The 144,179-nt window shown below is 43.5% G+C and overlaps 1 protein-coding gene across 4 annotated transcripts; it reads left to right on the top strand.

Moving 5' to 3' along the window:
• The first annotated feature begins 76,082 nt into the window (after positions 1–76,082).
• On the top strand, positions 76,083–134,407 carry LOC134344730 (arylacetamide deacetylase-like). Of its 4 annotated transcripts, none has more exons than XM_063044811.1 (6): positions 76,083–76,281; positions 113,454–113,676; positions 117,047–117,116; positions 120,253–120,424; positions 122,158–122,295; positions 131,683–134,407. In XM_063044811.1, exons 2-6 carry the CDS (start codon positions 113,490–113,492, stop codon positions 132,292–132,294), a joined length of 1,179 nt encoding a protein of 392 aa, XP_062900881.1. In that variant the 5' UTR covers positions 76,083–76,281; positions 113,454–113,489; the 3' UTR covers positions 132,295–134,407. The 4 variants fall into 4 exon arrangements, with proteins under 4 accessions (XP_062900881.1, XP_062900879.1, XP_062900882.1 ...); XM_063044809.1 differs by lacking the exon at positions 76,083–76,281 and adding an exon at positions 81,602–82,711; XM_063044812.1 differs by lacking the exons at positions 76,083–76,281; positions 113,454–113,676 and adding an exon at positions 81,602–82,711.
• The last annotated feature ends 9,772 nt before the right edge of the window (positions 134,408–144,179 follow it).

Raw genomic sequence — 144,179 nt, 5'->3', positions numbered from 1 at the left:
GTTCCATTGAATCTACTCCGACATTCCACCATGGCTGATTATTTATCCTTGTCAGCCCCATTCTCCTGCTTTCTTCCCATAACTTTTGACACCATTACTAATCAAGAAGCTATCAAGCTCTGCTCTTATTATACCCAATTATTTGCCTTCCACAGTCATCCATGGCAATGTAAATGTCAATATTTTGGAATATATTTCATTACTTCTTAGTTTTTTTGTGGTAATATTATGTCATATGTTGTATGTGAGTTATATGTATTGAGTTGTGCACCTTGGTCTGGAGGAACATTGTTTGGTGATATACATGTATATGGGTGAATGATTATAAACTTGAACTTTGAGTTCCACAGTTTCACCAATCTCCGGCTAAAGAATTTCCTCTCATTTCAGTTCCAAAGGAATGCCCTTCTATTCTGAAAATGGGCCCTCAGTTCCTAGACTCCCCCCGTTACAGGAAACATCCTCTCCATGTCCACTCTATCTAGGCCTTTCAACAATCAATAAATTTCAATGAGATCCCACCTCATTCCTCTAAACTCTGGAGAATAAACTACTCAGGAAGTCAGGCACCATCAAAATTGCTGCACTAGGAGACATGTATTAATGCGTCATTGCAATGACTTGTTTGCCTCAGAATATACAAGTTGGAATGCATAGCTTTAAAGTGTATTGGAAGCAGGTTCAACAGCAAAGGAAGCATTTATCCATTTGAGTAATTAGATTTACATATATTGTTGTAAGGCAGAGGAATGAACCTATTCTGCACTGGATGTTTCTAGAACTCTGTAAAATACTGAAGTAATTCGCAGCATGACATTCCTAAACTACCACACTGCAGATATCACAGCCAAAGCTAAAAAATGTGAACCACACAGTTTCTATTGGCATGCTCCACTCCACTTCACAGAGGGTTTGGACCTAACTGGTAGGCAGAGTTACTTAAAATAAAGTTTGATGTTTTAAAACAATAATCTTGGTATTGAAATATACAGTAAATTGAGTAAAGCACATTCCAAAATATTAACATAACATTTTCAAACTTCTTACTTTTTAATGATTTGCAAATTGTGCTGTGTGTTACTTTCTAACATAATGCTGGCTGTAGTGAGCAGGAATTTGGCAACAAATCCACTTATTTAAGCAAATATTTTCTGAATCTGCCTTCGTCTATGGGTTTGCCATCTGTGCAGAATTATTACTGATGTTTTTTTTTCTTATTTTCGCTTCAGAACACCAGTTTTAATTTCCACAGCGAAAGCACGCAGGCAGCTCTACTTTGTTTGGAGTTTGAGGAGATTTGGTATGTCACCCAAGATACTTATATATTTCTGCAGACGTGCAGTGGAGAGCATTCTGACTGGTCACATCACAGTCTGGTATGGAGCCTCTAGTGCACAGGATCACAAGAAGTTCAAAGTCCAAAGTAAATTTATTATCAAAAACACATAGTATATGTCACCATATACAACACTGAGATTCAATTTCTTGTGGGCATACTTAATAAATCCATACTAGAATAATAATCATAACATAATCAATGAAAGACCGCACCAGCTTGGGCATTCAACCAGTGTACAAAAGACAACGAACTGTGCAAATACAAAAATAAATAATAATGATAATAAATAAATAAATAAGCAATAGATATCAAGAATATGAGATAAAGAGTCCTTGAAAGTGAGTCCATGGGTTGTGGGAACATTTCACGGATGGGACAAGTGAAGTTATGTCCTCTGGTTCAAGAGCTTGATGGTTGAGGAGTGATAACCGTTCCTAAACTTGGTGGTGTGAGTCCTGAGGCTCCTGTACCTTTTTCCTGAATGTAGCAGTGAGAAGAGAGCATGTCCTAAGTGGTCGTGGTCACTGATGATGGATGCAGCTTTAGTGTGACAATGTTTCGTGCAGATGTGTTCAATGGTGGGGAGAGTGTTACCTGTGATGGACTGGGCTGTACCTGCTGCTTTTTGCAGGATTTTCCATTGACGGGCATTGGTGTTTCCATAGTAGGCTATGATGCTCTATATACATTCCATCACACGTCCATAGAAGTTTGTCGAAGTTTTAGATGTCATGCTGAATTTTCGCAAACTTCTCAGGAAATAGAGGTGCTGCTGTGCTTTCTGCATAATTGCACTTATGTGTCATTATGGTTATGGTGTCGAGGTCCTCATCGACGTCAACGATGGACGAACAACTTATGTGCTGGGCCCAGGACAGATCCTCTGAAATAATAATAACAAGGATTTTAAAGTTGCTGACCCTCTCCACCTGTGATCCCCTAATAAGCACTGGCTCAAGGACCAGTCAGACCATGCAGAGGACTATAGATTCAGCCTGCCCTTTCATGGGAACAACGCTCTTCCTCGTTCAGAACTTTGCCAAGAGGCAGTGCCTCAGGACCCTCACCATTAGAACACATCTTCTTCTTGTGACTGTGATTGAGGGTCCACATTCAAAGAATCAGAAACACCTCCTTTCCCTCCGCCATCTGATTCCTGAGTGGCTTATGAGCGCAAGAATTGTTCGTGTTGTTCATTTCCATGGGAGAGTGGGGATGAAGTGCGAAGCTGGGAGGTGATAGATGAAAAGGTAAAGAGGGCTGAAGAAGAAGGAATATGATTGGATAGGAGAGTGGAACATGGGAGAAAGGGAAGAAGGAGGGGCACCAGAGGGAGCTGATGGGTAGGAGAGGACAAAAGAAGGGATACGAGTGGAGCCACAATGGGGAATGGGAAAAAAAAGAAGAGAGTGCTGTGGAGAAATTACCGGAAGTTTGTGAAATTGAGGCTCATGCCCTCAGATTGGAGGCTACCCAGATGGAATATGAGATGTTGGTCCTCCAATCTGAGTGGCCTCATTGTGGCAGTAGAGGAGATGATAGACTGAATTGTCATGATGGGAATAGGAATTGGAATTCAATGGTTGGCTACTGGGAAACGGGAAATCCTTCTTGTTGTGGGCAGAGCAAACATGTTTTACAAAGCGGTACCGCAAACTAGTTCTATGCTGTAACTTTCTTTGACTCTACGAGCATATTTCATGATCTGGGGCTCTAGTTTTCATTAACGATAATGATTTGTAACTCAAAGTGATTGTGGGTTCTTGGTCTTGTCTAACACAAAGGGAAACATCACTGGGGTTAGTTAGTAATGTTATTGACAACACAAAATGGAGCTTATGATATCAAGCCAGCCTGAAATATGGTCTACTTCTTGTAGCCAAAACATTTTTATGAGAAACAAATGCCACTTTGAATTATAGATATTATTAATTGTGACCAAATGTCTCTAAAATTAATTTCCTGAGAAGATTCATTTATCTTTATTAATTGGTTGGAACTGAATTGTGATATGAACTGTAAGTGGGTGTAATTGCTATCACTAAGGAGAAGGTGCTTGGGAAGCTGAAAGTTTTGAAGGTAAGATGAGTCATCTGGACCAGATGGACTACGCCCCAGGGTGGCTGAAGAGATTGCGGAGGCACTAGTCGTGATCTTCCAAGTATCACTAGATTTTATAATGGTTCTGGTGGGGGGGGGGGGTTCTGGAAACTTACAAATGGCACTCCTCTCTTTCAGAAGAGAGGGAAGTAAAATGAAAGAAATTACAGGCCAGTTAGCCTTCCTGTAGTGGTTGGGAAGGTGTTGGTATCCCTATTAAGGATGAGGTTTCGGGCTTCTTGGCGGCACATGATAAAATGGGCCGAAGTCAGAATGGTTTCCTTAAGTGGAAATCTTACCTAATAAATTTGTTCAAATTCCTTGAGGAAATAGCAGGCAGAATAGATAAAGAAGAGTCAGTGGATATTGTTTAATTGGATTTTCAGAAGGTCTTTTACAAAGTGCTGCATATGAGAATGCTAAACAACATAAGACCCCATGGTATTACAGGAAAGATACTAGCATGGACAGAAGATTGGCTGACTGGCAGAAGGCAGAAAGTGGGGCCTTTTCTGTTTGGCTTCTGCTGACTAGTGGTGTTCTGCAGAGGTCATTGTGGGTAACATTTCTTTTCACATTTTATGTTAATGCTTTGGATGACAGAATTGATGGCTTGTGGCCAGTTTTGCATGATGTATGAAGATAGGTGGAGTGGCAGGTAGTGCTGAGGAAGCAAGTAGTCTGTAGAATGATTTAAACAGTTTCGGAGAATGGACAAAGAAGTGGCAAATGAACTATAGTGTAGAGAAGTGTATGGTCATGCACTTTGGTAGCAGGAATAAGTACTTTATAAATAGGGAGAAAATTCTGAAATCAGAGGGGCAAAGAGACTTGTGAGTCCTCGTGTAGAGTTCCTTAAATGTTACCTTCCCAGTTGAGTCAGTGGTAAGGAAGGCAAATGCAATTTTGGCATTCGTTTCTGAAGACTACAATATAAAAGCAAGAAAGTAATGCTGAGGCTTTGCAAGGTATTGGTCAGAGCACACGGTGTATTGTGAACAGTTTTGGGACCCTTATCTAAGAAAGCATGAGCAGGCATTGAAGAGGATCCAGAGGAGTTCACGAGAATGATTCCTGGAATGAAAGGGTTAAAGTATGAGTAGCGTTTGATGGCTCTGGGCTTGTGCTCACAGGGGTAATGAGGAGGGATGTCATTGAAACATACTGAATATTGAAAGGCCTGGATAGAGTGGATGTGGAGAGGACATTTCCTATGGTTGTGGAGTCCAGTACCAGCGGGAACATCCTGAGAAGGAACGACTCTTTAGTAAAGAGATGGTGATGAATTTCTTCAGCCAGAGTGTGGTGATTCCTTAGAACTCATTGCTACAGATAGCGTTGGAGGCCAAATCATTGGGTATACTTAAAGAGGAACTTGATAATTCCTTGATTAATCAAGGTATCAAAGGTTATCGGTGGAAGACAGGAGAATGGGTTTGAGAGGGATAATAAATCAACCACGATGGAATTTCAGAGCAGAATCAATGGGCTAAATGGCGTAATCCTGTGCTTATATTTTATGGTGTTATTACCTGGTGAAACTCTCAGCAGGTCAGGCAGCATCTGTGAAGAGAGAAAGGTAGTTATTGTTTCCACAGATGTGGAAAGACAAATAGAATTAGCATTTCAGGTTAAAGACTATTTCTCTTTCTACAGTTACTGCCTGATCAGCTGAGTACCTTGATAACTTTTTGCTTTTTAAGAGAAGAAACCTTCTGCCAAATAATGTTAGAAGAGGTAGGATGATTTAAGTTATTTCTACCACTGTAATTCCTGTCAGCCCTGTAGCTTCCTGATAAGACAGGCCCCATAAATCTCACGGAGAATTATCAAGAAGCTGTCTTCACAACAGAGGAAAGGATATGAGGCAAGGTCGATTGAGCAAAGTCTTTTCTCTTTGGAGTGACAGAGGATGAAAGGTGACTTGATAAATGTGTATAAGGTGATGAGAGCATTGACAGGGTGGAAGGCTTCCTTTTCAGGGTGATTGGGACATAATTTTAGGGTGATTGGAAAAGAGTATGGGGGATGTCAGAGGTAGTTTTTTTATACAAACACTGATAGGTGTGTGGAATGTGCTTCTGGGGGTGGTGATAGAGGTAGATACATGAGGCATTTAGGACACTCTTAGCTAGACACATGGATGGAAGTAAAATGGAGGGCTATGTGGCAGGGAAGGGTTAGGATGATCCAGGACTAGTTTAAAAGGTCAGAACAACATCATGGGCTGAAGGGCCTTTACTGTGCCATTATATTGCTCTACACTCAGTGGGCATTTTAATAGGTACCTCCTATACCTAATAGAGTGGCTGCTGAGTGTACGTTCTATATTCTAACACTTCGGTGGAAGACTTCAGGATGCTTTGTTATGTACATTATCTACTGTGAGGCCAAGTGAACCAATGTCAGTGTGCTTCCACAGAACCAGATCCTTGGTACTGAGGCTGATGTTACACCAATTCAAGCCCTGACCACTTGGAAATTGCTTTTATTTTTGATCACGTGGCTATAAGAGCTTATTCTTATTCTCATTCACCTTCTTATTCTGGTTTCTTCCATCATCTTTTCCAGTCCTGAAACATAGAAACATAGAAAATAGGTGCAGGAGTAGGCCATTCGGCCCTTCGAGCCTGTACCGCCATTTATTATGATCATGGCTGATCATCCAACTCAGAACCCCGCCCCAGCCTTCCCTCCATACCCCCGACCCCCATAGCCACAAGGGCCATATCTAACTCCCTCTTAAATATAGCCAATGAACTGGCCTCAACTGTTTCCTGTGGCAGAGAATTCCACAGATTCACCACTCTCTGTGTGAAGAAGTTTTTCCTCATCTCGGTCCTAAAAGGCATCCCCTCTATCCTCAAACTGTGGCCCCTCGTTCTGGACTTCCCCAACATCGGGAACAATCTTCCTGCATCTAGCCTGTCCAATCCCTTTAGGATCTTATACGTTTCAATCAGATCCCCCCTCAATCTTCTAAATTCCAACGAGTACAAGCCCAGTTCATCCAGTCTTTCTTCATATGAAAGACCTGCCATCCCAGGAATCAATCTGGTGAACCTTCTTTGTACTCCCTCTATGGCAAGGATGTCTCTCCTCAGATTAGGGGACCAAAACTGCACACAATACTCCAGGTGTGGTCTCACCAAGGCCTTGTACAACTGCAGTAGTACCTCCCTGCTCCTGTACCCGAATCCTCTCGCTATAAATGCCAGCATACCATTCACCTTTTTCACCGCCTGCTGTACCTGCATGCCCACTTTCAATGACTGGTGTATAATGACACCCAGGTCACGTTGCACCTCCCCTTTTCCTAATCGGCCACCATTCAGATAATAATCTGTTTTCCTATTTTTGCCACCAAAGTGGATAACTTCACATTTATCCACATTAAATTGCATCTGCCATGAATTTGCCCACTCACCCAACCTATCCAAGTCACCCTGCATCCTCTTAGCATCCTCCTCACAGCTAACACTGCCACCCAGCTTCGCGTCGTCCGCAAACTTGAAGATGCTGCATTTAATTCCCTCATCCAAGTCATTAATATATATTGTAAACAACTGGGGTCCCAGCACTGAGCCTTGCGGTACCCCACTAGTCACCGCCTGCCATTCTGAAAAGGTCCCGTTTATTCCCACTCTTTGCTTCCTGTCTGCTAACCAATTCTCCACCCACACCAATACCTTACCCCCAATACCGTGTGCTTTAAGTTTGCACACTAATCTCCTGTGTGGGACCTTGTCAAAAGCCTTTTGAAAATCCAAATATACCACATCCACTGGTTCTCCCCTATCCACTCTACTAGTTACATCCTCAAAAAATTCTATGAGATTTGTCAGACATGATTTTCCTTTCACAAATCCATGCTGACTTTGTCCGATCATTTCACCGCTTTCCAAATGTGCTGTTATCACATCTTTGATAACTGACTCCAACAGTTTCCCCACCACCGACGTTAGGCTAACCGGTCTATAATTCCCCGGTTTCTCTCTCCCTCCTTTTTTAAAAAGTGGAGTTACATTAGCCACCCTCCAATCCTCATTAACTAGTCCAGAATCTAACGAGTTTTGAAAAATTATCACTAATGCATCCACTATTTCTTGGGCTACTTCCTTAAGCACGCTAGGATGCAGACCATCTGGCCCTGGGGATTTATCTGCCTTCAATCCCTTCAATTTACCTAACACCACTTCCCTACTAACATGTATTTCGCTCAGTTCCTCCATCTCACTGGACCCTCTGTCCCCTACTATTTCTGGAAGATTATTTATGTCCTCCTTAGTGAAGACAGAACCAAAGTAATTATTCAATTGGTCTGCCATGTCCTTGCTCCCCATAATCAATTCACCTGTTTCTGTTTGCAGGGGACCTACATTTGTCTTTACCAGTCTTTTCCTTTTTACATATCTATAAAAGCTTTTACAGTCCGTTTTTATGTTCCCTGCCAGTTTTCTCTCATAATCTTTTTTCCCCTTCCTAATTAAGCCCTTTGTCCTCCTCTGCTGAACTCTGAATTTCTCCCAGTCCTCAGGTGAGCCACTTTCTCTGGCTAATTTGTATGCTTCTTCTTTGGAATTGATACTATCCCTAATTTCTCTTGTCAGCCATGGGTGCACTACCTTCCTTGATTTATTCTTTTGCCAAACTGGGATGAACAATTGTTGTAGTTCATCCATGCAACCTTTAAATGCTTGCCGTTGCATATCCACTGTCAATCCTTTAAGTGTCATTTGCCAGTCTATCTTAGCTAATTCACGTCTCATACCTTCAAAGTTACCCCTCTTAAGTTCAGAACCGTTGTTTCTGAATTAACTATGTCACTCTCCATCTTAATGAAGAATTCCACCATATTATGGTCACTCTTACCCAAGGGGCCTCTCACAACAAGATTGCTAATTAACCCTTCCTCATTGCTCAATACCCAGTCTAGAATAGCCTGCTCTTTAGTTGGTTCCTCGACATGTTGGTTCAAAAAACCATCCCACATGCATTCCAAGAAATCCTCTTCCTCAGCATCCTCACCAATTTGGTTCACCAAACTGAAGAAGGGTCTCAGCCCAAAACATTGACAGTTTATTCATTTCCATAGATGCTTCCTGACCTGCTGAATTGTTGTGCATTTTGTGTGTGCTGCCATAGGAAAGCTGTTCGGAAATTAGAAATGCTGCAATAATTTAAGAAGAAGTTAAACACAAAAGATTCTGCAGGTACTGGAAGCAACACATACAAAATGCTGGAGCAACTCAACAGATCAGGCAGCATCTTGACTAATCAAGGTATCAAAGGTTATAGGTGGAAGACAGGAGAACGGGTTTGATAGGGATAATAAATCATCCATGCTGGAATTCCAGAGCAGAATCGATGGGCCAAATGGTGTAATTCTGCTCTTATATTTTATGGTGTTATGCTGGAAACTCTCAGCATAGCACCATAATAGAGGTGTAGAGTCAATGTTTTGGTCCAAGACCCTTCGTCAGGACTGGAAAGTGTGTGTATTTCAGTACTGTTTGAGTAATATTGCAAATAGTGTTTGATTAAGCTCTATTTGTTGTTTACATAATGAATTACAGGTTATCTATAAAAGTACGTAAATTAACATCATCACACAACCACATCATAAGTGCATACGTCACTAAAAGTAAAACAGAAGTAAGACATACATCTCCTAGCTCCATGTATTTCATTAGTTTCATGTTTTGGAGTTACAAAATATAACAGTGGAAATGAGGATGGAATTGAAAATGAACTCGAGATGACTACTTACTTGTTAAAGCAGAGCACGTTTTTTTCGCAAAGGAAAAAGAGATGTTCGAGTTTTTAAAAAGTGCAAGGAGATGTTCAAGTTCAAGAAGAAAGGCAGAAAACAGACAAAGTTATGAGTTCATAAACAGAGTGTTCCATGTGATAATAATTACAAATTAATTTTTAAAATAGCAGAAACAGCTGGCTACATTGAAAGAATAGACATGTTTGATTGTACAATAGATAACTGGATAATATATACAGAACTAATTAAGCTCTATTTTAAAGCAAAATAAATAGCCAATTAAGAGCGGGTGCCAGTATTACTAAGTGTAATTAGTGGAAGTGCACACAATTTGCTGAGAAGTTTAACTGCTCCAACCAAACGAACCAAATTGTGCTTTGCTGATTTCACGAAAGTAAAGCAGGCACACTCAGAACTGAAACTATTGTTGATTGCAGAATCCTTCTTCTCATAAGTGGAATCAAAAGGAAGAGGAGTCCATTTTACTTACATGGCTGAATTGAAGAGATTATTTGAGCGTTGTTCGTCTAGTGATGGACTTAATGATGGGCACTGAGAGTTTGTTTAGTTTGTGGAATCTTACCAGAAAGCATTCAAAATCAGCACCTAACAGAAACAAAATTCTCATTTAAAAGAACAGTTGAAATCACTGTTTCAATGGAAACTGCAGCCAGAGATACAATTGAGTTGCAGTCAGAGATGAAAGTGAGCATGAACAAAATTGCAGTGTCTAAACAGAAACCAGTCTGGCAAAACAAATTGTGTTATTGTTCTGGTAACTTAATGTCCAAGGATACACATTGTATCCAAAACGCAGGTAGGAAGGCAGAAGGGGAGATGTTGCTAAAATATGAATTCAAATCATTAGAGAGGCAACACTGGGCCGGAGAGTGTGTTGATTCATTGTGGAGCTAAAGTATTGCAAGGATAGAGAGACCCACAAAGAGTAGTAAGGATGTGGTTTACAAATGTGACGAGAATACACATAAATTAAGATGTTTGCTGGCCTGGGCTAGCATCAGTGGCATCAGCAGTGGTCTGCCACCTGTCCTCAGGGGAAGGAGAGATAAGGAACAATGAAGCAGCATCTGGAGATGTGTGATGAAGGGACGGGAGAGAGAGCTGTCTAGAGCGGCTCCCTCTTTGAACCCTGAACTGTTTGAAGTGATGGACAGGTGATACCCCAGCAGGGGGATAAAAAGGGACAGGTTCGCTAAGGCAGGACACACACGACACCCGAGGTAACGAGACCCTGGAAGCGGTGCGCCTCTCACGAGTCGGTGGGAAGTACTGGACCATAAACGCACAGGGTGGAAAGGTACGATCAGCGGGAACCCGGTGTGTGTCCACCTTCGCTTGGGTGCCAGGTTCACTGCAGAGTATCGACCGCATCTGGAGGAGGGGTCACAATTGGTGACCTCAGGTGACATCACAAAGGACCCGCCCGAAAGCTGCTTGTGAGCAATATCGCCGGTCTGTGAGTGGAAGCCGTTTCTGAATGATCAGTCGTTCTCGTTCTCTCTCCCTCCCCCCCCCACATTGTCCATCGCTATGGCAACGATTACTACGAACTGAACTAAATCGAACTGGACTTTTGTGTCACTTTGAAATTGGTCATTTACCCCTAGACAACGATAGAGCTTGATTGATGCTGTTATCTTAATTCTGTGCACATGTGTGTTTAGCATTGCTGAACTGTTGCATTTATTATCCTTTCGATTACTGCGTTGCTTGTTTCTTTAATAAAACTTTCTTAGTTCTAGTAATCCAGACTCCAACTGAGTGATCCATTTCTGCTGGTTTGGCAACCCAGTTACGGGGTACGTAACACAAATTAGAATTGGGGATATAAAATGCATGCCGAAATAGCAATGTTACAATAATCATGGTGGATTAAAAAATTCAGGTAGATTGGGAAAAGTGGTTTGGTGCCAGATTCTAAGAGGGGGAATTTCTAGAGTGTCTACAAGCTGGCTTTTCAGAGCCACTGGTTGAGCCCACTAGCGGATCAACAATTCTGGATTGGGTATTGTGCAATGAATCAGAAATGATTAGACAGCTTAAGGTAAACGGTCCCTTAGTAGACAAGTGATTACAATACGATCAAATTCACCAGGACATTTGAGAAGGAGAAACTGAAGTCAAATGTATCAATATTACAGTGGAGTAAAGGGAATTACAGAGGCATGAGAGAGGAGTTGGCCGGAATTGATTGTAAAAGAACACTGGCTGGGATGACGGCCAAACAGCAATGGCTGGAATTTCTGGAAGCAATTCAGAAGGCACTGAATGTACATATCCCGAAGAGGAAGAAGTATTCTGAAGGCAAGACGACTCAACCGTGGCTAACAAGAGAAGTCAAAACCAACATAAAGGCCAAAGAAATGGCATATAATAGAACAGAAATTAGTGGGAAGTTAAAGCATTGTGAAGCTTTTAAAAATCAACAGAAGGCAACTAAAAAAGTCAATAAGAATGTAAAGACAGGATATAAAAGTAAGCTAGCCAATAATGTTGAAAACAATGCCTAAAGTTTTTTCAGATACATAAAGTGTAAAAGTGAGGCAAGAGTGGATATCGGACCACTAGAAAATGATGCTGGAGAGGTAGTAATGGGGAAGAGGAAATGACGGATGAACTGAATAAGTATTTTACATCAGTCTTCACTGTGGAAGACACTAGCAGTATGGTGGTATTTCTGGGTGTCAGGGGCCATGAAGTGTATGAAGCTACCATTACTGGGAGAAGGTTCACGGGAAACCGAAAGTTCTGTAGGTAGATAAGTCACCTGAACTACATGGCACACACCCCAGAGTTCTGAAAGAGATGGCAGAAGAGATTGTGAAGGCATTAGTAATAATTTTTCAAGAATCACCAGATTCTGGAATGGTTCCGGAAGACTGGAAAATTGCAAATGTTACTCCACTCTTCAAGAAGGGAGAGAGGCAGAAGAAAGGAAACTATAGGCCAATTAATCTGAAGTCTGTGGTTGGGAAGATGTTGGAATCAATTATTAAGGATCAGGTCTCAGGATACTTGGAGGCACATGATAAAAATGCCCCGTGGTCAGCATTGTTTCCTCAAGGGCAAATCTCGCCTGGCAAATCTTTTGGAATTCTTTGAAGAATTAAAAAGGATGGACAAAGATGAAGTTCTGTACTTAGATTTACAGAAGGTCTTTCACAAGGTGCCACACATGAGGCTGCTTAACAAACTACGAGCCCATGGTATTGCAGGAAAGAACCCAGCATGGATAAATCAGTGGCTGATTGGCAGGAAGCAAAGAGTGAGAATAAAGGGAGCCTTTCCTGTTTGGCTGCCAGCGACTAGTGGTGTTCCACAGGGGTCTGTGTTGGGACCACTTCTTTTTACGTTTGTATGTTATATGTCAATTATTTGGATTATGGCTTTGTTGCAAAGTTTGCAGACAATATCAAGATAGGTATATCTTGATAGAAGAGGCATGTAGTTTTGCAGAAGTAGAGAGGCTACAGAAGGACTTAAACAGATTAGGATAATGGACAAAGTAACGGCGGATGGAATGCAGTGTCGGGAAGTATTTGGTCATGTACTTTAGTAGAAGAAATGAAAAGGTTGACTATTTTCTAAATGGAGAGAAAGTACAAAAACAAAACTGAGGTGCAAAGAGACTTCAGAGTTCATGTGCAGGATTCCCTAAAGGATATTTTGCTCATTGAATCTTTAGTGAGGAAGGCAAATGCAATGTTAGTATTCATTTCAAGTGGACAAGAATATAAAAGCAAGGATGTAATGTTGAAACTTTATAAAGCACTGGTGAGGCCTCACTTTGAGTACCATGAGCCGGTTTAGGCCCCATATCTTAGAAAGGTTGTGCTGAAACTGGAGAGGGTTCAAAGGAGGTTCACGAAAATGATTCCAGAATTGAATGGCTTGTCAAATGAAAAGCATTTGATGGCTCTAGACCTGTATTCACTAGGATTCGGAAGAATGAAGAGTGACCTCATTGAAACCTGTGGATTGATGAAAGGCCTTGGTGGAGAGGATGTTTCCTATGGTGAATCAGAATCAGGTTATTACCACTGACATGTGTCTTGAAATTTGCTACCTTAGCAGCAGTTCAATACAATACATAATATAGAAGAAAAAAAATCAAAATAAATAATAATAGGTAAATTAGTCACAGTATATGTATATTGAAAAGATTAAAAATCGTCCAAAGAACAGAAATAATATATACTAAAAAGTGTGGTAGTGTCCATGGGTTCAATGTCCATTTAGGAATCGGATGGCAGAGGGGAAGAAGCTGTTCCTAAATCACTGAGTGTGTGCCTTCAGGCTTCTGTACCTCCTACCTGATGGTAACAATGAGAAAAGGGCATGCCCTGGCTGGTGGAGATCCTTAATAATGGACACTGCCTTTCTGAGACACCATTCATTGAAGATGTCCTGGGTACTTTGTTGGATAGTACCCAAGATGGAGCCAGCTAAAATTACAACCCTCTGCAGCTTCTTTTGGTCCTGTGTAGTAGCTCCCTGACCCCACCCAATACCAGACAGTGATGCAGCCTGTCAGAATGCTCTCCACAGTACACCTATAGAAGGTTTTGAGTGTATTTGTTGACATATCAAATCTCTTCAAACTCCTAATGAAGTATAGTCACTGTCTGGCTTTCTTTATAACTGCATTGATATGTTGGGACCAGGTTAGATCCTTAGAGATCTTGACACCCAGGAACTTGAAGCAGCTCACTTTCTCCATTTCTAATCCCTCTATGAGGATTGTTATGTGTTCCTTCGTCTTACCCTTCCTGAAGTCCACTTACTGACGTTGAGTGCCAGGTTATTGTTGTGACACCACTCTACTAGTTGGCATATCTTGCTCCTGTACACCCTCTTGTCACCACCTGAGATTCTGCCAACAATGGTTGTATCATCAGCAAATTTATAGATGGTATTTGAGCTATGCCTAGCCACACAGTCATGTGTATAGAGAGAGTAGAGCAGTGGGCTAAGCACACACTCCTAAGGTGCACCAGTGTTGATTGCCAGCGAGGAGATGTTACTACCAATCTACACAGATTGTGATCTTCTGGTTAGAAAGTCGAGGATCCAATTGTAGAGAGAGATACAGAGGTCCATGTTCTGCAACTTCTCAATCAGGATAGTGGGAATGATGGTATTAAATGCTGAGCTATAGTCATTGAACAGCATCATGACATAGGTGTTTATGTTGTTTAGGTGGTATAAAGCCGTGTGAAGAGCCATTGATGACATCTGCCGTTGACCTCTTGTGGCGATAGGCAAATTGCAGTGGGTCCAGGTCCTTGCTGAGGCAGGAGTTCAGTCTGGTCATGATCAACCTCAAAGTATTTCATCACTGTAGATTTGAGTGCTACCAGGCAATAGTCATTAAGGCAGCTCACATTATTCTTCTTAGGCACTGGTATAGTTGTTGACTTGAAGATGATGGGACGAGTTCCCGGTGGCCAAATATTTTAATTCCGACTCCCACTCCCTTTGCAACATTTCAATTCATGGCCTCCTCTTGTGCGAAGATGAAGCCACCTTCTGGGTGGAGGAGCAACACCTTACATTCTGGCTGTGTACCCTCCAACCTGGCATGAGTATCGATTTCTCCTTCTGGTGAACAAAAATTCCTCTCATCCCCACCTCTAATCCCCTCTTTGACATTTCACTTCTCACCTGCCTAATACTTCCCGATGGATCCCTTGTTCCTTCCACTCTCCCAGACACTAGACACTAGAATACTACAGCACAGTACAGGCCCTTCAGCCCTCGATGTTGTGCCGACCCATATATTCCTTAGAAAAACGTACTAAACCCACTCTACCCCGTAACCCTCTATTTTTCTTTCATCCATGTGCCTGTTCAAGAGGCTCTTAAATACCCCTAATGTTTTAGCCTCCACCACCATCCCTGGCAAGTCATTCCAGGCACCCACAGCCCTCTGTGTAAATCCTCCTCTCCTATCAGATTCTTTCTTCTCCAGCCCTTGACCTTTTCCACCCACCCTGCTTCACCTATCACCTTCCAGTCAGCCTTATTCTCTCCCTCCAACATTTTACTCAGTCATCTTCCCCACTCTTTTCCAGTGCTGAAGAAGGGTTTTGGCCTGAAAATTCCACAGTTTACACTTGTCCCATAGATGCTGCCTGACCTGCTGAGCTCCTCCAGTATTTTTGTTTGTGTTAATCAGTCATGGGAACACTTTTGCCTCTGGATCAGTTGTTGCAAATTTATCTCCTTTATTTCAGGTTACCTTCATCCTAAGATTTAACATCCTCTCTGCTCTCTGCGCTCAGTTGTGCCTAACTAATTAAATTCTAACTTGAGTAAGCACACTGTGCATTATATTCTGAAATCTGTTTTTTTTACAACCTCAGTGTACTTATGTCTGAACTGATCTCAATATATGTGATATTGTATAAAATTGTGATTGTTCAAAATTATGAGGGCTATAGATAGGGTAAATGCAAGCAGGCTTTTTCCACTGAGGTTGGGTGAGAGTAGAACTAGAGGTCATGGGCCAAGGGTGAAAGGTGAAATGTTTAAGGGGAACATGAAAAGGAACTTCTTCACTCAGTGGTAGGTCATCACCATCATTATGTGCATTTCAGATAACGTGAGCGATCATGATCTTGACTAGAATTAACCTTGGCAAATTTTTCTACAGAAGTAGTTTGCCATTGCCTTCTTCTGGGCAGTGCCTTTTCAAGACAGGTGAGCCCAGCCCTTATCAATACTCTGCAAAGGTTGTCTGCCTGGCATCAGTGTTCACATAACCAGGTCTTGTGATGTGCACCAGCTTCCCATACAACTATCCTCCACCTGCTCCCACAGGCTTCACGTAAACCTGATCGTGTGTGTGTGTGTGTGTGTGTGTGTGTGTGTGTGGGGGGGGGGGGTGGGGGGGGTGGTGTTGCTAAGCAGGTCCTACAGCTTGCCTAAGTGTGGCCTCCCACTTCCTTTGGTAGAGATACAGCTCCACCATGCCACCTAAAAGTGATGCATATCGCTTCCATTTCAATATCTAAGAGAAATTTGGATAGGTACATGGATGGGAGGAGTACAGTCTGGGTGCTGGTTGATGGGACTAGGCATATTCTTCAGACTAGACAGGCCAAAGGTGTGTTTCTGTGTTGTAGTGGTGTGCTGCCAATCTTTGTTTCAATAGTTCTTCATTGATTCCATTGTGTTTCTTCGTATTTATGGTGAATGCCTACAAGAAAATGAATCTCAAGGTCTTACATAGTGACATATATTTACTTTGATAATACGAGGGATGATTGATAAGTTCGTGGCCTGAGGTAGAAGGAGTCAATTTTAGAAAACCTAGCACATTTATTTTTCAACATAGTCCCCTCCTACATTTACACACTTAGTCCAGCTGTCGTGGAGCATACGGATCCCTTCTTTGTAGGGGTCAGTGTCTTGGACCTCCAGAAAGTGGTCCACACCAAGGTGATTGATAAGTTCGTGGCCTAAGGTAGAAGGAGATGGGTTATACAGCTCTCCTTACAAGCATGAGCAGTTCAACTCTTTGCGTGATTATGCAGTAAGTTTGAAGTTTGTGTTGGGCATGTGACCAAGTGGTTAAAGCGTTTGTCTAGCGATCTTAAGGTCGCTAGTTTGAGTCTCAGCTGTGGCAGCATGTTTGTGTCCTTGAGCAAGGCTCAAGAACCAGGAGTTGAGGATGCCATCGTCTACCTGCTGAACCGTGTCTACGTCCACCTGGACAAGCCAGCGAGCACTGTGAGGGTCATGTTTTTTGACTTCTCCAGTGCGTTCAACACCACCCGCCCTGCACTGCTGGGGGAGAAGCTGACAGCGATGCAGGTGGATGCTTCCCTGGTGTCATGGATTCTTGATTACCTGACTGGCAGACCACAGTACGTGTGCTTGCAACACTGTGTGTCCGACAGAGTGATCAGCAGCACTGGGGCTCCACAGGGGACTGTCTTGTCTCCCTTTCTCTTCACCATTTACACCTCGGACTTCAACTACTGCACAGAGTCTTGTCATCTTCAGAAGTTTTCGGATGACTCTGCCATAGTTGGATGCATCAGCAAGGGAGATGAAGCTGAGTACAGGACTACGGTAGGAAACTTTGTCACATGGTGTGAGCAGAATTATTTGCAGCTTAATGTGAAAAAGACTAAGGAGCTGGTGGTAGGCCTGAGGAGAGCTAAGGTACCGGTGACCCCTGTTTCCATCCAAGGGGTCAGTGTGGACATGGTGGAGGATTACAAATACCTGGGGATACGAATTGACAATAAACTGGACTGGTAAAAGAACACTGAGGCTGTCTACGAGAAGGGTCAGAGCCGTCTCTGTTTCCTGAGGAGACTAAGGTCCTTTAACATCTGCCGGACGATGCTGAGGATGTTCTACGAGTCTGTGGTGGCCAATGCTATCATGTTTGCTGTTATGTGCTGGGGCAGCAGGCTGAGGGTAGCAGACACCAACAGAATCAACAAACTCATCCGTAAGGCCAGTGATGTTGTAGGGATGGAACTGGACTCTCTCACGGTGGTGTCTGAAAAGAGGATGCTGTCTAAGTTGCATGCCATCTTGGACAATGTCTCCCATCCACTACATAATGTACTGGGTGGGCACAGGAGTACATTCAGCCAGAGACTCATTCCACCGAGATGCAGCACAGAGCGTCATAGGAAGTCATTCCTGCCTGTGGCCATCAAACTTTACAACTTCTCCCTTGGAGGGTCAGACACCCTGAGCCAATAGGCTGGTCCTGGACTTATTTCATAATTTACTGGCATAATTTACATACTATTATTTAACTATTTATGGTTCTATTACTATTTATTATTTATGGTGCAACTGTAACGAAAACCAATTTCCCCCTGGGATCAATAAAGTAGGACTATGACAATGACTATGACACATAACCACACATTGCTCTAGTGTCTGTGCGAGGAGTGGAGCCCCACACAGACTTCCAATCTGGGCCTTGTAAGGCATGAAAATGCCCGATGCAGGCACCTCATGGTCTGAGCTGACGTACCCCCAAAACTTCAAAAATAACCAATGGCTATTCGATGGTCTGTAATAATTTTTATTTTTTAGTGCTTGAATCATAGGTGACCTTGGTTGATTGATGTTTCAATATATTAGAGGAATAATATAAACTGTGGACAGAAATTGGTCCAGCAGAGTTTTGCTCGTGACAGAAACCATAAAAGCTAATTTTAAACAGCTGCTTATTCCTTGGAGCCATACAGAGCTCTGAGAACCGGTAAGGGAATGAGCGTCCTCATGCAAACAACTGTAGCACAGTGCAAACAAGGTCATTCAGAATGTTGTATCCAGGAATGTTTTGCAAACTGACTGCTACAAGTGACAAGGCAGGATAATCCAGGATGTTTCATCAAAGACGCTTGTTTATTAGAGCTCCCAGACTGGGCTATGGAGGAGGAGTCTTTTCAATTGCAGTCAATGTTGGGAGATCCCTTGGATATAGTATGATTATTTTCTGCAGAGTTTGATTCCCATTCATCACGTACAAGATGACAGATATGGCTGATTGAAACCAATTGGGCTCATCTAAGTGGAAAGAATCTACAGGATTGCTTGATTATTTCATCAGCTGTACATTAAATTACTCCATAAGGATGGCTTTAAGAAACCCTTCCAGGAAATTATTGCATATATTTATTACTCTTCTTCTGAGGAATTTTTACCTTTTGAGACATCAGCAATTCTCTACATTCTTGCAGTTTTCTTTATTTATTAATTGTGGTCATTATATTTAGTGGCCATTCCACATGGCCACTGGCTTATTAACCCATTTCAGAGGGTAATTGGTTCCAAGTAAATTTACTTTCAGAGTGTGTGTATGTCAAGAACTATCCTGAGATTCATTTTTCTTACTGGCATTCGCAGTAAAACGAAGACATACAATAGAATCAATGAAGAGCGACACATAAATAAAGACTAGCAAGCAGCCAATGTGCAAAAAGAAGACAAAGTATGTAACTACAAATAATAAATACATAAATAAGGTGGGAGAGGGAAAAGGAGATGAGGATTAGTGAAGGGGAGGAAGTTCGAGAAATCAATGTTCATGCCATCAGGTTGGAGGCTACTTAGAAAGAAGATAAGGTGTTGTTCTTCCAACCTAGTGTGGCCTCATCGCGACAGTAGAGTAAGCCACGGATAGACATATTGGAATGGGAATGAGAAATGGAATTAAAATGGGTGGCCACTGGGAGATATCGCTTTTCTCTGGCGGACGGAACCATTCACCATCCTCTTTTCCTTCTGTCACCTTGCCTGCCCATCTCTGGTGCTCCTCCCCTCTTTTCTTTCTTCCAGGGCCTTCCGTCCTCTCCTATTAGATTCCCCCTTCATCAGCCCTGCATCTCTCTCACCAATCAACATCCCAGCTCTGTACTTCACCCCTCTCCCTCCCGGTTTCACCTATTACTTTGTGTTTCTCCCACCCCTCCTCCACTTTTTTAATATCTACTCCTTTTCATTTTTTCTTCAGTCCTGCTGAAGGGTCTCAGTCCATAACAATGACTGCATGCTTTTCCATAGATGCTGCCTGGCCTGCTGGGTTCCTCCAGCATTTTGTGCATATTGCTTGGATTTCCAGCATCTGCAGATTTTCTCCTGTTTGCTTTTGATGGACTCTGGTTGTATTTCAATGTGGTCAGAAAATACCAGCAAGTAGCTGACTGCAACTTTAGAACTTCAGTATTTGTGCACATGTCAGGAAATCACAAATCACAAGCAGCCACAAGGTGGGAAATGTCAGCAAATTTGCCCACACTTCCTGGAAAATACTATCATGTTTGCTGTTGTGTGCTGGGGCAGCAGGCTGAGGGTAACAGTCACCAACAGAATCAACAAACTCATTCGTAAGGCCAGTGATGTTGTGGGGATGGAACTGGACTCTCTGACGGTGGTGTCTGAAAAGAGGATGCTGTCCAAGTTGCATGCCATCTTGGACAATGTCTCCCATCCACTACATAATGTACTGGTTGGGCACAGGAGTACATTCAGCCAGAGACTCATTCCACCGAGATGCAACACAGAGCATCATAGGAAGTCATTCCTGCCTGTGGCCATCAAACTTTACAACTCCTCCCTTGGAGGGACAGACACCCTGAGCCAATAGGCTGGTCCTGGACTTATTTCATAACCTACTGGCATAATTTACATATTACTATTTAACTATTTATGGTTTTATTACTATTTATTATTTATGGTGCAACTGTAACGAAAACTAATTCCCCCCCGGGATCAATAAAATATGTCTATGACTATAAATACGACAGATTTCTACCTCAGAAACTTTTTAAAATTTCTCATTCTATTTATTGCTTTGTATGAAGGCTCCAATTCCCAGCATCACAAGAGGCTGCAGAGGGCTAGAGACTCAGCAATCTCCAGCAAAGCACTTGCCATCACCAAGAATATCTTCAAGAGGTGATGCCCCAAGGCGGTAGCATCCATCATTAAGGACACTCACCATTTGTGACGTGTCCTTTGCATTACTGCCATTGAGGGGGCTTTACAGGAGCCTCAAGACCCACACTCAACAATTCAGAAACAACTTTTCCCCTTGACTATCAGATTGCTGGATGGTTCATGAACCCAGGAACACCACCTCACTATTCCTTTTTTTCATAATGTTTGTTTATTTATTGTAATTTAAGGTAATTTTATATTTTTGCATTGTATTGCTGACACAAAACAACAATTTTACATCACAGAAATTAGTGATAATAAAGCTGATTCTGATTCTATTAGTGTTCTTTATATATTCATAGTTATAGAACACTCCAGCACGGTCATAGAGCCCTGTGGCACAGAAACCTGTCCTTAAGCTCATGTAGTCCATGCCAAACTGATATTCTACCTAGTCCCATCCTGGGCCATAGCCTTCTCTTCCCCTCCCACCCATGTACCTGTCCAAATTTCTCTTAGATGCTGCATTCAGAATCAGGTTTATTATAACTGGCATGTGTTATGAAATTTGTTAACTTACCACCAGCAGTTCAATGCAATACATCATAATGTAGAAAGAAAAAAAACCTTTAAAAATGAATAAATAAGTGTGTGTGTGTGTGTGTTTTTAAAAAGATTAAAAATATGCAAAGATAGAAATTATATATATATTTAAATTGTGGTACTGTTATGGGTTCAATGTCCATTTAAGAATAGGATGGCAGAGAGGAAGAGCTGTTCCTGAATAAGTGTGTGCCTTCGGACTTTGTTACCTCCTTCCTGATGGTAACAATGGGAAGAGGGCATGTTCTGGGTGGTGGGGTTCCTGATGGGGCCTTTCTGAGTCAATGCTCCTTGAAGATGTCTTGGGTACTATGGAGGCAAGTATCCAAGATGGAGCTGGCTAATTTTATGATCTTCTGCAGCTTCTTTCGGTCCTGCGCAGTAGCCCCTCTTCCCATACCAGACAGTGATGCAGCCTGTCAGAATGCCTTCCACAGCACATCTATAGAAGTTTTTGAGTGTTTTATTTGACAAACCAAATCTCTTCAAACTCCTAATGAAATATAGCTGCTGTCTTGCCTTCTTTATAGCTGCATTGATATATTGAGACCAGGTTAGATCCTCAGAAATCTTGACAGCTAGGAACTTAAAATTGCTCACTCTATGAGGATTGGTTCATGTTCCCTTGTCTTACCCTTCCTGAAGTCCATAATCAGCTCTTTTTTTCTTACATGTTGAGTGCAAGGTTGTTGATAAGACACCGCTCAACTGGTTGGTTATAGATGGTTTTGAGCTGTACCTAGCCACATACGCATAGGTAGCAAGTGGGAACTTCCGACCGCAGCAGTGAAAGGATGAAAGTGTTGTTGAATACTCTCACCAGTTGGTTGGCACAAGTTTTCAGAACCTTACCAGGTTCTCCATCCAAACCCACATCCACCACTTTCTCTGGCAGTTCACTCCACGTCACCAGAAATGTACATTGGTCTTAAAATTTGGAAATGTATAACACGTTATCTCCATTTGTCCACATATACAGTAAAAAACGAATCATTCCATTCACTTATAAGATTCAGATCATATCTGCAGTTTTTCCTTTTACTGATATTCCATGAGTAAACTGTCCATAAGACATAGATTCAAGATTCAATTATATTTATCAAAGAATGTATAAATTATATAACCTTGAGATTTGCTTGCTCACAGGTAGCCACAGAGCTAGAAACCCAAAATAAACTAATTTAAAGAGAAAAAAAAAGAATAAAAATAAAAATAAAAGATCAACACATGGACAAGAGAAGGAAAAATAAAAGAACAAATCATGCAAACAATTGAAGTGAACAACAGCATTTTGAACCAAAAATGAGTCCTCAGATCTGAACCCATGGAGGATTCTGAAGCCTCACCTATCAGTTCATCATATTAGTGGGCAAGGAGTGCAGCAGCCGGGGCAGTCTTCATAACCTCAGTGCCATAGGAGCAGAATTAGACTATTCGACCCATTGAGTCTGCTCTGCAATTCCACTATGGCTGATTTTTTTTATCACTCTCAATCTCGTTCTCCTGCCTTCTTGTTGATGCAGAGTCTGAGTTAGACAGGAACATGGTACGGTGCTGTTTGGAAGGATAGGGATCAAATCTGGGAAAATGGGATTTTCTGATGGGTATTTTGTTTGGCATGGACCAGTTGGGCTGAAGTGCCTGTTTTTGTATTATGGACCCTATGTGCTGTCTCTTCTGGCCCTACTGAATTTGATTGACCAGCAGTTCTCATGTGGAATGCGGCACTTTTAAAGCTGAATGGCCTATTCTTACTTCTAATCCTATTTTCTTGGTTTCAGTCATTAAAACCAAGAACATACATTCTTTTACCTTATTAAAATGCGAGTTTTATTGTTGTCCGTAGCTTTCAATCTATTTCACAACTTAACAGCAGAAATTCTGTTATAGTATTAGTGAAATCTCACTGAGTAATGCCACAAAGGAGATTTTCTCCTTGTTTAACTTGGCGTTAGCGCCAAAAACTCAACCTTCCTCAGAATTCATTTCATGGTCTAGTACTCTGAATGCTGTGATCTCAGCTGTATAAGCCAGCTACTTACCAGTTACACAGGGGAGATGATAGGGGTTGATTCAAATTTCTATCAGTTTATCTAATGCCTCCCCAGAAACCGGCAGACACTGACCTGAGGGCCCTGATCTCCTGCTGACAGCCCTACCCAAAGTATTTTGCTTGTTAATAACTCCCAGGAGGTGTGCATTTGGAGATCAAGTTAATAATGCAGAGGTCACCGTAAAACTGAGTGCTGGCTGTAAGCCAAATAATGTAGAACACAGGACACAACAGCACTGTACAGGACTTTGGGCCCATGATTTTGGGCCAGCCTTACAACCTACTCCAAAATCAATCTAACCCTTCCCTCGTACATAGTCCTCCATTGTTCTACCATCCTCTGCATCTCTAAGAGTTTCTTAAATGGCCCTAATGTATCTGCCTCTATCATCAGCCCTGGCACTGCATTCCACACACCCTTTACTCTCTGTGTAAGGAATTTAGCTCTGATTACCCTCTTATACTTCCCACCAATCGCCCTAAAATTATGCCCTCTTATATTATGCCCATTTCCACCCTGGGGAAAAAGTCTCTGGCTGTGCACTCTATGTATGCCTTTTATTATCTTGTACACCATTAACAAGCCTCCTCTCGTCCTCCTACATACCAACGAGAAAAGCCCCCACTTGCTTACCCTGTCTTCATGAGACATGTCAGATGTAAATAGTTGTAACAACACTACACAAGTATGATAGTATTTCAGAGCATATAGCAATAGTCTATTTTAAGGCATCCGTTAGTCTTGCAAGACCATGGATCTGCGTCTGGAAAGTCTTCACTCTGCAGGTTGCAGGCCTGGGCAAGGTTGTATGGAGGACCAGCAGTTGCCTATGCTGCAAGTCTCACCTCTCCATGACACCAATGTTGTCCAAGGGAAGGGCATTAGGACCCATACAGCTCAGCACCAGTGTCGTCACAGAGCAATGTGTGATTAAGTGCCTTGCTCAAGGACACAACACGTTCCCTCGGCTGGGGCTTGAACTCACGACCTTCAGGTAGCTAGTCCAATGCCTTAACCACTTGGCCACGTGCTCATAAATAGTCTATAGGCGTTATTATAATCCAACAAATCATGCATGTACATTTAGATTAAGTAACATACAAATGAACACAACCCCACTGTGAATTTTGTTTTAAAGTTGAATTTGCTTTTGGAGCACAAAAATGCTTAACACTCTAATTAGAAGCATGATTGCTCGCTGTGTTATTTTACTTAGACAGTCTCGCGTCTTAAACGTCCCTAATGCATCTGCCTCTACTGGCAACCTGGGCTGTAAATTCCATGCACTCACCACACTGTATTAAAAACTTACCTCTGACAACCACCCCCCAACAGATGCTCGAGTAATTTGTCATTCTCCAGGACTTCAGGGCTTCCAATGTTTACGCAGTGCTGAGCTGTGATCTCTCGAGACCCACTGCTGTGATCACCTCACACCCAAAAGGCAGAGTACAGAGATGCACTGATACAATGCCTGAGAAAGGGAGAACTGAGCTACAAGCAGAGGTTGTGTAGACTCAGACTTTGTTCCTTGGGAGATAGGATACTGAGGGATAACGGGATAGAAGAAGCATGAGGAGCAGAGACAAGGAGGAAGCAGATCGTCTTTTTCTGAGGGAGAGGGTGCTAAAATGTACCCCTAGAGGCATTAGGGGTTGATGCTTTTGCAAAGAGTGGGGGGGGGGAGGGAGGGGTTTCAATGTTCTATCATTTATTCTATACATTGTATACATTCTCCAAAATTAAATGATCCAATATTAAAGGAAAATATTTGTAAAGGAGACGTGAGTTGGCAGCAGCACATGATGAACGTCGAGCTCTATAATGACCTACCGATGCTCACCACTAAAATCGAGGCGAGAAGACTGCAACTAGCGGGGCACTGTCTACACCACCCCGAGCTACCTGCCAGCCTAGTCATCATATGGGAGCCCAAGCATGGGAGGATGAACCCGGGGCGCCCTCCCAAGACTATGGTCAACACACTCCTAGAAGACAGCGGCGTGGCTAATGTAGATGAACTGAACACACTGATGAGGGAGAGGGAGAAGTGGAGGGTCCATCATCGTGCCCAACGCCGGCCCCCTAGGCCTGAGCTGACGTAGACGTAGTAGTAATATTAATGGAACTCAAATCCAAAAACAAGAGGGAATAGGTTTATGATTAGAGGTGAGATATTTAGTTGGGCCAACTATTGGCAGATGGGATTAGCGTGCTGGACGGCACAGGTGGCATGAGTGCGCTGGACTGAAAGGCCTGTTTCCAGACTGTATAATTCTGTGATTCTTTGACCCTATGGCCCCCCATTTTCCTTCAGGCCCTGGTGGTACAGTGTGGCATGGTATAGGGGCAGCGCGATGGGGGAGTGGCCTGTGGGTGGCATGATTGTGTAGTGCAGTCACTGCACAGTCCAGCACTCCAGCAATCACCCAGCAGTGTTTGATTCCCGCCATTCCCTGTAGGGAGTTTGTGTGTTCTCCCAGAGACCGGGTGGGTTTTCTCTGGGTGCCCCGGTTTCCCCCCTACATTCCAGATGTATGGGTTAGGGTTCATGAGTTGTGGGCTTGCTGTGTTGGCGCAGGAAGCATGGTGACACTTGTGGACTGCGTCCAACACATCCTTGCTGATTTGATTTGATGCAAAACGACACATTGTACTGTATGTTTTGATGTTTCAATTGTACATGTGACTCCACAGGAACCCACGGCAAATTTAAAGAAAAGAGATTTCAGATGCTGGAATATGGGGTAAAAAATAAATGACTTAAGGAACTGAATGGGTCAATAAGCATGAGTGGATAGAAATGGACAGTGACATTTTGGGTTGAGGCCCTTCATCTGGAATGAAAGGTAGAGGGGAGATTGTGAGTGCAAAGAGGTGAGGGAAATGTGTGGAGCAAGAGCTGAGGAAAGGTGATAGGGCAGATTTATTTAGTTATTGTAGGATGGGAGAGAGGCAATAGTGACAGAGACTGTGAGGTAGAGAGATGACAGACAAGACAGCCAGGTAACCGGCAGACCAATCGTGAGCTGGAGAGCTACAAGAGAGGAAGTGGCACACAGGTCCGGGAGCGAAGTTTAAAAGGGGAAAGATTCGTGGGGACTCAGCTATAACTGGTACACCAAACGTATGTTGGAAAGAAGGGCGGGTTCAGGCATAAAAAGGAAGACACTGCCTAGCAGAGCGGTCATCAAAGGAGCGGTCTGAGACAGAGTGGCAGGGCTTTGGCTCGGTTGGTGCATCAAGATGCAGCTCCTGAGACACCGTGTTACAGATCTGGAGATACGGCGTGATGACCCACAGCTTATCAGGGAAAGTGAGCAGGAAATAGAGAGGAGCAACAAGGAGTTAGTCACCGCGAGGCTGCAGGAGTTAGATAAGTGGGTGACTGTCAGGGAAGGGATGGGAAGAGCTCAGATAGTAGAGAGCACTCCTGTGGCCATCCTCTTCAGTAATTGTTATCTCGTTTTGGATGCGATTGAGGGGGATGACCTGACTGAGAACTATCACGGTGACCGGGTCTCTGGCACTGAGACTGGTTCTGTGGTGCAGAAGGGAGAGAAGGTGGTGAGGAATGGGCTTTTTAGAACAGCTTGTTGTTGAGCCCACTAGGGGGTCGGCTGTGCTGGATTGGGTGTTGTGCAATGATCCGGAGGTCACCATCATCATCAGGTGCCATGCCCTGTTTGAGCTTTGACTGCCATGGCCCACACACTCCTGTTTCGGGTCAAGTGGATCAATTCATTTGTATTCATTTCCGGTTCTCTGGCTACTGTCTCCATCATCATTTGTCTTTGCCTTCCTTTTGCTTTCTTCCCTTCAAACTTTCTCATAATTACTGTGCATTCTAACATATCTTTCCTAATCACATGTCCAATGAAGTTACATTGCCTTTTCATTATCACCAGAGCTGATAAGAGAGTTTAAAGTTAAGAAACCCTTAGGGAACGGTGATCACAATACGATTGAGTTCACTTTGAAATTTGAGAAAGAGAAGCTAAATTCCAAAGTGTCGGTATTCAGTGGAATAAAGGAAATTAAAATAGCACAAGAGGGGAACTGGCCAAATTGACTGGAAAGGGACACTAGCAGGAAGGACAGCAGAGCAGCAATGGCTGGAGTATCCGCAAAGTATGAGGGAAGTGCAAGACAGATATATTCCAAATAAGAAGAAATTTTTGAATGGAAAAAGGACACTACTGTGGCTGACAAGTGAAGTCAGAGCAATAGTAAAAGCGGAAGAGAGCGCATACAAGGAAGCCAAAGCCAGTGGGAAGATAATGGATTGGAAAGCTTTTAAAAACTTTCTGAAGAAAACGAAGAAGGTCATTAGGAAGGAAGAGATGAATTATGAAAGGAAGCTGGCAACTAATATCAAAGAAGATACTAAAAGCTTTTTTAAGTATATAAAGGATAAAAGAGAGTTGAGGGTAGATATAGGACCAATAGAGAATGACGCTGGAGATATTGTAATGAGAGACGTAGAGATGACAGAGGAACTGAATGAGTATTTTGCATCAGTCTTCACAGTGGAAGACGATTCAAGAGTGTCAGGGAAGTGAAGTATGTGCAGTGAAAATTAAGACTGAGAAAGTACTCAGGAAGCTTAATGGTCTGAGGGTGGATAAATCTCCTGGACCTGATGGAATGCACCCTTGGGTTCTGATGGAAGTAGCTGGAGAGATTGTGGAGGCATTAACAATAATCTTTCAAGAATCGATAGATTCTGGAAATGTACCGGACGACTGGAAAACTGCAAATGTTACTCCGCTATTTAAGAAGGGTGGGAGGCAGCAGAAAGGAAACTATAGACCTGTCAGCCTGACATCAGTGGTTGGGAAGTTGTTGGAATCAATTGTTAGGGATGAGATTACAGAGTACCTGGAGGCACATGACAAGATAGGCCAAAGACAATATGATTTCCTGAAAGGAAAATCCTGCCTGACTGACCTAATGCAATTTTTTGTAGACATTACAAGCCGGGGATGCAGTAGATGTGGTGTACTTAGATTTTCAGATGGCCTTTGACAAGGTACCGCACATGAGGCCACTTAGCAAGATAAGAGCCCATGGAATTACAAGGAAGTTCCTAGCATGAGTAGAGCATTGGCTGGTCAGCAGAAAACAGAGTGGGAATAAAGGGATCCTATTCTGGCTCTCTGCTGGTTACCAGTGGAGTTCCACAGGGATCGGTGTTGGGACCGCTGCTTTTTACGATGTCGATGACTTGGACTGTGGGATTAATGGTAGGTGGCTAAATTTGCCAATGATACAAAGATAGGTGGAGGAGCAGGTAGTGTTGAGGAAAAAGAGAGCCTGCAGAGAGACTTAGATAGTTTAGGGGAATGGGCAAAGAAGTGACAAATGAAATACAATGTTGGAAAGTGTATGGTCATGCACTTTGGTGGAAGAAATAAATGGGCAGACTATTACTTAGATGGGGAAAGAATTCAAAATGCAGAGATGCAAAGGGACTTGGGAGTCCTTGTGCCAGATGCCCTAAAGGTTAATATCTAGGTTGAGTTGGTGGTGAAGAAGGTGAATGCGATGTTGCCATTCATTTTTAGAGGTACAGAACATAAGAGCAGGAATATGATGTTGAGGCTTTATAAGGCACTTGTGAGACCACATTTGGATTATTGTGTGCAGTTTTGGGCTCCTTATTTTAGAAAGGATATACTGACAGGACAGGAGAGGGTTCAGAGAAGATTTACGAGAATGATTCCAGGAATGAAAGGGTTACCGTATGAGGAACGTCTGGCAGCTCTTGGGCTGTATTCCCTGGAGTTCAGGAGAATGAGGGGGATCTCATAGAAACATTCTGAATGTTAAAAGACTTGAACAGATTAGATATGGCAAAGTTATTTCCCATGGTGGGGGAGTCTCGGGCAAGAGGGCATGACTTCAGGATTGAAGAACGTCCTTTAGAACAGAGATGCAGAGAAATTACTTTAGTCAGAGGGTGGTAAATGTGTGGAATTTGTTGCCACGAGCAGCTCTGGAGGCCAAATCACTGGGTGCATTTAAGACAGAGATAGATAGGTTCTTGATTAGCCAGGGCATTAAAGGGTATGGGGAGAATGCAGAGGAGTGGGGATGACTGGAAGAATTGGATCAGCCCATGATCGAATGGTGGAGCAGATTCAATGGGCAGAATGGCCTTTTTCTGCTCCTATATCTTAAGGTCTTATGGCAACAATCAAGAGATTACAAGCTCTTTCTTCACACCTCTCCATTATCCCTTCACACTGGTTATCTCCACTCTGAGTTCCTCTTGCAGCTTCAGGGATGTCCCAGAATGGAGATTGAGAGGAATTTCTTAAACCACAGTGGTGGTGCTACAGAATTTATTGCCACAGGTGGCTGTGGAGGCCAAAACATTTGGGGATATTTAGGGTAGAGGTTGTTAGATTCTTGATTGGTCAGGGCATGAAGGGATACGGGGAGAAGGCAGAAGATTTGGGGCTCAGAGGGAAAATGGATCAGCCATGATAAGATGGCGGAGCAGACTCAGTGGACCAAATAGCCTAATTCTGCTCCTCTATCTTATGGTCTTACTTTACTGAAAGTTAATCAGAGTGCCAAAATCTTAAACAAAGCATTCTGTGTGTTCTGTGTTAGAAGGGACTCCCAGCAGCTGTAAGGCACACTTTCCTCATGTGGGGCTGTTTCTCACCTCTTAAAGGAATATATGATCTCAAAAATATGCATTTTACCACTTGCTTCAACTTTGTGTCAATAATTAATAACACTGCCTACTTTGTACACTTTTTTTGTGTGCAGAATGATCAAAGTGCCACAGGCGAACGGGAAATATTTCCAGTGTGCTCATTGGAACAGAATAAGACCGGTGTGTTGCTGGACGATTATTGTCCTCTGTCTCCACAAAGGCTGCCGCTATTTATATTTATTTATTTATGTATTTATCAATACAATGCAGAATGGGCCCTTCCGGCCCTTTGAGCCACGCTGTCTGGGCAACCCCAGAACCTCGATTAACCCTAACCTAATCATGACGCAACTTACAATGACTAATTGAGCTATTCAGTACATCTTTGGACTGTGGGAGGAAACTGGAGCTCTGAGGGAAAACCCACCCATGCAAACTCTTCGCATTTAAACATAGAGTGCTCGGGAGGATTTTCCTTGTCCTCTGCTGCCCCAGTGTGGCCAACACAACAACCCTTTTCAAAAACTAACACATACAAAATACCGGAGGAACTCAGCAGGGCAGGCAGCATCCATGGAAAGGAATTAACAGTCGATGTTTCAGTCCGAGAACTATCATTAGAGCACTTACTGTTTCTCATCTTCTCACCTGCCAATCAGCTCCCCCTAGGTCCCCTCTTCCTTCCCCTTCTGCCATGGTCCACTCTCCTCTTCTATCAGATTCCTTCTTCTTCAGCCCTGTTCATCTCCTAGCTTCTCATTTCATCCCCTTCCCCAATCCAGCTGGTTTCATCTATCATCTTCTAGTGTGTACTCCTCCCCCATCTTTTTATTGTGGCTTCCTCCCCCTTCCTTTCCAATCCTGATGAAGGGTTGCAGTCCAACACATTGACTGTTTCTTCCTTTCCATAGAGGTTATCTGACCTGCTAAGTTCTTCCAGCAACTTGAATGTTTTACTGTGCATTTCCAACATATGTAGAAACGCTTTTGTTTTCAAAGACATACCACAGATTCTGGGGATCCTGAGCAACGCAAGACACACACACACACACCTGGAAGTACTTAACACATCAGGCAGCATCTATGGAGGGGAACAAACAGTCAACATTTTTATTATGGGCCAATTTATGATGAAGGGTCTCAGCCCGAAACTTTGAATGTTTTTTCCTCTCCATAGGGGCTGCCTTACTTGTTGAGTTCCACCAGCATTTTGGGTGTGTTGCCAGGCTAAATAAATCATATAGTTTTGACATTGGAAATCTTGCTGTCCAATTTCCAAGTGTTTCTCTGAGGTTATAGGTTATAAGAAATAGAGAGGATTCGGGAGACCCGCAAAAAATAAGAACATTGATTTTCAAAATTGCATTGGATAAGGTGCAGTTTAAAAGGCACAGCAATGGCTGTGGCACGGTGCTGTACAATAACACCCACAAAATGCTGGAGGAACTCTGCAGGTCCGGCAGCATCGATGGAAAGGAATAAACAGTCAATATTTCAAGCTGAAACTCATCAGGACTGGAAAGAAAGGGGTCATAGAGTCATAGAAAAGTACAGCATTAAAACTGGCCCTTGGCCCATCTAGTGTGTCAAATGGCAGGATACTTGGTAGTGTGGAGGAGCAGAGGGATCTGGAGGTACATGTCCACAGATCCCTGAAAGTTGCCTCACAGGTAGATAGGGTAATTAAGAAAGCTTATGGGGTGTTAGCTTTCATAAGTCGAAGGATAGAGTTTAAGAGTCGCAACGTAATAATGCAGCTCTATAAAATTCTGGTTACGCCACACTTGGAGTACTGTGTCCAGTTCTGGTCGCCTCACTATAGGAAGGATGTGGAAGCAATGGAAAGGGTACAGAGGAGATTCACCAGGATGCTGCCTGGTTTAGAGAGTGTGCATTATGATCAGAGATTAAGGTAGCTAGGGCTTTACTCTTTGGAGAGAAGGAGGATGAGAGGAGACACGATAGAGGTGTACAAGATATTAAGAGGAATAGATAGAGTGGATAGCCAGCGCCTCTTCCCCAGGGCACCAGTGCTCAATACAAGAGGACATGGCTTTAAGGTAAGGGGTGGGAAGTTCAAGGGGAATATTAGAGGAAAGTTTTTTACTCAGAGAGTGGTTGGTGCGTGGAATATACTGCTTGAGTCAGTGGTGGAGGCAGATACACTAGTGAAGTTTAAGAAACTACTAGACAGGTATATGGAGGAATTTAAGGTGGGTGGGTTATATGGGAGGCAGGGTTTGAGGGTCGGCACAACATTGTGTGCCAAAGGGCCTGTATGTGCTGTACTATTCTATGTTGTTCTATGTAAATGATTAAAACTGCCTTGTTTCATTGACCTGCACCTATACCGTAGTCCTCCATACCCCTCCCTTCCATATACCTATCTAAATTTCACTCAACCGTTGAAATTGAGCTCACATACACCACGTGCTGGCAGATCGTTCCACACTCTCACAACCCTGAGTGAAGAAGTTTCCCCTTATGTTCCCCTTAAAACTTCATCTTTCATTCTTAACCCATGACCTCTAGTTGTAACCTCACCCGAATTCAGCCTGCTTTCATTTGCCCTATTTGTGCCCTTCAAAATTTTCGAAACCTCTATCAAATCTCTCCTCAATCTTCTCCGACCCAAGATATAAAGTTCTGACCTATTCAATCTTTCCTTATAACTCAGATCCTCCAGTCCCAGCAACATCCTTGTAAAATTTCTCTGTACACTTTCAATGTTATTTACATCTTCCTTATAGGTATGTGACCAAAGCTTCACACAATACTCCAAACTAGGCTTCATACTGTATGTCTTATACAACTTCAACATAACATCCCATCTCCTGAACTCAATTCTTTGGTTTATGAAGGCCAATGTGTCAAAGCTTTATTTGCATCCCTATTAACCTACACTGCCACTTTTAATAAATGTACCTGTATTCCCAGATTCCTTTGTTCTCTGGCACTCCTCAGTGCCCTACCGTTCACTGTGTAGGGCCACCTAGTTGGTCCTACCAAAGTGCAAATCCACTTGTCTGGATTAAGTTCCATTTGCCATTTTTCCAGCTGGTCCAGATCTCACTGCAAGCTCTGATAGTCTACTTTACTGTCCACTACACCCCCAATCTCAGTATCATCTGCAAATTTACTGATCCAGTTAACCACGTTACCATCCAGATCATTGATGTAGATGACGAACAACGATGGACCTTGTACCGATGCCTGCGGCACACAGCTGGTCACAAGGCTCTAATCAGAGAGGCAACCCTCTACTACCACCCTCTGGCTTCTCCCACAAAGCCAATCTCGAATCCAATTTACTACCTCATCTTGAATGCCCACCAACTCCCACATGGGACCTTGTCAAATGCTTTGCTAAAGTCCATACAGGCTGCCCTGTCTTCAGCAACATTCCTGGTCATTTCCTTGAGAAGCTCTGTAAGATTGGTCTGACACCACATACCACACACAAAGCCATACTGATCATCCATAATCAGTCCCTGTCAAATACTCATTTATCCACTCCATTAGAACACCTTTCAATAACTTTCCTACTACTGATGTCGGATTCACCTGCCTATAATTTCCTGGTTTATACTTAGAGCCTTTCTTAAAAAGTGGAACAACATTAGCTATCTTCCAATCCTCTGGTACCTCACCTGTTGCAAAAAATGATTTAAATATCTCTAAGGCCACGTAATTTCTGCACTTTCCTCCCACTGGGTCCGAGGAAACAACGTATTATGCCCTGGGGATTATTCCACCAAATTTGCCTCTAGACAATAAACACCTCCTTCTGTGTAATCTGTTGCTGCTTTGACTCACCTCTGCAGACTCTGAAGACTATACACTACAGATTCTGGGACATAAGCCAGAATAAGAACATGGAGGAGGTGGAGGAGCAGAAGCTGGCAGGTGATAGGTGGGACCAGGTGAGGGTAAAGATGGGTGGGTGTGGAGAGAGGGAATGAAGGGAGAAGCTGGCAGGTGATAGGTGGGATCAGGTGAGGGTAAAGATGGGTGGGTGTGGAGAGAGGGAATGAAGGGAGAAGCTGGCAGGTGATAGGTGGGATCAGGTGAGGGTAAAGATGGATGGGTGTGGAGAGAGGGAATGAAGGGAGAAGCTGGCAGGTGATAGGTGGAAAAGGTAAAGGACTGAAGAAGCAGCAGCCTGTTAGGAAAGGACAGTCGACAATGGGAGGAAGGGAAGGAGGAGGGGCACCAAAATGGGGAATGGAAAAAGAGAGTTACTGGGTTCGTGAAATTGACGCTCATGTATCAGCTCAAAGGCTCAGAAGATGGAATATGAGGTATTTCTCTTCCAACAAAATGGATTAAAAAATTAGAGCATTCTCATACCAGGTCACAGAGCACAGAAACAGACATCAACTCTACACCCACTAGGAAGACCCTATTTATACTAATTCAATTTTATACTTCCAGTATTTATTTAAACTTCACCCAGAACCTCCTACGCATTGAAGATAATTTACAATTAAGATCTGATCTTTGAGTTCTATACAAACTCCACTCAGGCTGAATCCAAGGTCAGGATTGAAGCCAGGTCACTGAAATCATGAGGAAGAAGTTCTACCAGCTGTGTCACCTCGCTGTCTCCTCTATCATTTTGCTACACTGCCCTTTGTCAGTAGCTTTTACACTATTTTGCATTGTTATTAGACCATAAGAATATATATATGTTCTTATGGTGTGTGTATATATATATATATATATGACCATGGATTTGCATCTTAGAAGGTTTCCAGGGCGCAGGCCTGGGCAAGGTTGTATGGAAACCAGCAGTTGCCCATGCTGCAAGTCTCCCCTCTCCATGACACCAATGTTGTCCAAGGGAAGGGCACTAGGGCCGATACAGCTTGGCACCGGTGTCGTCACAGTGCAATCTGTGGTTAAATGCCTTGTTCAAGGACACAACACGTTGCCTCTGCCAAGGCTCGAACTAGCGACCTTCAGATAACTAGACGAACACCTTAACCACTTGGCCACGTGCCAGCACAACCATAAAAACATAAAACACCATTCAGTCCATTGAGTCTGCTCTGCCATTCCATCATGACTGATTTATTATTCCTTTCAATCCCATTCTCCCTTTAACCTTTGATACTCTCATGAATTAAAAATCTATCAACCTCCAAGTTTAATATGTATACATATCTAGTTGGCCTCCACTGCTGTCTGTGGCAATTAATTCTGCAGATTCAGCATCCTCTGGATAAAGAAATTCACTGTATTCTAATTGGACATCCTATTCTGAGACTGTGCCCTCTGACTCTCCCACTACAGGAAAAAATCTTCTTCACATCCACTCTGTCTAAGCTTTACAATATTTGATTGGTATCAATGAGATTCTCCCCTCAATTTTCTAAACTCCATCAAGTACAGAGCCAGAGCCATCAAACACTCCTCATACATTAACCCTTTCATTCCTAGGTCATTGCCATGATCCTCCTCTCCAATGACACACATCCCATCTCAGGTAAGACACCCAAAACTGCTCACAATGCTCCAAGTGTGATCTGACCAATGCCTTATAAAGCTGTAACGCTATGTAATGGCTTCTCTGTAATGTTCACCGCTGAAGTAGCGGTTTCTCTGTAGCAGCATTGTTTGGGTTATGGCTGGAGATAACAGGACTGTAGTTATGCATGTTAGCTAATCAGGATTTTGTTGCCCTGTCTTGTGAATCTGGAAGGAGTTGATTTCACGGGCATTTGCCGGAATGAGAGTAGAGATGAGGAGAGAAGACGAGAATGGAGAGACTGCCGGACGAGGTGGACTCAGAGCAAAGGTCCAAAGGGCAGCAACAATCGGAGGAGGTCGATGGTGAACAATCGGCCTATGAGTGAGCTCCAACTTTGCGCACAGACTGTTTAATAAGATTGGGCCCTTTTTTTTTCTTTTATTTTGTTTCTCTATTAACTACATAGTCAAAGTAAGAGTTATAAAGCTTAATCATTTAATCGCATATTGTGTACTATTTGTTATTTCGGGGTACTGATTTCTAACAGGGGACACATCGCACAGCATCCATCCAAACGAGATTTCTTAAGTCTGGCTGGGCCGTGGAGGGGGGTTATCACCCCCTATATTAAGCCACTAGGCGAAGGTAGAGTTACAAAGCCTTAGCTTTTTTTTTAAATATGCTAGCACTCATGAAATGAATGCTAAGATTGCATTTGCTTTCCTTACCACTCATTCAACCTGCAAGTTAACCTTTAGGGAACCCTGCATGAAAGCTCCCAAGTCCCTTTGCACCTCTGATTTTGAATTTTCTGCCCATTTAGAAAATAGTCTACACCTTTACTCCTTCTACCAAAATGCATGACGATACACTAGACTCCATCTGCTACTTCTTTGCTCTTTCTCCTAATCTGTGCAAGTCCTTCTGCAGACTCCTTGCTTCCTCAACACTACCTGCCTTTCCACCTGTGTTTGTATTGTTTGCAAACTTGGCCACAAAGCCATCAATTCTGTATCCAAATCTTTGAGATAAAGCATAAAAAGATCCCTGTGGAACACCACCAATCCCCAGCAGCCAACCAGAAAAGTACCCCTTTATTCCCTCTTTTTCCCTCCAGTCAGTCAGCCAATCATCTACCTTTTGAAAGGATTTTGTCTTACCTTATTCGAGCTCAATGTAACAATTTGATCCGTATGAATAGTATACAAGACAGCTTTACACTGTATCTTGATACATATGACAATAATAACCAATATATTCACTGTAATTCAAAGTGAAATTTACGAGTAATGACGTTCTTATGAAAATACCTTTCTTGTCATCGTAAGTGTTCAAGGTTGTGGATTTGGGAGTTGTTGTGGAAGAAGTTTTGATGAGTCTCTGGGGTGTATTTTACAGACAATGCTCACCGCAGTCATAACCTGCTGGATGTGAATAGAGGGAATGTTTCAGGTGGAGCCACGCGAGTCTGCAAATGCTGCGGTCCGTCACAGAAAGCAACCCAGCTGGAGGAACTCAGCAGGTCAATCCACATCTGTGGAGCAAAAAGGTTTGCTAATGAGAGGATCAACCCAGAACTGTCTGTTTGCCTCCACAGATGCTGCATGTCCAGCTGGGGTCTTCCAGCCGCTTGCTTTTATCTTTTTATTTGCAAGGATGTAACGCTGAAGACTTATAAGCATTCGTCAGACCACGCTTGGAATATGGTGAGCAGTTTTGGACCTCTTATCTACGAGAGGATGTCCTGGCATTGTTGAGGGTGCAGATAAGTTTCGCAGGAATTATCTCAGGAATGAAAAGGTTAAAGTATGAGGAGCGTTTGATCGCTGTGAGCCTGTACTCACTGGAGTTTAGAAGAATGGGGGTGGGGTGATCTCATTGAAACCTATAGAATATTGAAAGGCCCAGATAGAGGATGCTGATATGGGAAGGGTGGGGGGAGTCTAGGACCTAAAGGCAAAGCCTCGAAGTACAAGGATGTTCCTTTAGAACAGAGAAGAGGGATACTTTATTTAGTCAGAACATGGTAAATCTGTGGAATTCTTTGCCACAGAGAGCTGTGGAGGCCAAGTCATTGGGTATATTTAAAGTGAAGGTTGGTAGGTTCTTTGATGAGCAAGAGTGTCAAAGTTTACAGGGAGAAGAAGGAAAATGGGTTGAGAGGGATAATAAATCAGCCATGATGGATTGGCGGAGCGGACTTGATGGGTCAAAAGACCTAATTCTCTTCGATGTCCCTATATCATATCGCATTATGTTCTAACTGTGAAAGACAGAGATCATTTCTGAATCTGGTATGAAAGTCCTTCTAGTTTATTTTGATACTGTATTTAATCTTGTACCATCAGGTTCCTGAACCACCGTGGATAACTTCATTCACCTCAACACTGAACTGATTCTACAACCTATGGACTCACTTTTAGGGATCTACAACTCATGTTCTTGTTATTATTTATTTACTTATTATTATTGTGGGCCACATGAGAGTGTAATGGTTAGCATAATGCTATTACAGTGTCAGTAACCCAGGTTCAATTTCACTACTGTCTATAAGGAGTTTGTATGTTCTCACTGTGAACGTGCAGATTTCCTCCAGATGCCCTGGTTTCCTTCTATATTTCAAAGACATATGGGTTAGTAGATTAATTGGCTACATGGGTGTAATTGGGTGGCATGGACTCATTGGGTTGGAAGGGTTTGTTTCTATTCTGTATCTCTAAATAAAATCCATAAATATATATTTTTCGTATTTGCATAGTTTGTCTTATTTTGCACATTGGCTGTTGAAATTGAATCTCAGGGTGGTATCTGGTGATATAAACATACTTCTATAATAGATTTACTTTGATCTTTTGAACTTTGAACTTTCAAAAAACGATAAAACTTTAGTTAAGTCATACTTGAAGTACTGTGTGTAATCCTGGTAACCCCATTGCATAAGGATGTGGAGACTCTGCAAAGGCTACAGAAGAGGTTCATGAATATGCTGCTGGATTGAGCAAGAAGGAGAGCTTGAACTAACTTAGACTCTCTGGACCAGCAGGGGCTGAGGGGACAACTTATAGAAGTTTATAAAATTAGGAGAGGCTTAGATAGACAGCCAGAATAATTTTCCCAATGTATAAATGTCAAATACTAGAGGAAATACACTTAACTTGGAAAGGGTATGTTTAAAGGGTTTTGAACCAAAGGGAATTTTTCTGAGTTTCACTTGCCCTGTCATTGAAATTTTCCCACAATCAATGGACCTACTTTCATGGATTCTTCATCTCATGTGCTCAATATGTTTTACTTATTATTAGGTCTTCTTTTCATATTCACATACTTTGTTGTCTTCTGCTTTAACGCCCTATATGGGCTGTCTTTCATTGATTCCATTATAGTTATTAATACAGGGATTTATTGAATAAATCCCCAAGAAAATGAAGCTCAGGGTTGAATATAGTCATACTTTATTGATCCCGGGGGAAATTGGTTTTCATTACAGTTGCACTATAAATAATTAAATAGCAATAAAACCATAAATAGTTAAATAGTAATATGTAAATTATGCCAGTAAATTATGAAATAAGTCCAGGACCAGCCTATTGGCTCAGGGTGTCTGACCCTCCAAGGGAGGAGTTGTAAAGTTTGATGGCCACAGGCAGGAATGACTTCCTATGATACTCTGTGTTGCATCTCGGTGGAATGAGTCTCTGGCTGAATGTACTCCTGTGCCCACCCAGTACATTATGTAGTGGATGGGAGACATTGTCCAAGATGGCATGCAACTTAGACAGCATCCTCTTTTCAGACACTACCGTCAGAGAGTCCAGTTCTATCCCCACAACATCACTGGCCTTACGAATGAGTTTGTTGATTCTGTTGGTGTCTGCTACCCTCAGCCTGCTGCCGCAGCACACAACAGCAAACATGATCGCAGTGGCCACCACAGGCGCGTAGAACATCCTCAGCATCGTCCAGCAGATGTTAAAGGACCTCAGTCTCCTCAGGAAATAGAGACAGCTCTGACCCTTCTTGTAGACAGCCTCAATGTTCTTTGACCAGTCCAGTTTATTGTCAATTCATATCCCCAGGTATTTGTAATCCTCCACCATGTCCACATTGACCCCCTGGATGGAAACAGGGGTCACTGGTACCTTAGCACTCCTCAGGTCGACCACCAGCTCCTTAATCTTTTCCACATTAAGCTGCAGATAATTCTGCTCACACCATACAGTGACATAGGTACTTTGATAATAAACTTACTTAAAAATTTGAACTTTGAAGCATATTGCCACTGGGAGTGGTCAGTATCTGGAATGAATTGCAGTGGTCTGTGATGGAAGATAGTTGAGATGACTGTTGGATCGATACATTGAATCTCGAGAATGGAGGGGTATGCAGCATGGGCAGGCAGAAGGGACTCAGTTTAGTTCTGTACCTTGTTTGGTGTAGTTTTTGTAGGCCGAAGGGCCTGTCCTTGTTGTACTGTTCTATACTCTATCTTAATCACCATTATTGGATTTAGCTTTGGAATTGTATGTGTTTTCATTTAATTAACCACATTCAAATTGCCTCAGCTGTGTCAGTAACAATGGAATGTTATCAGTGGATTAGAAATGTTGGTCTGTGGTTTTCTGGGCCAGACACATAGGTAATACACAATACCGATAAAACGTAAAACTTCTCCCTTAGAAGTTTTCATGTTTTTTAGTTTTACGACATGGAGTCACTGTGGATTTAATTTGGCTTTTTTTTTTGGATACTGATCAACAGAAAAAGACTTGTGTCAAAGTGAAAGCAAATTTGTACAAATTGGTCTAAGTCTATCACAATTATTAAACACAGAATAACTTACTGCATAATTACTCACCCTTTTCAAGTCAGTATTTAGTAGATGCACCCTTGGCCGCAATTACAGCCTTAAGTCTGTGTGGATAGGTCTCTATCAGCTTTGGACATCTGGAGACTGCAATTTTTCCCCATTCTTCTTTACAAAACCGCTCAAGCTCGATCAGATTGCATGGGGATTGTGAGTGAACAGACCTTTTCAAGTCCAGTCACAAATTCTCAATTGGATTGAGGTCTGGACTCTGACTTGGGTAGTCCAGGACATTAATTTTGTTGTTTTTAAGCCATTCCTGTGTAACTTAGGCTTTATGCTTTGTCATACTGGAAAACAAACCTTCTCCCAAGTCGTAGTTCTCTTGCAGACTGCATCAGGTTTTCCTTGTATTTTGCTGCATTCATTTTACCCTCTACCTTCACAAGCCTTCTAGGGCCTGCTGCAGTGAAGTACCCTCACAGCATGATGCAGCCACCACCGTGCTTCACAGTAGGGATGGTGTGTTTTTGATGATGTGCAGTATCTGGCTTACACCAAACATAGCATTTAGTCTGATGGCCAAAAAGCTCAATTTTGGTTTCATCAGACTATAGATCCTTCTTCCAGCTGACCTCAGTCTCCCACTTAACTTCAGGAAAATTCTAGCCAAGATTTCATGTGAGTCTTTTTCAACAGTGGCTTCCTCTTTGCCACTTTCCCATAAAGCTGCGATTGGTGAAGCACTCAGGCAACAGTTGTTGTACGCGCTGTCCCTCCCATCTCAGCCACTGAAGTCTGTAACTCCTCTAGAACTGTCACAGGCCTCTTGGAGATTTTCCCTCACTTGTCCCCTTCTTGCACGATCACTCAGTTTTTGAGGAGAGCCTTCTCTAGTCAGATTTACAACTGTGCCATATTCATTCTATTTCTTGATAATTGACTGAACTGTACTCCAAAGGATATTCAGTGACTTGGAAATTTTCTCGCACCCATTTCCTCACTTGTGCTTTTCAATAACCTTTTCATGGAGTTGCTTGGAATGTTCTTTTGACTTCATGGTGTAGTTTTTACTAGGATACTGACTCACCAGCAGATAGACCACTTTAGAGATACAGATGTATTTAAACTACAATCAATTGAAACAGCTTGACTGCACACAAGTGATCTCCATTTAACTAATTATGTACTTCTAAAACCAATTGGCTTCACCAGTGATGATTTGGAGTGTCATAGTAAAGAGGGTGAATACTTATGCAATCTATATTTTGTGTTTTATATTTGTAATTAATTTAGATCACTTTGCCATGGAAGTGTCCTTTTCCATTGATCAGTCAAAAAAAGCCAAATTAAATCCACTATGATCCAATGTTTTAAAACAATAAAACATGAAAACTTCTGGGGTTGGGGGAGGGGTTGAATGCTTTTTATAGACACTGTACTACTGCACACTCTGGGAAGAAAAGTGAAAAGCATGTCTTAAAACATCACTGCAAGATGTTGGATCATGTTGCATGTTATTTAATTAGGAATGATCCGAATTAGTAATAATCTCTCAAGAATCACTAGATTCTGGCATGGTTTCAGAGAACTGGAAAATTGCAAATGTCAATCCACTCTTTAAGGGAGGGAGGCAGAAGGAAGGAAATTATATGCCAGTTAGCCAGACTTCAGTGGTTGGGAAAATGTTGAAATCTATTATGAAGGATGAAGTTTAGGGATACTTGCGGGCACATGATAAAATAGACTAAAGTCAGCATGGTTTCCTTTCGGGGTAATCTTCCCTGACAAATCTGTTCAAATTCTTTGAGGGAGTAACAGACAGGATAGGCAAAGGAGAGTCAGTGGATGTTGTTTATTTGGATTTTCAGAAGGCCTTTGACAAGATGCTGCACATGAGGCTGCTGAGCAAGATAAGAGCCAAGAAAGATACTTCTATGGATAAAAGATTGGCTGATTGGCAGGAGATAAAGAGTGGGAGTAAGGGGAGGGCTTTTCTGGTTGAGTGCCAGTAACTTGTGGTGTTCCATATGGGTCCGTGTTGGGACTGTTTCTTTTCACATTAATTGTTAATGATTTGGAATTGACGACTTTGTGGCCAAGTTTATGGACAATTCAAAGGAGGGGCGGGTAGTGTTGAGGAAGCAGGATGTCTGCAGAAGAATGTGGATAGATTGGGAGAATGGGCAAATAAGTGGCCGAAGGAATGTAATGCAGGGAAGTGTATGGTTATGCACTTTAGTAGAAGGAGTAAAGGTGTGGACTATTTTCTAAATTGGGTGAAGATCCAGAAATCAGAGGTGCAAGGGGAACTGGGAGTCCTCACACAGATGCTTGCTGTGCAGAATTTCGTATCCATCTAAATTGATGGATCTACAATGAAAGATTGTGGAAATGAGGGCCAAGTGGACTGGGCGCAGTGAGGAGGTGAGACCTGGAGTTGATCATCCTTGGTCATAGTTACTGGTGGGTCAATGGTCAATAGGTGTCGAATGGCCTGTTCCTGCTCCCATGTTCCGATGTATGGTAGTACCGCGGATGTGCCAAAGGCAGAATACAATCTCAGAGCATTTTCATTGTACAGGTAGTTCTGTCTTTGCTGCATCTTCTACAAGGATTGAATAGTGTTATGCAGAATGTGCCATAACAGTAATATGCAGAATGACATCGCTGCATGTCAAACTTTGGAATAGATGGACTACGGTAGCAGAGGGCCACGAACGTACACTCAGTAGCCACTTAGGTACAGAAGGTGCATAATAAAGTGACCATTTAGTGTATATTTGCAGGCCTTCTGCCATTAGATGGCAGTGCAGCTCCTGGTAAATACCTTGTGAGTAACCTATTTGTAAACCCAGTTTTATCAAATTTTCATCTACCCCTCACCCTCCCCCTACCCCTCCACTTCTCCTTCTCCCCTCCTCCATCCCCATCTCCTGCCTCCCCCTTCCTCCTTTCCCCCTCCTCCTCCCCCTCTCTCCCCTCCACCCCCCCGAAGTCTGTTCATTACTCCAGCATAAAGCAAGAAGCTCCCTTGCCCCTTTTTATCCCCTTCAAACCTTTCATCCTAGTAATTTTCCATGGTATTAGGCGGTGCTTTCTTCACCGTTTTGCCCTTTCGGTCTGGACAAATATTTAGAAACAGAAACAACACATTTTCCACCTTCATCAGGCAACTTGCTTGTCCTTACTGTTATGTTTTGTGATTCCCATGGACATCCGCTGAGAGTTATTTTAACTGCAATAACTCTCTCTTCCCCTAACCATAAGACATAGGAGCCAATTAGGCCATTCAGCCCATCGAGTCAGCCACGCCATTCCATCATGGCTGATCCCAGATCCCACTCAACCCCCATATACCTGCCTTCATGCCATAACCTTTGATGTCCTGACCAAACTATCAATATTTGCTTTAAATATACCCGTGGACTTGGGCTCCACCTCAGTCTGTGGCAGAGCTTTCCACAGATTTACTACTCTCTGGCTAAAAAAATTCCTCCTTACCTTTGTTCTAAAGGGTTACCTCTCAATTCTGAGGCTGTCTCCTCTAGTTCTGGACACCCCTACCATAGGAAACATCCTCTCCACATCCACCCTAATCTAGTTCTTTCAACATTCGTTAGGTTTCAATCAGATTCCCCCCCCCCACATTCTTCTGAATACCAGTAAGTACAGGGCCAAAGCTGCCAAACGCTCCTCATAGGTCAACCCTTTATTCCTGGAATCATTCTTGTGAACCTCCTCTGGACTCTCTCCAATGACACCACATCCTTTCTGAGATATGGGGCCCAAAACTGTTGACAATACTCCAAGTGCAGCCTGACCAATGTCTTATAAAGCCTCAGCATTATCTCCTTGTTTTTATATTCTACTCCCCTTGAAATGAATGCTAATATTGCATTTGGCTTCTTTACCACAGACTGAACTTATAAATTAACCTGGAGGCCTTGGACAAATACTCCTAAGTCCCTTTGCACCACTGAAGGGTGAATTTTCTCCCCATTTAATTAATAGCCTGCACATTTGTTCCTTTTACTAAAATACATTTCTCGACACTATATTCCATCTGCCGCTTTTTTGCCCATTCTTCCAATTTGTCTGAGACCTTCTGTAATCACATTGCTTTCTCAGCACTACATACCCCTACACTTACTTTTGTATCATTTGCAAACTTTGCAACAAAGCCATCAATTCCATTATTCCTTCTAAAGAATACTGTGCTGTGCTTCAACTTATAGGTAGTTAGGTTCATTTTAAAACTTATTGGTCACCACTCTTATGTTTTGTAACTCCAAAACATAAAATTAATTGAAAGCAAAGCACAGAGCTGTGAATAATGTGTCTATTTTGTTCTTTAGTGAGGTGCACACATATGACATGGCGGCGTAATGACATAAGACCTTCGCGTACTTTTTTATATAACCTGTAATGAATTATACAAACAAAAAAGAATGCTTAATCAAGCAAAGTATTTACAATATCACTCAAATATTACTGAAATATTAAAACGCAACATTTAAAGCTTGTAAATTTATTAATTACGCATAGCAGAGTGAGTGGACATAGTGGGAAGGAAGTTGCCGCAATGATAGATAGATAGATATACTTTATTAATCCCGACAGCTCAGTTCAAGACTGACTGATTACATAAGCTTCAGCCGGGATATAGCAATCCATTTCAGAAGCTTCTTTTTCTTTGACCTTTTGCACATCCTGAGGAGGGATCATATATCTCTTCCATAAAATTTAATTCTCTCCTCATTATTCCCTCTATTATTAGACATTTCAACCCTGGGAAAAAGATACTGGTTGTTTATCTGTGCCTGTCATAATCCTATAAACCTCTACAAATTCTTTCATTCACAGGGATGGTGGTAGAGAGAGAGAGATACATTAGTGACATTTGAAAGATAGGCACATGGATGAGAGAAAAACAGAGGATTATGTGGGAGAGAAAGGTTAGATTGATCTTCAAATAGGTTAAAAGGTCAGGACAACATTATGGGCCGAAGGGCTTAAATTGTGCTGTACTCTATGTTCTATATCCCCCTCAGCCTCGAGCACTGGATAACATACAGGCAGGTTGCTTTCCCTAAAGGATATTGGTGAAATACACCTTTTATTCAACTTTGTTGTCAGTTTAATGTGTTCCTTGTATTTTTTTTTGCACATGGCTTAAATTCCCATCTCCTCTTGGATCTAACCCAATGGTTTAGGCACAGAGTAGATGGGCTGAAGGGCCTGTTTCTGTGCTGTGGTTTCTATGACTCTGATCTTATTTTAACCAACACAGGTTCTCATACCAACCACCCACCTGGGCATTTTCTCATCTTCCTTCACTCATTGGGTAGAAGATGCAAGTGCAGGAAACCAGGCTCGAGGACAGCTTGTATCTCACTGCTATATCGGAGTCAGAATCAGACTCTGTCTTACCGACATAGGTCGTGAAATTTGTTGTTGTTGCGGCAGCAGTAGACTGTAACAACAAGCTGTGTGAACTGAGAGCCAGAATCTCCTACCAGCGGGAAACAAAGGAATGTAACATTTTGTGCTTTGTGGAGACCTGGCTGATGGAGGAGGTACCGGGTCAAGCCCTTTGGTTTCTCCCTGTTCCAGGCAGACAGGTCAAAAAACCTCTCTGGGAAGAGTAAAGGAGGAGGGGTATGCTTCATAGTCAACAATGCTTGGTGTGACCCCCAGAATGTGCACGCACTCAAATCCTTTCGTTCCCCAGACCTGGAATACCTGGTGCTGCTGTGCAGACCCTACTGGCTGCCTAGGGAGCTCACTGCTGTTATCATCACAGCCGTGTACATTATGCCGCAGGCTGATACTGACCTGGCTCTGAAGGAACTGTACGGGACCGTCAACACGCTGGAGACGGCACACCCAGGGGCTGCCTTTATCATCGCTGGTGATTGAGCATCGCTGACGAAAATCTCTCTGAAGTTTTGTCAGCACATCCAGGTGAGCACTCGTGGAGGTAACACACTTGATCACTGCTGTACTCCCTTGTGCAATGCTTACAAACCTCTCCTTCGCCCAGCTTTTGGAAAATCAGACCACTCTTCGATCCTGCTTTCGGTGACGTACAGGCAGAAACCGAAACAAGAGATGGCCATAGTTAAAACCGTCCACTGTTGGTCCAACCAATCAGCCTCCATGCTGCAGGAATGTTCAATAACGTTGACTAGAATGTCTTCCATGATGAGGATTTCTGGAAGTGCATCGACGATGTTGTCCCCCAGAAGTCGGTCAGGGTCTTCCCGAACCAGAAACCCTGGATCGATAGTTCTGTGTGAGCAGTACTTACTGTGCGACATAGAGCTTACATTGCCGGTAATCAGCAGGAGCTCAAGAAAGCAGCTACAATCCACGCAAAGCTATCAAGGCTGCAAAGCAACATACAGGGACAAGATTGAGTCAAGATTCACAACGAATAACACAGGTGACTTGTAGTGGGGATTGCATACCATCGCAGACTTCAAAGCCAATCATAGTGATGTTGCCAACGTCGTGGCCTCTCTCCCAGATGAGCTCAATCGCTTTTACGCTCGGTTTAATGTCGTTAACTCTGAGCCTCCGAGGAAAGCCACCGCTACAACCTGCAACCTGGTCATCCCTGAGGCTGAGGTACACAGATACTTCCAACGAGTGGACAGTCACAAGGCTGCGGGACCAGACGGCGTCCCAGGCGAGTACTCAGGATGAGCACAGCACAAATGGCAGGTGTGTTTACTGACACTTTTAATCTCTCTTTCTACCAATGTAGAGTGCCCTCCTGCTTCAAATTATCCACCATTGTCCCTGTACCAAAAAAGACCAAGGTAACATGTCTGAACAACTGGCGTCCTGTCGCACTCACCTCAATAATAAGCAACACACACAAAAATTGCTGGTGAATGCAGCAGGCCAGGCAGCATCTAAAGGAAGAGGTACAGTCAACGTTTTAGGCCGAGATCCTTCGTCAGTCCTGGAAGGAGGAAGAGGAGGAGATGGCGGCGTGATGCAGTGCACGCAGCCTCTCGAGTGAATGATATCTGTAATCTGTCAAGTAGGGTACCGTGCACAATTCTGATTTGATGGAGACAGATGTGAGAACATCTGGAGAAACTTCTGAAATGCCCGCTTCGCTGCTGCTGCTACGGTGTGGTAACGGGATTCTCTGGAGCAGAAGGCCCCGAATCCTTGGCTTTGCTTGTTTCGGCAGCCAGGGCTAGGTCGAAGGCGCTCGGAAGAGGATGGCGCTCGGGAGGCTGTGTCGGAGGGGCTGGTCAGAGGCTCGAAGTTTTCGGATGGACGGACTCAGTGTCGGCTATAGTCGGCTGCTTTCAATGCATCGGCTGTTGTCGGTGCCTGGAGGTTTATGGCAGGGAGTATCTCCCTTTTGCCGCCTGCTATTGGGGACTCGGAAGTCGATCGGGACTTGAGACTTTTTTTATTGTGCCCATGATCGGTTTTTTATCAAATTATGGTATTGCTTTGCACGGCTGTAACTATATGTTATAATTATGTGGTTCTGTCAGTGTTAGTCTTTGGTTTGTCCTGTTTTTCTGTGATAGCACTCTGGAGGAACATTGTATTATTTGTTAAAGCATGTATACATTTCTAAATGACAATAAAAGAGGACTGAGTGTTCTCATAATCTAAAAAAATCTAAAACGCTATCAAAAGTTTTAGATCTGAATCTACAACCTAATTTGCTTATGGCAATTTTTGGGATTATCCAATCGGAAGCAGGAAACATTTCTGTTTCTGCTCAACATATGATAGCCCTTTCGACTTTATTGGTTCGGAGAGCCATTTTACTGAATTGGAAGGATTCTAATCCACCTACAGTCTTTTATTGGCTTTCCTCCATTATGTCCTGTTTAAATTTAGAGAAAATAAGAAGTTGAACATTTGATACATCCTTTAAATTTGAGCAAATCTGGCTATCTTTTAATCAATATTTTCATTTAATTTGATTTATAACACTTCCAATTTTTTTTTTGAAGTTTTGATTTCATCAGAAAGTTCTTTTTTTTTTGGTCATATCCTCAGAATGGACTGCCCAGTCCCTTTTTTTTTGTTTCTTTTTTTTGTATAGTGTAGTGGGTTTTTTTTCCTTCATTTAAAGTCCAAAGTTTTTTCTTTCCTCTTTATGAACTGATAAGAGGAGAATTGCTGTTTTCTTTTTTATATATTATATACTAGATTAACACTACGTATGATGTTGATATTGTTTATATCAATCTCGGTTGGTATTGTTATTGATATATATATCTGAGATAATTCTCCTGTTTTTTGTATTTATGTTTCTTTTAAATCAATAAAAAGATTAATAAAGAAAGAGAATGCTATTCTTGGACTACAGTTCAGCATTCAACACCATAATTCCATCCAGGCTCGACAGGAAGTTCACAGACCTTGGCCTTGACCCTGCCTTGTGCAGCTAGATCCTAGACTTCCTGTCAGATCGCCAGCAGGTGGTAAGAGTGGGCTCTCTCACCTCCACCCCTCTGACTCTCAACACAGGAGCCCCTCAGGGCTGTGTACTAAGTCCCCTCCTTTACTCCCCGTATAACCATGACTGTGTCGCTACTCACAGCTCTAATCTGCTAATTAAATTTGCTGGCGACACTTGGCCTTATCTCAAACAATAACGAGGTGGCCTACAGAGAAGAAGTCATCTCTCTGACACTGTGGTGTCAAGAAAACAACCTCTTGCGCTCAATGTCGTAAAAACAAAGGAACTGGTTGTGGATTACAGGAGGAATGGAGACAGGCTAGCCTCTATTGACTTCAATGGATCTGGGGTTGAGAGGGTGAACAGTTTCAAGTTCCTTGGCATCCACATCACTGAGGACCTCACATGGGCTGCACACACCAGCTGTGGTGAAAAAGTCACAACAGCGCCCCTTTCACCTCAGACGGTTGAGGAAGTTTGGAATGGGCCCCCAAATATAAGAACTTTCTACAGGGGCACAATTGAGAGCATCCTGATTGACTGCATCACTGCCTGGTATGGGAACTGTACCTCCCTTAATCGCAGGACTCTCCAGAGAGTGGTGCGGACAGCCCAGCGCATCTGTAGTTGTGAGCTTCCCATGATTCAGGACATTTACAAATACAGGTGTGAAAAAAGGGCCCGAAGGATCATTGGGGACCTGAGTCACCCTAGCCATGTCTATTCCAGCTGCTACCATCCGGGAAGCAGTACCACAGCATAAAAGCCAGGTCCAGCAGGCTCCGGGACAGCTTCTTCCACCAGGCCATCAGACTGATTAACTCACTCTGATTTGAGTATATTACTATATTACATTAGCTATTCTACTTATTATAAATTACTATGATTGCACATTGCACATTTAAACGGAGACGTAACGTAAAGATTTTTACTCCTCATGTATGTCATCGATGTAAGAAATAAAGTCAATTCAATAAAGTAATACATAATAATAGAAAAGAAATTAAATAAGTAGTGCAAAGATAAAAAAAAGTAGTGAGGTAGTGTTCACAGGTTCAATGTCCATTCAGAAATCAGATGGCAGGGAGGAAAACACTCTTCCTGAATCTTGAGTGTGTGCCTTTAGGTTCTGTACCTTCTTCCTGATGGTGGCAATGAGAACAAGGCATGACCTGGGTGATGGGGCTGATTAATGATGGACGCCGCCTTTTTGAGGCATCTCTCCTTGAAGATGTCCTGCATACAATGGAGGCTAGTGCCTATGATGGAGCCGACTAAGTTTACAACACTCTGCGGCTTTCTTCAATCTTGTGCAATAGCCCCCTCCCTCAAAACCAAACAGTGATGCAACCAGTTAAAATGCTCTCCATAGTACACCTGTAGAAATTTGTGAGTGTTTCAGGTGACATACCAAATCTCCTCAAATTCCGAATAAAATATAATCACTGTCGTGCATTCTTTGTAGCTTCATCGATATAGAATAGCACAGCACAGTACGTGCCCTTAAAGCCATGTCCTCTTGTATTGAGCAGTGGTGTCCTGGGGAGGAGGCGCTGGCAGTCCACTCTATCTATTCCTCTTAATATCTTGTATACCCCTATCATGTCTCCTCTCATCCTCCTTCTCTCCAAAGAGTAAAGCCCTGGCTCCCTTAATCTCTGATAATAATCCATACTCTCTAAAGCAGGCAGCATCCTGGTAAATCTCCTCTGTACCCTTTCCAATGCTTCCACATCCTTCCTATAGTGAGGCGGCCAGAACTGGACACAGTACTCCAAGAGTGGCCTAACCAGAGTTTTATAGAGCTGCATCATTACCTCACGACTCTTAAACTCTATGAAAGCTAACACCCCATAAGCTTTCTTAACTATCCTAGCTACCTGTGAGGCAACTTTCAGGGATCTGTGGACATGTACCGCCAGGTCCCTCTGCTCCTCCACACTACCAAGTATCCTGTCATTTGCTTTGTACTCTGCCTTGGAGTTTGTCCTTCCAAAGTGTACCACCTCACACTTCTCTGGGTTGAACTCCATCTGCCACTTCTCTGCCCACTTCTGCATCCTATCACTGTCTCTCTGCAATCTTTGACAAACCTCTACACTATCTACAACACCACCAACCTTTGTGTCGTCTGCAAACTTGCCAATCCACCCTTCTACCCCCACATCCAGGTCGTTAATAAAAATCACGAAAAGTAGAGGTCCCAGAACTGATCCTTGTGGGACACCACTAATCCAACCCTCCAATCCGAATGTACTCCCTCCACCATAACCCTCTGTCTTCTGCAGGCAAGCCAATTCTGAATCCACCTGGCCAAATTTCCCTGGATCCCCTGCCTTCTGACTTTCTGAATAAGCCCACTGTGTGGAAGCTTGTCGAATGCCTTACTAAAATCCATATAGATCACATCCACTACACTACCCTCATCTATATGCCTGGTCACCTCCTCAAAGAACTCTATCAGGCTTGTTAGTCACGATCTGCCCTTCACAAAGCCATGCTGACTGTCCCGGATCAGACCATGATTCTCTAAATGCCCAGAGATCCTATCTCTAAGAATCTTTTCCAACAGCTTTCCCACCACAGAGGTAAGGCTCACTGGTCTATAATTACCCGGACTATCCCTACTACCTTTTTTCAACAAGGGGACAACATTCGCCTCCTTCCAATCCTCCGGTACCATTCCCATAGAAAACAATGACATAAAGATCCTAGCCAAAGGCTCAGCAATCTCTTCCCTCCTGTTGTGGAGCAGCCTGGGGAATATTCTGTCCGGCCCAGGTTAGATCCTCAGAGGTATTGACATCCATAAATTGCTCACTCTTTCCTCTTCTGATCCCTCTTTTTTATCCTTTTTGAAGTCCACAACCAGTTCTTTGATCTTATTGATGTTGAGTGGAAGGTTATTGCTGCAATACCACTCAACCAGCTGGAATATCTTGCTGTATGCCCTCTCGTTACCATATGAGATTCTGCCAACAATGATGTATCATCATCAATTTTATAGATGGCTTATGAGCATTTGAACTGTGCCTAACCACACGGTTATTGGTGTAGACAGAGCAGAGTAGTGGGCTAAGCAGACATCCCTGAGGTTTGTCAGTGTTGACCATCGGCAAGGTGAAGATGTTACTTCTAATCCATACTGAATGAAGTCTTCTGGTGAGAAAGATGAGGATCCAATTGCAGAGAGAGGTACAGAAGCTCAGCTTCTGGAGCTTTTTGATCTGAACTGTCGGAATGATTGTGTTAAATGCTGAGCTGCAGGCTATAAACGGCATCCTGAAATAGGTGCTTGTGTCGTCCAGGTGACCCAAGGCCATGTGGAAAGCTAGTGAGATCACATCTACCATAGACCTGTTGAAGCAACAGGCAAATTGCAGTGGGTCCGGGTCATTGCTGAGAAAGGAGTTAATTCTAGCCATAACCAACCTCTCAAAACTCCTTGTTACTGTAGATGTGAGTGCTACTGGATGATAGTTATTAAGGCAGCTTACCCTGCTCTTCTTGGGCTCTGTTAAATGAGTCTATTAACCAGTTTCCTTGTATGATAAATTGGAATCTGACCTCACAATCCACCTCATTATAATCTTGTACCTTATTGCTTACCTGTACTGCATTCATTATTTCGTACTCACTTACTACCCATTACGCTGCTGGCATTTAGGGCGGCAATGAAGATCCTCCGTCTCTGGCAGTGATCAGGGCTTCCTTCATCATGTTAGTAGCTTCTCTCAATTTTCATCGCTGTCAGTCATGCAAATCCCAGGTGGAGACTCAGGAATACCGTCACACTCCTTGCTGTTTCCATAGCAACTTTATTTTACCATCAGGGCTATTAGCCCTGTGCTGAACCCCCGAACCTGGAAGATGGCTCGACCAGTCTTAGTCCGGCATCTACGCTTTAACCTGTTTGGCAGGTTATGATTATACCAAAGAGCTAAAAAGTAGTATAGCTCTCCAGGTCATTGAGACATACACCCCTCCAAATCACAACAAGGTTGTGGCCCTCTTGGAGGTACATTCATTAAACTCTCTGTTATTCCTTTACCTCATTCTACCTCATTGTATGGTGAAATAATCTGATTTGTATAATAGTACGTAAGACAAGCTTTTCTTTCTGTGCCTTCCTACATGTGACAATAATAAACCAATTCTAATTCCAATTCCAAATGTTAGGTACAAGCAAAATTTAATTATAGTTTAATATTCCAGATAAACAATTCTCATGTGTCCAGCTGCTAAGACCATAAATTCAGGAATTTCCTCTCTTAAACATCTTTGCCTCTACTTCTTCCTTTACACTCCTTCCATTTGGCCACTGTGCATTGCTGGAATGACTTGCAACCTTGGGAAAGGTTTCAGTTGACCAATGGTTGGTGGTTGGCTAATGGGTATCCCATCATTTTGCAGTTCATAGCCTGAGGATGCTCTGGTTACTCGTTAAAAAAAAATGGATTCTCACAATACAGATACAGGCCCTTCCATCCATCACATCTACGCTAACATTTTTGCTATCTACACTAATCCAGGTAGAACTGTACCATTCTGTGCCACAGCAAATGCTGGAAACTGAAATAACAAACTTAGCCCGTTCAGCTCCTCCGAAAGAGTGATTGCTGTCTATTTAAGGGGATTGCTTGCTGCCTCTTAAACACAGCAACGGAATTTGATTCCACCACTTTGCAGATACATCCCAGATATGAAATACCCTTCATGTAAAACACTTACACCTCAGATTAGCTTTAGAAATCCTCTAAAAATCACCTCCCTCTACACTGATCCCTGAGGCTCAAGCACACAAGGTCCTCCTTCACATTTCAATGCTCGAGGTCCATGGTGGAATCACGAAGAAAGCACACCAGCAGCTATACTTCATTGGGACTTTGAGGAGATTGGTATGTCACCAAAGGTTCTTACAAATTTCTACAGCTATATGGTGGAGAGCATTCTGACTGGTTGCATCACAGCCTGGTATGGAACCTCTAATGCCCTGGATGAAAGTGGCATCAGAGGGTTGTAAACTCAGTCAGCTCCATCACAAGCACAAGCCTGACATTATCGTGGACATCTTCAGAAGGCAATGCCCCAAGAGGGCAATATCCATCATTTAGAACCCCCGTTACCCAGGACATCCCCTCTTCTCATTACTGCCATCAGGAAGGAGGTACAAAAGCCTAAGGAAACATACTGAAAGTTTTAGGAACAGCTTCTTTCCCTCTACCACCAGAATTCTGAACAATCAAGGAATGCAAGAACACGGTCTCGCAATTCCTCTTTCGCACTATTTATTTATTTTGTAACTGACAGTAATTTTTATGTCTTACACTGTACGGCGCCCATAAAACATGACTTATGTCAGTGCTATTAAACCTGATCCTGATTCCCATTCTGATTACACCAGAGAAATGTTAAGTGCTTTAAGACATAAAATTTGGAATATCCCTGGGAATTCCATCTGGGTAACCTCCAATCTAATGGCATGAACAGTGATTCTCTAACCTCTGGTAATTTCTCCCCCCCCCCGCCCTTTCCCTCCTCTTCTTTTCCATTCCCCACCCTGGCTCCCCTCTTACCCTTTCTCTTCTCCTCACCTGCTAAATCACCTCACTCTGGTGCCGCTACTCCGCTTGTTCTCCCATGATCCACTCTCCTGCCCTATCAGATTCCTTCTTCTTCAGCCCTTCATCCTTCCTCCGCCACACATCTACCTTCCCCCTCACCGGCTTCACCTATCACCTTCTAGCTTGTACTCCTTCCCCTCCTGCCACTTTCTAATCCAGGCTTCTGCCACTTTCTTTTCCAGTCCTAATGAAGGGTCTCAACCTGAAACATTGGCTGTTTATGCCCCTCCGTAGACGCTGCTGAGTTCCTCCAGCATTTATGGGTTCCGCATTTACAAGAGACTCACCTGTAGCCTGCACTGCCATCTAATGGCAGAAGGCCAGCAATTACATGTTGATGACAAATCAGACACTAAATTGAGTCACAGGTAGATAGGGTTGTAAAGGGAACTGTTGCACATTAGCTTTCATTATACAGCGTATTGGCTATAGAATGCTAGTTTATGTATGTTACTTCAGAATATCTCTGAAATCTAAAACTTCTAAAAAAGAATTTTAAGAAGAATAATTCATCTGTTCTGATTAGTTTTAAATGCAGAATAACAGTGTTCAAAGTAAACTTATTATAAAAGTACATATATGTCACCTTATATTACCTTGAGATTCATTTTTGTAGGCAATTACAAGGGGAAAAATACAATAGAATTTATGAAAAACCATACATAAATGAACACCGAAAAGCAACCAATGTGCAAAAGAAAACAAGCAGTGTAAATACAAAAGGAAAGATAAAAGAAAGAAATAATAATAATAATAATAAGCAATAAATATTGAAAACATGAGGTGAAGAGTCCTTGAAAGTAAGTCCATAGGTCCTGTGAACAATTCATTTATAGAGTGTGAAGTTATCTCCCCTAGTTCAAGAGTCTGATGGTTGAGGTGTAATAACTGTTTCTGAACTAGCGGATGCAGGTCCTGAGGTTCCTGTACCTTCTCCCTGATGGTAGCAGTGAGAAGAGGGCATGCCTGGGTGGTGGAGGTCCTTGATGAGTATTGCTGCTTTCCTGCATTAGCGCTCTGTTTAGATGTGTTCAATGGTGGGAAGGACTTTACCCGTGATGGACTGCGCTGTATCCAAAGCATTTTTGTAGGCTTTTATATACAAGGGCATTGGTATTTCCATACCAGGCCATGATGTAACCAGTCAATATATTCTCCACAACACACCTATGGAAGTTTGTCAAAGTTTTAGATGTCATGCTGAATCTTCACAAACTTCTAAGAAAGTAGAGGTGGTACCGTGCTTTCTTCAAAATGGCACTTGCGTGCTGGACACAGGTCAGGTCCTCTGAAATGATAACACTGAGAAGTTTAAGGTTGCTGACCCTTTCTACCAATGAGAACTAGCTCATGGACCTCTGGTGTCCTCCTCCTGAAATCAATAATCATCTCTTTATTCTTGCTAACATTGAGTGAGAGGTTGCTGTTGTTGCACTCAGCCAGATGTTCAATCTCCCTCCTATATGCTGACTCACCACAACCTTTGATTTGGCCAGCAACAGTGGTAACATCGGCTAACTTCAATATGGCATTGGAGCTGTGCTTTGCCTCACAGTCGCAAGAGTAACGCGAATAGCAGGAGGTTAAGCACACGGTCTTGTGGTACACCTGTTCTGATGGAGATTGTGGAGGAGATCCAAACTGACTGGGGTCTACAAATGAGGAAATTGAGGATCTAGTTGCATAAGGAAGTATTGAGGCCAAGGTCTTACAGTTTATGGATTAGCTTTTAAGGGACAATAGTATTGAATGCCAATCTGTGGTCAATGAAGAGCATCCAGATGTATGAAGCTTCTCTGTCCAGATGTTCCAGGATTGAGTGAAGAACCAACAAATGAAATGGTATCTGCATACACAATGGAATAGCATCTCCATTGACCTGTTGCACCAGAAGGCACATTAGAGTAGGTCCAAATACTTCTCAGGCAGGAGTTGATAGGTGTCATCAACAACCTCTTGAAGCACTTCATCACCGTGGATGTAACTTGAAGCGGGTGGGTACCTCAGACTGCCGAAGTGAGGGGTTAAAGATATTAGTGAACGCTGTGCTGTTGATCAGCACAGGTCTTTAGTACCCGGACAAGTACTCAGTCTGGGCTGGATACCTTTAGTGGGTTCACTCTTCTGAAGGATGCTCTCATGTTGGCCTCAGAGACTGAAGTCCCAGAGTCATCACGGGCTGTAAGAGTTCATGGAGGTGCCTCCATGTTTTGATGGTCAAAGGGAGTATCAAAGGCAGTAAGCTTATTTTGGAGAGTAATCATATTGTCATCTATGTCGCTTGATTTCACTTTGTAGAAGGTGATAGTATACTGTGATGGGGTCCTGAATTACCCCTATGAACTGTGCTCGATTACACCTATAAACTGTGCTTTTGAAAAGAGAGAGAAAGAGGTACTTAACACTGACATATTGTTTTTAAGAGAGAGAGAGGTGAAGACTGCTCGCAGTATGTTTACATTTCTACAAGGACGCTGCCTGCTTGGAAATTCTTACAGACAGAGAAGGGAGGAGCTGTTTGAGTGGCAGTTGGTATTCAGCATGGGGAGATAAATAGAAGGTCAGATGATAGACCTCAGACACATGGTTTCGGAAACTGAATGAGCTTTGTTGTGCCCATGGAAAAAGTGGGTTTTGGAGGATCAAACAGGCGGATCGATCAGTGGCTCTTGCAGTGTGAACAGGGCGTGACTGGTGGGGAGTTATTTGTATCCAACCCTAGCCTGGGTTGATAGCTCCACCACAGAAGAACAGTCCCCTTTGTTGTGGTCACAGTCGGTGACTTTTAAAGGATTTCGGAGGACAATGGGACAATCGATGGCGTCAGCTCACCTGAAGACTCAAATCTCTCCCTCTCTCTCTCTCTCCATCACTACCCAACTCAATACCACGAACTGAACTGAACTTTACTCATCATTGTATTTACCCCTAGACCTGAAGAAGCTTGATTTTCATATATTTCCATACTTATATATATTCATTGCTAACCTGTTTGACTTATCTGCATTTATATTACGGTATTGCGTAGTTACTAATAAATACCACTAGTTAATAGCAATACTGGACTCCAAAGTGTTTTCCATTTCTGCTGGTTCTCTAACCCGTCACGGGGCACGTGACAATGTAAGCCCTGTCACAGCCATTGAGCGTCGTTCAGTGATTCACGTTTGGTCTGGAATTGTTACTTTGCACCTGAGTTGGCTTTCCGGAGATTGTACCTGGACCTCTTGTGTTTTACTTAGTTGCCAGACCTGAGTGCCAAGATCTGATCCTCAGCAGATTACAGATATCCAGGGCATCTGGTTAGGGGCATTCTCACCTATGACTGGTTTTTATAAAAGGCGTGACAACCATGGTGTATTTGTTCAGATCCTCTGACGAGTCCTTGAATACGACCCAGTCCAGTGACGCAAAGCAATCCCGTAGCTGTTCGTCTGCCTCCCACGACCACCCCTTTGTTGCCTTTACCTCTGGAGCTTTGCTCTTTAGCCTCTGCCTGTATGCAGGTAGGAGAAGGGCAGCCAGGTGATCAGATTTACCGAAATGCACTCTGGACATAGAACAACAGGCATTCCTAAACTTAGTGTAGCAGTGATAAGAGTATGTTGGGACCCCTGGTACTACAGGTGATACACTGATGCTAAACTGGGCAGATATTTCTTCAAACAAGCCTGACTGAAGTCCCCGACAATGAATTGAAAGGTGTTGGTGTATGCTATTTTTTGTTTGCTAACTGCGGTACTCAATACATTGACTGCTTGTTTAACATTGGCCTATGGTGGTATATAAGTTGTGGTCAGGATCACAGAAGAGAACTCTCTTGGTAAGAGCATAAGAACATAAGAGATACAAGCAGAATTAGGCCATTTGGCCCATCAAGTCTGCTCCTCCATTCAATCATGGCAGATCCTTTTTCCCTCTCCTCAGGCCCACTTCCTGGCCTTCTCCCTGTAACCTTTAATGTTGTGTCCAATCAAGAACATATCAAGCTCTGTCTTAAATACATCCAATGACCTGGCCTCCACAGCTGCCTGTGGTAACAAATTCCACAAATTCTCAACCCTCTGACAAAAGAAATTTCTCTGCATCTCAGTTTTAAATGGATACCCTTCTATCCTGAGGCAGTCCCATCTTGTCCTAGACTCACTCACCATGGGAAACATCCTCTCCACATCTATGCTGTCTAGGAATTTTAATATTCAAAAAGTTTCAATGAAATCCGCCCCCCCCATATGCTTCTAAACTCCAGCGAGTACAGACCCAGAGCCTTCAAATGTTCCTTGTACAATAACCTTTTCATTCCTGGTACTATCCTTGTGTACCTCCTCTGAATTCTCTCCAATGCCAGCACATATCTTCTTAGATGAAGAGCCCAGAACTGTTCCCCCTCCCCCTCCCACTTTCAAATCTCTTGCTAGCTCTTCCTTCAGTTAGTCCTGATGAAGGTTCTCTGCCTGAAATGTTGACTGTACCTCTTCCTAGAGATGCTGCCTGGCCTGCTGCGTTCACCAGCAACTTTGATGTGTGTTGCTTCAATTTCCATCATCTGCAGAATTCCTCGTGTTCACAATACTCAAGGTGAGATTTCACCAGTGCCTTATAAAACCTCAGCAATATATCCTTGCTCTTGTATTCTAGATCTCTTCCTCACTCCCGACTCTACCTGCAACTTGACCTTTGAAGTGTTCTGCACAAGGAATCCTGAGTCCCTTTGCATCTTCCATTTAGAAATTAGTCTGCACATTTATTTCTACTACCAAAGTGCATGACCATGCATTTTCCAACATTGTAATTCATTTGCCACTTCCTTGCCCTTTCTCCTAATCTGTCCAAGTCCTTCTGCAGCCTACCTGTTTCCTCATCACTACCTGCTCCCCCACCAATCTTCGTATCATCTGCAAACTTGGCAACAAAGCCATCTATTCCATGAACTAAATCATTGATATAGAGAATTAAAAAAAGCGGTCCCAACATTGACCCCTGCGGAACACCAATATTCACTGGGAGTCAACCAGTAAAGGATCTTTTTATTCCTACTCACTGTCTCCTACCAATCAGCTGGTGCTCTAACCATGCCAGGAACTTTCCTGAAATACCATGGGCTCTTAACTTGGTAAGCAACCTCATGTGTGGCACCTTGTCAAAGGCCTTCTGAAAGTCCAAATATACAATATTCACTGCATCCCCTTTATCTATCCTACTTGTAATTGCTTCATAGAATTCGAATAAGTTTATCAGGCAAGATTTTCCCTTAAGGAAACCATTCTGGCTTTGTCCTGTCTTGTCCTGTGTCACCAAGTACTCCATACCTTCATCTTTAACAATTGACTCTACCATCTTCCCAACCACTGGGGTCAGGCTAACTGGTCTATAATTTCCTTTCTGCTGCCTTCCTCCTTTCTTAAAGAATGGAGTGACATTTGCAATTTTCCAATCCTCTGGCACCAAGCGGGAGTCCAATGACTTTTGTAAGATCATTACTAATGCCTCCACAACCTCTACCACTACAACTTTCAGAACCCCTGGGTGTAGTTCATCTGTTCCAGGTGACTTATCCACTTGGATCAACGTAATCTCTTTGTGGAAAGTATAACCTGTACAAAAAGGATGGTTTATACATGAACCCATAGGAGACAAATGCCTTTGCAGGCAGGTTTTCCAGAGCTCTTGGGGAGGGTTTAAACTAATTTTGCAGGGGAATGGGGACCAGAGTGATAGGGCTGAGAATGAGAAAGTTGGCATACCAGTTGATGCTGTGAGTATTGAGACTGTGAGGAAAAACAAGCTGATGATAGGGCAAAATTGCAGTCAGCAGGATGAGGTGGAGTGTAACATGGGAGGGAAATCAAAAAGTGTGATGAGTACAAGACTGAAGGTGTTATATTTGAATGCACACAGTTTACAGAATAGGGTAGATGATCTTGTAGCACAGTTAGAGATTAGCAGATTGTGGGTATCACTGAGGTGTGCCTGAAAGTTGGGAGATTAATATCCAGGGATACACGTTGTATCAAAAGGACAAGCCATTAGGCAGAGGAGGTGGGTGGCTCTGTGGGCAAAAAAATGAAAGGAAATCCTTTGAAAGAGGTGACTTAGGATCTGAAGGTGTAGAACCCTTGCGTTATAGAGTTCAGAAACTGCAAGGGTAAAAAGACCCTAATGGGAGTCATATACAGGCATCCGAACAGTAGCCAGGATGTGAGCTACAAATTACAAGGGAGATGGAAAACGCATGTCACAAGGAGAATTTTATTATAGTCATGGGGGTTTTCAATTTGCAGGAAGATTGGCAAATTAGGTTGGAGCTGGTTATCAAGAGAGTGAGCTTGTAGAATACTTTAGGGATGGCTTTTTAGATCATCCTATGTTGAGCCCAAGCAGGGAAGGGTAATTCTGGATTTCATATTGTGTAATGACCCAGATTAGATTAGGAAATTTAAGGAAAAGGAACCGTTAGGAGACAGTGATCATAATATGATAGATTTTTTTTGAGAGGGAGAAGGTAAAATCAGATGTATCAGAGTTTCATTGGAGTAAAGGGAATTGCAGAGGCATAAGAGAGGAGTTCACCAAATTTGATTGGAAGTGGACCTATCAGTGTAGGGTCTCGGCCCAAAACATTGACTGTGTACTCTTTTCCGTAGATGCTGCCTGACCTGCAAAGTTCTTCCAGCAGTTTGTGGGTGTTGCTTTGGATTTCCAGCATCTGCAGACTTTCTGATGTTTGTGATCCACTGTCAGGAATCATGGCAGAACAACAATGGCTGGGGTTTCTGGGGGTAATTCAGGAGGCACAGGATAGATACATCCCAGAGATGATGAAGTATTCTGACGGGAGGATGAGGCAACCAGGGGTTCCAAGGAAAGTCAAAGGCAGCATGAAAGCAATATAATATTGCAGTGTGAAATTAAAGGATTGGGAATCTTTTAAAACCAACAGAAAGCAACTAAAAAGACCATTAAGGAGAGAAAAAATGAAATATGAACGTAAAAGTTTTTGAAGATATATAAAGAGTAAAAGAGAGGTGATAGTAATATCAGACTGCTGGAAATGATGATGGAGATGTAGTAACTGGGACAAAGAAATGGTGAATAAACTTACTAAGTATTTTGCATCAGTGTTTACTGAGAAAGACACTAGTAGTATACCAGAAACTTGAGAGTATAGTGGGCAGAAATGAGTGTAACCGCTATAACTGAAGAGAATGTATTTGGGAAACTGAAAGGGCTGAACGTAGATAAGTCACCTAGACCAAATGGACCACACCCTAGGGTTCTGAAAGAAGGAACTGAAGAGATTGTGGAGGCATTAATAATGAACTAGATTCTGGAATAATTCCAGAGGACTGGAAAATTGCAGCTCACTCCATTTGTGCTGTGGAATTGAAGTTCACATCACTGCAAATAAGAAAACAACATCACAGTGTAGATGTGAACTGATATCAGTGACCTTGCAGTGAACTGCGCTGGACTGGATCCTGTGAGGTATCCTTATGAGGGAGGCATAGGGAAGGAAATTATATGCCAGATAGGCTGACTTCAGTGATTGGGCAGGTATTGGTGTCTGAGAGGACTAGAATATAAAAGCAAGGATGTAATACCGAGGCTTTATAAGGCATTGCTCAGATTGCACTTGGAGTATTGTGAACAGCTTTGGGCCCCTAATCGAAGACAAGATGTGTTGGCATTGGGGAGGATTCAGAGGAGGTTCATGAGAATGATAGGTTTACCTAATGAAGATTGTTCGGTGGCTTTGTGCTTGTATTCACTGGAGTTTAGAAGGACTAGGCGGGATGTCATTGAAAGGCCTAGACAGAATGGATGTGGAGAGGACATTTCCTATCTTTGTTGAGCCTAGGACCAGAGAGTACAGTCTCAAAATAGAAGGACATCCCTTTAGAACAGAGATGAGGAGAAATTTCTTTAGCCAGAGGGTGGTGAATCTGTGGAACTTGTTGCCACAGGCGGCTGTGGAGGCCAATTCTCTGGTTATTTTTAAAGTGGGGCTTGATAGTTCTCGATTCGTCAGGATGTTAAAAGTTAAAGGGATAAGGTGGGAGAATGAGATTGAGGGGGATAATAAATCAGCCATGATGGGCTTTCCTGGCTCAGTTCTGCTCTGCTGTCATGTCTTATGATCTTCTGAGTGGTGCTGGACACACAGTGTATCTGTTCATCTACCGGGGCCTGAATCCATCTTCAAAACATCCTCAGTGCTGGAGAATCTTGTGACTTCAGCACTTTTCATCATGAGAATCACATTATTTTTCCTCAAAACTTCACAAATCCTACCTTGTTTAGCTCATTAAAGATCAAAACACGTCAAGGCTTTTCTTCAGAGGGTGTCATTGATGAACTCAATAATCTAATTCTTCTCCTATGTCTCATGGTCTTTATGGTCTCATACCTGGAGTAGGTAAGGTTTTCGTATGAGGAATAGATGGACTAGTTCGACAGCTTCAAAAGGTGAAAGGGATTTCAGTGGAGCATACAAGGTTCTGAGGACTCTTGACAGGGTGATGGTGGAGAGGATTATTTCCTTTTATGGGAAAACCTAAAACTAGAGGTTACTGCTTCAACATGATTGGTCACCCATTTACGACAGAGATGAGGAGAATTATTTTGTCTTAGGAGCCTTGAACTTCATAAATATTTTAAAGACAGAGGTACTTGATGAGCAAACAGGCGAGAAGTACAAGTTCAAGTTTATTGACATTCAACCGCTAAACAAAAAAAAAGTTCCTCTGGAATCAACATGCAAAACACAGTACATATATGACATACAGCATATAAAGTAATAGTAACACAATAATATTAACAGATAATAATTTCTAAAAATCTGCATATGTTCAAATTAATAAAAAGTGCATATAGTCTTATAGTCTGTGGAGTGACTAGAATGAGGAGTTGAAATTATCATGATATTAGCCAGAGACTCCAGTTCATCTGCGAAACAGTTAATTCTTCTTTTCTCATGTCTTTCTTATCTTTTCAAGGAGGCTGGTGCGCTATCGGAGTCCGTGATTTACAGCTGTAATTCAAGCTATGGTTCTCTGCGAACAGTTTCTCGGACTTGCCGTGTGGCCTGGCATTTCGATATCTCCAGGTGTGGACTGGAAGACGAGCAACTTCAGGATGCGGCCACATGGCCGACAGGGTTCCTCACCAGTGTCACTGACTGAAGCGCTGCTGTCAGAAAAAAATCCCCTGAACAATTCGTTCTCTCTCTTTCCCTCTCTCTCTCTCTCTTTCTTCTTCTCTCTCTCTCTCCCCCTCTTTCTTTCCCCCTCTCCCTCTTCCCCTCTCTCCCTATCTCTCTCTCTCTCCCCTCTCTCTCCCTCTCTCTCTCTCCCTATGCCTCTCTCCCTCTCCCTCTCTCTCTCTCCCTCCTCTCTATCTCCCCCTCCCTCAACCCCTCTCCCCCTCTCCCTTTCTCTCTCTCTCTCTCCTTCTTTCCCTATGCCTCTCTCCCTCTCCCTCTCTCTCCCTCCTGCTCTCCCTCTATCTCTCTTCCTCCCTTCTGGCCCTCTCTCCCTCTAAAAATCAAAAAAGAGGCTTTTGCTGCCTCTTGTGTGTGTGTGGGGGGGGGTAGTTTGGAGTTCTGACATTTCTTTCATTCATTCTTTGAGTTTTTTTTGTTTCATGGACGTCTGTGAAGAGTAAGAATTTCAGATTGGATACTGCTGACATTCTCTGATATTAAATTGAACTATTGAATATGGTTCCTTAAGGCTGGAGTAGCCTGGGAGGTAATGGGGACAAGCTCCCACTCCCTATTAAATGTTCCCAATGGTGTGCACCTCAAATAGCCTTTGACAACCAAGTCCAGATTCTGGCCTTCATGTGTGGCTTAGTCACTAAGCACAATAGAACCATTTCTACTGACAGGAGGTGGGGCAAAGGTGGGTTACTAGCACTTTAAAACCAGTCGCTTCAGGCAGGTGGGGCTCGTCAGCCTCGGTTAGCAGCTCAGCCAGGAGAAGGAAAAGTCTGTCCTCAAACCTCCGCTGCCTTCTAGCTATACCTACTCATGGGGAAGGCTTCAGGAGTAAACCCTGAGGGAAAGATCTGGAGATGGAGTCCCCAAGGGAGTCCTACGCTGAGTTCAACGTTGATTAGAAACTCCTGCGATGCTGCTGGGGCCACTGGTCTATGCTGTTCCTTTGGGTTCATCAGATGCATGGTGAAGGGAAGCTTGCTCTCTGTACTGTTCTGCCTAGATTCCCATATCTAGACAACTAGGACACAACATCCAGGGTCACCCCTGACTGATGGGGCCAATATTAGCAACAATTTCGGAATCAGATTTATTATCACTTATACGATGTGAAATTTGTTCTTTCGTTATGGCATTTCAGTGCAAAGCTTTAAAATTACCTTAAATTGCAAAAGTAAATAAATAGTGTAAAAAAGGAATAGTGAGGTTCATGAACAGTTCAGAAATCTGATGGTGGAGAGGAAGAAGTTGTTCCTGAATCACTGATTGTGGGTCTTCAGGCTCCTGTACCTCCTCCCTGATGGTACTAACAATAGACGGCATGAACTGAGGATGCTCAGTGATGGACGCTGCCCTCCTGAGGCACTGCCTCGTGAAGGTGTCCTCAATGTCATGGAGGGTTGTGCCTATTGTCGAGATGGCTGTGTCCCTAACCCTCTGCAGCCTTTTGCAATCCTCCATATTGAAGCCTCCAGTCTAGACTGTGATTCAACCAGTCAGAATTTATAAGATTGTGTGGTTACTGACTATATCTCCTCAAAACTCTTAGAAAAATAGAGCCAATGATGCAATTTCTTCATCATTGTATTAAGGTGTTTGTAAATCTGATTAAATCAGATAGCTCTGTTCTGATTTCATATATATCGATTGTGATGGAGAGTGTTCGATAAACACACACCCACAAACAAACTTTGCCTTGTCATTCTGCTGTCATTGCAGTGAGTGTGCACACTTCAATGTCATCCCCCCCCTCTCCCCCCGGTGTATTCTCATTAAGTCCGAAAGGGTTTGGGCACCTTTCCCACCATACACAGTGGAACATTCTATTTCTTTAGTGACGGGGATGTGTAAATATGTACATGTTGTCTGTATACCGTATTGAAGATAGATACTTATGCCTATTTTGTAATATGAATGTAACTACATTGTGGGGTGCATCATATTCTAATTCACGTGTAGTCTTTGTGGGTAATTATGGATGGTATGTCCAGATGCCGAACAAACAGAGCAGATTGCTCTTGGTAGGGGAGAGAGATCGGTATGCTGGGAGTTCACGCTGGACAAAATAGTATACTTCAGCTTCCAGTAAACAAATTCTCCCTCTCCCCCCACCACTTTATTCTATTCACCACTGTGACCTTTCACTTCTTCTCACCTGCCTATTACTTGCCCATAGGTCCCCTCCTCCTTCCCTTATTTCCTGTGGGCCACTCTCCTCTCCTATCAGATTCTTTCTTCTCCAGCCCTGACCTTTCCCACCCACCTAGTTTCACCTATCACCTTCCAACTAGCTTCTTTCCCCTCCTCCCTCCTTTCTATTCTGGCGTCTTCCCCCTTCCTTCTCAATCCTGAAGAAACGTCTCGGCCCAAATCTTTGTCTGTTTACACTTTTACATATTTGCTGCTGAGCTCCTTTAGAATTTTGTGTGTTTTGCTTTGGATTTCCAACATCTGCAGGATTTCTCAAGTTTGAAATAGCATGGAGTTATGTATTGTGTTTTCTGGTAGATATCTCAGTAAATATTGGCAGTTTTCCTTTTGCTAAATTCACTAATTTTTCTAAGTTTTTTTTTTGACGCACTAAATAAATACTCTTGCACAAAAGCCATTTTTTCTTCAGTCATAACCCAGAATTTAATGAAAGCCTTGCAGGCATAGTACAAAATTAACATCAAGAGACTCAACCGGGACTTGTGATGTTTATTTGCCTTCTACTGGATGCCCACATGTGGGATTGCATTCAATATAATGATGTTGTTAAGGATTGTCACAGGATCCAGTCCAGCGCAGTTCACTGCAAGGTCACTGGTATCAGTTCACATCTACACTGTGATGTTGTTTTCTTATTTGCTGTGATGTGAAGTTTCATTCCACAGGCCAAATGCCTCCTTAATAGTATAATCTAACACCAGATGGCTGAATGAAAAGTAAGCAAAGCATTCAGTTCAGTAATGTAAAACTTTTTTTTAGAAATCAGGATGTGTATCAAAACCCATTGTAATAAGTTCTAAGCGATACACCCAAAATGCTGAAGGAATTCAGCAGGTTAGTGAGCAAAGGAATAAGCAGTCAACATTTCAGGCTGAGATCCTTCATCCGGACTGGAAAGGAAGGGGAAAGAAGCCAGATTAAGAAAGTGGGGGGAGAGGAAGGAGTACAGGCTAGAGGGTGATAGGTGAAGCCAGGTGGGTGGGAGAGAGAGGTTGAAGTGAGGGGCTGGGAAGAAGTAGGTGGAAAAGGAAAAGGGCTGGAGAAGAAGGAATCTGATAGCAGAGTGAACCAAGGGAGAAAGGGAAGGAGGCGGGGCACCAGGAGGGGGTGTTAGCAGGTGAGCAGAACTGTTGCTCATCCAACCCGAGACTGGCTTCATCATGGCAGTAGAGGAGGACATGGGCCAACATGTCAGAACGGCAATGAGGATTGGAATTAAAATGTTTGGCAACTGGGAAATCCTCCTTGCTGCAGATGGAGAGAAGGTGTAATGTCTGAAAGGGAGATCATTTTTAGAAAAGATCAATGCATTAACAAAGTTGCGTTCAAGTCAACAGAACGGTTTTGTAATTTACAGCACAGCCACATGCCCCTCGGCCTTCAGTCTATGTGCTGAACATTATGTCAAATTATATCTCTTCTGCCTGCAGGTGTTGCATAACTCACTCACTTAATTGTCTGTCTGAAAGCTTCTTAAACACCATCTCAATCACATTCCCTGGCAGCTCGAACCAGGCACCCACCACTGTGTAAAAAAAAAACTTGCCCTACGCATCTCCATTGACCATTTCCCGTCACCTTTAAAAATATATCTTCTTATATTATACACCTCATAACCACAAATTAAAATAACAATTGCAGATTCTAGAAAACCTGAAACAAAACCCCAAACTGCCACTTACACCCAGCAGGTCTCCAACAGTTATTACCCCTCAACCATCAGGCTCCTGAACCAGATTAGATAACTTCACTCAACTCAACACTGAACTGATTCCACAACCAATTGACTTATTTTCAAGGACCCTACTACCTATATTCCCAATATGTATTACTCATTTATTTATTTATTGTAATCTTGTTTTGTTATTTTATATATTTTCATAATTTATTGCCTTTTGCACATTGGTTGTTTTACCGTCTGTGTGCAGTTTTTCATTGATTATTTGTATGCTTGCAAGGAAATGAACCTCAGGGTTTTATATGGCGGCATAGTGTACTTTAATAATAACATTTTCTTTGAACTTTGAAACCATATTTATATTCTTTCAAGTTTGCGGAGAAATTACTTTAGTCAGCTGGTGGTAAATCTGTGGAATTTGTTGCCACGAGCAGCTGTGGAGGCCAAGTCTTTGGGTGTATTTAAGGCAGAGATAGATAGGTCCTTCATTAGCCAGGACATCAAAGGGTATGGGGAGAAGACAGGGGAGTGGGGATGACTGGAGGAATTGTATCAGCCCATGACTGAATGGTGAAGCAGACTCAATGGGCCAAATGGCCTACTTCTGCTCCTATATTTTATGGTATTATAATAACTGGCACGTGGCCAAGTGGTTAAGGCGTACGTCTAGTGATCTGAAGGTCGGTAGTTCGAACCTTGGCTGAGGCAGCGTGTGTGTCCTTGAGCAAGGCACTTAACCACACATTGCTCTGTGACGACACCGGTGCCAAGCTGTATGAGTCCTAATGCCCTTCCCTTGGACAACATCAGTAGCGTGGAGAGGGGAGACTTGCAGCATGGGCAACTGCTGGTCTTCCATACAACCTTGCCCAGGCCTGTGCCCTGGAAACTTTCCAAGGCGCAAACCCATGGTGTCATGAGACTAATGGATGCCTATATAGAAAAAAATAACTGGAGGCATGTAGAAAATTTGCCACAGAAAACAGCTACTTCAGTAGTTCAAATTTTGTTTTAGCAACCTAAGCTGAGGGATAAATTGTTCTCCTGATTGTTTGGGTGGTCCATAATAAAATAGCGTGGACACTGGACTCTTCAATTTCAAGTAAACTGTTCCCCCGTCTCTCCCTGTGATCTATCATGAACCTCCTACACCCACCACAGACCACACTCCCATCATTCTGTCTCATTCTCTATCTTTCCTCTTCCCCAATCATTCCATCTGCACACCTGTCCCACTGTGTCCCCTCCACCTACTGTTCACATCTGCCCACTCCACCTCCCTTATTTGGTTACATGTCCCACTTTACTTTCACGTCAGATTCCATCATCTGCAGTTCCTTTGTCACCACCAGCTGTCTACCCTCACTTATTACTCCCAACACCTATCTCCCCCCCACCTATTAACCCCACCACCTATCACCCACCACCACCTATCGCCCACCACCACTTATCACCCACCCAGCAGCCAACCCCCACCACATATCACCCCCCTCCACCTCGCACCCCACACCACCTATCACCCCCCCCCACCACCACCTATCACCTTCCCACCTATTAGCCCCCCACCACCTGTCACGTGTAGTTATTTGAGTTACTATCACCTTCCTGTCAGCTTGAACCAGTCTGGCCATTCTCCTCTGACCTCTCTCATTAACAAGGCGTTTTCATCCACAGAACTGACACCCACTGGATGTTTTTTGCACCATTCTCTGTAAACTCCAGAGACTGCTGTGTGTGAAAATCCAGGGAGATCAGCAGTTTCTGAGATACTCAAACCACCCCGTCTGGCACCAACGATTATTTCCCAATCAAAGTCATTTAGATCATATCTGTTTCCCATTCTGATTTTCAGTCTGTACAACAACTGAACCTCTTGACCATGCTTGCATGCTTTTTTGCATTGACTTGCTGATGATTGGCTGATTAGAGATTTGTATTAAGAAGCAGGTGTAGAGGTGTACCTTTTAAAGTGACCACTAAGTGTACAAAATATTAGAGCATAAAATATAGGAGCAGAATTAAGCCATTCCATCATGACTGATTTATTTTCCCTCCCAACCCCAGTCCCTTTTCTCCTTGTAATCTTTGATGCCCTTAATAATCAAGAAGCTAACAGCCTCCAATTAAAATATACCAATGATTTGGCCTCCGCAGATTCACCAACATCTGGCTAAAGAAATTTCTCCTCATCTCTGTCCTAAAGGGGTGTCCTGTCTGAGGCTGTGTCCTCTGGTCCTAGATTCCCCACTATAGGAAACATCTTCTCCACATTCATTCTATCTCGGCCTAAAAACGAATAGAACACACCTGTTGTAATGTTATTCAATGCAGCAGACATCATGTGCTAAAAGGCTTGTTCTGGCTTCAGTGTTCTGTATGAAGTGGGGCTGAAGATCAGCTGCTATCATAGTGATTGTCACTGCAAGCTAATTACAGGATTAATTTACAAATTCTTCCACTATCATTCAAGTGGAGAAAATTTAACAAAGAGGTCATCCACCCGCTGTTTCTTACCGGAATTCGATATTCAGTGAGTACGAGATCACCACCCTATTAAAAATCAACCACGCTCACAAAGCTATCGAGTAAACCAATGAGGCTTTAAAAAACTCAGAGAATGATCAAAACTGAATGGAATATTTAGAGGCAAGTATAAGGAGACGGAAAAGTACGTTACTGACATTAATGCCAGAAAACCCAGTTTCAACAATTTGCTTCACGTCAAACACACGATGATATTTCCTATCGACTGTGGTAGACAAGATGGAGAATTTAGATCACAGTGATGGAGGCAGTGGACCTGGAGCAATAATTATTCTGTTTTCCTTACATTATGTACAGAAAATGATATTAAACAATCTTGACTCATTGAGGCATCATCTTAATACATTCCCTTCCACCCTGACTTGCTGTACCTACTGTTTCTAATTACCTTCTGTGATGTGTGCACTTCAGGAAAATGCTCAAGTGCTTCCATCAAAACGAGAGTAGAATTCATGGGCTAGGTTATTCAAAGTTGCTGCATTTATAGTGCTTCCTTGATTTTGTATCTCTTGTGCATTTAATGAATTAGATTGGCATCTTAAGGAGAAATGAAAAGATAGACTGCATGAAAACTGAATTAACTGAGCAGAAGGTGTCAGTTCTTGGCTCAGGTGTAGTTGTCTTGACATGTTTGAAAAGTTTGCAGTCCTGTCTGGTTGCACAAGGTAGTGCCAAGACCTCAGTTTCTTTTTGCTACAGTTAAACCATACATGTCTGCATAAGACCATAAGACATAGGAGGAGAATTAGGCCATTCCTTCATGGCTGCTGTAGTATTCCTCTCTACCGTATTCACCTGCCTTCTTCCCAATAGGTTTATCGAGATTCTCCCTTGTTCCTCTAGTCCTAGACTTCCCCAACATAGGGAGCATTCTCTCCACATCCATGGTATCTAGTCCTCTCAATATCTGATATACAAAGGGTATTTCAATGAGATCCCCCTCAGTTTTCTAAACAGTCAGTACAGGTCCAGAGGCATAAAATGCTCCTCATATGTTATCCCTTTCATTCTCGTGAACCTGGACCAAAGCCAACACATCCTTTCTTAGACAAGGAGCCCAAAGCTGCTCACGATTCTGCACTGCAGTGTCCACATGCTGAAGTTCTGCAAACAAGGCAGGGCTGGGAATAAAACTGCGAGAGAAAATGCAATGGGCAACACAAAATTCAAAGTTCAAAGTAAATTCATCCCTTTCAACCCCTATTCAAAAGTAAATTGATACTTCCCTCTGTGTCACAATAATTTTATTTCTGAGTGGCCTGGGTCAGATTCGTTCAGACCTGTGTCAGTGCATTTGGCCCCAGATTGGCAGTGTTAGGACGTGGGTTGGCGGCCACTTTTTACAGAAGGACTGAGTTTGCGCGGCTGCTCTCCACACATGCGGGCAAAAAGACGTTTCCCGTATTCTGAGATCTGTGTGATGATCGGACTGTATTTTATATCGGCTTCGTTCAGTTTTCGGTGTTTTCTTTCTTGTGGACTACTGGCAGGTGGGTGATATGTTAATTTTTGTGTGGGGGGTGTTGGGGATTTGGTGCTACTGTCACTGTAATTTGCTGTGAGTGAAGTTGTCGGTGATTGCTATGCGTAAGGGGTTGGTGAAAGTTATTGTGGCTGTTTTTTTTTGCTTGGGGAGGGAGGAGTTTGGGGTCTGTGAGTTTTTTTTCTTTTCCATAATGCGGTGGGGGGAGTTGATATCTTTTCTTTCATCAACATCCATGGTCATTCTGTATTTAATGGCTATCTGGAGTAGACAAATATCAGAGTTGTATTGTACATACATAGTTCGACAATAAAGTCAACCTAGGAACATATGGACTTACATAATCAACATTTTGGAGCTGCATGACTAGTAACGAGGAATCATAATGAGGAACAATTCATAATCTGATTGGCACAGGAAGATAGGGCAGTGCGACATTGAAGAACAAATGGTTATTGGCTAGAAGCAAAGGATTATATAATCAAATTCCCAGCAATGTTTTAAACCAGATACAACTGCAAAGGCAAAAGTGATTCTGCAGATACTGGAAATATTGAGAAATACACAAAAATGTTTTACAAACTCAACTGGTCAGGCAGCAACGATGAAGAGAAATATCACCCTGTCATCATTTCAGGCTGAGGGTATTCATCAGTCCCTTCAACTTCACCATTCCCATTCCCATTCCCCTCTCTCACCTTATCTCCTTCCCTGCCATCACCTCCCTCTGGTACTCCTTCCCCTTCACTTTCTTCCATGGCCTTCTATCCTCCCGTATCTCCAGCCCTTTATCTCTTTCACCAATCAGATTCCCAGTTCTTTACTTAGCCCCTTTCCCCCTCCCAGTTTCACCTATCACCTACCACCTTGTACAGGTCGACCTTCACTAATCCGGCACCATTGGGACCTGAGGTGTGCCGGATTAGTGAAAATGCCGATTTACAGAAGGATTACATTAAGCATAATCAGTGCCGGATTATTTGGCTTATTTCCCTCTAAGCCTCACCTGTTGAAGAATCTTTTAGCAACACACATAAAAGTTGCTGGTGAACGCAGCAGGCCAGGCAGCATCTCTAGGAAGAGGTGCAGTCGACGTTTCAGGCCGAGACCCTTCATCAGGACTAACAGAAGGAAGAGTGAGTAAGGGATTTGAAAGTGGGAGGGGGAGGGGGAGATCCAAAATGATAGGAGAAGACAGGAGGGGGAGGGATGGAGCCAAGAGCTGGACAGGTGACAGGCAAAAGGGATACAAGAGGATCATGGGACAGGAAGTCCGGGAAGAAAGACGGGGGGGGGACCCAGAGGATGGGCAAGGGGTATATTCAGAGGGACAGAGGGAGAAAAAGGAGACTGAGAGAAAGAATGTGTGTATAAAAATAAGTAACAGATGGGGTACGAGGGGGAGGTGGGGCATTAGCGGAAATTAGAGAAGTCGATGTTCATGCCATCAGGTTGGAGGCTACCCAGACGGAATATAAGGTGTTGTTCCTCCAACCTGAGTGTGGCTTCATCTTTACAGTAGAGGAGGCCATAAATAGACATGTCAGAATGGGAATGGGATGTGGAATTAAAATGTGTGGCCACTGGGAGATCCTGCTTTCTCTGGCGGACAGAGCGTAGGTGTTCAGCAAAGCAGTCTCCCAGTCTGCGTCGGGTCTCGCCAATACATAAAAGGCCATTTAAAAGAATCTTTTAAATGTTTCTGTATTTTCATCACCTATTTGCTCTTGCAGCTTGTTCCATAGAGTTATCTTACTCTGCAGAAGCAGTTGCCCCTTTGGTCCTTTTTAAATCTTCCCCCTCTCACCTTAAATTTATGTCCTCTCATTTTTGATTTTTTTCCTGAGAAAAAGACAGTTTGCACACACTCCATCTGCGTCCTCTATAAATTTATACACCTCTATGAAGTCGCCCTTCAGTCTCCATTGCTCCGAGGAAGATCTAGCCTGCCCAACTTCTCCCTATAACTCAGACGCTTGGGCCCTGGCAATATTCTCTAAACTCTTCATTGCACTCTTTCCTGCTTTATGACGCCTCTTACAACAAGGTAGTCAAAATTGTACAAAGTCTTTCACCAATGTCTTGTATTCTATCAGGTTCCAAACTTAGGTCTTGTAAATTGTGGAAAGGTTTTGTTGTACAGGTCGACCTTCACTAATCCAACACCACTGGACCTGAGGAGTGCCGGATTAGTCAAAATGCCGAATTATAGAAGGATCACATTAAGCATAATCAGTGCCAGATTATCGAAGGATCCAGATTACAGGTAGTCAGATTAATGAAGGTCGACCTGTACTTCTTCCTCACTTCTCCCCACCTTCTTGCTCCAACTTCTCATTCTGTTTTTTCCCAGTCCTGGTGAAGGGTCTCGCCCAAACTGTTGGCTGTTTACTCTTTTCCATTGATGCTGCCTGGCCTGCTGAATTCCTCCAGCATTTTGTGTGTGCTACTTGGATTTCCGGCATCTGCAGATGTTCTCTTTTTGTGCCTCCTGATCTGCTGAGTTCCTTAGGAATGCTGTGTCTCTGATTCAACTACAGCGACATCAGTGCTAAAATGAGCCTCTGCGAGAATGGTTGACTGCTCCCAACAATCCCCTGCCCTGCTAACAACCTAAAATCACCTCTCAGAGGAATCTTACCGGATCAAAGTCACTCTTTTGCTCAGGGGAGTTTAGAATCACAGAAGAATGGATAGGGCTTTAATCTAAATCATAGGTGGTGGTTTCAACAGCTTGGAAAAGTATGGATAAAGTAAACATAAGAACATAAGACATAGGAGCAGGAGTAGGCCATCAGGCCCATCGAGCCTGCACTGCCATTCAATAAGATCATGGCTGATGTGGCTGATTATGACTCATCTTCACCTACCTGCCTTTTCACTACAATCCTTAATTCCCCTACTACGCAAAAATATATCCAACCTTGTTTTAAATATATTTACTGAGGTAGCGTCCACTGCTTCATTGGGCAGAGAATTCCACAGATTTACCACCCTCTGGGAAAAGCAGTTCCTCCTCATCTCCGTCCTAAATGTACTCTCCCGAATTTTGAGGCTATGTTCCCTAGTTCTAGTCTCACCTACCAGTGGAAACAGCTTTTCTGACTCTATCTTATCTATCCCTTTCATAATTTTACATGTTTCTATAAGATCTCCTCTCATTCTTCTGAATCCCGGTGAGTACAGTCCCAGGTGACTCAATCTCTCTTTATAGTCTAACCCCCTCATCTCTGGAATCAACCTGGTGAATCTTCTCTGTACCTTCTCTAAAGCCAGTATATCCTTCCTCAAGTAAGGAGACCAGAACTGCATGCGGTACTCCAGATGCGGCCTCACCAGTACCCTGTACAGTTGCAGCATAGCCTCCCTGCTCTTAAATTCAATCCCTCTAGCAATGAAGGCCAACATCCCATTTGCCTTCTTGATAGCCTGCTGCACCTGCAAAGCAACCTTTTGTGATTCGTTCCCTTTTGTAAAACGGAAGGAGAGGGCGGGAGAGATTACGGACGTCTCCAGAATAAAAAAAAGGACACAAAGTTTGGCTAAGTGGTCATTTCTTCAATAACAACTTTGGATACTGTTGGTGAAGGGAAAGGGAAAACAGTGACCAGATCTTTGTCACTGAGTCTGGTTCTGTGGCCTAGAAGCGTGGGATTAGGGAGAAGAGAGTGGTGGTAATAGGAAATTCAATAGTTCGAGGACCAACTCAAGGTCATGAACTACAGCACAGAATGGAGTCTATTCCACTAATTCAGTCAAAGTCAGCTCCGTTAATGCTTTCTATTCACTTATTCTTTGCCTGCTGACCAGCAAGTTATTTTCATGAAAGCCTATATCCAACTCTGTTTAGAAAACTCCCATTAACTTTGCTTCCATCACCCTCACGGCAGTGAATTCTATCCCTGCTTAAAAATATCATCCCAAATTTTGTGGTGGCACAGCAGTGTAGTGGTTAGCACACTTTACAGTACCCAGTGACCTAGGTTGAATTCGTTTCCCGCTGTTTTCAATAAGTTCTCCCCGTGACTATGTGGGTTTCCTCCGGGTGCTCCTGTTTCCTCCCACAGTCCAAAGATGTACCAGTCGCTAGGTTAATTGGTCATTGCAAATTGTCCTGTGATTAGGCTAGGGTTAAATCAGTGCTTGCCGGATGGCACAGCTCGAAGGGTCAGAAGGGCTTATTTCACATTGTATCTCAATAAATTAAAAACATAAATAAATATTCCCCATGTACTTCCTTATTATAACCTTAACTTTTTCTCCTGATCCTTGTATCTACTGCTAATTGACGCAGCTTCAGGTTAAATATACACTCAGTGGCCACTCTGTTAGGTTCACCTGTACACATGCTTGTTAATGCAAATATCTGATCAGCCAGTCATGTGGCAGCAACTCAATACATAAAAGCTTGCAGACATGGTCAAGTTGTTGTTCAGACCATTCACTGGAATGGGGAAGAAATGTGATCTCAGTGACTTAGATCAGGCAATGATGGCTTGTGCCAGAAGGAGTGGTTTCAGTATCTCAGAAACTGCTGATCGCCTGGAATTTTCACACACGACAGTTTCTAGAGTTTACTGAGAATGCTGTGGGAAGCACAGCATATCCGGTGAGTGACATCCTGGTGGGTGAAAATGCCTTTGTAATGAGACCAGTCAGAGGAGAATGGCCAGACTGGTTTACACTGACAGAAAGGCAGCGGTAACTGAAATAATCACATATAACAACAGTGATGTGCAGAAGATCACCTCTGAATGCAGAACATGTCAAACCTTGAAGTGGATGGGCTACAGCAGCAGAAGACCATTAACACTGAATAGGTAAAATGAGAACTAAAACAGTGAGATGGTGGTAATGGTTCACTCAGCAACCTGAAGGAGGCTTAGAAGCTGTTCCTAAAACTTCGAGTGTGTGTATGTTTGTAAACATCTAACTTAGATTTGAACATATCCCTGGTCCTATTTTAATTTAAATGTTGTTGCCTATTGCTAATTTTAAAAACCAGAGTCTTGTGATTACAGTTTGGAGTTTGCAAGGATCAAAGGTGCCCTGATATATTTAAAAGCTCAGTTATATGGACTCACTTTTGGGGACTTTGTGTTCTGTGTGTTATTTGTTTACATTTTTATTGTTGCACGATTTGTACTTTTTGTACACACTTTGAGTGTTTGACAGTCTTTGTTGTAAGAGGGGGTTTAATGGTTCTATTGTGTTTGTTTAGTGGCTGCCTGCAATAAGATGAATCTCAAGGTTGTGTGCAGTTTACATACTTTGATAATAGATGTATGTTAAACTTTGGTAAGCAATGACTTGAGGTCACACAGCAGCAAGAAATCTAAGGCTGAAGTTAATGAAGTGGAAAAATAGCAGGCTGTTAGGAAGTCTGTAGGCTAATTAATAAACCTATATTTGAGTTACTAATGGTAATGCTCAAAACCCATAAATCTTTACTTCAAGGCATTTAATTACTTTGTTGAAAGAGGCTTGTGTGCGATTCCCTCCTGGCATTGTGAAATGGAACTGCAAATTAATCTATCAGACATTCATATGCAAAACGAATCTCTGCATCATTCATCAGGAATGACATAAAATAGAAATGTAAAGGCAGCAGAGACTGTAGCCAAAATAGGCAGAAGGAAGCATTTTATCTTTAAAAATTTGGGCGGCATAGTAACATACTGTACTGTGCAAAAGTCTTAGACACGTATATATGCTGTAGCCAGGGAGCCTAAGACTTTCGCACGGTACTGTATTTGCCAACATGAGTTTAAGCCTGGCGGCAGCTAAAGTTTTTTAAATGATGAGTGTGGAGCACCAGGGGAGGGGTGTGGGGCAGGTGGCAGAGGAGTGCCAAGGATGGGGTTGGTGTGGGTGCAGTGCAGACACAGCCAGCCCTGAGACATTAGGCAAGGTCTTTAGATTCCATACAACTGATTTATTGATCACTACAGAATGTCACTTTGATGCTTCCCATTCTCTCTCCTCTCCCTTCCCGTTTTCCCAACCATGATTCCCCTCTCCTTGCCCTCCCCCCACTCCTTCCCACTCTCTGTCCACAATGGAGAACCCTGTCGGAATCAGGTTTATCATCACTTGCATTTGCCATGAAATCTGTTTTTGTTTGCAGTACAGTGCAATACATAAAATTACTACAGCCCTTTGCAAAAGTCTTAGATGTGCCTAAGACTTTTGTACTGTATTGTACCAGTTAGTGCAACATTTACAGCAGCCGGCTGTAAGAGCTGTTCCTGCTGCTGTCTGTAAATTGTTTGTATGTTCTCCTCATGACTAAGTGGGTTTCCTTCAAGTTCTTCTGTTCCCTCTCACATTCCAAACGCGTACAGATTATGGGTAGTGAGTTGTGCGCGTGTTATATTGGCGCAAGAAGCGTGGCCACACTTGTGGGCTGACCCCAGCACGCCCTCACTGATTTGATTTGATGCAATATGACACACTTCACTGTACGCTCCGATGGGCATGTGACAAGTAATGCTCAGCTAATCTAATCTCTTTTTTTTACGCAAGTCTGTAGTGTCTGAGGAATAGCCCTCTGGAGCATCTGAACAGCGTCTGGCCTTGAATACTGTAAATCACTGAAACGCTGTGCAGAAGTGGGGGCAGACAGAGGTCGCCGACTGGACAGTGGAAGGGTTCTCAAATGGTCAGCAAAGAGCTGGAGTTGTTGCAGGACAACAGGAAGATGAAGAGTTTCAGGAAGTGGTCCACAGTGGAGCAGTAGCCTGGAGAAGGTGTGGGAGGAGGACAAGGAACATTGGGGGATGAGGGGGGGTGGAAGGCATAAGATGAGATGAGGGAACTTCATTCGGATGGCAGGGAGTCTTTGGAATTCTTTACCACTGAACACAAGCAACAGTAGCAAATGGTGTACTGGGGTACCAGGTGCCTGGGCTATTTTTTACCTCTAATACCCAAAGTCAATGTTGTGTTTATTGCCATACACATATATGCACAGGTGCAACAAAGAACTTAAAAACAAGAGAAAGTCTGCAGATGCTGGAAATCCAGGCAATAGACACAAAATGCGGGAGGAACTCAGCAGGCCAGGGAGCATCTGTGGAAAAGATTATAGTCGATGTTTCGGGTGAGACCCTTCAGCAGAGCAAATGAACTCAATACAGTTAATTTCAACTTGAAATTTGATAGGGAGAAAGTAAAGTCTGACATAGCAGTATTTCGGCTGAGTAAGCTAATGGAAGGAGGTGCTGGCAGGGATGACAGCAGAGCAGCAGTGGCCTGGGATACTGGGAAAAGTGAGGGAGGTGCAGGATAGATGCACTCCAACCACAAAGAAATACTGAAATGGCAAAATAATATAGTTGTTGCTGCCAAGGGAAGTCAAAGTTAATGTAAGAGCAAAAGAGGGCATACAACAAAGCAGGAAGATAGAGGATTGGGATGATCTTTCAGGAATCATCGGAGATTGGCATGGTTCCAAAGGACTGGAAAATTGGAAATGTCACTCCACTCTTTAAGAATGGAGGGAGGCAGCAGAAAGGAAATTATAGACCAGTTAGCCAGACCTCAGTTGTTGGGAAGATGTTGGAGTCAATTATTAAGGTTCAGGTTATGGAGTACTTGCTGACACAGGACAAGATAGGATAAAGTCTGCATGGTTTCCCTAAGGGAAAATCTTGCCTGATGAACCTATTGGAATTCGTTGAGGAGTTTACAAGTAGGATAGATAAAGAGGATGCAATAGATGTTGTATATTTGAATTTTTAGAAGGCCTTTGCCAAGGTGCCACATATGAGGCTGCTTACCAAATTAAGAGCCCATGGTATTACAGGAAAGTTACTAGCATGATTATACCATTGGCTGGTTGGTAGGAGGCAGCAAGTGGGAATAAAAGGATCTTTTTCCGGTTGGCTGCCAGTGACGAATGATGTTCCGCAGGGGCCAGTGCTGGGATCACTTCTTTTTATGTTGTATATCAATGATTTAGATGATGGAGTAGTTAGCTTTGTTGCCACATCTGTAGATGATACAAACATTGCTGGAGGGACAGATAGTGATGAAGAAACAAGAAGGCAGCAGAAGGGCTGGCAGGCTGGTGGCGCAATGGCATCAGTGCCGGACTCCGGAGCGAAGGCTCCTGAGTTTGAATCCAAGTCAGACCACCACCCCCGAGCACGCTTTCCATCCATGCTGGGTTGAGCATCGAGCTAGCCACTTGGCCTCATAAGAAAAAAAAAACAAGGGTCGAGTCAGGAACATTCATATCGTGACCCGGTTAATCCGAGGAGACCAATCCTGACACCACTCACCAGACAAGAATGGCTGACTGTCTGGTGTGACACACTAAAAAAAAGCAGAAGGGCTTAGACAGATTATGAGAATGGGAAACAATGTGGCAAATGACATATAATGTTGGAAAATTTGAGGTCATGCACTTTGGTAGAAGAAATAAATGTGCAGAATATTTTTAAATGGGGAGAAAATCCAAAAATCTGGGATGTAAAGGGACTTAAGAATTCTTGTGCAGAACACTTTAAAGGTTTACTTGTGGGTTGAGTTGGTAATGAGGAAGGCAATGCAATGTTAGCATTCATATCAAGAGGTCTAGAATACAAGAGCAGGGATGTGATGCTAAGGTACTCGTGGAGCCTTACTTGAATATTGTGAACAGTTTTGTGCTCCGCATCTAAGAAAAGATGAGCTGGCATTGCAGAGGATTCAGATGAAGTTCACAAGGATGATTCCAGGAATAAAACAGTTAACATACAAGGAATGTTTGATGCCCTGGATCTTTACTCATTGGAATTTAGAAGGACTAGGGGGATCTCGCTGAATCCTTTCGAATATTGAAAGGCCTAGAGAGAGTAGATGTGGAAAAGGTCTTTCTCATAGTGGGGGTGGTCCAGGACAAGAGGGCACAGCCTTGGGACAGAGGGGCATCCATTTAAAGCAGATGAGGAGAAATTTCTTTAGCCAGAGGATGGTGAAGTTGTGGAATTAGTTACCACAGGCAGCTGTGGAGGCTGGGCATATTTAAGGCAGAGATTGATAGGTTCTTGATTGGCCACAGTATCAAAGGTTACAAGGTGAAGGCCAGGGAGTGGGGCTGAGGAGAGGGGAAAGAAAGGATCAGCCATGATTTAATGGCAGAGCAGACTCAATGGGCCAGCTGGGCTAATTCTGCTCCTATATCTTGTTGTCTTAAATATACGGGCCAATGAATAGTCTAAAGATTGATACAAAGTCAAATAAATAAAGCAAGGTGAAAGGTTTGGAACTTTGATCAAATTAGTTGACTTTTGGTGTTATTGTGACAATTACCTTGGATTTTTGGTAACAGTTTTGTAATTAAATTCTCACATGATGGTCCACAAGCTGGTGAAGTATGGAATCAAAAGCTTTAGATTCTGATATGTCGAACATTTGGAAAAAGTGGTTCTAATTTAAAAATTCCATCTGTCTGAGTGCCTGTGAGTCCTCTCAGAGAAGGGAATTAAAAAACTAGAAGGCACAGGTTTAGGGTGCGAGGGATAAATTTTAAAAAGGGTTTGAGAGGTGATTTCCTCATGGGGAGTTTAGTGTGTGTATGGAATGAGCTGTCATATGAAGTGACATTTAAGACATTGATAGAAAAGGCTAACATAGATATGGGCTAAATGTGGCAAATGTGACTAGCTTAGGTGGGGACCTTAGTCAACATGGAAGATTAGGGCCGAAGGACTGTATTACTTCACAATTCTCAATCAAAGAGAAATTTGGATAAGTTCCCGGAGGCGTGGATAACAGAGTGATCCTGTACCTTCAGTATCTTGTTCGATGATAGAGCACATAATCTGAACTATTCCTATTGGCTGCAGAAGATCACAGTGTAATAATATGCAGAGCAGAAAGATTACTCCAATGTGATTGTAAGGAATGTTCTTCCAGAAACTCCTGGGAGCCCACAAAGGCATCACTGATGCTATTTCAGTCCTGTGAAATGAACAGCTGACGAATTTAAACATGGAAACCAGGAGAAATGTGTAAGTATAGATACTGAAAAGCTTGCTGCTTTTCTGTGGTTATTTGAGTTACTGTCACCTTCCTGTCAGCTTGGCCCAGTCTGGCCACTCTTATTAACAAGGTGCTTTAGCTTACTGAACTGCTGCTCACTGGATGTTTCTTGTTTATTTTTGTACCTCTTTCTGTAAACTCTAGAAACTGTTGTGCCTGAAATTCCAAGATCAGCAGTTTCTGAGATACTCTGACCACCCTGTCTGGCACCAACAATCATTCCACGGTCAAAGTCACTTAGAATGCAGCTCTTCCCTATTCTGATGTTTGGTCTGAACAACTGAACATCTAGACCATGCCTGCATGCTTTTATGCACCATGTGAAATGTGATCTAAGTGACCCGTCAATGAGAAAGGTCAGAGGAGAATGGCCGGATTGACAGGAAGGCGACAGTAACTCAAATACCACACTACAACAGCGGTGTGTAAAACAAAAATAAACATCTCTGAACACACAACACGTCCGACCTTGAAGAGGATGGGCTCAGCAGCAGAAGACCACGAACCTGCACTCAGTGGCTATTTTATTAGGTACAGAAGATAACTAATAAATTGGTCACTGAGTGTCTGCTCTCCTGTTTTCTGTCTTCCTTGCTTGGAAATATTCCGGCAGTTCAGTAGCTCCCCGGGACAGTGTCAGTATTTAAAACAACACCCCGGGAATGATTCGCTAATACTTAGCATGCGGGGAGTAATCAAGGGTCCCGAAGATTTAGCACCTCCCCCTCCCACTTCATCACGTTAAAGTTATTTTAAAGGGCCGGCACTGCCCCGTTTAACTTGTTACAGGCAGCGTTATTCGCTGTACACACTTCGGTAGCTTCGCGTTGAGGTCGAGTTCTTCGGAACACAAATCTCAGCAGCAGTGTGGAAGCAATCTCACCGACAAGAGGTTGCTCCTCGACGGCTACCAGTGACTGAACAATGTCATCAGATCTCTATCACATCCGCTTAGCAAAATTGAACCTCACCTTTGTCTCTCCCGTGGCAGCTCGGTGAGACTGCCCAAGTCAGTTTATTTTTTGATCTTCTCATCTTTGTGTGGTACCTTATCCGAGGTAATCTCTTGGGGGCAGAGCGAGCATGGGAACCAGACTACTTTCCCTCGCCGTGGTCGGTATACTCCTGGGTTACTATGTGTACCTCCCCCTCCCGGAGACATTGGAAGAGAGATGGAAATTGATGGTAGTCGATGCCTGCTTCCGAAGTTTGGAACATCTGGTAAGCTTTCTAAGGCGCTCTCGTACTGAAAGTGAAGTGTATGGTATGCCTGCCGGATTTGTAGGATTTAATTGCAACTTCGTAATGACTGTGGTAGCCTTGCCCAGACATTTCCTATAAGGCTGCTGGTGACTCTCCACTCCTGGAGCCGTCAGGATGCCTCAGTGTTTTATTCAATTAAAATGATCTTTTGATGCACTTTGAATTATATTTTATTAAATTATTTGTGGTAACAAATCCTATGCGTGATATATGTTTTGTGGGTGCACCGTGGTCTACAGGAACGTTGTTTAGTTTGGTTGTATGTTAGGGGCGGCATGGTTAACACAACACTTTACAGTACCAGCGATGCTGGTGCAATTTATGCCGCTGTCTGTAAGGCGTTTGTAGTTTTCCCCGTGTCTCCGTGGGTTTCCTCCAGGTGCTCTGGTTTCCTCCCACAATCTAAGGACCTACCAGTTGGTAGGTTACTTGGCCATTGTAACTTGTCCTCAGATTAGGTTAGAATTAACTCGGAGGTGAATTGTTGGCCAGTACTGCTTGGAGGGCCAATTCTGTACTGTATCTTAATAAATAAATAGTCAGGTGACAATAAACTTGAGCTTGAACTTGATATAACTTTGGCACTGACAGTCCATTTGTAAAAACAAATTGATACATTCCTGAACATCCAAAGGGTCCAATATGACCTTAGTACAGGAATGACAGAAATGGTAAGCCCCAATTCCTGTTCCCAATCTACCCTAATCTTATCAAATGGAGCTTTCCTAAGTTTCATAATAATATTATAAATCATAGCCGATGCACCTTTCTGACATGGATTGAGGTTAATTATCGAATCTAAAATATATGTAGGAGGAAGCATTGGAAAGGAAGAAAGTATAGTACTTAGGAAATTTCTAACTTGTAAATATCTAAAAAAATGTATTCTTGATAAGTTATATTTATTAGATAATTGTTCAAAAGACATAAGGGAACCATCTAAAAATAAATCCAAAAACCGTAAAATACCCTTAGTCTTCCAAGTTTGAAAAGCGCGATCCGTAAAAGAGGGAGGAAAAAATATGTTACCTAAAATAGGAATCGCTAACCCGAATTGATTAAGATCAAAAAATTTTCTGAATTGAAACCAAATGCGCAAAGCATATTTACCTATCGGGTTAGAGACCTGCTTAAGGCGTTTTGAATCAAAAGGGAGAGAGGAGCCTAAAATAGAGCCAAGTGTATAACCCTGAACAGATTGTAATTCCAATGCTACCCATTTAGGAATAGATAGTATATCCTGGTCAAGTAACCAAAATTTCATATGTCGAATATTAATAGCCCAATAATAGAATCTAAAATTAGGTAATGCTAAACCTCCATCTCTCTTAGCTTTCTGTAAATGTATTCTGTAAATGGGGCTTACCATTTCTGTGGATGATTGGGGGCAGATTTTACAATTAGTTAATACTTCCTCTATTTGTGCTAAACATTCCCTAATTCAATTTAGAGTGGTTCATAGAGCACATATGTCCAAAGATAAGTTAGCGCGTTTTTACTCGCATATTAATCCTTTCTGTGATAGATGTTCGGGGCAGATAGCCTCTTTAACTCATATGTTTTGGTCTTGCCCTACTTTGGAAACTTTTTGGAGAGATATTTTCAATATTATTTCTAAGGTATTAAATATAGATATCTCTCCTCACCCTATTACTGCTATCTTTGGACTACCTAAAATTTCTAGTAATCTTTCCCCTTCAGCCCGTAGAATGATTGCATTTCTTACTTTAATGGCGAAAAGATGTATTTTACAACATTGGAAAGAGCTTAATGCTCCAACTACCTTTTTTTGGTTTTCTCAGACGATTTTATGTTTGAATTTGGAGAAAATTAGAAGTAACCTTTATGATTCTTCATTTAAATTTGAACGGATTTGGGGACCTTTTATTCGATATTTTCATTTAATGTAATATTTACCCTTCTTGTTTTTTTTTCACTGTTTTTAATGGAGGTCGGGATTGAGGACGTGATTTTAAGTTTAACTCTGTTTGGTTTCAAGTTAGCCCATTGCTTTGCCTTGCTTTTAGTTAGTTGCACGGTGGGTTTTTTTTTGGGGTTATTTTTTTCTTTTTTTTCCCATTGATATATATAAAATTTAGTATACTATTATGTTATCTTGGTTTCTTATGTTTAAATTACATTGTTTGTAGTATTTTTTTTGGTATTGATACCTTTTGGAATTTTATTATACTTTAACATTGTATTAATGTTTATATGGCTTACCTTTTTTGTATACTTACTCAATAAAAAGATTTAAAAAGAAAAAGAAAGTACACGAATGACATACTGAGATGCATTTTGAAGTTAACTTTGCAGCCCGGCGCACTCAGGAGGGAATTAATCTGTTGTTTTCAGTTTCTATTGTTCTTCACCTCTTGCCCTCTGTGAGGTTCCCTGTCCTCTAAACAGAGCAATACCAGATACATTCCACTTCAAACATGAGGAAGTCTGCAGATGCTGGAATTTCAAGCAACACACATAAAAGTTGCTGGTGAACGCAGCAGGCCAGGCATCATCTCTAGGAAGTGGTACAGTTGACGTTTCGGGCTGAGGCCCTTCGTCAGGACTAATTGAAAGAAGAGCTAGTAAGAGATTTGAAAGTGGGAGGGGGAGATCCAAAATGATAGGAGAAGACAGGATGGGGAGGGATGGAGCCAAGAGCTGGACAGTTGATTGGCAAAAGGGATATGAGAGGATCATGGGACAGGAGACCCTGGGAGAAGGAAAGGGGGAGGGGGGGAAAGCCCAGAGGCAAGAGGTATAGTGAGAGGGACAGAGGGAGCAAAAGGAGAGAGAGAAAAAGAATGTGTGTATATAAATAAATAACGGATGGGGTACGAGGGGGAGGTGGGGCATTAGCGGAAGTTTGAGAAGTCAATGTTCATGCCATCAAGTTGGAGGCTACCCAGATGGAATATAAGGTTCCTCCAATCTGAGTGTGGCTTCATTTTTACAGTAGGGGAGGCCTTGGATAGACATATCAGAATTTTCATTCCACTTCATACATTTTATATTCTCCTGAAATGTAAATTGTGTGGGTTATCAAGGAGTTTAAATCAGGTCTTGTGCTATTTTCTTGTTGTTCACAATCTGGCTGAGGCTTTTTAAGCCATTGATCAGAGTGCACTTGGAGTACTGTAAGGTACACGAAATGCTGGAGGAACTCAGCAGGCCAGGCAGCATCTATGGAAAAGAGTATACAGTCGAAGTTTCAGGCTGAAACCCTTCTTCAGGCTTGAGAAAGGGCCTTGGCCTGGAACATCAACTGTTTACTCTGGCCCGCTGAGTTGCTCCAGCATTTTGTGTTTACTGCTTTGGATCTCCAGCATCTGCAGATTTTCTCATGCTTGGGGTATTGTGAGTCGTTTTGAGCCCCTTATGAAAGAAACAACATGCTGGCATTGGAGATGGTTCAAAGGAGCTTTAGGATAATGATCCCAGGGATGAAAGGGTTAACATATGAGGAGCATTTGATGGCTCTGGGCCTGTCCTTGCTAGAGTTTAGAAGAATCGGGGGGACCTCACTGAAATCTATTGAATATTAAAAAGCTCAGATAGAGTGGATGTGGAGAGGATGTTTCCTATAGTGAGGGATACTAGTACCAGAGGGCACAGCCTCAGAATAGAGAGACATTCCTTAAGAAAAGAGATGAGGAGCAATATCTTTAGCCAGAGAGTAGTGAATATGAGGAATTCATTGTCATAGACAGCTCTGAAGGCCAAGTCACTGGGTATATTTAAAATCAAAAGTTGATTGGTATTGATTAGTCAGGGCATCAAAGGTTACTGGGAGAAGACAGGAGAATAGGATTGAGGGATAATAAATCAACTATGATGGAATGGCAGAGCAGATGATGGGCTGAATGGCTTAATTCTGCTCCTATGTCTTATGATCTTGTGCTCTTGTAGTTGGTTTGCATTTACTACCATCCTTAGTTAGAACATGGAGGAGCACAACACAGTAACAGGCTTGTGCCAAGCTAATTAAACTAGTCATTAAATGCCTAACTACACTGATCTGTTTTGCCTACACAATGTCCCAAGGCTTGCCACCTTGTTGTGCTGGAGAGGCTTGTGAATTCCTGAGATTACGAGAGCGATGCTGACCAGAGTTTAGCTCCCGGTAGGGTCACCATTGGAGTTAAGGTCAAGAGGAAAGTTCCAGACAAAGAGCGATCCAACCAAGACCTGAACAGTGGAGCTGGTGGAAGATGATGACTCATCATAATGGTAGTGAAGATGGAGGAAGGCTGCAGCAGTGAAGGGTCCCCGGTCACTTTGCATTCCACACAACTTGATCCTGACTCCAATCTGTCAAGGACCATGTGGTGGCTGCACAGGCATCAGCCTCTCTACGTTAAAGAAAGTTGCCCACTGGCGTTCTCCATTAAGGGAATACCCCCTTGTACCATACTCTACTTGAATGGTTGCACTACAATGTAATGCCCACATCCCTCCAATCTCTTCATATTCAGGATGAAGGGTCTCGGCCTGAAACGTCGACTGTACCTCTTCCTAGAGATGCTGCCTGGCCTGCTGCGTTCACCAGCAACTTTGGTGTGTGTTGCTTGAATTTCCAGCATCTGCAGAATTCCTGTTGTCTTCATATTCATGTAACCCATCGAAAGCACTTCTGTCATATTTGACATCGCTAGCAGCACATTCCAGGCACCCAGCTCCCTGTGCATGTATATAAAACCACACACATCTCATTAGAACTTACCCCCCCCCCATCACCTTGAATGCCCACTGGCATTAGACATTGTGTTCTCTGGGGAACAGAGGATACCAAATATCTACTCTGTCCATGCCTCTCGTAATCTTAGAAGCTTCTTACATTAAGTCTCCTCAGTCTGTGCTGCTTCAGAGAAAACAAACCAAGTTCAATTGTCCTGGGGGGGGGGGGTTAAGTGGTGGGGAAGCTTTCTTGTGCTACAATCCTTCAGATAAAGGCTCTTCCAGAGTTGGGACAGAGTAGATCCCATTCAGGATTGTGACTTGGAGGGCAACCTGCTGCTCTGCTACTTGGTTGTACAGGTCAAGGGTATGCGGGGGAATAGGAACTGGAACACCAGAGCAGATAGCGGAGTTGTTGTAGGGAAAGGGGTTTTAAGCCAACATACAAAGCCAATAATCAAAATGTTGAGCATGGTTGGACTAATATTCTGAGCTGTGTGTATATCAATGCAATGAGTATTGTAGGAAAGGAGGATGATCTTGAAGCAAGGATCAGCACCTGGAACTATGACATTGCAGCCATTAGTGCTACAGTACCCAGGCTTGAGTTCCTAGACAGCTAGGACACAACATCCATGTTCGACCCGGACTGATGGAAGACTCGTCATCATCAGCCGCTGTTAGTGAAACTTGGTTGCAGGAAAGGCAGGGTGGGTAGCAATGTCCAGGGTTCCATTGCTTTAGATGTGATAGCGCAGAAGGGATTAAAGGAGAAGTGGCATTACTAGTCATAGAAAATGTCATGGCCGTGTTCAGTCAGGACAGATTGGAAAGCTCACCCACACAGCAGAAACCTGGCAAATGTTCATATATGCATGGTGTTCTGCATAGGTATGTTCCATTGAGGCAGGGAGAGGATGGTGGGGTAAAAGAACAATGCGTACAAAGGATGTAAAAAATCTAGTTGAAAAGAAAAGCTTATGAAAGGTTCAAAAAAGCTAGGTACTGTTAGGCTTTAGGAATTTACAAGGCTGCCAGGAAGGAGCTCAAGAATGAAATTAGGAGAGCTAGAAGGGGCCATGAGAAGGCCTTGGAAAGCAGGATTAAGGAAAACCCAAAGGTATTCTACAAATATGTGAAGAGCAAGAGGATGAGCCGTGTGTGAATGGGACCAATCAGGTGTGATAGTGGAAACGTGTGCAGGGAGCCAGAGGAGATAGCAGAGGTAATTCATGAATGCTTCAGTATTCACCAGTGAAAAGGACCTTGGCATTTGTGGGGATAACTTTCAGTGGACTGAAATACTTGCGTGTGGAGACATTAAGAAAGAGGATATGCTGGAGCTGTTGAAAGGTATTAAGTTAGATAAGTTGCTGGGACCGGACGAGATGTACCCGGGCTACTGTGAGAAGCAAGGGAGGAGATGGCTGAGCTTCTGGCAATGATCTTTGCATCGTCAGTAGGGACAGGAGAGGTACCAGAGGACTGGAAGTTTGCAAATGTTGCTCCCTTGTTCAAGAAAGGAAGTAGAGATAACCCAGAAATTATAGACCAGTGAGTCTTACTTCAGTGATGGGCAAGTTGTTGAAGATCCTGAGAGGCAGGATTTTTGAACATTTGGAGAGACCTAATCTGGTTGAAGATGGTTCGTATTCTACATTGAGTTCATTGACCAGTGGTGTTCTGTAGGGATCTGTTCTGGGATCCCTTCCCTTTGTGAATTTTAGAAATGACCTGGATGAGGAAGTGGCAGGTGGGTTAGTAAGATAGGTACATATGGAGCTTAGAAAATTAGAGGGCTATGCGGTAGGGAAATTCTCAGCAGTTTTTAGAGTAGGTTACATGGTCGGCACAACATTGTGGGTTGAATGGCCTGTAATGTGCTATATTTCTATGTTCTATATGTGTGGAACTGAGGAATAAGAAAGGGGTGGCAACATTTTTATATGATAGTCCGCTGGATTTATAGGAGCAAATTTGTAGAGAGATCGCAGACTATTGTAAGAAACATTTAACTTTCAACTAAAGACTGGGCCTCCTATAATGTAAAAGGGCTGGATGAAATAGAGTTTGTCAAATGTGTACACTGAAGTCCCAAATAGAGAGATCTCTTATTGTCCTAATAGATCTCCTACTGGGAAATGAGACAGGTGACAGAAGTTTGTGTCAGGGAACACTTTGCATCTAGTCATTATGATGCCATCAGTTTCTCCAGCCTGCTCTGCTGGGGGAGAAGCTGACAGCGATGCAGGTGGATGCTCACCTGGTGTCATGGATTCTTGGTTTCCTGACTGGCAGACCACAGTACGTGTGCTTGCAAGACTGTGTGTCCGACAGAGTGATCAGCAGCACTAGGGCTCCACAGGGGACTGTCTTGTCTCCCTTTCTCTTCACCATTTACACCTCGGACTTCAACTACTGCACAGAGTCTTGTCATCTTCAGAAGTTTTCGGATGACTCTGCTATAGTTGGATGCATCAGCAAGGGAGATGAGGCTGAGTACAGGGCTACGGTAAGAAACTTTGTCACATGGTGTGAGGAGAATTATCTGCAGCTTAAGGTGAAAAAGACTAAGGAGCTGGTGGTAGACCTGAGGAGAGCTAAGGTACCGGTGACCCCTGTTTCCATCTAGGGGGTCAGTGTGGAAATGGTGGAGGATTACAAATACCCGGGGATACGAATTGACAAAAAACTGGACTGGTCAAAGAACACTGAGGCTGTCTACAAGAAGGGTCAGAGCCGTCTCTATTTCCTGAGAAGACTGAGGTCCTTTAACATCTGCCGGACGATGCTGAGGATGTTCTACGAGTCTGTGGTGGCCAGTGCGATCATGTTTGCTGTTGTGTGCTGGAGCAGCAGGCTGAGGGTAGCAGACACCAACAGAATCAACAAACTCATCCGTAAGGCCAGTGATGTTGTGGGGATGGAACTGGACTCTCTCACAGTGGTGTCTGAAAAGAGGATGCTGTCCAAGTTGCATGCCATCTTGGTCAATGTCTCCCATCCACTACATAATGTACTGGGTGGGCACAGGAGTACATTCAGCCAGAGACTCATTCCACCGAGATGCAGCACAGAGCATCATAGGAAGTCATCCCTGCCTGTGGCCATCAAACTTTACAACTCCTCCCTTGGAGGGTCAGACACCCTGAGCCAATAGGCTGGTCCTGGATTTATTTCATAATTTACTGGCATAATTTACATATTACTATTTAACTATTTATGGTTCCATTACTATTTATTATTTATGGTGCAACTGTAACGAAAACCAATTTCCCCCAGGATCAATAAAGTATGACTATGACTATGACTATGACTAAGATAATTATGGAGGAGGACAAGACTGGTCCTCTGGTTGAGATTCTAAATTGGGGGCGGGGGGGGAAGGCCAATTTTTGGGATTGTTCTGGGATTTTCATGCACATCAACCTCTAGGGTTTATAGAGAAGAGTGTGGAAAGCAAAAAAAAAAAAAATCTAGTGAGCACTGGTTCTGTAGATGAAAACACCTTGTTAATGAAAGAGCTCAGAAGAGAGTGGTCAGACTGGTTCAAGCTGACAGGAAGGTGACAGTAATGCAAATAACCACACGTTGCAACAGTGGGGTACAGAAGAAAACGTCTGATTGCACAACAAGTCAAAGCTTGAAGTGGATGGGCTGTAGGAGCAGAGGACCATACCGGCTTCCATTCCTGTGACCACTTTATTAAGTACACTCCTGTACCTAACAAAGTGGCAACTGAGTGTATTTGTGGTCTCTTAGACAATTTTGCAATCAGTTCAATAATGTTTCCAGTTAAACAGCTTTTAACAGAGATTTAATTCCACATGGTTTGTTTATCACACAGTCTAAACACTAGCAATCCCCGTCCTATCACACTTCATAACTCAGACTACAAACGACAAAGATTAATGTAGGTCCTCAAAATCGCAGCTGAGAGAATCAACGCTGGCTTTGCCAGTGATTAACACATTCCATATGAATAATAAAATAAACACTGAATTGTCAGCAGATTTTGGGCCTCTTTTCTAAGAAAGGGTGTGCTGGCATTGGAGAGAGTCCAGAGAAGGTTCATGAGAATGATCCTGGGAATGACAGGTTCACTGTAAGAGGAATTTTTGATGGCTCTGAGGCTGTGTTCACTGGCGTTTAGAAGAATGAGGGTGGATCTCATTGCAATATCTGTCAAATATTGAAAGGTCTAGGTCGGGTGGACGTTTCCTATAGTGGGGGAGTCCAGGGCAAGAGGGCACAACCTCAGAATAGAAGGATGCTCCTTTAGAACTGAGATGAGGATGATTTTTTTTATAGGTGAATCTGTGGAATTCATTACCATGGACGGCTGTGGAGGCCAAGCTATTAAGCATAATTAAAGCAGAGTTTGATAGGTTATTGATTAGTAAGGGTTAAGGGGGGGAAAAAAGGCAAATGGGGTTGAAAGCAGTAATAAACCAGCCATGATAGAACTGTAGAGCATGGCTAGATGGGCCAAATGGCCTAATTCTACTCTTATGTCTTGTGTTTCGGTCAGAATATTCTGCCTAATAGCAACTACCTTTTCCTATCCATCCCTTTGTCCCCTCTCACTTCCCACATCTCTGCTCTCCATATCCCCCACAATACGCATTTCCTGAAATTTCTGCTGTTAAACAAGTAAGTCAAATTGAGGAACAAGTTTACATTGTTTCTCCTCACCAACGGGCATATCTATAAGGAACACTGCCACAAAGCCATATCCATCATCAAACAGCCTCAGTATCTGGGCCATGCTCTCTTCTCGCTGAAGGGGTACAGGAGCCTCAGGTTCCTCGCCACCAGGTTCAGGAACAGTTATTACTCCTCAAACATCAGGGTCCTGATGGGACCACATCACTCACCTCAACACTGAACTGATTCCACAACCTATGGACTCACTCTCAAGGACTCTACAACTCATGTTCTCAGTTCTATTTATTATTTTTTTTGTCAGTCTTTGTTTTTCATTGATTCATTGTATTTCTTTGTTCTACTGTGAATGGTGCAAGAAAATTCATCTTATGGTATTACATTGTGACTAATATGTACTTTAATAATAAATTTACTTTGAACTATTTGAATTACTCTATATTAACAGGCAGATGTGAACCACAAGCAGAACAATGTGTTTCACCATGAAAGGAACCAGAAGTGGAAAGAAAATGTTTTTCACGTAGAGTATTTATAAAAGCACATTGTGTACGGTTCTGGTCCAGAAAATATATCAACAAGATTGAAAGAGTGCACTGAAAATTTAGGAGGATGTTGTCGGGAATTGAAGACCTGATTTATAGGGGAAGATTGAATAGGATTAGGACTGTATTCCCTGAAGCATTAGAGAATGAGGGGTGATTTAATAGTGGTATAAAATATCATGACGGATATAGATGAGGTGAATGCATGCACTGAAGTTGGATGAGTCTAAGACTAGAGGTCATAGGTTGAAGATGTAATGTTTAAATAGAATGTGAAGGGGGCCAACTTCACTTACAGAGATGAGAGTGCAGAAGGATGTGGTGGATGTGAGTTTGATTTTTAACCTGCAAGAGAAATTTTGGTAGGTACATGGATGGGAGGGGTTTGGAGGTCTATGGTCCGAGGGCAGGTGAATGACAAAGACAAAGTAATAGTTTGGCATGGACTAGATGGGCCAAAGGGCCTGTTTCTGTGCCATGGTATCTATGACTCTAAAGCACTTACTGAAGACTAGAGGAAGCAGAGTCAACTGTACATTCGTAAAAGGATAAAGGATAAAACGGAGGACTACTGCCTGAAGATAAGAAATGAAAATTGTATTGCATGCTCAGAAAGCTAAAAGATACATAATGGGATGAAAGAGACTCTTCTCCAGTGCTGTAGCTCTTATGATTCCAAGGTTAGAAGTTATCAAAATTACAAAATTATGAGGCATATTTAGGGTAGAGTCAGAATCCTTTTAAAGGGCAGAAGTGTGAGTGGTCCCACCCAGACATTCTCTCTCTCTCTCTCCCGTCAGACAGAAGGTACAAAAGACTGAAAGCATGTACCACCAGTCTCAAGAACAGCTTCTATCCTGCTGTTATAAAACTACTAAACAGATCACTTATGGGGTCATGATTCCTTCTTATTGTACGATCTACCTTGTCATAGCTTTATTAACTGCCTGCACTGCACTTTTTCTGTGAATGTAACTATTTATTCTGTATTGCCTTTTCCTTGTATTATCTCAACGTATTGATGTGAAGGAAATGATCTGTATGCAAGGTTTGCAAAACCCTAACCCTCATGCCTCCATGCATATGATGGCCTCCATTGGCTGTGGTCGACCATGGGTGTTGCGTCCTTGCTGTCTACACGATGTGCAAGCCTGGGCAGTATGATATGGAGAGTAAGCTGTTGCCCATGCAGTAGACTCCACCTCTCCATGCACATGAAGAATCGAAAGGAACAGCAAAGACCAATATGGTTTGGCATCAGCAGCATCGCAAGAGTGACCAGTCTGCATTGAGCTCAACATAGTTGAGCCTGGGCTTTTTGATCATAAGATATAGGAGCAGAATCAGGCCATGTGGCCCATCGAGTTCGCTCCGCCATTTCATCATGGCTGATCCAATATTCCTCTCAGCCTCAGTCGCCTGCTTTCTCTCTATATCCCTTCAAGCCCTGACCAAACAAGAACCTATCAACTTCCATGTTAAATATAGATAAAGACTTGGCCTCCGCAGCTGCCTGTGGCAAAGAGTTCCACAGATTCACTGCTCTCTGGCTAAAGAAATTCTTCCTCATCTCCTCTCTAAAAGGATGCCCCTCAATTCTAAGGCTGTGTCCTCTGGTCTTAGACTCTCTCACCATAGGAACCATCATCTCCACATCAACCCTATCAAAGCCTTTCACCATTCGATAGATTTCAATGAGGTCACCCCTCATTTTTATAAATTCTAGTGAATGCAGGCCCAGAGCCTTCAAACACTCTTCATATGGCAAGCCATTCAATCCTGGAATCTTTTTCATGAACCTCCTTTGAACCCGCTCCAGTTTCCACACATCCTTTCTAAGATAAACGTCACAAACCTGTTTGCAATACTCCAAATGAGGCCCAATCATCGCTTTATAAAGTTTCTACGTTATATCCTTGCTTTTATATTCAAGTCCTCTTGAAATGAATGTTAACATCACATTTGCCTTCCTCATCAAAGACTCAACCTGTAAAATAACCTTTAGGGAATCCTGCACAAGGAATCCCAAGTTCCTTTGCATCTCAATTTTTTGTATTTTCTCTCCATTTAGAAAATAGTCAACCCCTTCATTTCTTCTGCCAAAGTGCATGACCATACACTTCCCACATGGTATTCCATCTGCCATTTCTTTGCCCATTCTCCTTATCTATCCAAATTCTTCTGTAGCCTCACTACTTCATCAAAACTACCTGCTTCTCTAATAGTCTTTATATCGTCTGCAAACTTTGCAACAAGCCATCGATTCTATCATCCACATCTTGGACATATAACGTAAAAAAAATTCAGGCCCAACACTGACCCCTGTGGAATACTACTAGTCACCGGCCGCCAACCTGAAAAGGCTACCTTTATTCCTAGTCTTTGCTTTCGGCCAATCAGCCACTGCTTTATCCATGCTAGAATATTTCCTGTAATATCATGGGCTCATAGCTTGTTAAGCAGCCTTGTGTGGCACCTTGTCAAAGGCCTTCTAAAAATCCAAGAACACAACATCAACTGATCCTCCTTTGTCTATCTTGCTTCTTGCTTCAAAGGATTCCAACAGATCTGTCAGGCAAGATTTTCCCTTCAGGAAACTATGCTAACTATGGCCTATTTTATCATGTGCCTCCAGGAACCCCAAAACTGCATCCTTTATAATTGACTCCAACATCTTCCCAATCCTAACTGGCATGCAGTTTTCTTTCTTCTGCCTCTCTCCCTCCTTGAAGAGTGGAGTGACAATTTTCCAGTCTTCTAGAACCATTCCAGAATCTAGTGATTCTTGAAAGATCATTGCTAATGCCTCCACAATCTCTTTAGTCATCTCTTTCAGAGCTGTGGGGTGTACAAAATCTTGTCCAGGTGCCTTACCTGCCTTCAAACCTTTCAGTTTCTCAAGAACCTTCTGTCTCGTTGTGACAGCTTCACACATTTCATGCCCCCTAGCACCTGGAACTTCCACCATACTACTAGTGTCTTCCACAGTGAAGTCTGATGCAAAATACTTATTCAGTTCGTCTACCATTTTGTTGTCTCCCATTACTACCTCTCCAGCATCATTTTCCAGTGGTCCAATATTGAATTTCAACTCTTTTACACTTTATGGATCTGAAAAAACTTCCAGCATCCTCTTCAATACTATTGGCTAGCTTACTTTTGTATTCGATCTTTATTTTTAGTTGTCTTCTATTGGTTTTTAAAAGCTTCCCAATCCTCTATCTTCCATTAATATTTTCTCTATTACATGCCCTCACTTTAGCTTTTATGTTGACTTTGACTTGTTAGCCATGATTGTGTCATCTTTCCTTTAGAATTCTTCTCCGTCTTTGGGATGTACAAAGTATATATCCTGTGCCTTTTCAATTGCTTCCACAAATTCCAGCCATTGCTGCTCTGCCGTCATCTCTGCCCGTGTTCTTATCCTATCAATTCTGGCCAGCTCCTCTCTCATGCCTCTGTAATTCCCTTTACTCCACTGTAATACAGATATGTCTGATTTTGACTTCCCCCTTCTCAAATTTCTGGGTGAATTCGATTATTTATAATCTCACGCCCCTAAGGGTTCTTTGACCTTAAGCTCTCTAATCAATTCTGGTTCATTGCCCAACACCCAGTCCAGAACAGATGATCCCCTAGTGGGCTCACCACGAGGTGCTCTAAAAAGCTACCTTGTAGGGACTCTAGAAATTACCCCCTCCTGCAATCCAGTACTAACCTGATTTTCCCAATCTACCTGCATATTGAGGTCCCCATAACTATTGTAACATTGCTGTTTATAATATATTCTGTGCCTTCTGAATTGCTTCCAGAAATGCATAAAACGTACAGCAGTACAGGCCCTTTGGCCCACAATATTGTACTGACCTTTAAACATTCTCTAAGGTCAACCTAACACTTCCTTACTGCATAGTCTACCATTTTCTTACATCCATGTGCATATCTACAAGTCTCTTGAATAGCTCTAATGTATCTGCGTCTAATACCATCCCTCCAATCCCTGGCTGTGTGTTTTATATACCTACCATATGTGTTACCTCTGATATCACCCCCCCCACCCCATACTTTCTCCTAATCACCTTAACATGATGTTGTCTCTTATTAGTCATTTCTGCTCTCGGAAAATGGGTTCTGGCTGTCCACTCGATCTATCATCTTGTATACCTCTATCAATTGTGCTTAAGAGGCTGAAAACACATGTAATGGAGGGATATGTATCATATGTGAACAGCAGAGACTTAGCTGGCTTTGGCATCGTGCAGACCATGTGGGCTGAAGGTAGATTTCATTTTTTTTTGTTGTTTGCCTTGGCAAAAGACTTCTCACATCCTTAAATACCTGTGTTAATCGGTTTACTATTTTAAATGGTGGCTTCTCCCAGTAACCATGCAATTGATTTTCCCTTCCAACTACTTATTAAAACAAAATCTTTTCAACAGCACAGATGAATGAGTAGTTATTGGCTGCTGAGTGCTTTAGAATGACCTGATAAACGTCAACTGTTTATTCATTTCCATAGATGCTGCCTGACGTGCTGAGTTCCTCCAGCATCTTGTGTGTGTTGCTTTTTAGAAAGACCTGAAGTAGTTACAGGAATGCAAAGCCTTTCCTCTTCATTATATACTGTAGTGTAGTCATATCCAGTATATGACATGTGCACAGGAAGGTTCTACAAACTGCAGCGATGGAAGTGACTGGTTAATCCGCTGCTACAAAGTACAAAATGTGTGTGCATACCCAGCAAATCTATAGAATAGTAACTACAGCAGGATGAATGAAAGACCAAGAGTGCAGAAGACTTCTTCCCCTCTCTTAGGGAGGACCGGTAGCACAACAATTTACAGTACAAATGACCCGGACTCAATTCCCACCACTGCCTGTAAGGAGTTGGTACATCTCACCCCCACCCCCCACGATTGCATGAGTTTCCTCCGCATGCTCAGGTTTCCTCCTACAGTCCAAAGACATACTGGTGGGTCGGTTAATTTGTCATTGTAAATTGTCTTGCAGCATCTATGGAAAAGAGTAAACAGTCATGTTTCGGGCTGAGTTGCTAGTTAGAACCTGTTCAAGTCTCCTGTTCCAATTAAGTGGCATAGTGTATCAAATAAACAAAGGGAATCCCAAATATTTTCTTGATTAGTTTTTATTCTTAAACAGCTGTCCAATAACCAATAGTCCAAATAACCACTGTATATGTTATTATAATTAATAGTGATTTTTATGTATTGCACTGTACTGATGCTGCAAAACGAGACTTTTTATGATGTGCGTTAGAAGTAGGTTCTTTAATCAGAGTGGTGAGCACACGGATTGCCCTGTCAGGGGGTGGAGGTAGAGGCAGATACATTCGGGGCGTTTAAGAAACTCTTGGATAGGTACATGGATGATAGAAAAATAGAGGGTTAGGAGGGAGGGGATAGATTGATCTTGGAATAGATTTAAGTGTTCAGCTCATTGCTGTTTGCCAAAGGAACTTTACTGTTCTATGTTGTATATGTCAGTAATAATAAATCTGAGGCAACACGCATAAAAATTACTGATGAATGCAGCAGGCCAGGCAGCATCTCTAGGAAGAGGTATAGTTGACGTTTCAGGCCGAGACCCTTCGTCAGGACAAACTGAAAGAAGAGATAGTAACAGATACACATATGGACCAGAGAGCAGAATTCCAAAGGGGAGATAGAAATGACTGCCTTTGACATCAAAGAAACATTAATTGAACGTGGTCCCAGTGCCAGATCAGAAACAGAATCAGATTTATTATCGCAAACACGAGGATACTACCTCTTCTTTCAGTTAGTCCTGACGAAGGGTCTCGGCCTGAAACGTCAACTGTACCTCTTCCTAGAGATGCTGCCTGGCCTGCTGTGTTCACCAGTAATTTTTGTCTGTTGCTTGAAATTCCAGCATCTGCAGATTTCCTCGTGTTTGCGATAATAAATCTAATTCTGTTTCTGATCTGGCATTGGGACCACATTCAATTAATGCTTCTTTGATGTCAAAGGAAGTCATTTCTATCTCCCGTTTGGAATTCTGATCTCTGGTCCATATGTGAACCAATGCTCTAATGTGGTCAGAAGCAGATGATTAAGAATGATGCATTCATGGCTAGCTTCCATCATTTGCTGCCAAAGGGTTTCGGTTTGAAACGTCGACTGCTTTTTTCTATGGATGTTGCCTGGCTTGCTGAGTTCCCCCAGTAATGTGTGTGTCAGAATTAAATTCGGATTTATAACCACCGGCATGTGTCATGAAATTTGTTAACTTAGCAGCAGTAGTTCAATGCAATACATAATATAGAAGAGGAACAAAAAAAGGTAATAATAATAAATAAATCAACCAATTACAACATATGTATATTCAGTAGATTAAAAATCGTGCAAAAAGCAGAAATAATATGTATTTTTTTTTAAATTGAGGTAGTGTTCATGGGTCCAATGTCCATTTAGGAATTGGATGGCGGAGGGGAAGACGCTGTTCTTGAATCGCTGAGTGTGTGCCTTCAGGCTTCTGTATCTCCTACCTGATGGTAACAATGAGAAAAGGGCATGCCCTGGGTGCTGGGGGTCCTTAATAATGGACGCTACCTTTCTGAGACACCACTCCTTGAAGATGTCCTAGGTACTTTGTAGGACAGTACCCAAGATGGAGCCGACTAGATTCACAACCCTCTGCAGCTTCATTAGGTCCTGTGCAGTAACCACCCCCCCCCCCCCCCATACCGGACAGTGGTGCAGTCTGTCAGAATGCTCTCCACGGTACATCTATAGAAGATTTTGAGTGCATTTGTTGACATTTCAAATCTCCAAGTTCCTAATGAAGTATAGCCGGTGTCTTGCCTTCTTTATAACTACATCAATATGTTGGGACCAGGTTAGGTCCTCAAAGATCTTGACACCCAGGGACTTGAAACTGCTCACTCTCTCCACTTCTGATCCCTCTGTGAGGATTGGTATGTGTTCCTTCGTCTTACCCTCCATGAAGTCCACATTCAGCTCTTTTGTTTTACTGACGTTGCTGCGACCCCATTCCACTAGTTGGCATATCTCACTCCTGTACGCCCTCTCGTCACCATCTGAGATTCTACCAAAAATGGTTGTATTATCAGCAAATTTATAGATGGTATTTGTGCTATGCCTAGCCACACAATCATATGTCGCTCAAATTTCCAGCATCAGCAAATTTTCTCTTGTTTCCATTATTTGCTGATGTTTGAGAGTGAATGGTTGCTAATCAGGTTGGATTTGTCCTTGTATTTGTGTATTGAAAGATACCTTGGCAATTTTCCACATGGCTGGGTAGATGCCAGTGTTTTAACTATACTGAACAGATTGGCTAGAAGCACAGTAAATCTGAAGCAACGGTCTTCCATCCTACCGTTGGACATTGCAAAGGACATGTCAAGCCCATGGGGTTATAGATTGCAGTGGGTTACACTTGTTCTGGTGATGGTCGTTAAAGATTCCTGTTCGCCCATTCTTGAGCAGGCCAGCTTTGTCTGAAGCTAAGCAACACACACAAAATGCTGGAGGAGTTCAGCAGACCAGGCAGCATCTATGGAAAAGAGTAAACAGTTGATGTTTCAGGCTGAGACCCTTCATCAGGACTGTTTTTTAAAAAAAAAAGAGAAGTAGGAGCAAGAAGATGGGGGAGAGGGAAGGAAGAATTACAAGGTGGAAGGTGATAGGTGAAACTGGGAGAGGGTGATTGGGGGAGAGAGCTGGGAATCTGATAGGAGCGGGTAGACCATGGAAGAAAGACAAAGGGGAGGGGCACCAGAGGGATGTGATAGACAAGTAAGGAGATGAGGAGAGAGAAATGGGAATGGTGGTGGGGGGGGGGGTGGAGCAATTACTGGAAATTTGATAAATTGATGTTCATGCCTGCCCTGTTGAGTTCCTCCAGCATTTTGTGTCTGTTGCTTGGATTTCCTGCATCTACAGATTTTCTGTTCTTTGTTTGAAACTATCACGTTTGTAGTGTCACACAACGTGACTCTGGAATTCATTGTTCCAGACAGCTGTGGAGAGCAAACCATTGGGTGATTTAAAGCAAGGGGTGATGGCTACTTAAGTAGTAAGGGTGCCAATGAAGATGGGGGAAAAAGGCAGGAGAAAAAAGTTGAGGGATAATAAATCAGCCATGATTGAATGACAGACCAGACAATGGACTGAATGGCAAATTTTTTTGTCTTGTCTTACGGTTTTGTTATCAACATGATGGAAAATACAAAGCAAAAACGTAAGAGATTCTGCAGATGCTGGAAATTTAGTAACACACACAAAATGCTGGTAGAGCTCACCAGGCCAGGCAACACCCATGGAGAGGATAAACAGTCGATGTTTCAGGACCTATTGAGTTCCTCCAGCATTTGTTGTGTTACGATGGAGGATGGAGGTAGTACTGTCATTGGATTAATCACTAGATGTGACAAATCCAATACTACCCAGAAGTAAACAAGCTAGTTCAGGGGGTCTTGGGAGTCCTCGTGCAAGACTCCCAGAAGGTTAATTTACAGGTTGAGTCTGTGGTAAAGTAGGCAAATGCAATGTTGGCATTTATTTCAAGGGGAATAGTATATAAAAGCAAGGAGATAATGCTGAAGCTCTGTAAGACACTAATGGCCACACTTGGAGTATTGTCAGCAGTTTTGGGCCCCCATCTCAGAAAGGATGAATGAAGTGCTTTATAAACGTTCCACATTATATCCTTGCTTTTTGTATTCTAGTCCTCTTGAAATGAATGCTAACATTACATTTACCTTCCTTACCATGATCTTTTGTTTGCATACTATCCTGATAGATCATTCCAAAACAAAAGTACATTGAGGAAGTACAAAAGGAAAAACAATTATGGAATGTACTGTCAGAGTTGCTGAGAACGTGCAGTGCAGGTACAGTAAGTACCATATTGAGGTAGAATGAGATCAAATCAATATTTATCAATCAAAGGTGCAATAATGAATCTTATAGCAGTAGGTTTAGAATTTCCCTTCAGCCTGATGGTACATATTGTAAGCTTTTGTGTCTTCTGCCTGATGGGAGACAGCAGTAGAGAGAAGACGTACTTTGATATACAGCATGCACTTTGCTAGTAAATTTACTTGGACTTTGACTTGAATGTCTGGGGTAGGAGGTGGTCCTTAATTATGTTGACTGCTTTCCCGAGGCTGTGGGAAGTGTAAACACTGTCAGTTGAGGAGAAGCTGGTTTTCACAATAGATGTTCACAACTTGCTACAAATTCCAATAGTCAAAGTCCAATGTGCACTTATTATCAAAGTATGTATACATTATACAACCTTGAGATTCATCTCCTTACAGAGAGCTACAAAACAAGAAACCCATTAAAAAAACATATATTACCAATGGGCAGAATGGAAAAAAAGTCAAACGATAAAAGTAAGCAAATAGCCTTCAGCACTGAAGTTTTACGAAAGGCACGGAGCCAGGCATCACTGCAGCTGGAGTAGGCTACAACCTCAGTTTAGCGCAGAGATGAGTAAATGCCACAGAGCAGCTTGCTGAACTGGCCTGTTCCTCACCTCTGGTCCCAGCACCTTGACCTCGTCAATATGGCCCGGTGCTTCAATCGCCCTCACTCTCGGCCAGCTCCTGGGTCTGGATCCTGCTGCCGTGACTCGGCCCATAACTGACCTTTCCAATTTGACCCAGTGCTTAAATCGATAAGACATCAAGACTTTTCTCACTTTAAACTTCACTTGTCTCTGCTATGCTTTTGTCTTCACCTTGGCCTCTGCCTCCACTAGCCTCTACACATCTCTTGGGCAGGTCTACAATTTAGGTGCCAGTGTTGGTGACTACACAACCTTGACTGATGCTAAAGCCCTCTGGAAAGGGAAATGTACTCTTCATTCAGTGACTCCAGATCCATTTATAATGTAGTTGGGTCTTAACTTGAGCCCCCAGTAAGACGATCAGTTCAAGGGCATTAAATACTGATGTTGTCAACAACTCCTCCAACAGGACCACACCTTGTCCTAGGGTTTGGAGCCGAGCGTGCCTCAGTGACTCTGAGAGCTATATGGCTGGAGTTGGGGCTTCATACTTTGGTTGTTAGCAGGGTCACCCATGCAAACAGGTCAAAGAGTAGATGCCTAAGAATGGTCCACAGATCCTCCAGGATTGTGGTTCATCTCAGGGCTAACAACCCTAAATGGAAAGACAGAATTGTTACGGAAACAGCAATGAAAAATCCTTCTAAATCTGTGTGTGATAGACAGAGATGGAGGACCTTCATTGCTGCCCTAAATGCCAGCAGCATAAAGGGCTGTAAGTAAGTTGTCAACAACAGATGAATCTTGAAAGAGGTTTTAAAATGTATAGTTTAGAAACTGAGAATCTTAATGCAGTTAAATGATTAGTAATCAGTGCAGAGTAGAGGGAAAATTTGAACTTCAGATTTTTTTTCGCAAAAGGGCAGTTAGACCATTAATTTCAGGCCAACCTTGGACTGAGTCTTAAAAAGTGATGTGCAGTGCCAAAGTCAATTCTTTGGATTAAGTACAATCCTTCTGCAAAATGATAGATTCAGTAGCTGCTAAGTCAGTCAGCGGATTGCCTTGTTTGCAATGAAGGTGAAAAGTCTCCCTCAAGAAACTATCTTTATTTGCAGCTTGTTCACATTGCACTGGTGTTCCGTCTTCAAGTAACTGGCAAAATGCATGGCAGTTTGAGGTTCCTTTTTATATACAAGATATCTTTATTACAAATTCAGTGCTATATATATATATAACAGAGAATATAGAATATATATATAACAGAATATAGAATAATACAGCACAGTACAGGCCCTTCGGCCCACAATATTGTGTCAACCCTCAAACCCTGCCTCCCATATAAGCCCCCACCTTAGATTCCTCCATATACCTGTCTAGTAGTCTCTTAAACTTCACTAGTGTATCTGCCTCCACCGCGGACTCAGGCAGTGCATTCCACGCACCAATCACTCTCAAAGTAAAAAAAAACCTTCCTCTAATATCCCCCTTGAACTTCCCACCCCTTACCTTAAAGCCTTGTCCTCTTGTATTGAGCAGTGGTGCCCTGGGGAAGCGGCACTGGCTATCCACTCTATCTATTCCACTTATTATCTTGTACACCTCTATCATGTCTCCTCTCATCCTCCTTCTCTCCAAAGAGTAAAGCCCTAGCTCCCTTAATCTCTGATCATAATGCATACTTTCTAAACCAGGCAGTATCCTGGTAAATCTCCTCTGTACCCTTTCCAATGCTTCCACATCCTTCCTATAGTGAGGTGACCAGAACTGGACACAATACTCCAAGTGCGGCTTAACCAGAGTTTTATAGAGCTTCATCATTACATCGCGACTCTTAAACTCTATCCCTCGACTTATGAAAGCTAACACCCCATAAGCTTTCTTAACTACCCTATCCACCTGTGAGGCAACTTTCAGGGATCTGTGGACATGTACCCCGAGATCCCTCTGCTCCTCCACACTACCAAGTATCCTGCCATTTACTTTGTACTCTGCCTTGGAGTTTGTCCTTCCAAAGTGTACCACCTCACACTTCTCCGGGTTGAATTCCATCTGCCACTTCTCAGCCCACTTCTGCATCCTATCAATATCTCTCTGCAATCTTTGACAATCCTCTACACTATCTACAACACCACCAACTTTTGTGTCGTATGCAAACTTGCCAACCCACCCTTCTACCCCCACATCCAGGTCGTTAATAAAAATCACGAAAAGTAGAGGTCCCAGAACAGATCCTTGTGGGACACCACTAGTCACAATCCTCCAATCTGAATGTACTCCCTCCACCACCACCCTCTGCCTTCTGCAGGCAAGCCAATTCTGAATCCACCTGGCCAAACTTCCCTGGATCCCATGCCTTCTAACTTTCTGAATAAGCCTACGGTGTGGAACCTTATCAAATGCCTTACTAAAATCCATATAGATCACATCCACTGCACTACCCTCATCTATATGCCTGGTCACCTCCTCAAAGAACTCTATCAGGCTTGTTAGACACAATCTGCCCTTCACAAAGACATGCTGACTGTCCCTGATCAGACCATGATTCTCTAAATGCCTATAGATCCTATCTCTAAGAATCTTTTCCAACAGCTTTCCCACCACAGATATAAGGCTCACTGGTCTATAATTACCCGGACTGTCCCTACTACCTTTTTTGAACAAGGGAACAACATTCGCCTCCCTCCAATCCTCCGGTACCATTCCCGTGGACAACGAGGACATAAAGATCCTAGCCAGAGGCTCAGCAATCTCTTCTCTCGCCTCGTGGAGCAGCCTGGGGAATATTCCGTAAGGCCCCGGGGACTTATCTGTCCTAATGTATTTTAACAACTCCAACACCTCCTCTCCCCTAATATCAGCATGCTCCAGAACATCAACCTCACTCATATCGTCCTCACCATCATCAAGTTCCCTCTCATTGGTGAATACCGAAGAGAAGTATTCATTGAGGACCTCGCTCACTTCCACAGCCTCCAGGCACATCTTCCCACCTTTATCTCTAATCGGTCCTACCTTCACTCCTGTCATCCTTTTTTTCTTCACATAATTGAAGAATGCCTTGGGGTTTTTCTTTACCCTACTCGCCAAGGCCTTCTCATGCCCCCTTCTTGCTCTTCTCAGCCCCTTCTTAAGCTCCTTTCTTGCTTCCCTATATTCCTCAATAGACCCAGCTGATCCTTGCTTCCTAAACCTCATGTATGCTGCCTTCTTTCTCCTGACTAGATTTTCCACCTCACTTGTCACCCATGGTTCCTTCACCCTACCATTCTTTATCTTCCTCACCAGGACAAATTTATCCCTAACATCCTGCAAGAGATCTATAAACATCGACCACATGTCCATAGTACATTTCCCTGCAAAAACATCATCCCAATTCACACCCGCAAGTTCTAGCCTTATAGCCTCATAATTTGCCTTTTCCCAATTAAAATACATACAATGACACACATACACAAACCAGTGACTAACAATTACTTCACTACAAATAGACAATACACATTAAACTAATATGCTTCCATCTCTGTCAGTGATGACAAATACCCCCCGCAGAGCCAAACGGTCCCGGAATGCCTCTATGGTCATCATGGACAGCGTGTGTTCCTTCTCAATATTTCCTCGGGCACGAACATACCCCCTAAACATTGTTAGGCAGTCTGCCCGGGCAGATCCTCCTGCCGCCCGTTTCCAAGACCCACAGATGGCTGATTTTGCCAGTCCCAGGAGCAAGTTGACGAGGACATCCTCATCCCTCTTACTGTATATAAATAGGACCTCCTTTACCTCCAGGTGGAAAGACCAACCGCCAAGGCGTGTCGGGATGGTGGACAAGGGCTGGGAAGTGGAGGGTGTGCAGCAGCCCATACAGATACCTCCTACTTGCATCCCTGAATGGGATTGTTGGTGTCGAGGAGAGACAGCTCAAGTTGTGTGGACTCTGCTCTCGGATAAGATTGCGAGGCCCGGGCCTGACAAGCAGCTCAGCCTGAGTCGGTCCACACACCTGAGCCACACCGACATCCATTGGGGTAGGGCAAGGGTCGGCCAGGACTCCACCCTCTGCCAGAGGAGGGGATTCCCGGCCTGAGGCAACCATGTTCCAGACTCTCAGTAGGTCCTGATAGAATCTGGCAGACTCCACAAAGCAGCACGGCTGACGCCCGCTGGTGGCAGCCACATCTCATCATGAAGACAGCAGCCCCTCCGGAGAAAGAATGTTGCCAACACGTGCCACCTGGGGGGTTCTTGGCATTCAGGAATCTCTGCAGAGTCCTGAGACGGAAAGCCGCCAATCGCATACATACGCACTCCAGTGACTGTCCGCCCTATCCCACTGGGAGACTAAAGACCGCTGCAGAGATCCAGTGTTTCCTGTTACCCCAGAAGAAGTCCACTAACTTCTTCTGCATTCTCACTACAAAGGGGGCAGGAGGGGCCAAGGTGACCATCCGGTACCACAACATGGAGGCCACCTGCTGGATTATGACAAACCACCCTGCCTCGATAGGAAAGCACCCTGAGAAGGCATGACCAGCGCCCCAGCCGGGCCATGACTTTCTTCTCCAGGTCCTGCCAGTTCGCCAGCCGGGTCTCCCCAGAAGGACACTGGTAGACTCCCAGATAGAGGAGATGCCTGGTGCTCCATTCAAAAGCTCTCATCTCCTCCGTTAGGGAGTCCGCCTGCAACTGACCCACAAAGAGTCCGGGACATTTTGCCCTGTTGATCCTAGCGGAGGACGCCGTTGAGAAAGCTTCTTGGCACTCGCATATCCTCCGCAGGTCACTGGGGTCTGTCACGATGAGTACGTCATAGGCGTAGGCCGAGAGGACAACCTCCATGTCTGGTTCGCACAGGACCAGACCCGTCAGCCTACGCCAAACAAGGCTCAGGAATGGCTCGACACAGATTGCATACAATTGGCCGGACATAGGGCACCCCTGACATATTCCTCTTCTGAAGGGAATGAGTGCTGTCAGTGACCCATTGATCTTAACAAGGCACTCTGTGGCAGAGTATAGGAGCCGAACTCGGGGCCATAAAATGTTGTCCGAGCCCAAAAGCCTGCATAGTGCCCACCAGGAAACTGTGGTCTACCCGGTCAAATGCCTTCTCCTGGTCAAGAGAAAGAAATGCTGCCTGAGACCCAGTCTCCTGTTGCAGGTGAATCAGGTCCCATACTAGGTGGACATTGTCCTGGATGGAGTGGCACAGGACTGTGTAAGATTGGTCAGGATCGATCACCTATCTCATTACTGAACCAAGATAGTTGGCCATTGCCCAGGCGAAGAACTTGTAGTCCGTTCACAAGAGGGACACCGTACACCTGTTCTTTAGCAGGCGGAGGTCTCCCTTCTTGGGCAGTGGGACGACGACAGCTCTCCGCCATGAGAGGGGCATTTCCCCAGTGGCTAGACTCTCCCTAAAGCAAAGTACTTCATCAACCCAGATGGAACTTGAACCCATGAACCCTGGCTTAGGAGGCCATTGCCTTATCCATTACACCCTGAGTATTTGGGACTGTGGGCCGGTTCCAAGGAATGACACTGTGCACAGTGCAGATGTGCTCTCCTGCCAAGCTTGTGGTCCAAGATATCTTATTACTTGTTTGCATGAAATGCACTGAGAGTGCTCAGTGTAGAGACTGGTTATGAAATGCCAGCAAACCAGGCAGCAAGAATTTGTAATGTCTCAAAGAAAATTGCATGTTTTGAGACTAAGTAAAGGCATCCGTTAGTCTTGCGAGACCATGGATCTGCGCCTGGAAAGTCTTCACTCACCAGGGCACAGGCCTGGGCAAGGTTGTATGGAAGACCAGCAGTTGCCCATGCTGCAAGTCTCCTCTCTCCACGACACCGATGTTGTCCAAGGGAAGGGCAAAGGCCGATACAGCTTGGCACCAGTGTCGTCGCAGAGCAATGTGTGATTAAGTTCCTTGCTCAAGGACACAACACGTTCCCTCGGCTGGGACTCAAACTCGTGACCTTCAGGTAGCTAGTCCAATGCCTTAACCACTTGGCCACATGCCCAGACTTTTGAGACTAGGCTCTGTTTTAATCTTCAACAATTAGGTTCCTGAACCAACATGGAATAACTTCACCCAAGTCGACATTGAAATGATTCCAAAACCTAGAATCTCACTCAAGGACTCTATAACTCATGTTCTCTATATTATTATTAATTATTAGGTTTTATTAATTTTTTGTACTTGCGCAGATTATCTTCATTTGCACATTAGTTGTTTGTCAGTCTTCCTTTGAGTGAAGTTTTTCATTGATCTGTTGTATTTCTTTGTTCTACTGTGAATGCCTGCAAGAAAATGAACCTCAGGGTAGCAGACAATAACATATACATACTCCGATAATAAAGTTACTTTGAATTTTGATCTGAAATCTGACTGCAACATAGTGTAAATAGACATTGTAAAATAGCAATTAGTTTGAGAAAAGAAGAGGGCAAATAAACATTTACAAAGCATGTATGTATGTACACTGGAGAGTATCTTAATTGGTTGCACCATGGCTGGTATGGAAGCACCAATGCCCAGGAAAAGAGAAGTCTACAAAGTGATGGAGAAAGCTCTTCCCACCATGGGGCACCTTTACATGGAGTGCTGCATCCATCCTCAAAGACCCCAACCATCCAGGCCATGCACTCTTCTCAGTACTAACATCAGGCGGAAGGCACAGAGCCTTGGGTCCCGCATCACCTGGCTCAAGAATTACTAACCGACAATCATCAGGCTCCTGAACTAGTGTGGAGAACTTCACTCACTGAAACTCTGACTATTGATTCTGCAACCTGCAGGCCCACTTTCAAGGATTCATTACAACTCATGATTAGTATAATCTATTGTTTGCATTTTGGGGCAGCAGTTCGTCAAGCACCTCTGCACCATCCACCACAAGCGGGACTTCCTGGTGGCCAAACATTTTTCATTCTGATTCCTATTCCCGTTCTGTCCATGGCCAAGATGAGGCCTCAGGGTGGAGGAGAAACCCCTTCTATTCCGTCTGGGTACGCTCCAACCTGATGGCATGAACATTGATTTCTCCTTCTGGTGAACAAAATTCACTCCCTTGTCCTCTATTCCCCACTCTGACCTTTCACTTCTCACCTGCCTATTAATGGCCCAGGGGTCCCCTCTTTCTCCCACTGTCCACTATCCTCTCCTGTCAGATTCTTTCCTCTCAAGTCCTTAACTTTTTCCACTCATCTGGCTTCACTTAGTACCTTCCAGCTCGCCTCTTTCCCACCACTCCGCCTCACCATCTTTTTATTCAGGCATCTTCTCCCTTCTCGGTTCTGACGAAGAGTCTCATCCCAAAATGTCGACTGCTCACTCTTTTCCATCGACACTGCCTGGGTTGCTGAGTTTCTCCAGCATTTTGTGTGTGTTGCTTTCGTTTGCACAACTTGTCTTCATTTCCGCATTGGTTGTTTGTCTTTGTTTATATATAGTTTTTCAGAAATTCTATTTTTCCTGTAAATGCCTGCAAGAAAATAAATCTGAAGGAGTAGTATATGGTAACATCGACATACTTCGATAATAAATTTTACTCCGACAATAACAATGCAGAATAAAGTGTATCCAGAATGCTGGAAGGACATGGACACCAGATAACATCTATGGAAAAGAGTAAACAGTCAACATTTCAGGCTGAGACCCTTTGTCAACTTTGGGGAAAAATTGAGATTAGAAGTCAGAGTAAGAACGTGGGGTCGGTGGGGGGGCGGGGGAGGACAGGAAGAAGTATAAGGTAGTAGGTCATGGGTGAAACCGAGAGAGTATACTACCTTGTACTTCCTCTCCTCCTCCCCCCCCCCACCCTATATGAGGAATTTATTTAACTAGAGTGTGGTGAAACTGTGGAATTCATTGTCACTAATGGCTGTGGAGGCCAAGTCACTGGGTATGAATTGCAGAGCAAACTCGTTGGGCTTAATGGCCTAATTCTGTTTAAAGATTAGCTTTAATTGTCGCATATACATGGAAACATCAAATCATTTTATTTTTAAACACATTAAATAATTTGTACCTCATTCTGAAGGTTCCCTGACATTTATGTGATAAGGTTATTTCTCCACAACTCAAAACTGTTAATCTAAGCTGTTGCTCTTGACTTGAAACCACTTCTCACCATTGTTGCAGTGCCCTGAGATGGCACCAGGTGTCGCCATGCTTCCAATGCCAATGATACGTCCTCAACCTACTGACCCTTACACTAACTGTACACCTTTGGAATGTGGAAGGAAACTGGAGCACCCAGAGGAAACCCATGCTGTCAAGGGAGAATGTACAAACTCTGAGTAGACAGTGGCAGAAAATGAACACTGAAGTATATTATATTACACTAGCTATTATGCTGCTGTGCCATCCTGGCCATCAAGCATCCAGTTCTCCACTAATCCTACATTTTATTCTCCTGTTCCCATTTACTTCCCCTCAGATTCTACACCCTCCTACACACGCAAGGCAACTTACAGCAGGCAAACTAATCTACAAAACCAAGGGTTTAATGCAGGGTTTCCCAGCCTAGGCTCCATGGACCCCTCTGTCAATGGTAAGGGTTCATGGCATAAAAAGGGTTAGGAGCCCATTGGTTTAATGGAATGTGGGAGGAGATTAGCAGGGATAGAAAATTGGCTAACTGGCAAAAGATAAGGAGTGGGAATAAAGGGGGCCTTTTCTGGTTGGCTGCTGGTGACTAGCAGTGTTTCACAGGGGTCAGTGTTTGGACCGTTTCTTTTTCACACTATATGTCGATGATTTGGATGGCGGAGTTAATGGATTCATGGCCAAGTGTACGGATGACATGAAGATGCATAGGTGATAGGTGGGGCAGGCAGTGTTGAAGCATGGAGTCTGCAAAGGGACTTGGATTAGGAGAATGGCAAATAAGTGGCAGATGGAATATAGTGTAGGAAAGTGCATGGTCATGCACTTTGATAGTTGGGATAAAGCTGAAGACTATTTTCTAAATGGGGAGAAAATTCAAAAATCCAGAGGTGCAAAGGGTCTTGGTGGTCCTTGTGCAGGATTCCCTAAAGGTTAACTCGCAGGTTGAGTCATTGGTAAGGAAAGCAAATGCAATGTTAGAATATATAAGCAAGGATGTAATGCTGAGACTTTATAAGGCATTGATCAGAATGAACTTGGAGTACTATGAGGAGTTGTGTGCCCCTTATATAAGAAATGATGTGCTGACATTGAAGAGGGATCAGAGGAGTTTCATGAAAGTGATCCCAGAAAACATAGGGTTAATGTATGAGGAGTGTTTGATGGCTCTGGGCTTGTACTCATTGGAGTTTAGAAGAATGAGGGGGGACGTCAAAGGTTACAGGAAGAAGATAGGGGAATGGTGTTGAGAAGGATATTAAATCAGCGATGAACAGACTCAATGTGCCATATGGTCTAATTCTGCTGCCATGTCTTAATGGTTTTATGGAAACTGGAGCACCCAGTAGAGACCTATGAAGACATGGGAATTCCATGCAATCTCATACAGACAGCACTCGAGGTCAGACTTGAACTTGGATCACTGCACCCTTGAGACAGTGGCTCTGCACAATCTGTCACAGTGCTGCCCTAGGGCTACTTGTGGTGTTTCTGAGAAGATGACTGGTGAAGCAGTACGAGCTTCTACAAGTCTTCAGCCCATGATTCACTTTGAGCACTGGCCGTCTCCCCTCTCTACTCACTCCTGCTGCAGTGCTTTTTAGCGAAAACCTGGACAGTTCCTTTCCTTCCAGAGATGCTGTTTGACCTGCTGAGTTCCTCTGGCAGATTGTTTATTGTTCCTGATTGCAACATCGTGTGATCTGAATTGTGTTTGCATAGATTTGGCATGTTATCTGAGACTTTGATAAGGTTGATAGATGCACAGTGCAGTGTGGCCCAACTGGTTGAATCACAGCCTGGTGAAGAAGTACCAATGTACAAGAATGGAGAAGTCTACAGAAAGTGATAGATATATCCATCATCGCGGGTCCCCACCATCCAGGCCGTGCTCTCTTCTTGTTCCCACGATCAGGTAGGAGGTACAGAAGCCTTTGGTCTCACACCACTAGGTACAGTTACAGTTATTACCCAACAACCATTGGGCCTCTGAACCAGCATGGATAACTTCATTCACTGCAACACAGAACTGTTTCCACAATGTATGGACTCACTTTCAAGGAGTCTACAGCTCATACTGTCAGTATTACTTGCTTTCTTTTGCACATTGGTTGTCAGTCTTGATGTATAGTGTTTCATAAATCCTATTGTACTTTATTTTCCAGTAAAAACCTGGAAGAAAATGAAACTGGGTTGTATATGGTGACATATATGTACTTTGATAACATTTACTTTGGTATTGACTTTGCATTCTGTTTTGTTTTATGACCTCAATGTAATTATGTATGGCATCATCTGTTCCGATGCCTGACAAAACAAACGCTTTCCATTGTATCGCGGTACATGTGGGTATAATAAACTCATCCAGTCCAATGAACTGTCCCTTATTTTAAACAGCAGCTGCTCACATTAGATCCTCCCACAAGTGGAAACAGCTTTTCTACATCTGTCTTGCCGCAGTGTTGTATTTCAGTCCCGACCCATTTCTCTTTTAACCTCCAGTAGAGACAAACCTAACCTAGCTAACCTTGTCAGGTAAGGAGCCTATTCCATAGGACAGAATTAAACTATTCAACCCATCAAGTCTGCTCTGCCATTCAATCATGGCTGATTTATTTTCCCCCTCAACCCCATTATCCTGCCTTCTCCCTGTACCATTTGATGTCCTGAATAATCAGAACCTATTACCCTCTGCTTTAAATATTCCCAATGACTTGGCAGTAAATTCCACGTATCCGCCAACATCTGGCTAACGAAATTCTTGTACATTTCTGTTTTAAGTGAATGTTCTTGTATTCTGAGGCTGTGCCCTCTGGTCCTAGACTCTCCCCCCACAGGAAATGTCCTCGGATTGTCCACTCTATATAGTCCTTTAAAGATTCAGTAGTTTCAATGAGATCTCCCCTCATCTCCTAAACTCCGGTGAGTACAGCCCCAGAGCTATCAAACCTTCCTCAGACATTAACTCTTTCATTCTTGTTCTTCATACATTAACCCTTTCATTCCCAATATTGAGTCCTGGTGCCCCTGCAACTGAAGATGCATCTGCTAATGGTGGGGTGAATGGAATGGGTGACAGACAAGAAAGTAGGATTGGAGGAGGACTGCAGGTGGTCACTACGTAAATGCCCGTGTTTGGATTAACCTGGATATCCCTGTTTCCTTGTCCAAATCTAGGCTGAGCTGACCGAGTTCATTGGGCTGAAACACTACATGGAAGTGATGATGCTGCTCACCGTCGCCGAGATGGTCGGGCCGACATCCGACATGAACGTCACTGTGGTGGACACCACCTTCAATGGGGTAGCTGTTCGTGTCTTTGAGCCGGCCACTCGGAGCACAGGACTGAGGCGGGCGGTCATTTATCTGCACGGTGGTGGTTGGTGTTTAGGAAGTGCGAGTAAGTTAGTGAATTAATCCTCAAGAGAGTGGCTAACATGAGGTCACATCTGTCGTTGCTTTCCCTTGTACTACCTCAATGCATTGTCTACCTCAATGCATGCAAGTCGAGCTTTTCACTCTACCTAGGGACATGTGACACTAAGAAACAAATTCGGCTCTATCTATCACAACCTCAGGATTGTCCCAGGCTGATCAGCAACCAGCAAAGTGCCTTAGAAGTGTATTTGTATAACATAGGGGGCAGCACAGTAGTAGCAGTTAGAGCAACACTTCACAGCACCAGCAATAGGTGTTCAATACCCACCACTGTCTATAAGGAATGTGGATGTTGTCCCTCGGACTGCGTTGGTCGTTGATGCAAATAATTCATTTCACTTGATGTTTTGATGTGCATATGAGAGGTTTATCTTTTGATCTTTATCTTCAGAAAACACAGTAGCAAATTTACACACAAGCTCCCTCAAACTGAATTTGCCTTTCCAAATATTCTGTTTAATATCCTGGAACTAGATACATGGTTAATGTAGGAAGAGGTGCAGTCGACGTTTCAGGCTGAGACCCTTCGTCAGGACTTCCTGACGAAGGGTCTCGGCCTGAAACGTCGACTGCACCTCTTCCTACAGATGCTGCCTGGCCTGCTGCATTCACCAGCAACTTTGATGTGTGTTGCTTGAATTTCCAGCATCTGCAGAATTCCTGTTGTTTACATGGTTAATGCTAGGCTTTGCAAAGATTTGAAAATTCAAAGGTCAGAGATGGATTCTATGAGCTCTGGCAACACACACAAAATGCTGGGGGAATGAAGCATGCCAGGCAGCATCTATAGGAAGAAGTACAGTCGACATTTCGGGCCAAGACCCTTCGTCAGGACTAACTGAAAGAAGAGATAGTAAGAGATTTGAGAGGGGGAGGGGGAGATCGGAAATGACAGGAGAAGACAGGAGGGGGAGGGATGGAGCTAAGGTCTGGACAGTTAATTGGCAAAGGAGATACGAGGCTGGAGAAGGGAGAGGATTATGGGACGGGACCTACACTCTGTCCGCCAGAGAAAGCAGGATTTCCCAGTGGCCACACATTTTAATTCCACATCCCATTCCCATTCTGATATGTCTATCCACGGCCTCCTCTACTGTAAAGATGAAGCCACACTCAGGTTGGAGGAACAACATCTTATATTCCGTCTGGGTAACCTCCAACCTGATGGCATGAACACTAATTTCGCTAACTTCTGTTAATGCTCCTCCTCCCCTTCTTACCCCATCCCTTATTTATTATTCTCCCCCCCCCATTTTTCTTTTTTCTCTCTCTGTCCCTCTCACAATCACTCCTTGCCTGCTCTCCATCTTCCCCTGGGCTCCCCTCCCCCTTTCTTTCCCCCTAGGCCTCTTGTCCCATGATTCTCCCCTTTCTCCAGCTCTGTATCCCCTTTTCCAATCCACTTTCCAGCTCTTAGCTTCATCCTTCCTCCTCCTGTCTTCTTTTATCATTTCGGATCTTCCCCTCCCCCTCCCACTTTCAAATCTCTTACTATCTATGCTTTCAGTTAGTCCTGAAGAAGGGTCTCAGCCCAAAATGTCTTCCTATAGATGCTGCCTGGCCTGCTGCATTCACCAGCATTTTGTGTGTGTTGCTTGAATTTCCAGCATCTGCAGATTTTCTTGTGTTTGCATTCTATGAGCTCTGAATCATTTTTCAGTATTGAAATGCACAAGCAGTCCCATCGAGAAGCTGAATAATAAATTCCCAGAGCAATATAGAATTTTATTCAATTCCATTTGTAATGAGGAAATTGGTTTCAATATGCAGAGTTTTCACTTGTAAATTGGATGTTTGTTTCTCTTTTGTTTTGCTGTGATGCTCATTGCTTTGCTGAGGATGTATTCAGAGTTCTGCAGAAACAGGCATTCAAACCATCATATCCACACTAACCTTTATGCTAGTCCCAATTGCTCAAATCATTACTGAATCTCCCCACGCCTTGCCTATTCAAGTACCCATGACCTGTAGTTTAGTCTCATCTGACTTCAGTGGAAAATGCCTGCTTGCACCAATACTGCTACCCCAACCCCCAAACCTTTATTCTCTGCACTATACGTACTGAGGGTTTGCTTTAATTTTTGAAATGCTGATGTATCCATATTCAGATTTGGTAGTCACTAGGCATAAACACTGTAACTAACTGCATTGTATCCGGAATGTTTGGCACTATGGTTGTCAGGAAGTGCAACAGCGCTGCATGGTGGCAAAATGAGGAACTGCGTTTGATCTGCCAGCACGCTAGGATTTCCGCAGTTTCCCAGAAATTCAGTACTTCTGTCAGCATCACTGGCAACCTATCATAGGGGCATTTCAGATCTGATTGTCTCACAATAGTAAAGACGTGGAAGCTTTAGAGAAGGTGCAGAGGAGGTTTGTCAGGAAGCTGCCTGGATTAGGGGGCACATCTTATAAGGAAAGGATGAGTGAGCTAGGGCTTATCCCTTTGGAGTGAAGGAGCATGAGAGATGAGTTGACAGATGTATACAGGATGATAAGAAGCATAGATCGAATGAGCACCGAAATATCAATCCCTCTCCCCATTCCAACAAGAGGAATCTAACCTGAGACAGTCTCTTCCTACAGATGCAGCCAGATCTGCTGAATGTTTCAACAATTTTCTTCTTTTACTTTGACTGACAGATGGGTTGGCCATTTGAATTTGTTTGCCACTGTGGCCAAAAATGGTAGATGTGTAGCGCTAATACCCTTTGGAACTGTTCAATCAGAGCTGAGAATTCTACATTAATCTAAACTAGGTTTTTGTTAAAGTTACACTATCTGAATAAGTTCAGCCACTACATTATGTCCTGCTTGACATCACTCATTTGACCAACACAGAGACTGCAGAGAGATCAATAATGGAGCAATCTCATTGGTTGTTGATTCCACCTGGAGAGAAATTGTATTTGAAAACAAATTAAGTGATTTGAATTGAAAACAATTTATTATGGCAGATGAAATTGCAAATATTAATGCAACAACAACAATTTCTATGTTTCGTGTGTTGGGAAACTTCCCAAGGGCCTTCATAGAAGGGAATACAAGATTAAGTTATCACCAGGCCATAGAAAATTAAAGACAGGTTAACAAGAACTTGAACAGGTTTAGGAAGCATCCACTCTGAAAGTTTTGGAGACTTCCGGTAAGATGGTCGGCTGTATGGACAGTGAACCCAGTACTGTCACAGATGATATTGCCAGGACTAGAAGACCTGAGTTATTGGGGGAGGTTGGCCACTTGTGGACAGCATGAATGTAATTTGCCATTTATCGCTGATATTCTTGTGCTTTTTTGCCAGCCAGTGACTGAATCTTTTATTTCCCTTTTAGAAATGCTGCCCTATGATGTCCTGTCAAGAAGGAGTGCAACAGAACTGAATGCAGTTATTGTTTCAGTGGAGTAAGAGCTTTTGTCATTTTTCTCCCCCACACAATAGACTGTGATCGAGTTTGTACTCAAATTCCTGAAAGCTACCGATATGTAGGGATTCTCAGGTCAGACATGGGTAATTTTGTGGGTCATTTTTGATATGAATGGGTGATCTAGGCAGATATAAAGATTATTTCGAGCAGTTTAACTTTATCATTGTAATTATCCAGGCTTTTTATGACACACTATGCTTACTTAAAGGGGCAATCCCAAGGTAGAAATTAGCCATTGGATGCGAGCAGTGGGGGGCTGGGATTTAGTACTGACTGTTCATAGATCTCCAGATAGCTGGCTCCACTGTTAATGCCTGCCTGTGGGATTGTCCTCTTTTTAAACACTTCATTTTTGGGAATTTGGTTGTTATTTGCTGGCAGAATGGAGTGGGTGAGCCATCAGCTTGATTGAGTGCTGGTCTTCTGATGCACCAAAGGGTGAGTTCAACTGCTACACAAAGCCACAGAGAGATCATCATCATCATCATTATGAGCCATGTCATATGACATGGACAATCATGGTCTTTCCATGAGCACGATTGTTCTAGCCAAAGTTCCTACGATAGTGGTTTGTCATTGCCGCCTTCTGGGCAGTGTCTTAACATGATGGGTGACCCCAGCCATTATCAATACTATTCAGAGATTGTCTGCCTGGCATCAGTGGTTGCATAACCAGGACATTATAGGCACCAGTTGCTCATACGATCATCCACGAACTGCTCCCAAGGATTCACGTTACCCTGATCGGGGAGCTAAGCAGGTGATGCACTTTGTCAAGGGTGACCTGCAGTGCCTTACACCTCCTCCGTTAGAGACGAAACTCCACCTTGCCACCCACAGAGAGATACAGGTGGAAAACAGGCCATTCATCCCATTCACTCCATGCTGACCATCAAACGCCCTTTTATACAAATGTTACCTGAATCCCAATTTTTATTCCCATCCACCACCACATATTCTAGCACTCCCCAGCACATTAGGGGCAATTTACACTGGAGGATTGCCCCATGAATCCACATGTGGGAGGAAGCCTGATAACGTCAGGAAAAACAACGTGGTCATTGGGAGCGGACACAAATGCCACGCGGTCATAGGGAGGGAACACAAAAGCCGCACGGAAGCCACACAAAAGCAACGTGGTCATAGGGAAGGGATGCAAATGCCACACAAACAGCATTGGATGTTGGGACTGAATACAAACTGCCTGTGCTGAGAGATAGTTGTAAAGACCATAGATTATCCTTCCCCTTCCCTTCAGCTGATTTCATTAGTGTCCAAAAGATTAGATTTTTATTTTATTTTAGAGATACAGCATGGTTACAGGTCCTTCCGGCACATTGAGTACGTGCTGGTCAATTACACCCATTTGACCAATTAACGCAGCAATGGCTACGTCTTTGGAATGTGGGAGAAAACCAGAGCACCTGGCGGAAATCCACACAGACACGTGGGGAATGCACAAACTCCTTCCAGACAGCGACAGAATTACACCCGGGTCACTGGCGCTGTAAGTGTTGTGGTAACCGTTAGCTACCATGCCACCATGTCCTCCCCCGAAAAATATTCTCACTGCCGCTTACTTTTTTTAACCAATAAACATTATTATAAATTCAAACCACCACAGTGCTATTGTACATTCACGTTACAAGCCAAGACCAGGCAAATTATGACATTTCCATCCTCTTCGAGGATGGTATGGTATATACTCAGCAACAGAGTGTCCACGTCCATCTGGGATAAGGGTTGACAAACATCTGCCAAAAGAAATCTGTCCCTGTACTAAATGAGAGGGGTATTGAAGACAATGCTTTGGATGCAGGTGAGGGAAGCATCCGTGGAAAAGATCAGTCAACGTATCGGGCCGGAACCCTTCGTCAGGACTGAGGGCATGTGAATCAGGGAGTTGCAGAGGGACCGATCCCTGCGGAAAGCGGAGAGTTGTGGAGAGGGAAAGATGTGCTTGGTGGTGGGGTCCTGTTGAAGGTGGTGGAAGCTGCGGAGGATATGGTGCTGGATCCGGAGGCTGGTGGGGTGGTAGGTGAGGACAAGGGGAACTCTGTCCCTGTTGTGGTGGCGGGAGGATGGGGTGAGGGCCGAAGTGCGGGAAATGGAGGTGATGTGGGTGAGGGCATCATTGATGACAGCAGAAGGGAAACCACGATCCTTAAAGAAAGAGGACATTTGAGATGTCCTGGAACGGGAAGCCTCATCCTGGGAGCAGATGCGGTGAAGTTGGAGGAACTGGGAATAGGGAATGGCATTTTTGCATGTGGTGGGGTGGGAAGAGGTATAGTTGAGGTAGTTAGAGTCAGTGGGCTTGTAGAAGATGTCAGTGGACAGTCTGTCTCCAGAGACAGAGACCAAGAGATCAAGAAAGGGGAGAGAAGTGTCCGAAATGGACCAAGTGAGTTTGAGGGTTGGGTGGAAGTTTGAAGTAAAGTCGATGAAATTGACGAGCTCAGCATGGGTTCAGGAAGCAGCACCAATGTAGTCGTCAATGTATCGAAGGAAAAGTTGGGGAGCAGTACCAGAATAGGTTTGGAGCACAGACTGTTCCACATAACCAATGAAGAGGCAGGCATAGCTGGGGCTCATGCGAGTTCCCATAGCTACACCCTTAGTCTGAAGAAAGTGGGAAGAGCCAAAAGAGAAGTTATTAAGTGTGAGTACCAGTTTCGCCAACCGGCGAGGGTAGTGCTGGTGGGGAACTGGTGAGGTCTATTGTCCAGAAAGTAGCGGAGGGCTTTGAGGCCTTCTTAATGGGGAATGGAGGTGTATAAGGATTGGACATCCATAGTGAAAATGAAGTGGTCGGGATCAGGGAACTGGAAGTTATTGAAGAGGTGGAGGGCATGGGTTGTATCCCGGATGTAGGTGGGGAGGGACTGAATTATGGGTGGACATATGGATCAGGGAGTCGCGGAGGGACCGATCCCTGCGGAATGCTCAGTCCTGACGAAGGGTTCTGGCCCGATACGTTGATGCTGGCTGAGCTGCTGTGTTCCTCCAGCGTGTTGTGAGTGTTGCTTTGACCCCAGCATCTGCAGAGTATTTTGTGTATCTGATATTACTGATAATCGTTAGCAAAACTCAGTTCCTGTGTTATCTTTCAGATACCGATTAGCACCACAGCATCATTTTCCTGATCAGTTCAATGATGTCTATGCTGTGGTGAAGTACTTTCTTCAGCGGGATGTCTTGGCCCAATACTCTGTGGACCCAGGCAGAGTTGCTGTAGCTGGGGACAGTGCTGGAGGGAACTTGGCAGCTGCAGTGGCTCAACAGGTAGTTATGGGCATCAATAATTGTTTGTGGCAGTTCTCAGTTATAGAATCGTAGAAATATACTCGACAGAAATGGACTCTAGGACCTAGATCACTCATGGGTCCTACCGGTACTCTGGCCTCTTTATTAGGTGCACCTGTTCATCATGCAAAATCTAATCAATCAATCAATCACATGGCAGCAATTCAATGCATAAGAACATGCAGACATGGTCAAAAGGTTCAGTTGTTGTTCAGCCCAAATATCAGATTAGGAAGAAATGTGATAGTGATATAGAGATGTATACCTAGGGTGCCTAAGACTTTTGCACAGTGCTGTAGTAATTTTATGTATTTCACTCTACTACTGCTGCTGCAACAAAAAAAAAACAATTTCATGACATATGTGAGTGATGATAAACCTGACTCTGATGCGGGTCTCTAATTGTGGACTGAGAGTATGAAGGGGGCAGGGAGAGGGGAATCATGAATGGGGGAAAAGGAGAGGGGAGATGGGGAGGGAGTGGGAAGCTTCAGAGAGACATTCTGTAATGATCAATAAACCAATTGTTTGGATTCAAATGGCCTTGCCTGCTGTCTCAGGGCTGGGCGTGTCTGCACCTGCGCTACCCCGACACTCGTCTCAGCCACTGGTCCCGCAGCCATCCTGTGGCACACCACCCTCAGGATTTCCAACATCCTTTGCTCCTGCCAGGTTTACAAACTCGCTCTCCACTCCACGTTGGTAAATGCAGTACTGTGCAAAACTCTTAGGCACTCTAGCTATGGATATGTGCCTAAGATTTGACGCAGTACTGAAGATTAAGCTCATGGGTGCATTTGAGCATACAAGAAGTCCATTAAATGTCTTAGAACAGTGGGATAGAAGCTATCCCTGAAAGAATTGACCTCTACTTCTGTTGAATGTTCCCTGACGGATTGCACCATGGTCCGGTAAGACAAAAAGAACGAAGATCGAGCAATAGGATTCTCATTTTCCACCATCATTTGCTGCCAGGAATCAGTTTATCATATTCCTTGGCAACACAGCAATACAGCTCCACCCAGTGTCCATAGACACTACATTTAGTAGGTCAATTGGTCATTGTAAATTGTCCTATTATTCAGCTCGGGTTAAACTGTGGGTTGCTGGGTGGTGCAGCTTGAAGGGACAAAAGGGCCTACTCCTCCCTGTATCCCAACAAATAAACTTGACATTTATGGAATCATTATGCAAAATACTAAATAAGAATCAGAGTGTACAGTATTCACGTGAATAATGCTTGCCTGTAGTGTAGAATGCGACAAAGCAGCAGAAGTTATGGATGAGACCAGATAGCAGCCTCAGGATTTCCCTTTCTGAATACTCAAGCTGCCATCAACCGCACACAGTCGTGATAATGAACAGCAAAAGTTTTGTCTGATTCACCCCAGCTGCAAACCCTACAAAGAGGATAGCAAAACACTAATGTCAAAATATTCATCCCTTTTGATCATGGAGACAATCTCCTGGTGCCTTTACTTTGCAAAGCTGTGCCTCCGTCGTCAAACTGATTGCTGCTTGCAACGAAGAACTGGGGACTGGTTCTTGTTTGAAATTTAAAAAAGCTGAGCAAAAAGTATTTGTCAAATGTTTAACTTTATCATCAATAACGCTGACCATTTGGAAAGGTCATGCAGCTACAGTAAAAAGCTAAATTTAGTAATAAGCCTCTCTGGGCCCCAAAAAGTGATTATCCATCACACAAACAACAGGAATTCTGCAGATGCTGGAAATTCAAGCAACATACATCAAAGTTGCTGGTGAACGCAGCAGGCCAAGCAGCATCTGTAGGAAGAGGTGCAGTCGACGTTTCAGGCCGAGACCCTTCGTCAGGACTAACTGAAGGAAGAGTGAGTAAGGGATTTGAAAGTTGGAGGGAGAGGGGGAGATCCAAAATGATAGGAGAAGACAGGAGGGGGAGGGATAGAGCCGAGAGCTGGACAGGTGATAGGCAAAAGGGGATACGAGAGGATCATGGGACAGGAGGTCCGGGAAGAAAGACAAGGGGGGGGGTGACCCAGAGGATGGGCAAGAGGTATATTCAGAGGGACAGAGGGAGAAAAAGGAGAGTGAGAGAAAGAATGTGTGCATAAAAATGAGTAACAGATGGGGTACGAGGGGGAGGTGGGGACTTAGCGGAAGTTAGAGAAGTCAATGTTCATGCCATCAGGTTGGAGGCTACCCAGACGGAATGTAAGGTGTTGTTCCTCCAACCTGAGTGTGGCTTCATCTTTACAGTAGAGGAGGCCGTAGATAGACATGTCAGAATGGGAATGGGATGTGGAATTAAAATGTGTGGCCACTGGGAGATCCTGCTTTCTCTTGCGGACAGAGCGTAGATGTTCAGCAAAGCGGTCTCCCAGTGTGCGTCGGGTCTCGCCAATATATAAAAGGCCACATCGGGAGCACCGGACGCAGTATATTACCCCAGTCGACTCACAGGTGAAGTGATGCCTCACCTGGAAGGACTGTTTGGGGCCCTGAATGGTTGTAAGGGAGGAAGTGTAAGGGCATGTGTAGCACTTGTTCCGCTTACACGGATAAGTGCCAGGAGGGAGATCAGTGGGGAGGGATGGGGGGGACGAATGGACAAGGGAGTTGTGTAGGGAGCAATCCCTGCGGAATGCAGAGAGAGGTGGGGAGGGAAAGATGTGCTTAGTGGTGGGATCCCGTTGGAGGTGGCGGAAGTTACGGAGAATAATATGTTGGACCCGGAGGCTGGTGAGGTGGTAGGTGAGGACCAGGGGAACTCTATTCCTAGTGGGGTGGTGGGAGGATGGAGTGAGAGCAGATGTACATGAAATGGGGGAGATGCGTTTAAGAGCAGAGTTGATAGTGGAGGAAGGGAAGCCCCTTTCTTTAAAAAAGGAAGACATCTCCCTCGTCCTAGAATGAAAAGCCTCATCCTGAGAGCAGATGCGGCGGAGACGGAGGAATTGCGAGAAGGGGATGGCGTTTTTGCAAGAGACAGGGTGAGAAGAGGAATAGCCCAGATAGCTGTGAGAGTCAGTAGGCTTTTAGTAGACATCAGTGGATAAGCTGTCTCCAGAGACAGAGACAGAAAGATCTAGAAAGGGGAGGGAGGTGTCGGAAATGGACCAGGTAAACTTGAGGGCAGGGTGAAAGTTGGAGGCAAAGTTAATAAAGTCAACGAGTTCTGCATGCGTACAGGAAGCAGCGCCAATGCAGTTGTCGATGTAGCGAAGGAAAAGTGGGGGACAGATACCAGAAAAGGCACGGAACATAGATTGTTCCACAAACCCAACAAAAAGGCAGGCATAGCTAGGACCCATACGGGTGCCCATAGCTACACCTTTAGTTTGGAGGAAGTGGGAGGAGCAAAAGGAGAAATTATTAAGAGTAAGGACTAATTCCGCTAGATGGAGCAGAGTGGTGGTAGAGGGGAACTGATTAGGTCTGGAATCCAAAAAGAAGCGTAGAGCTTTGAGACCTTCCTGATGGGGGATGGAAGTATATAAGGACTGGACATCCATGATGAAAATAAAGCGGTGGGGGCCAGGGAACTTAAAATCATCGAAAAGTTTAAGAGCGTGAGAAGTGTCACGAACATAGGTCGGAAGGGATTGAACAAGAGGTGATAAAACAGTGTCGAGGTATGCAGAAACGAGTTCGGTGGGGCAGGAGCAAGCTGAGACAATAGGTCGGCCAGGACAGGCAGGTTTATGGATCTTGGGTAGGAGATAGAAACGGGAAGTGCGGGGTGTGGGAACTATAAGGAGCACCAGGCCATTGTCTCCCACACCATCACCGACTTTATCCGCTCAGGGGATCTCCCATCCACTGCTACCAACCTTATAGTATACCCTATCACTTGATCTCCGCAGCTGGCTGTGACAACAAAGTCCAAAGATTTGCCAGTCTCTGGCTAAAGAAATTCCTTCTCCACTCCGTTCTAAATGGAGGTTGTGCCCACATATCCTATATCCCCCATGATAGGAAACATCCTCTCCACATCCACTCAATCAAGGCCTTTTAACATTTGATAGGATTCAAGGGAATCCTCCTTCAGTCTTCTGAATACCAGTGAATACAGTCATAGAGCCATGAAACCCTAATTCATACATGAAGCCTTTCAATCTCAGAAACATTTTCGTGAACCTCCTTTGAAGCCTCTTCAATGCCACCACATCCTTTCTTAGGTATGGGGCCCAAAACTACTCGCAGTGCTCCAAGTGAGGTGTCAGCAATGCTTTATAAAACCACAAGACACATGCTTGCTTTTATATTCTAATCCTGTCAAAATGAATGCTAACATTGCATTTGCCTTCCTCACCACCAACTCAGTTTGCAAATTAGCCTTCAGGGAATCCTGCATGAGGACTGCATGTCCTCGTTGTCCACGGGAATGGTACCGGAGGATTGTAAGGAGGTGAATGTTGTCCCCTTGTTCAAAAAAAGTAGTAGGGATAGTCCGGGTAATTATAGACCAGTGAGCCTTACGTCTGTGGTGGGAAGGCTGTTGGAAAAGATTCTTAGAGATAGGATCTATGGGCATTTAGAGAATCGTGGTCTGATCAGGAACAGTCAGCATGGCTTTGTGAAGGGCAGATCGTGTCTAACAAGCCTGATAGTGTTCTTTGAGGAGGTGACCAGACATATAGATGAGGGTAGTGCAGTGGATGTGATCTACATGGATTTTAGTAAGGCATTTGACAAGGTTCCACATGGTAGGCTTATTCAGAAAGTCAGAAGGCATGGGATCCAGGGAAGTTTGGCCAGGTGGATTCAGAATTGGCTTGCCTGCAGAAAGCAGAGGGTGGTGGTGGAGGGAGTACATGCAGATTGGAGGATTGTGACTAGTGGTGTCCCGCAAGGATCTGTTCTGGGACCTCTTCTTTTCGTGATTTTTATTAACGACCTGGATGTGGGGGTAGAAGGGTGGGTTGGCAAGTTTGCAGATGACACAAAGGTTGGTGGTGTTGTAGATAGTGTAGAGGATTGTCAAAGATTGTGGAGAGACATTGATAGAATGCAGAAGTAGGCTGAGAAGTGGCAGATGGAGTTCAACCCGGAGAAGTGTGAGGTGGTACACTTTGGAAGGACAAACTCCAAGGCAGAGTACAAAGTAAATGGCAGGATACTTGGTAGTGTGGAGGAGCAGAGGGATCTGGGGGTACATGTCCACAGATCCTTGAAAGTTACCTCAAAGGTGGGTAGGGTAGTTAAGAAAGCTTATGGGGTGTTAGCTTTCATAAGTCGAGGGACAGAGTTTAAGAGTCATGAGGTAATGATGCAGCTCTATAAAACTCTGGTTAGGCCACACTTGGAGTACTGTGTCCAGTTCTGGTCACTTCACTATAGGGAGGATGTGGAAGCATTGGAAAGGGTACAGAGGAGATTTACCAGGATGCTGCCTGGTTTAGAGAGTATGCGTTATGATCCAGAGATTAAGGGAGCTAGGGCTTTACTCTTTGGAGAGAAGGAGGATGAGATGAGACATGATAGAGACAAGATAATAAGTGGAATAGATAGAGTGGATAGCCAGCGCCTCTTCCCCAGGGCACCACTGCTCAATACAAGAGGACATGGCTTTAAGGTAAGGGGTGGGAAGTTCAAGGGGGATATTAGAGGAATGTTTTTTACTCAGAGAGTGGTTGGTGCGTGGAATGCACTGCCTGAGTCAGTGGTGGAGGCAGATACAGTAGTGAAGTTTAAGAGACTACTAGACAGGTATATGGAGGAATTTAAGGTGGGGGGTTATATGTGAGGCAGGGTTTGAGGGTCGGCACAACATCGTGGGCCAAAGGGCCTGTACTGTGCTGTACTATTCTATGTTCTATGTAGGCCTCCTATGTCCCTTTGCACCTCAGATCTTTGAATTTGCTCTCCATTTAGAAAATAGTCTATCCTTTTATTTCTTCTATCAAAGTGCGTGACCATACACTTCCTGACGCTATTCCCACTACCATTTCTTTGCCCATTCTCCTCATCTGTCTAAGTCCTTCTGTAGGCTCTCTGTTTCTTAAACACTTCCTGTCCCTCCATCTATCTTCGTACCATCTGTAAATTTGGCCACAAAGCCAAAATTCTGTCGTCCAAATCATTAACAAACAACATAAATAGAAGCAGAACAAACACAGATTCACAGTAGCGGAACCCCAGTGGTCACCAGCAGCCAATCGGAAAAGGCTCCCGTTATCCCCACTCTTTGCCTGCTGCCAATCAGCCAAAGTTCTAACCATGCTAGTATATTTCCTGTAATACCATGGGCTCTGAACCTGTTAAGCAGCTTCATGTTTGGCACCTTGTGAAAGGCTTTCTGAAAATCCAAATACACAACATCCATCATTTCTCCTTTGTCTATCTTGCTTGTTATTTCCTCAAAGAATTCTAACAGATTTGTCAGGCAAGATTTTTCCTTAAGGAAACCATGCTGACTTCAACCTATTTTACCATGTGCTTCCAAATATCTGTGAACCACATCCTTAACAATGGACTCCAACATCTTCTCAACGACTGAGATCAGAGTAACTGGCTATAATTTCCTTTCTTCTGCCTCTCTCCCTTTTTGAAGAGTGGAGTGATATCTCCAGTTTTCCGGTCCTCTGGAACCTTGCCAGAATCTAATGATTCTTGAAAGATCATTACTAATGCCTCCACAATCTCTGCAGCCACTTTTTTCAGAACCCTGATGTGTAGACAATCTGGTCCTGGTGATTTAGACATTCCAGTTTTCCAAGTAGCTTCTCCTTAATAATGCCAGCTTCACTCACCTCTGCCTCCTGACACCCTTGACCCACTGGCATACTGCTGGCATCCACAGTGAAAAGGGATACAAATACTTATTCAATTTATCTGCTATTTCCTTTCCCCCCATTACTACCTCTCCAGCGTCATTTTCTAGCGGTCCAATACCTACTCTCACTTCTCTTTTAGTCTTTATATACAGTATCTGAAGAAGTTTTTGGTATCCTTAATATTGGCTGTTCAATTTTTCTTATTTATGACTTTTTAAATTGCCTTCTGTTAGTTTTTGAAAGCTTCTTAATCCTTTAACCTATATCTCTTTGGCTTTTATGTTGGCTTTGAATTCCCTTCTCAGCCATGGTTGTATCATCTTGCCTTTAGAATACTTCTTGGGATTTATCTATTCTGTGCCTTCCAAATTTCTCCCAGAAACTGCAGCCATTGCTGCTCTGCCATCATCCCTGCTAGTGTCTCCTTTTAATCAACTTTGGCCAGCTCCTCTCTCATGTCTCCATAATTTCCTTTACTCCACTGTGAAACTGATAAATCTGACTTTAGCTTCTTCCTCTCAAATTTCACTGTGAATTCTATCATATTATGATTACAGCCCTCAAAGGTTCCTTTACCTTAATCTCTCTAATCAATTCCGGTTCATTGCATAACACCCAATCCAAAATAGCTGGTTCCCTAGTGGGCTCATCCACAAGTTGCTCTGAAAAGCAATTGTGTAAGCATTCTGCAAATTATGCTTCTTGGGATCCAGCACTAGCCTGCATATTTTCCCAATCTACCTGCATATTGAAATCCCCAAGACTATCGTAACATTGGCCTTTTGACATGCATTTTTTACTTCCCATTGTAATTTGTAGCCCACATCTTTGCTACTGTTTGGAGGCCTGTATATAACTCCCATCAGGGTCTTTTTACCCTCACAGTTTCTTAGAGTTACCGCAACTCTACACTTTCCGATCCTGTGTCACCTCTTTCTAAGGATTTGATTTCATTATTTACCAACAGACTCACCCCATCCCCTCTGCCTACCTGCCTGTCCTTTCAATACAACGTGTATCCTTAGATGTTAAGCTCCCAGCTGTAATCTTCTTTCCGCCACGACTCAACGATGCCCACAATGTCAGAATCAGGTTTAATGTCACTGGTAACTATCATGAAATTTGTTAACTTATTGGCAGCAGTACAATGCAATACATGATAATGTTGAAAAGAAAAGTAAATCAGTTACAAACTGCTACAAGTTCATCTACCTTATTCCACATATTGCATGAACTTAGATAAAACATCTTCAGTCCTGTATTCATCACCCTTTTTGATTTTGTCCAATATTTATATTTTAACATCCTGTTGACTGTAATTTTGCCCTATAATCAAGAATAAAGAAGAAGCAGAAACTGAACTCGCTCAAGCTTGATCTCGCCTAAGTCAGGTGAGCCAAAGCTTCTCCACTCTAATACCAGTCCACTCCAACAATGGCTGCTCTGCTTGCTCCTGCTTTATATTTATTTGCCCTTGCTAATGAATACTGATTGGGCACAGTTCAAATTCCAAAAGCTTCCATAAAGCACTGTTTTTTTCAAATCTTCAATTGCGGACCTGTGTGAAATCGTCTCCTTTTCTCGCACTCCTGTTATGATGCCTGATTGGCTCTCTTGGTTACCTACTCAAGAATACCAAGAAATTTGTCAGGTATCAAGTTCCAGGACTTAACAAGCAGAAATCCAGCCAGACAATAGAACATGGAGAAAATTAGCTATATTTTTCCTAGACACAAGAGATTTTGCAGATGCTGGAAATCCAGAGCAGTACACACAAAATGCTGAAGAAACTGAGGAGGTCAAGCAGCATCTATGGAGGGAAATAAACTGTTGCCATTTTGGACCAAGACCCTTCATTAGGACTGGAAAGGAAGGGGGAAGAAGCTGGAATAAAAAGGTGAATGCTGTTTCCCTCCTTGTCCTCCCTGAGCAATGACTGTAGACACCTGGAGCACGACAGCAGCTGGTCCTGAACGGGAGTCTCCCCACAATTATCATCCTTAACATGTATAAGATGTGACCCTCTTCCTTCTCTTTCTCCTATTTTCCACTCTCCTGTCCTGTCAGATTCATTCTCCTCTTCAGCCCCTTCCTCTTCCAGCTTCTCACTTTATCCTCCCTCCTCCACCCATCTTTGTTTCCCCTCACCTGCTTGCATTTATCACCTGCCTGCTTGTATTCCTTCCTCTTCCCACTCCTCCTTATTCTGGCTTCTTCCCCCTTCCTTTCCAGTCATGATGAAGAGTCTCAGCCCAAAACGTTGACTCTTTATTCCCCTCCATGCCTTTTGTGCATTGTTTGTCCTGGATTTGGTTGAGCTTTGCATGTTTTATTGAAGTGGGACTCATCCGCAGAAGAAGAGAAGATTCCAACTTTCAGCTTACTTATCAAAGTCAAGTTTATCATCATTAGCACAAGTATATGTATGTATGTACAGGTACAATGAAGACATTACTTGCAGCAGTATCACAGATACATAGTATACAAGGAACATTCACAATAAAAAAAACATAAATTAAACACAAATTATATACCCAGGTTTTACAAGAAGGAACACAACTTAAAACAAAAAAAACAAGTCCATTTAGCGCCAGGGGATCAAAGTGACCATAGCGTTGTTAGACTGACGTAGTGATTAAGACTGGTTCAAGAGCCCAATGGTTGAAGAGAAGGAGCAGTTCTTGAAAGTAGTTGTATAGGACGTCTGTACCTCTTGCTCGATGGCAGCTGCAAGAAGATGACATGACCTGGATGGTGGGGGTCTTTGATGATGAACCCTTTGCCTTCTTAAAAGTCAAAGTTCAAAGTACATTTATTAACGAAGTATGGATACATCATACAACCTTGAGATTCGTCTCCTAACAGGCAGCTATGAAACAAAGAAACCCCAAAAAATTCATAAAAAAAGAACGTCAAACACCCAATATGCAGAGAAGGGGAGAAAAAACAAATCATACATCTGAGACCCTTAGTTCAGTGCAGAGCCAAGTAAACGCCATGTGGCAGCGAGCGGAACTAGCCCATCCCTGGCCTCGGGACCCGACACCCTGACCTTTTCAATCTTGGCCTGGTGCCTAAATCGACGTCCAAGCATCGGGTTCAGTCACCTCTCTGCGCCCTGGAGCCTGGTCCCTGTCACCTTGATTCGGCCTGTACCTGACCTTTTTGATCAAAAGCAAGAGAGAATCTGCAGATACAGGAAATCCAAGCAACACATACAAAATGCTGGAGGAATTCAGCAGACAGGCAGTGTCCTGCTGAAGAGTCGCCCAAAACATCAACTGTACTTTTTTTCCATAAACGCTGCCTGGCCTGTAGAGTTCCTCCATCATGTTGTGTGTGTTGCCCCAACCTTTCCGATTTGGCTTGGTGCTTAAATCGATTGATCCCTGGGTCTTCCTCACTCTCAGTGCCGGACCCACTGCCTCGCCTCGACTCGGTTCTGCCTCTTCAAATTGACTCCAAGTCCAAAGGGAAGCTTGCGATAATCGTTTGCCAGAAAAAGAGAGAGATTAACAAAGTATTTAGTTGGTTTCCTTGACTCACTGGCCACCAGCCAGAAGCCACTGAGATTCACCAGCTCCATTTGAAACTGGAAATACCTTAAGGCAATTCCTCCTGCAGATACTACTGATGGTGGGGAGGGAGATGCCCATGTTGCACTGGGGAGAGTCCACTACTCTCTGCAGCTTCTTGCATTCCTGCGCACTCGAAGTGCCATACCAGACCATGATGCACCCAGTCAGGACACTTTCAACAGGACATCTACAGAAGTTCATAGAGTGATCGGTGACCAGCATGTTGCATGTGGAAAGTTTTGGGGTGGTAGGGGTGGGGTGAGAGCTGGAATCCTGCTTGCTCTTGTTGCTGCTGTAATTGTGTTGTTAGGCCAGTGAGTTTGAGAGATATAGGAAGGTGGTTATACCATATTTGTACCATGTCCACTAATAAGTAGGAAGTACATTAGTGCCATTTAAAAGACTGTTACAGGCATGTATAAGGATGCAAGACAAATGAGATTCTGTGGGAGCGAAGGGTTAGATTGGAGTAGATTAAAGAGTTGACCCAACATCGTGGGTAGAAGGGTCTTTCCAGAGCCTTGTTGTTCTATGTTCTACAGCAGGGGTTCTCAACCTATTTCTGCCTGGACCCCGATATTGCCAGAGAGTGGTAAATTTATGGAATTCATTGCCATAGGTGCTGTGGAGGCCAGGTCATTGGGTATATTTAAGGCAAAGGTTGATAAGTTCCTGATTAATCAGGTCATGAAGGAATATGGGGAGAATACAGGAGACTAGGGCTGAGAGGGAAAATGGATTGGCTATGATAATATGGCAGAGCAGACTCGATGGGCCGGATGGCCTAATTCTGCTTCTGTATCTTACGGTCTTGTGGTCAATCACCGAGGGGTCCAAAGAACCCACATTTAGGCATCCCTGTCAGTGACGGGCACCAAGTAATGACAGAAATGTTTTGCAGATCAAGGAAGAGCCTGGGGTTGAAGTTGAAATCAAGATTCAAGCCTTGGTGTACCCTGCACTTCAGACCATCGATTTCAATACTCCTTCCTACCAGCAGAATGAGAACATGCCCATCCTGCCCAAGAACCTAATGGTCAGGTTCTGGAGTGAATACTTCAGTCGGGACAAGTCACTGCTGGAGGCCATGGTGGCCAATGCCCACACTGGCCTTGAAGCCAGAGACTTGAGCAGCCTGGTGAACTGGAGCGTCCTTCTGCCAGAGAAATTCAGGAAAGAGTACAAATACACGCTACCCACTCGAGGGAATGAGGGGACGTCCCACACAAAGGTCCCCGGGGTCTTCGACCCGAGGGCTGCTCCACTCTTGGCCAAGGACAAGGAGCTCAGGGCACTTCCCCGTGCCCTCATCATGACCTGTGAGTTTGACGTTCTGAGAGATGACGGGACCATGTATGCCACGAGACTGCAGCGAGCCGGTGTCCAAGTAGCCCTCGAGCATTTCGAGGACTGCTTCCATGGTGCCTTGATGTTCATTACGTGGCCAACCAATTTCGCCATTGGCCACAAGCTGATGGACCGCTACATTGACTGGCTGCGGGAAAACTTATAAACAGAGTTTTCATTTAATTCTCACTCCCCCCTCCCCCACTATTTACCACCTTACTTCCATACCTGTGGATTATCAGCAAGTGATTTTTTTCTCCTAATGATCCACTTCCCTGATTATCATTGTATCTAAATATCGTTTTACTGAGGAGCTTTTAGTCAGGGATTTTAATCACTTGAATTAAAATATTTAAAAGAAGCTTACTAGGTACGGAAGAGTGGGGAGGTTGATATCACGTGGCTCAGGAACGGATGCAAACCAGGCCACAGAGTCAAAGAGTCATACAGCTCAGAAAGAGGCCATTCGGCCCAATTGCTGCATGCTGCCCGAGACTCCCATCTAAGCCAGTCCCATTTGCCCGTGTTTGGCCCATATCATTCTCAACCTTTCCCATTTAAATGTCCCTTTTAAATGTTGTTCATGTACCTTCCTCAGCCTCTCCCTCTGGCAGCTCATTCCATAAACTGATCACCCACTGAGTGAAAAACTTCCCCTTCAGGTTTTACCATTAACTTTATCTCTTCTTGTCCGAAGCCTATAGCTCTTTGGTTCTTGGTTCCCCAACTGTGGGGAAAAGACTGTGAACATTGACCCCGTCTATGCCCCTCATGATTTTACACATCTTGATAAGATCCCCCCTATTTCTGTTGCACACTTACTCATCCTCTTTTCATAACTCAAGTTCCTCAAGTCCCAGCAACATCCTCATGACTCTTCTCTGCACTGTTTCAAGCTTTATGCTATCTTTCTTCTAACAGGGTGGTCAACACTGAACACAGTATTCCAAATGTGGCCTCACTAGTGTCTTGTACAACTACAGCATAATGTACCATCTTCCCAATTTGCCCTCTCCAAAGTCATAAATGGAAGAAGGGTGTTCATGCCTGCCCTACCATTCAATAAGAACACAAGAAACTGGAAGCAGGTGTAGGCCACTCAGGCCTTCAAACCTGCTCCATCATTCAATGTGATCATGGCAGATTTCTGCTGACCTCATCTCCTCTTCTGTGCTAGTCCCCTCCCCCACCCCCACCCCATAACCCTCAACTCCTCGTTTTTATCAGCTAATTTCACTGCCTTGGTTGGATACCGCTTGTTTGTCTAACAAACATCTATCTGGTTCAGACCTGATAGTATAAAAGGCAAAATACTGCAGATGCTAGAAATCTGTGGAAAACTGAAAATGCTGAGTAGGTCAGGCAGCATTTGTGTGGAGAGAAGCAGGTGCCATCATGTCAGGTTGGTAACTTGATAGAACGTCATTGACCTGAAATATTAATTGTGATTTTATCTTCACAGATGCTGTCTGACTTGCTGAGTGTTTCCAGTATTTTGTGTATTATTTCAGTTTTGAACTTTTCTTTAATGCCCGGCTTTTTGGGGGAGAGTTAGTGTCCTGTCATTGCCACTGGATAACCTGGTTCCAGCTTCAGGCTTCCATCTCCCTGTCCTTCCAGAGGAGATCTGCCTGCTTAACTTACCAATTGTCTCAAACAGCAGATCATTTCTTAACTTTCCACCCCAAGGGAATGAAAAGACTTGTCCGAATCAATTCAGCTTTCTTACCTGACAATCTCATTCAGAAAGTAATCATTTCTGCTGCATCCATTCCAAAAGCTCACAAGCTATGATATAACCTTCACAATGCTGAGACTTTGATAGCACAATGTCTATATCAGAGCTGAAAATTAATGCATGCTTATGACAACAGTTGGGATGTGAAATTTGGAATGTCCACGTTGACACTCACCAGTGTTTATAGATGCACAAGAGAAAGCCACCTATCTTCATGCATCAAAGCTTGGTGGTCCCCAAATCAGTTGAATGCCTCGTTGCTCACGACCTTCTCCCACCATAACACCAGAAAATCCAGCCCCTCCCACTATACAATGCCCACCTAAGTTGTTCAGGTACTGAAAGCCTTTCCACTGTCACTGTACTTCTGATGAAGGTTAACTGCAATGGGGTAATAGTCAAGTTCCATGCTGTGTATCAACTCCATTTCTCTATTGATATGTTCTGTGTGTATATCATCTGCCCTATTTGTATCATGCTGAATAAACTATTGCGTGAAAAGGCCCTTTCTTGGTTCAAATGTCTCCAATCTTGTTGTTTTCCTGAGAACACAGATATGTTAGAGATTCAGATTCAGATTTAGATTTCTTACCACATGTAGATCCAAACATACAGCAACATACACCATTTGTATTCACAACCAACACACTCAAGGGTGTGCTGGGGGCAGAATCAGATTTAATATCACTGCCATATGTTATGAAATTTGTAGTAATGCGGCAGAAGTACGTTGTAAAATATAATACAGTGTTTTTATAATTATGTATGGGTGTTACTTATTGAAATACAGTGCAGAACAAGGTCTTTTGACCATTCAAGGTGCACTGCCCAGCAATCACCTAACTTATTCCTGGCTTAATCAAGGGACAATTTACAATGACCAATTAACCTATCAACCAGTATGTCTTGGGACTGTCAGAGGAAACCAGAAACCCAGCAGTCACAGGGAGAACATACAAGCTCCTTACAGGCAGCATTGGGAATTGAACCCGGGTCGCCTGTACTGTAAAGTTTTGTGCTAACCACTGTTAGCATGCTACCATTATCAAAGAGGGTGTAAGGTTCTCTTTCCCTCAGCTAGCCTGTATGTCACCCTTGTCAAGGTGTAGCACCTGCTTGGCACACCTGATCGGGTTCATGTGGGGTCATAGGAAATGGTCTTATAAGCAGCTGGTGCACATCACAAGTCCTAGTTATGTGACCACTGACGCCAGGCAGATAATCTCTGCAGAGCATAGACAATGGCCAGGGTCACCTGTTTTGTAAAGACACTGCCCAGAAGAAGGCAATGGCAAACCACTTCTGTAGAAAAATTTGCCAAGAACTATCACAGTTATGAAAAGGCCATGATTACCCACGTCATACTGCACTGCACAAAATGAATGAATGAACAAAATTACATTAAGATATTTATATATATTTAAAAAGGTAGCTTAAATAAGTAGTGCAAAAAGAAAGAAAAAAAAAGTAGTGAGGTAGTGTTCATGGGTTCAATGTCCACTCAGAAATTTGATGGCAGAAGGGATGGAGCTGTTCCTGATTCATTGTGTGTGTGCTTTTAGGTTCCTGTACCTCCTCCCTGATGGTAACAAAGAGAAGAAGGCATGTCGGTGATGGGGATTCTGAATGATGGATGTCACCTTTTTGAGGCATCATTCCTTGAAAATATCCTGGATGCCTTGGAGGCTAGTGCTCGTGATAGAGCTGACTGAGTTTACAACTTCCTGCAGCTTATTTCAATTCTGTGCAGTGACCGCCCCCACCCCATACCAGACAGTGATGCAGCCATTTAGAATGCTCTCCATGGTACATCTGCAGAAATCTTCCAGTGTCTTAGGGGACATACCATATCTCCTCAAACTCCTAATGAAACATACCTGTAGCCACTGTTGTGCCTTCTTTGTAACAACATCGATATGTTGGGCCCAGGATAGATCTTCAGAGATGTTGACACCCAGGAACTTAAAATTGCCCACCCTTTCACCTTCTGATCCCTCAATGAGGACTGGTGTGCATTCCCTCAGCTTACCCTTTCTAAAGCCCACAATCAATTCTTTGGTCTTACTGACATTGAGAGCAAGGTTATTGTTGTGGCACTCAACTATGGCCACCTTGCTCAGCAGAATAACTCAGAACAGAGCAAACAACAACCACAAAACAAGCCTCATTCCTCCCTCCCACCTACCAGCCATCCATCTGCATACACAGTCCTCTAACCCAATGACAGACTGCTTTCCTTGGCCTCCTGCCTCCAGTAGGCACGTAGGTTCACAGACATTGAGCTTTTGACTTCCTCAGTGGACTTGCAGAGACATGCAGAATTGAGGCTCTGGCTATTAGCCTCAATATTTGGACTTTCAATTGACTTTTGGACATTGATGTTTGATATCAACCCCAGAAGTTGCCAATAGCACTGTCTTGAATTCCAGTCTTGCTGATGATGGGACCCTAAGCACTAGGCCTCAAACTCCAGCCTTCAACAATTCAAGTGCCTAAGTAGTCACAGGCCCTCATGTATCTCGCCTGCATGGCCCACCAATCCGGAACCTGCCAATGACTTGCTAACCTGAGAGCCCACCAGCCCTCATCCCCTGCTGTAGAAGTGGTAGTAGTAGTAGTCATACTTTATTGATCCTGGGGGAAATTGGTTTTCATTACAGTTGCACCATAAATAATAAATAGTAATAAAACCATAAAAAGTTAAATAGTAATATGTAAATTGTGCCAGGAAATAAGTCCAGGACCAGCCTATTGGCTCAGGGTGTCTGACCCTCCAAGGGAGGAGTTGTAAAGTTTGATGGCCACAGGCAGGAATGACTTCCTATGTCGCTCAGTGTTGCATCTCGGTGGAATGAGTCTCTGGCTGAATGTACTCCTGTGCCCACCCAGTACATTATGTAGTGGGTGGGAGACCTTGCCCAAGATGGCATGCAACTTAGACAGCATCCTCTTTTCAGACACCACCATCACAGAGTCCAGTTCCATCCCCACAACATCGCTGGCCTTACGAATGAGTTTGTTGATTCTGTCGGTGTCTGTTACCCTCAGCCTGCTACCCCAGCCCACAACAGCAAACATGATCGTACTGACCACCACGGACTCATAGAACATCCTCAGCATCGTCCGGCAGATGTTAAAGGACCTCAGTCTCCTCAGGAAATAGAGATGGCTCTGACCCTTCTTGACCTCTCAGTGTTCTTTGACCAGTCCAGTTTATTGTCAATTCGTATGCCCAGGTATTTGTAATCCTCCTGCTGGCTCGACATACAATCATGAATGTCCTCCATCACATGTCCATGTGTCTGGCCATCAAATGCAGAATTTAGTCTGATTTCTAACTCTCCCGCAGGCCTATCTCTAAACCCTAGGCTAATACCCTGCTTCCCTCTCTCTCCCCTGAACCATCCCTAAAAGACTTTAAATGCAACAACTAAATCTGAACCATGACCTCGATGGAGACCACAACTTGGCGCCATCTTGATCAGAACTGCACAGTTCATGCCCTTCAGGCTACAATGTTGTGCTGAACTGTTGGTCTACTCTAAGATCAATCTCACCCTTCCCTCCCTCCCACATTCCCCTCTACTTTTCATTCATCCATGGGCCTGTCTAAGAATTTCTTAAATGTGCCTCTACCACCATATCTGGCTATGCATTCTGTGCACCTACCACTCTCTGTAAAAAAAAATATATTAGCCATTTGTGCCCTGGGCAAAAGGCACTGGCCTCTATATATCAACCTGTACACCTCTATCAAGTCACCACACATCCTCCTTAACTCCAAAGAGGAAAAAACTCGAGCTCACTCAACCTATCCTCATAAGGCATACTCTCTAATCCAGGCAGCATCCTGGTAAATCTCCTCTGCACCCTCTCTAAAACTTTCACATCCCTTCTATAATGAAGCAATTGGAACAGAATACGATGCTGAGGATGTTCTACGAGTCTGTGGTGGCCAGTGTGATCATGTTTGCTGTTGTGTGCTGGGGCAGCAGGCTGAGGGTAGCAGACACCAACAGAATCAACAAACTCATTCGTAAGGCGAGTGATGTTGTGGGGATGGAACTGGACTCTCTGACGGTGGTGTCTGAAAAGAGGATGCTGTCCAAGTTGCATGCCATCTTGGACAATGTCTCCTATCCACTACATAATGTACTGGGTGGGCACAGGAGTACATTCAGCCAGAGACTCGTTCCACCGAGATGCAGCACTGAGCGTCATAGGAGGTCATTCCTGCCTGTGGCCATCAAACTTTACAACTCCTCCCTTGGAGGGTCAGACACCCTGAGCCAATTGGCTGGTCCTGGACTTATTTCCTGGCATAATTTACATATTACTATTTAACTATTTATGGTTTTATTACTATTTAATTATTTATGGTGCAACTGTAACGAAAACCAATTTCCCCCGGGATCAATAAAGTATGACTATGACTATTCTGAGCATGGTCAGCATTTTACGGAGCTGCAGTATTACCTCGTGGCTATCGAACTCAGTTCCCTGACTGATGAAGGCCGACACACCATGTGCCTTCTTAACCATTTTATCAACTTGTGCGGTAATCCATCAGATTCACTGAACCAGTGACTAGAGTTCTGGGCCGTTGATGCCACCCTTGCAGTTGCAAAATTTACATTCAAGGAGATAAATACAGATAAAGAGATTTGACACGTGTACATCGTAAGATATAGTGAAATGCTTCGCGTCAGATCTAGTCAGCAAGGGTTGTGCTAGGCAGCTTGCAAGCATTGCCACATTTCCATCACCAACATAGCATGCCCACAATTGACTATCTCTAAAGTCTTTGGAATGTGGGAGGAAACCAGAGCTCCTGAAGGAAACCTACGCAGTCATGGAGGGAGCATATGGACTCCTTACAGATAGCAGCGGGAATTGAACTCTGACCTTACTCAAACATTGTTTAAGAAATAATCTTGATAATGACAGCTATTCAGGTTTCTACCAAAGGAGGTGTAAGGAGCTCCTTCCTTCTGTTAGCCTGCAGATCACCCTTGGGTAACCGGTAGCACTTGCTTAGCCTCCTCCTTCCCCACATAATTAGGGTCACATAAAGCAACGGGAGCAGCTGGTAGATGGTCGTATGAGCAGCTGTTGCATATCACAAGTTCTAGTTAGGCAAACACTGATGCCAGGCAGGCAGTTTCTGGAGAGTATTAATAACATCTGCAGTCACCCGTCTTGTAAAGATACTGCCTAGAAAAAGGAAATGGCAAACAACTTCTGTAGAAAAATTTGCCCACAACCATGATCTTCATGGAAAGACCATGGTCGCCCATGTCTTATGACATGGCACGTAACAAATGAATGAATGATAGGTATGACTCTACCAGAGTGTTGTATAGAAATGTTACTCGATTTGCTAATATCCTTCAAGGATGGCTTCATCTGTGTTGGCCTGTGTGTGATATCAGACCCACTAATGTTGCTCAGTTTAAACTGGGACCGTGTTCCGAAGCACAGAGGGATGAATAATAAAACTTGGACTTGTAAACAATCATGTTATGTAAATGACTGAAAAAAAGCAATAGGGTTGACTAAATCCCATTCCCTCTTAACTTCATCTTTACCTTCATAGTCTTAGAGTCAAAGAGCACAACTGAAGAGAAAGTTGTTATTCTGCCTAGTCCTATTGAGTCACACTGGGACAATAGTCCTTCATAACCCTCCCATCCATGTACTTCTCCAAATTTCTCTTAAACACTCTAATCAAACCCTCATCCACAACTTCCATCGGCAGTTTGTTTCACACTTGCTCCCCCCTCTGATGAAGTGAAGAAGTCTCCCCCTCAGATTCACCTGAAATATTTCCCCTTACCCTATGACCTCTAGCTCTCATCTCATCGAACCTCAGCGGAAAAAAGACTTCTTCCATTTATCCTATCCATACCCTTCATAATTTGGTATCATTATCATCCTTATGTGCCATGTTATATGATGTAGGTGATCATGGTCTCTGACTAGGATCGTTCTTAGCAAATTTTTTCTACAGAAGTGGTTCTGCCATTACCTTCTTCTGGGCAGTATCTTTACAAGACTGATGACCAGCTATTATCAATACTCTCCAGAGATTGTCTGCCTTCAGGACTTGTGATATGCACCAATTGCTCATATGACCTTCTACCACCTGCTCTCCTGGCTTCACGTGACCTTGATCGGCAGCCTAAGCAGGTGCTATACCTTACCCAAGGGGGACCTGCAGGCTAGAGGAGGGGAGGAGATCCTTAACACCTCTTTTGGTGGAGACATATCTCCACCCCGCCACCCTACTTTGTAGACCTCTATTAAATCTTCCCAATTTTCCTGTGCCAACTTAAAGAACCTTGGATTGTTTTTTTTTCGAGGCCAAGGCGAGACCTTATAGAAATTTATGATATTATGAGAAGGATAAATAGGGTAGAGATTCATAATATTTTATTCAGGGGAGTAGGAATGTTCAATACTAGAGCACATGTATTTAAGTTGAGAGAAGGAAAGTAGAAAGGAGATGTGCAGGGCAAGTTTTTTACAAGGAGGGTGCTGGGTTCCTAGGGGTGGTAGAAGCCATTATGTTAGGGGCATTTAAGAGGCTGTTAGACAAAGAAAAGAAATATACAGGGAATGGAAGGATATAAATCACATACAGGCAGAAGAAAATTAGTTTATTTTGGCATTGTGTTCACCAAGACTTGTGATTTCAGGTCAGAATCAGGTTTAATATCACCGGCATATGTCATGAAAGTTGTCAACTCTATGACAGCAGCACAATGAGATACATGATAAGTAAATACAGAGAAAAAACTGAGTTTCATTAAGTATGTGTATGTCTATTAAGTTAAAATAAGTGGCACAAAAAAAAGTAGCGAAGTACTGTTCATGGGTTCAATGTCCATTTAGAAATTTCCGAATCATATGGCAGGTGTGAAGAGGCTGTTCCTGAATCACTGAGTTGTGCCTTTGGGCTTCTGTACCTCCTTCCTGATGGTAACAGTGTGAAGAGGGCATATCCTGGGTGGTGGGGATCCTTAATGATGGATACTGCCTTCCTAAGCTACTGTTCCTTGATGATGTCTTCGATACTACAGAGGCTAGTACCCATGATGGAGCTGACTAATCTTACAAGTTTCTGCATCAGCTCCTTGTATACCCATCCACCACCTGCTCCCATGGCTTCACGCGACCCTGATCGGGTGGCTAAGCAGGTTCTACACCTTACCCAAGGGTGACCTGCAGGCTAGCGGATGGAAGGGCGCCTTTCATCTTCTTTGGTAGAGACGAATCTCCACCCAGCCACCCAGGAAATCCTTACAGTAAATAAAACAGGAAATGTGCCCAGTGGTGATTCCCATGTAGTAGGAATTCTTGTATGTAACTTTGGGCCTATGTTCACTGAAGTTTCAAAGTACTAGAGGTAAGCTTATTGAAAAACAGGATTTTATTTTCAAGTGGGCACATGGCCAAGTGGTTAAGGCATTGGACTAGCGACCTGAAGGTCGTGAGTTCGAGCCCCAGTCGAGGCAACATGTTGCGTCCTTGAGCAAGGCACTTAATCACACATTGCTCTGCGATGACACTGGTGCCAAGCTGCATGGGTCCTAATGCCCTTCCCTTGGACAACATTAGTGCTGTGGAGAGGGGAGACTTGGGTAACTGCCAGTCTTCCATACAACCTTGCCCAGGTCTGCGTCCTGGAGAGTGAAGACTTTCCAGGCTCAGATCCATGATCTCGCAAGACTAACGGTGCTGGTCATAGCTCAGACTTAGTTGCCTCTTTAAGTTTGTAGGGATGATTTTAGGCAGAGAGGGGAGTTAGAGGTCAGGGTAGGGCTTAGAAACGATGATATGGGGAAGGCAGAGGTCTGATTTGTGCTTAGGGACAGGAATGTGGAGGAATTAGAGGTCAGGCCTCTACTCCATGTTCCATGTTCAAGGTCCAGCAACCTGGTTGCATGATGAAGGACATCCACAGCCCAGTCCTTCGCTGTGCTCAAAGGCTTGTATCCAGCAAGAGGCACCAGGATGTGTGATGTCCAGTCAGTCAACGTGGAGTTCGGAGTCCCAACATTGGCTAGTGCGGGGGTCAATACAGAATATCAGAGCCCAAACATCAATCAATAGTCCAGATGACGAAGTCTAATGGCTGAAGCCTGGAAATTGGAGGACCAGAAGCCCGTACTGGAGCTGGGGGACTGTCCCTATGTGTGTGTGGCTGGGTGGCTTATTGTGTTCTGTGTTGTTCTGTTGAGCATTGTGGGTACACTGTGTTGACACCAGAATATGTGGCAACACTGGTGGCAACACTGCAAGCTTATTGCGCCATTGTGTTGGTTGTTAGCACAAACAAAAGATTTCACTCTGTGTTTCAATGTGCATCTGATAAATAAATCTCATCTGAATCTGGAAAAATATGTTTCCAAGAGAAGTTTGATAAGATTTTTGCTGAGATGTAGTTTTCAGGGGAACTTCAAACTTGAGTAATTCTTTCAGAATAAGAAATCGTCTCTTCTAATGAAGAACATGAAAAATTTCTTAGAACGTTGTGAATCTTTGGACCTGTTTTGAAAATCTATAGAAAAGCAAGAAATTTTGCTTTGATTGAATCAGTTGTAACAATCAGTCCCGGGAGGCTAGCTGAATCATCTACCCTCCATGGTCAGATACGTGTTGTTTCTCAAAAGGGGGTTATCCAGATGTCTGTGAGTGCTAAAGTGCTGAATCTGTTCCTGGCAGAGTTAGAGAGATTTTTGAACAGTAGGGATTAAAGCATGTTAGAGATGGGACAGGAATGTGGAATTGAGGCCAGAATCATGGAGTCATAGAGCTGTATAGCATGGAAAAAGGTCCTTTAGCCTACCCTTGTCCATGCCAACCAAAATGTACATTCCAGCCAGCTCCACTTCCCAGCTCCTGGCCCATAGCCATCTAAACTTATGTCTACAAGATCATAAGACATAGGAGCACAATTAGATCATTCCCCGCCCTGTGGATGCCAGGAGTAGGAATGAGCAGTTCGATCAGACACAGTGGGGGATTTCCGGGACCGAAATGTGCCTCAGGGTCTCAATTGCATTCTCAATGGTGCCGACTGTGTTATAGTTTGAAGTGTGAATCATGGAGCTCCGTAATGCTGCAATAATGTGATGCTGTAATCACTGAACGAATATCCTTTCGACAAGGAAAACAAACCAGACTGTATGACAGGATGATTCATTTATTGTCGTCACATCATGACCCTGAGCTTGGAAATGTGGCAAGGAAAAACATTCCAAAGTAGTTCTCTGCAAAGGGAGGAAATAATAAGATCATAAGACATAGGAGCAGAATTAGGCCATTTGTCCCATTGAATCTGCTCCACCATTCCACCATGGTTGACATTATCCCTTTTAACCCATTCTCCTGTCCCGTATCAAATATGATGGCAGTATATAGTATAAGACTCTTGGCAGTGTGAAAGATCGGAGGGATCTTGGGGTCTGAGTCCATAGGACGCTCAAAGCTGCAGCGCAGTTTGACGCAGTGGTTAAGAAGGCATACGATGTATTGGCCTTCATTAATCGTGGAATTGAATATAGGAGCCGAGAGGTAATGTTGCAGCTATATAGGACCCTGGTCAGACCCCACCTGGAGTACATTTCTGGTCGCTTCACTGCAGGAAGGATGTGGAAACCATAGAAAGGGTGCAGAGGAGATTTACAAGGACGTTGCCTGGATTGGGGAGCATGCCTTATGAAAACAGGTTGAGTGAGCTCGGCCTTTTCTCCTTGGAGCGACAGAGGATGAGAGGTGACCTGACAGAGGTGTATAAGATGATGAGAGGCATTGATTATGTTGATAGTCAGAGGCTTTTTCCCAGGGCTGAAATGGTTGCCATAGGAGGACACAGCTTTAAGGTGCTGGGAAGTAGGTACAGAGGTGATGTCAGGGGTAAGTTTTTTTACTCAGAGTGTGGTGAGTGCCTGGAATGGGCTGCCGGCAACGGTGGTGGAGGTGGATACGATAGGGTCTTTTAATAAACTTCTGGATAGGTACATGGAGCTTAGAAAAATAGAGGGCTATGGGTAAGTCTAGTAATTTCTAAGGTAGGGACATGTTCGGCACAACTCTCTGAGCTGAAGGGCCTGTATTGTGCTGTAGGTTTTCTATGTTTCGATGTATCCTCTGACCCCTGGGGAGTAAAGTCCTCACCTTTTCAACCTATCTCTGTAACTCCAGTTCTCAAGTCTTGGCAAAAAACCTTGTAATTTTCTCTGTGTTCTTTCAATCTCATTGATATCTTTCCTGTAGGTGGTGCGAAGGGAACACCTTAAGTGTTCCCC

This window comes from Mobula hypostoma, chromosome 4 (genome assembly GCF_963921235.1).
Source record: "Mobula hypostoma chromosome 4, sMobHyp1.1, whole genome shotgun sequence".
Lineage (NCBI taxonomy): Eukaryota > Metazoa > Chordata > Chondrichthyes > Myliobatiformes > Myliobatidae > Mobula > Mobula hypostoma.
Note: the sequence above shows the minus strand (reverse complement) of the source record. Positions and strands in the feature narration are given on the sequence as shown.

Excerpts from the sequence above, each read along its gene's own strand:
- LOC134344730 (XM_063044809.1), top strand. The coding sequence starts at position 82,574 with ATGGGAACCAGACTACTTTCCCTCGCCGTGGTCGGTATACTCCTGGGT. Across the intron at positions 117,117-120,252 it reads GCAGTTATTGTTTCAGTGGA|ATACCGATTAGCACCACAGC; the intron begins GTAAGAGCTTTT and ends GTTATCTTTCAG. Across the intron at positions 120,425-122,157 it reads CAGCTGCAGTGGCTCAACAG|GAATTCTGCAGATGCTGGAA; the intron begins GTAGTTATGGGC and ends CACAAACAACAG.